At 41.8% G+C, this 129,913-nt stretch overlaps 2 protein-coding genes and 1 long non-coding RNA gene across 6 annotated transcripts; 1 reads left to right on the forward strand and 2 right to left on the reverse strand.

The window, feature by feature from the left end:
• Nucleotides 1–18,216: 18,216 nt before the first annotated feature.
• Nucleotides 18,217–21,422, reverse strand: LOC116828888 (uncharacterized). Its single transcript, XR_004374627.2, has 3 exons — nucleotides 21,352–21,422; nucleotides 19,610–19,791; nucleotides 18,217–18,651 (listed from the first exon to the last, which is right to left on the reverse strand). It is a non-coding gene; the product is annotated as an uncharacterized LOC116828888 (long non-coding RNA).
• Nucleotides 21,423–26,601: 5,179 nt separating this feature from the next.
• On the reverse strand, nucleotides 26,602–100,128 carry ABCB7 (ATP binding cassette subfamily B member 7). Of its 4 annotated transcripts, none has more exons than XM_032787417.2 (16): nucleotides 99,954–100,128; nucleotides 78,876–78,953; nucleotides 75,225–75,311; nucleotides 69,935–70,054; nucleotides 60,714–60,846; nucleotides 59,983–60,251; nucleotides 58,802–58,890; nucleotides 58,622–58,709; nucleotides 56,976–57,150; nucleotides 49,869–50,026; nucleotides 49,143–49,306; nucleotides 48,850–48,979; nucleotides 48,206–48,377; nucleotides 40,554–40,657; nucleotides 34,865–34,972; nucleotides 26,602–29,771 (listed from the first exon to the last, which is right to left on the reverse strand). In XM_032787417.2, exons 1-16 carry the CDS (start codon nucleotides 100,113–100,115, stop codon nucleotides 29,553–29,555), a joined length of 2,256 nt encoding a protein of 751 aa, XP_032643308.1. In that variant the 5' UTR covers nucleotides 100,116–100,128; the 3' UTR covers nucleotides 26,602–29,552. The 4 variants fall into 4 exon arrangements, with proteins under 4 accessions (XP_032643308.1, XP_032643310.1, XP_032643309.1 ...); XM_032787419.2 differs by lacking the exon at nucleotides 99,954–100,128 and adding an exon at nucleotides 80,293–80,509; XM_032787418.2 differs by lacking the exon at nucleotides 99,954–100,128 and adding an exon at nucleotides 80,284–80,509.
• A 2,570-nt stretch (nucleotides 100,129–102,698) lies between these two features.
• Nucleotides 102,699–105,497, forward strand: LOC142047209 (uncharacterized). The gene is made up of 2 exons (XM_075068799.1): nucleotides 102,699–102,753; nucleotides 102,850–105,497. Exon 2 carries the CDS (start codon nucleotides 103,228–103,230, stop codon nucleotides 105,487–105,489), a length of 2,262 nt encoding a protein of 753 aa, XP_074924900.1. The 5' UTR covers nucleotides 102,699–102,753; nucleotides 102,850–103,227; the 3' UTR covers nucleotides 105,490–105,497.
• Nucleotides 105,498–129,913: the final 24,416 nt, after the last annotated feature.

A 129,913-nucleotide genomic window follows, 5' to 3' on the forward strand; every position in this document is an offset into this window, starting at 1 on the left:
ATTTCCCGCCTCCAACTCCTATGCATAGGGCAAGTCAGGGGGCTGCACTCCAGACCCTGCCCCACCCCAAGCGCCACCCCCGCAGCTCCCATTGGCTGGGAACCATGGCCAATGTGAGCTGTAGGGGCAGTGCCTGTGGATGGAGCAGCACGCAGAAGAGCCGCCTGGCCATGCCTCCACGTAGGAACCGGAGGGCAGACATGCCACTGCTTCCAGGAACTGCTTGAGGTAAGCACTGCCCAGAGCCTGCACCTTTGAGCCTCTCCCCACACCCCAGCTGCCTGTCCCAGCCCTGATCCCCCTCCCAGCCTCCGAGCCCCTTGGTCCCAGCCTGGAGCACCCTCCTGAACCCCAAACCCCTCATCCCTAGCCCCACCCCCACCCTGTCCCCCAGCCCAGAGCCCCCTCCCACACCCTGAACTAATTTCTGGCCCCACCCTGGAGCCCACACCCTCAGCCAGAGCCCTGACCCGCACCCCAACCCCAATTTTGTGAGCATTCATGGCCTGCCATACAATTTCTATACCCAGATGTGGCCCTCGGACCAAAAAGTTTGCCCACCCCATTTCTAGAGACTAAACTTAAGTAACAGGTTAACCTTCTGCCTAAAGGAATTACTCTCACCCAAAGTTTTCTTCAGCATTTTCAATCCAGCTAGATTGAGGCTCCTTTTTCATTAAACAAAAGCGCTGACCTTTTTCTTTGTCAGTGAAGGGCACCTCTCTGCCCTCCAAATACAGTCAAGCAAATCTTTGAAGTGCACCCACCAGATAGGGTTCCCTCCCCTCTCCTGCTCCTGTCTTCCTGTCGGATTTTTTTCTTTAAAGCCCTCACATTCCTTACTTTGCATTCAGTTCAGACTGGTGATAGGTTACCCATTGTTAGCCAACTAGACAATACTCAAGTACAAGTAAAACAGACACATCAATAAATCCCTCTTATCTGACAAAGTACCTGCTTTTTTACCTTTGCTGGTGACTTAATACTTTGATACAGACTTTGAGAATGTGCTTCCAGTATACAGATACACGACTCCTTACAATAGTATCTGTACATACATTTCACAATGATAGCAACCCTTGTGACCCTAGCCTTCATTTGAGACCTCATATGACATTCTTTGATGAACCAGAATGTACATACCAGGATCAGGAGATTTCTGTAGTCTTTCTGTACCCTCTTATCAGTTGGCATTAAGAGGTTCTTGGGTCATGAGAGGACTGAAGGGTCATGTAGTACCTCAGCACAACCAGAAGGTGAAGGAGCGTAGGAGGTGAGGAGAAAGTAGCAGAAGGAGCAGCTGCTCACCCTGATGGCTGCAGACCATAACGCTTGCACCATCACTAGTTCCTATGGACTCCCCTCCACGGTACCTCATTCTGCAGCCAGTGCAGCCGCTGGAAAATTTAGGAGTTGGGTGAGCTATGAACCACTCCATTAACTCCCTTTTTGTCCTACCACCATACAACCAGGGGTAAGGAGAACAAGTACGCTTCTGACATCCAGTTCCACTGCCAGGAAGATGATACAGTTTGCACTTAATGACAAAGTTTGGTACACGTTTGCACTTTAATTTTTCACATTATTTGTTTACAGGCAACTGGGATACCTGCAATGGTTTTAAAAATACTTTGTTAATAAATTGGTTTGGTTCTACAATATGTCGCTGTCGGAGTGCTTGGGAAAGAAGGAAGAGTGAGGAAATTGTATGCAAAGCTTTTAATAAAGTTTCCTATTCCCTGTGATGTATACTACAATGTGTACTCACATTCCCTCATGCATGTCACCCTGTGATGCAAGGATTTGGGTGCACAAGGCATCCTTTATTTTCCTTGCTTACCTGGACCCAACCCCACTGATGACAGGTGCAGTGTCTTGAACCCACTTCTGATGAAAATTCTTACCCTTAATCTCCTAGGTTTGTTCAGGTCATCCCCACAGTAATGAGGATGGCATTGGCCATGCTGGCATCCAAATCAGTTTAGTAGATAATGCCATCTTGCCTTCAGCCTGCCAAATATGCACTCCCCCACCACTCTGCAACAGCTAGGTATGTAAATTAAGCCTTCTTCTGCCATATGCTCTGTTGTCAAGTACGGTCTCATGAGCCAGGGCAGTAGAGGCTAGATGGAGTCCTGTAAAATGACAGTTGGCCTAGGCATACTGTTGATATCTAAGTTATTTGAAGAAAGTAAGATCCCTTTTTGTTTACCAAACAGGTAAACGACAGATCTCAGCACCCTGGTGTCACACACCTTGCTGGTACATCTTATGCAGTTGTTCGTGAACCTTAGTGGTCAACCTAGTCCTGCAGAATGGTGCAGAATGGAGGCGTATTACCCTTTATGACTGATGTTCAGGTATTCCTTGTGGCAGACAAATTATGGGCACAAAAGTATAGTTCTGGAAATCCATTCTCTCAAAGCCAGGTTTTTTTTTGTTTTGTTTTGTGTTTTTTTTAAGGCACATTAACTATGACTGCTATCAATGGGAAAACTACAGCATTAATCCCTTCACAAACCTCCACCATCAGCACAATTACAGTTGACTTGAGATCAGCAAACTGGATAGCCATGGGCATTTAGCTGTCTGGTGGAGCCAGCTTCCAGCTAGCAAGAGAAACCTGCTTCTGGGCTGGTATGGCCTCCCTTATTTGCATGTCTTTGGTGGTAGAGGGTTAGAGCAAGCGTCACACAGCTCCATGAAAATAGCCTTCCTCATACGGACGTTCTAGAGCTGCTGCGGGGCACTCCAAGTCTGCATGACTATGTGATCCAGTTTACATCATCTCCCCTCTGAGACACACTGCTGCCTTCCAAGGGTCAGAAGCTGCTGCTGAAATTCCCCCTCTCCCATTCCCTCAATCTTTGTCCTAGTGCAGTCATAAGCAGAAACAGCTCATCCACCTCTAGTGAATCCATGGCTTGGCACAGCTGGAATGGACACAAGTGAGGAGTACACAGCGACAAAAGTGCCTCAGGTATATTTGTCAGTGGGCTAAATACACTTTTGCATAGCGGTTTGGGAAGGAAAGATAAGTTCTCCCACAACACAGAACAAAAAAAAAATGCCTAGATTGGCTTAAGTTACTGAGATGCTAAGAGCCCTAAGATACACCCTGAGAAATCCTAGTCAGACATGGGTAACTGTAGTGCCAGTGTTAATGTGCCGACATGGGTAATGGTCACACTCAGCTCTGCAGTGTAGATGCTGGCAGGTGAGTTTGGTAAGCTGAGGTGCACATCCCCAGGTACACTCTAGTGTAGACCCAACTATTCCAGAGGCTCATTACTCTTAGCACAGTTCCAGGCTTTAATGCTGTAGCTTGGCAAAAGCCCATCTTGGTTTAAAATGGTTGGAACACAGCATTGTTTCCTCCACAGCCTGGATAGGGCATAATATGACCAGGTTGGTGGGAGTAGTGATCGGGATGGCAAGGCCTATTTACCACGATGAGATCAATTTTGTTATCAGAGATTTAGAGAGGTCTATACAGGGTAACATGCCTTTTCAAGAGCACAGTTCCCAAGTGGGATTGTTTATAGAAAGACTCATCTTTAAATTGATACCCTGAAACATCAGGATTAAAGCTCATCTTGCAAAGTGTTGGTATGAGTGAACCTGAAACATACCTTTGTATCCGCTTGTAGAATCTGTGGAATTCTGCCCTCTCCCTCCTCCACATTTAACAACAACTGCTGCAGCCCCACTGAATCAAGCCACTTACCTTAGGTAAGCAAGAAGAGCAAAGCAAAGCAAGTCACTGTCCTTGTTGTTTTAAACCTTCTTGTGTGTGTTTTAATTTAAAGCCCAGAAGTTCATTCATGGGCTGAAATGTAGAAAAGGAGACATTTCTTACACTGTGCAGTACCTGGAATTCTAGATGTTTTGTCACTATGGATGCTCCATGTCATGATGTGCATGCCCCTGTGTACTCTTGATCTGAGGTTTTTTCTTCTTTTTTTTTTTTTGGTGAGCAATGCCAGCGGGTGCACACCTGCACCACCTCATGCTCTGGTACAAGGGCATTTAATGAGGTGCAGCCCCGCACCACTCCAGTTCCTTCTCAGCTTCAGAGCATGGTAGACGACAAACAGAGGGTAAAGGAGGAGGTGTAATGGAGCAACAATAGAGACAAAACATCTCTAAGAACCCCATTTACTGTACCAACTAAGTAACCTCTCCTTCTTTCAGTAGTGTCCTATGGGTGCTGTATGTGAGGAGACTCCCAAGTAGTATCTTAATGTGGAGGATGGTGCTGAGCAAAAGGATCCAGGACAGAGCATAGAACATTTTCACCCAATGCTGCATCCACTCCGGAGATATGTATTAAGGCATAATCCTTGTGAAGGGAGGACTAGGTGACTGCCTTCCGAATGTCTTTGATGGGTACCTTCCTAAGCAGAGCAATGGAAGTCAATTGAACCCTAGTGGAATGAGCAGCAATTCAACAAGAAAAGTGCACCCCAGTGGACTCGCAGTGTTCCAAATGCACCCCCAACACCCACTGAGATAGTGCCTGAGAGGAGATTGAGTGACACCCCCCCCTTCCTCCTCTCGGCAAAGGGAACAAAGTCTGGGGAAAATCCTAAAGGGCTCGGTGAAGGTAGCAAGCCAGGGCTCTTCTTATATCCAGTATAGGAAGACTAGTCTTCTCTAGGTGAGAGGAACTTAGAGTAAAAAAAAAAATAAAAATCAACAGTTCCTGATAGATGTGGACCTCTGATGACACTTTATGATAGAGTTCTCACCTTCACTTCCTCCCTAAGCATTCCCAAATCTGGACCTTAGCGTCCAGAAATCTGGGTGCCTGCATGAACCCCTCTAAGCTTAATTACCAGCTCAGATTTGATCTCACTGCCACTAGCCAAAAATTCCAGGGTTTTGGCTCCCTCTGGTCTCCCCAAACCCTTCCCTGGGGAACCCCAAGACTCAGAAGCCCTGAGTCTTACCACAAAGGGAAATAACCCACTTCCCTTCCCCCTCTCATCTCCCACCCAGACTTTCCTCATCTGGGCTAACCTGGACGTACTGCAGGCGACCTCTTACATCACATACCAAGAAGCTGTTTTCTTCTCCACACAAGTTCAACCCAAATACCAGGAAAAGAAATGATTCTCTCTCTTCCCCTCCGACAAATTCCCTGTTGCGCAGAGCTTACCCTCCGAGATCTAACACAAGAGGAAATTGCCCTCCCCTTTCGTCCCTTGCCTAACCCAGAGAGAAAAAACTCAACAAGTCTAAAAGAAAACATATATTAAAGAAGAAAAAGACATTAAAAATATGTCTCTGCATTTAGGTGACAACACGCCAGGCTATTTGCTTAAAAGAAAAAATATGAATAAACAGCCTTATTCAAAAAGAGATACCAAGTTTTAAACCATCCAAGCAAACCACATCATGTAAATACAAAAAATCACAAATAACAGCCTATTAGTTTTTCTCCACCTTTGTACTTACATACTTTGAAACTGAGGTTAGAAGCTTGATAGATAGAAAGAAATCCCTCTCATAGCTGAGAGCCAGACAAAGACACAGACCCAAAGATTCCCTCCCCTGAGCTTTGAAAAATCCGGTTTCCTGATTGGTCCTCTGGTCAGGTGTTTGGTTCTCTTTGTTAACCCTTTACAGGTGAAAGAAACATTAACCCTTAGCTATCTGTTTATGACAAACTCAACATAGCTTGTGGAGGAAAATAGAAAAGATCATGGTTGGGCCCACTACAAACCTGAGGAAGCGTCAATGTGCTGGGTGTATGGCTACATGAAAGTGGGCAACCTGAAGGTTGAGGGCAATGAACCACTCCCCAGGATCTAACGATGGAATGATCATTGCTAGTGTGACCATCCTGAAGTGTTGCACATGAATAAGTGTTTGGAATCAGTTCTCTACTCTCCCTTTTTCTGGAGGACCAGAAGGTACCTGGACTAGAAACCCTTTCTGGTCAAGTCTGGAGGAATGGATTTGATTGCCCACAGCTGCAAAAGGGATTCCATCTCCGGCTTTAGAAGCCTCTCACGAGAAGAGTTTCTCAATAAGGATAGGGAGGCAGGGCTGATGCGGTGAATGGAGTTGAATTTATGGAGTAAACAGCTGAGATCACTTCCAGTACCCAGTTGTCTGAGGTGACTGTGACATACAAGGGTACAATCCAGACTAATAAGTAGATATGTCACCCCTGTCCCGTAACCTACGGTGCCCTTTACAATGCCCTGCTGCTGTAGCCTCCAGCCTGGACTGCTCACAGACAGCCTCCAGCATGTAAGTCGCTCCCATCTATAACTGTGTGCCGCAGTCAGCCAGCCTCACCATGGCTCTTATCAGCTTGGGTTATGCTGCAGGGTGACCCCAACACACCCTCTGTCCTGGATCTTCCCCCAGAAATGTATGTTTTCAAATGATACCTTACAGGACATACTTTGTACAAAGGTTATTACAATAGTGTATAGGAAGTGAATACAGGTGTGTATTCCATCACAGTGATATGCTTCCAAGAACAGAGGAAATGGGTAAGATGGTCTCCTATGGTGGATGGATGGAAGGTTGTTGCAGCTGAAGAGCCAATGGGGAGGGTTCATGAGCCTCAACCAAGCTGCCAAAATGGTCACTAGATGAGGAACTGACGGATAAGTTACAGTACAGGATGGGCCTTTCTTGTGCAGTTTGAAGCTCTTCTTGGACAGTTCAACAGTTCTTGGGGGCACCTGAGAGTATATTGCACAGGAGTATTGTGCTGGCTGAGACTCGCTGTATTTCCTTTTTGTAGACGGTCTATAGATGCTGAGCATGCGCAACATCACCCTGGAGTCCTTCAGCATGTGCAGAGATCCATCCATGATGTCACTAAAGAGTTTAGGCCCTTTGAAGGGCAAGGCCTGTACAGTATTTTGCATCACCCTGGGCAAGCCAGACTATTTGTAGGTAGGAGGCCTGGCACCCATGGTGCTGGAACAACTTGTATAGTGGGGGTGCTGAGAGCCATTGAACCAAACTGTAAACCCTGTCTATGATGGAAACTACTTCAAGCCCAAGGAACAGCAGCACCTCCAGCACACATAGTTCCAGCACCCATGCCTGGCACACAATTATAGCAAGGGCCATAGAATGGGAGGCCGTATCCACTGTGTCAAGGGAGGTCTGTAGGGAGGCTCTGGCTATTTTCTGACACACTGTAATAAGAGCCTGAAATTTCTCTCTCGTGTCCTGAGGCAAAAACTCAGTAAAAGTGAGACAATTTATTATCATTGGTGAAGGCATTCTGCTATTAGGGCTTGATAGTTGGTGACTCTGAATTGATGAGTAGCTCTTATGTCAGATGGAGGTCCAGATGCTTAAGCTCTTATCAGATGGTGTTGACTTGAAGAGCTGTTGCCTACTCTTTTCTTTGCCAGTGTTGATGACCAGGGAGTTAGAGATGGGATGAGAAAACAAGTACTCTGTGCCCTTGGCCAGGATTAGTACTTTTTATTGGCCCTCATGCAAGTGGCTGGGATGATGCCCAGCATTTGCCACACGGTGCAGGCTGGTGAGAGAGAGGCCTCATTAGTAGGTAAAGCTACCTAGCCCTGGGTGGAGATGTGAAAGATGTCTACCGAGGAGTGCTGCTCTTCCTGGATTTCCTCCAAAGGAATCTGTGCATTTCATCAAGTCCTGAAAGGCCTTGACATCATCCATGTAGGATGGTGGAGGTGGCTTAGCTGCCTCCCCTAGGGTGGAAGAAGATGGGGTGTCTCCAGGCCCAGTGCAACCATTTAGGCGACCTAGGCAGTTGCCTAGGGTACTAGGATTTGGGAGGCGCCGTTTTCTTTTGCATCTTCGGCCACCCCGGTCGCTGTCGGCATTTAGAGGGAGGGAGCTGGGGCAGGGGAGTGCGGGGAGGGCCGCCTGCAGGAAGTAAGGGGGGCGCGGTACGCAGGGGAATTCCCTACACCAGCTCACCCCTGCCCCATCTCCTCCCTGAGCATGCCGTGGCCACTTCACTTCTCCCACCTCCCAAGCTTGTGGCACCTAAGCTGATTGGTGCCGCAAGCCTGGAAGCAGGGGCGGCTCCAGGCACCAGCGCTCCAAGTGTGTGCCTGGGGCAGCAAGCCGCAGGGGGCACTCTGCCGGTGCTGCAAGGGCAGCAGGCAGGTTGCCTGCGGAGGGTCCGCTGGTCCTGTGGCTTTGGCAGACCTTCTGCAGGCGTGCTTGTGGGAGGTCTGCCGAAGCTGCAGGACCAGCGGACCCTCCGTGCTTGGGGCAGCAAAATGTCTAGAGGCGTCCCTGCCTGGGAGACGGGAGAAGTGAAGTAGCTCACCCCTGCCCCGCCTCCTCCTCGAGTGCGTCATGCCTGCTTCACTTCTCTCACCTCCTAGGCTTGCAGCACCAATCAGCTTAGGCACCGGAAGCCTAGGAGGCAGGAGAAGTGAAGCAGCGACGGCATGCTCAGGGAGGTGGTGAAGCAGGAGTAAGCTGGGGCTGAGGGGTGCCTCAGGGGGGACGCCTCAGGGTGGGGGAGGGGAGCTGCTGTGGGGGGGCACCTCAGGGCGAAGCTGCTGCGGGGGAGGGCGCAAGGTGGAAGTTTCGCCTAGGGCGCGAAACATCCTTGCACAGGCCCTAGGTGTCATCTCAGTTCTTGACTCTTGTTCCTCTAGTTGCTCCTCTTGAGTAGAGTGAGGAGGATCCTGAGCTGGTGGATGAGCCTCCTGGTGGGACCCCTTCACTCTGTAGAGATGGACCCTCATGAGAAGCCCAGGAGTAACAGAAAACTCACTACAGAACATAAGAGAAAGAAGCCAGACCCCATGGGTGCTCTCACTAGGGCTATCAGGTCAGTGTTTGTTAGCTTCTGGGGTCTGCTCCTCAGGGAAGACCTTGAGGAGAGGAGGATGGAACAAATGGGTGGTAGAGGACTGAATGGAGACCTCAGAGCCAGAGAAAGTATCAGAGTTTAAGGGCAGAAGGGACCCCTAGATCTAGTCTGATCTCCTGTATGTCACTGGCCATCAACCCCACCCTGCACCCACAGACTAAACCCAACAACTGAAATGTGACCAAAGTATTACAGCCCACAGAAGAAATACTATTATGTCTCACAGGAAGAGAACTGAAGGGACCAGTGCCCCAGACCCTTGCAATGGTAAAGAAATAGTTAGAGAGAACTATATCCAAATAATCCTGGCAAGTGACGTGTACCCACATACTGCAGAAGAAGGTGAAAACCCCCAAGGTTACCGCCAATCTGACAATCTCATATATGGAGATCAGTTAGACCCAGCCAAGCACCTGAGCGAGAGAGAGAGAGAGAATATGTTCAGTGGCACCTCAGAGCCCTGGGCCTCCCCACCCAATATCTCATCGCCAGCCATGACTATCCATGATGCTTCAGAGGAAGGAGATAAAAACCCACCCAGTATACAGACTCCCAGAGAGGAATCTGCCAGTTGAAAAGGCCCAAAGAAAACAATGGGGCTGGTTCTCAAAGAAGAAAGATGAGAAGGGGGACCCCAAAAGCACAAACTGTGCTAGAAAAGGCAAATTAACAACTAAACTAAAAGAAAACTATAAAACAAAAATCAAGTGCAAAAAAAGGCAGAGGAATAACTGTGTAAACTAGATAGTGGATGCCACAGAACTCTATCTTGAGTCTAAGGCAGTTAAGAGGGAACTGGAGTGGTGCAGGTCCGCTCCTCTCTATATGCCCTCACATTGGAGCATGAGTAGGCATATGACACAGGTGGGACCCGAATTAATTCCTAGTAAAAAAATCTGACAGTCTATGGGCATGTGCATATCCTCACATGGAGCACCCACAAGGACAAGAATTTGAAGAAGCAGCTCAAAATGTCTCCCATGTATATCTGAAGATGAAGAACCCAGTTACATGCCATGCCAGCACTCCTGTCTAATTGAGAAGAGTGGCACAAGCCTTGCTGGTTCTTCCTACACATTTTTCTCCAGGATCCCAGTTTATTCACTACAGAAGCTGTGGTTCCACAGATAGGTGTTAACCAATAACCTTCCCATTATAATTCTCACTATAGTCTATAACATAGGGAACATTTATTGGAAACAAGGGCAGAGTGAACAACATGGTTTTTTTTTTGGTTGAGTTAAGATTACAGGCCTGATGCATTAGAGTTTATGCCCTCAGCCTTATATTTTTATGTTAAAATATCCGATATTACCACATTTTTCATTATTATTTGTGGCACTAAATACTACAGTGCACAGTGCCAGATGGCTTGTATTCAGCATAAAAATAATGCAAGGCCGATATGAGAAAGGCTTAGCGAGACTATAACAGCATGTATTCATCCTGCTTCCCTAATGCACGTAGTTAAAACATTAGACTTAAAATCTGGTTTTCCACTTTAGAAGTGGAATAGCATATTGTGGAAATTATTTATGAATTCAAATTTATTTCAAACATTATTTGTATGTTTCTAAGGTCTTGGCATAACAAAGAAGCAAATATCCTTTCACTCTTTGGAAGGTTATTTTGCTGTTTAGCCCCAAGTGAAGAAAGCTGAATTGTTTTAAAATGCATTAGGAACAGAAGCAAAAACCTTTTTGCAGAGATTGTTATTGGTAAAAGCTACTTTTTTTTTTTTTTTTTTTTTAAAGTATAAACAGCTTGAGTTCTAAACTTAACCAGATGGAAACGTGCCTACAAAGAGTTGGAAGTAATTCAGAAGAGACTGACAGCCAATAGATGAGCCAATTTAGACCAACATATGCCAAAAATGGTCAATCATGTTATCTTAAGTGTGACTCTGCTGTGGCAGATGAAAACTCTATCCAAACAATTTTAAGTGTCTTTTTGGAAGACAGGATTATTTTACACACATGTAAAATAATTCATCATAATGCTTGATTTTTCTGGAAATACTTCACCTAGTTTCAGCATTTTCACTTTTTTTTTTTTAAATTAAAGGATGATAAATCCTCTTATGGCCTTCTAATTAACTAAATGCTGTGCAATTCATCAAAGACTATTTAAACAAAAAAAACCTACACACTTCACTGACAATCCTCAATTTAGTTTAATATCAAATACAAGAAAAGCTTTGCACTCATACAAATCAATGTAGTGTCTTACTTAAAAATAAATGCTCGTTGTTGAAAACCTTGAAAACAAAAGAAACACTAGTGAGATAATAGTAGAGTACAGATTAAGTGTGGTCCCCTCTGCTTGCCAGCCCCTTAAAAACAGGCTAAATTCAGAATTAAAGAATCTTTGTGGGGAATGATCCAGACTACAAGAAAAAGATTTTTCTGTGCAATTCATGCACTATTAGGAGACCACCAGATTACTGAGGAGTACATCTAACCTTCTGCAGAAGCTAAGGTGCCTTGCTACTAACCCGTCTCAGGCTATATCAGAGAAGGCCTCCCAGATGCCTCCATTATAATGATTGCACCTCCCTCTACTGAATGCAACACTAGCATGATTATTTTTGTCTGTTATCTAAACTGAATAAGATGAGTCGGAAAGATGGAAAAGACCTGTTTGTTCATAAATCTGTCCCAACAGTGCAGGTTTGTTTCCTTTGGAGTATTCTCCAGTGCTTTGCATAGGTTAAGTTTTAGGCCCTGAATGCATTGAAATCACAGTCATGTCACTGAACCCAGTTACATCTCAGTTGTCCCAGAAGCTTACAGACCTGGTCCCTATTTAAACTGTCACCTGGACATTAGCTGAGTTTCCCAAGTAGGCTACAGAGCTAACATCTCAGGTGAGCTATGCCAGCTGCTAGGTTAAATTTGCTCTCTTTATTTTCCCAAGGTTTTTACTAGGTGACACATCTTAAGACACGTCGCCTCATTGTCTCCTCTTTCTTCTGCATTTGGAAAAACCACCAGTAGGGTCAGAGGACACTTGAGGTCCCTTCAGCCTTTGGCATCTCTACTTGAGACTACCAACAAATATACAAATTATAGCCTCTGCTGATGGGTTTTGCAAACACCTAATGGGTCATGTGGACACATTTACTCAAAGCTGGATTAATTTTAAATAGGCCAACCAACAGCGAATAAACTTTTGGTCATTACTGCTCTGCTATAGATTTGAAGCACAATTCTCAAAATAATGGCTCATTATCCTGTCATTAGCCTCCTGAGTTGAGCAGCTCTTAGATAGTTGTTTTAATTCCCAACTCTCTATTTACCTTTTGTTTTTATGATGCATGTGATTTACTGTAAACTATTTTCCTGTTGTTTGCATTGATTCACTATGGTGTGTGTACTATATTTAGTGTATACAAACATACTCAAAGTACATGATGGTGGGGTAATAAGGTTTTAGCCACAGGAGTTTGGGATTGGGTGCATTACTCACAAGATAATCTATACAGTTCACTCACATGAGTTTTGACAAAACCTTGATACCACATCACTCTTCCATGGAGTATTCTATACAAGTCATATATTACAAGGTGTCGTGACTATAAAAATGGTGAGGTGCTCAGATATATGCTCATGGGGAACACTAAGTACCTCAGATAGATGGATAGGTGCTTTAATTACCAAAGTCCAACTGCGCAGGGCATAAAAAGAAAGGTTATAAAATGTCTCAAGTGATCTACAATCACTTTTCAGTACCAAATATTTAATGGCACTGGAGTCCAGTATCTTGGAGAAGTTTTACCATTTTACCAAGATTTCTGCAAGAGCAAAGTTAGCCCAATACTGGGTGCTTTTGAAAATCCCTACGTTAAAGCTATACCTATAAAACCTGCTACTAACCCAAAACGAAATCTTGCCTATCCTGAACCTCAAGCTGGTGTAATTTTGGCATAAAATTCCAGTTTGATGAAGAAAGATTTCTCTAGCAAGTTAAAATAACACCTGTTTAATATTGTTCAGAGGTTGGAATGTCAGAATAAATTCCAGAGGGATGGACAGCAATGAGTTGGTGAGGTGGTCAAAGGTGCATATTTAAATTTACTTATAACGTGACTTTGCACCTTTGCATATAGATAGAGCTTCCATATATATATATTTGGGTGGGTAGATGTTCACAGTATCAACACTAAACCAACATCTGGTGTTTTTATAGGAAACTGGTTTTCAATGTGGCATAACTCTGCCAAAATGAATCTTTTCATAAGATTGTTTGGTTCCACTTTTAACAAAGCTATGTTTGGCCAGTCTGGAATCGATATGTAGTAACATGATCCCATATGTAGAAAATTAGGAACCTGTATGGCCCTAACAATGCATAAAATTTACCATACAAAAGACAGCACTGAAAAAGCTGCAGTAATTAGCTGCCTCGTATTTCAGTGCCTGCCTGCCTGAAATGGAGAAAGCAGACTGCATGTCATAGCTCACTGAGCAGTATTTTATAAAATAAACCTCTCCTCACATGAATGCAGAGTCTGCTACATGAGAAGCACAAACCTAACACAGGGTCCCATTGTCCAGCATCCCTTCCCAGCCAGGTCACCCTATAGAAGATTACTTTGAAAGACAGCACTCTTCTGTAGAATGCTAGGAAGAACCAGCCCTGGGAGAGAAGCTGGTAATGTTTCTCCAAGTTTGACAGGAAACCTTTTGGGGAGGATTATATTACTGTCTAGCGAGGAAAGAAAAAGAAGAGGCAGAGCAGGGGTAGATAATATGAGCAAGGAGCAACCATCTCACCGTAGGCAGTAGTTTCAAGGAAGAGACCTGCAAACCATGGCTGGTGTGCGTGTACAGCAGACAGACAGAACTGTGCCCAAATATGGGAGATTTCTCTTTGTTTGATTTAAAGTTGTAAGTTTCAAGGTAAAAAGAACTAGAAAAGGTTTCGCTACATTCTGAGAGATGAATCTTAAATTAAGCAGCATTACACCTCTGCAGTTAGAGATCAAATTTAGCAAATTGCACTATTTGTTTTTTGGAATACGGATGAGAGGATTTCCTATGATCTTTGAATTACTCTTCCTCAGCTATTTATTATTTACACCGTTAACTATGTCATATATCTTAATTTCAGTGTGCTTTTTTCCAACTATAGTATATCTCTGCCAAGGTTTATGAAGTAGAAGTTTGTGTAAGGCATTCTCATCACTTCCCCACACAACACTGTCTGCAGAATTCAGAAGCAGCAAACTAAAGGGGCTTGAATTTTGAAACTGGCTTATTTAAATATTTCCATTTGCTGATAGAACAAACTAAGATAAGTTAGATGTATTCAAGTCGGCAGGGCCTGATGAAATTCACCCAAGGGTACTTAAAAGAACTAGCTGAAGCAATCTCAAAACCATTAGCAATTATCTTCACAAACTCAAGGATGGGTCACGTTCCAGGCAACTGGAGAAGGGCAAACAGTACCCATCTTTAAAAAGGGGAACAAAGAGGCTTGAGGGAATTAGAGACCAATCAGCTCAATTTCAATACCTGGAAAGATACTGGAACAAAATTAAACCAATCAATTTGCCAGCACCTAGAAGATAACAGGGTTACAAATAATAACCAACGTGGATTTGTCAAGAACAAAGCACGCCAAACCAACCTACTTTCCTTTTTTGACAGGATTACTGTTTTAGTGGACGGGGAGAAACTGTAGACATGTTTTATTTTTCTGTAAGGCTTTTGCTGGCAGTCCCTCATGCTATCCTCATAAGCAAACTAGAGGAATGTGGTTTAGATTAAATTACTATAAAGTGGATTTTTTTTCCAATCAGTTGTGCATGCTCAAGAAGTACTTATCAATGGTTTGTTCTCAAACTGGGAGGCTGTATCTAATTGGGTCCCACAAGGATTTGTCTTGGGTCTGGCACTATTCAACACTCATTAATGACTTGAATAATGGAATGGAAAGTACACTTATAAAATTTGCAGATGATGCCAAACACAGGGGTTACCAACACTTTGGAGGATGGGCTTAGAATTCAAAACAACCTTGAGAAATTGGAGAATTGGTCTGAAATCTACAAGATGAAATTCAACAAAGACAAGTCCAAAGTACTACACTTAAGACAGTGATCAATTGCTCTCCATGTCCACTGAAGGTAGGACAAGAAGATATGGGCTTAATTTGCAGCAAGGGAGATTTAGGTTAGATATTAGGAAAAGCTTTCTAGCCATAAGTGTAGTTAAGCACTTGAATATGCTTCCAAGGGAGATTATGGAATAACAGTCTTTGGAAGTTTTTAAGAACAAGTCAGACAAACATCCGTCAGGGAATGTTCTAGATATATTTGATCTTACCTCAGTGCAGGGGAGCTGAATTAGACGGCCTCTCAATGTCCCTTCCAGCCCTACATTTCTATGATTCTATGAAATTTAAGAGAGTCTGTCCTGAAAAACTATTTCCTTTAAAATGAGGAATGGAGAGGAGGGGAAAAGACTCCTGGTTTTTGTTTCAGTTGGTCTTTCAGCTGAGATTGAGTAGTACATACACACCATCTTTGCTACAGCTCCACTGCTCTGTGCACACTCCAGCCTGCAGCCTCCTCTATTTCAGCTTTGCTGCTGTTACTGGTAGAAAGCCTTGTAGGCAGGCCATAAGTCATTAACAGTGGGTATGTCTACACTACAAAATTAGGTTGGTTTTATTTAAGTTGATATTGAGCCTCCAATTTAAGCAAGTCAATTCTGCATGTCCCCACTATGCACATTGTATTGGTGGAGCACATCCTCACTAGCAGGGCTTGCATCAACTCATGGAGCGCTGCACTCTGGGTAGCTATCCCACAGGCATGGAGCTGACTGGAATGTTGGGTTGGGCTTGCAATGCCTCATGAGACCAAAACATTTGCACAGGTGTTATGGGAACAGAGCATTAGCCTTCCATGATGCACTTACCTCCTTCCTTCCCTCCCTCCCTGAAATCAACGGCAAACAAACCAAGCCTTTTTTGTGACTTTTTCCTAAGCCTGGGTTACCCATGCAGACGCCATAACACGGCAAGCATGGACCCCGCTCAGCTGTACACTCTTGTTGTGAGCATTACAAACACCTCATGCCTTATCCTGCAGTATTTGCTCAACTGAAGCAGGAGCCACTGCACGGAACAATGTGATGCCATGCAAGCAGCCCTCCTGGAAGCCATGGAGCAGAGCAATTTGCAGATGTGGGTGATAGTTGTGTATAACCTTGACACAGTGGAGCACTGCTTCTGGGGCCAGGAAACAAGCACTGACAGATTGTGCTGCATAGTTATGCAGCTATGGGATGACAAGCAGTGGCTGCAGAACATTCAAATGCACAAGGCCACTTTCATGGAACTGTGCAAAGAGTTTTCACCAGCTCTGAAGAGCAGCAATACTAAAATCAGTGCTCCTCTGACAGCTGGGAAGCAAGTGGCGATAGCTCTGCGGAAACTTGCAACGCCAAACTGCTACCGGTCAGTGGGAAATCAATTTGGAGTGGGTAAATCTCCTGTGGAATTTGCTGTGATCCAAGTTGCCAAGGCAATCAATAGACTTCTGCTAAGAAGGGTAGGGATCCTGGGAAACGCACAGGACGTAGTGGATGGTTTTGCTGCGATGGGGTTCCCTAACAGCAGCGGGGCAATAGACGGAACGTATATCCCTATCTTGGCACCAAACCACCTTGCCAAAGGGTGACTTACACAATTGTTCCATTCCAGAAAGCCTTGCATAACCCGAATTTTATGTAAGTCGGAAATGTATATTGTACAAGCATAAAAAACAAACGATTACAACAAAAATATTGCATTTACCTTAATCCTATTGTTATCCTGGCACACTGAAGGCTGCATTTTGGTGGTGGATGACAATGGGCTTAATTTGTAGATGAGAAAGGAGAGGAAGAGACAGGCATTACATCATTGGGGTCATCAGAGGGGGCTTTGGAGGTGGAAGGCTGTGGAGATGTGGACATTGCAGGCCTTTCAACCTTCCTTACAAACTTATTGAGAGATGACTGGATAGTGGCCTTTTTCTTCTCTTCATGTATCTGTCTATAACAGGGCAGCGTTTCGTCAATGCCTCTGTTCACTTTCAAGAATCATGAGAAATTGGGGAGCTGCTTCATTATGACAGTCGATTTTAAAGAAGCAGAGCCTCTCACATGCTCTTTTATGCGTGCACTATCATTCAAAATACTGAGGTAGCCAAATCGAATTCACGAGCAATTGACAACAGGCTTTGTCTGCTTTCATACTTTTTCACTATTTTCATTTTCTTCTCTAAATCAATCTTCTTTCACTTACGAACTGGTCCCGAACTCTTGCTATCACTTGTTTGCTTTCCAGGCATGATTTGAATTAAATAATAGGGTGAAATAACTGAAATACAGTATCACTGAAATAATATGAGACTGAGAGACTGAGAGAGCGCGGAGCCTTGTCTTGTAGGAGATGCTACTATTGTATTCCTCCGCACACTGGACTACAGTACTTTGTGTTTCTGTATGTTACGCAATATTATCTGCAACTCAAAAATTTTATTTATGCCTTATGGAACTTTTTGCATAAGATTGAATTTGCGTAAGTCAGTCTTGTGTAACCCAGGGAGTGTCTGTATATAAATCGAAAGGGGTACTTCTCAATAGTGTTACAAATGCTGGTGGATCACAAGGGCTATTTCACTTACATCAACGTGGGGTGGTCAGGAATGGTGCATGATGCGCACATCTTTAGGAACTCTGGTCTGTTCAGAAAGCTGCAAGCAGGAACTTTCTTTCCAGACTTCAGAATAACCATTGGTGATGTTGAAATGCCAGTAATGATCCTTGGAGACCCTTGCTCCCGGGGCTCAGGAAGCTGTACAGAGGCAGTCTGGACAGCAGTAAGGAGCAGTTCAACCATAGGCTGAGCAAGTGCAGATGGTGGTGGCATGTGCCTTTGGATGTTTAAAAGTCCACTGACGTAGTTTGATTACTAGGTTAGACCTCAGTGAAAGCAATATCCCCATTGTTGTTGCTGAGTGCTCCATAATATCTGTGAAACAAAGGGAGAAAAATTTCCGATGGGGGTGTGTTGGGGGAGGTGGAGGCAGATTGCATGGCAGCTAATTTTGAGCAGCCAGACACCAGGGCAATAAGAGCACACTGAGGTGTGCTGCATCTCCGTGAGGCTTTGAAAATTAGTTTAATCAATGACCCACAGTTACGTGAGATTTGTGTGTGTTGTTCCTTACCTAGTTGTCCCCTTCATTGCATGTACTCCCCTGTAAACTACACCCCTGCTAGCTGCTGTGTGCTGAATGAATAAAGAGCCTTTTCTCCTCAATTCATTCATTTTTATTATGTACACAAACACAGAGACAGCAGAGAAAAGGAAGATAACCTGGGGGAAAAGGGCGGATAACACTGGAGGGTAGGGGGAGGAGGGAAGGGAGAAACAAGCACAGAAGAATGTGGAACGTGGAGATGATGGCAGCAGGTTCACCATAGGCTGCAGCAGGACTCTAGTGTCCAGCTGCCTTTCTTGAACCTTAACTAGACGCCTCAACATGTCTGACTGCTCCCTCATAACCCACACCATCTCATCCTGCGTGTCACACTTGTGTTCCCCGTATGCTCTTCTGTCCTCACGGTCATTGTGCAGTTTCTCTAACAATGCAATCCTCCACGCGCTGAGCTCTGTCTTGTCAGTCTCGGAGGCACACATTAACTCATTGAATATGTCCTCCCAAATCTTCTTTTTCTACCTTGTAATCTGGGAAAGTCTCTGTCCCAGCATAGAGGATGTGCTTACGGATAAGCTTTCAGCTGCAAAGAATACAAAACATGAGGATAGCATTGACAGTGCATACATAGTTTCCAGTGCAAGGTTAAATCTTTTTATAAAAGAAACACCCCTCAATGCATTTCCGTGCAAGGCACAATTTAACCAGAACTGCTGACTACTGCAAGAGTCAGTTTGCTGCTCTGGCCATGATGAGTAAGGCCACTAAGCATGGGCGAGAGGTCTTGTGCTGCAGCTTTTGTTAAGACATGCTTGGGATCAATGGTTGCAACCTCAGCACAACCCCCTTTCCCATAGCAACCTAGATGGTGCTTGCAGACAGGCACTAGCGTAAAGACCCACAAATAGTTTGATTGTTACAAAAGCAGCACTGGGCTGGGGTAGAAGGGAGACTAACAGGAAGCATGCCCTGCCCCCCCCCCCCCGTTTTAAATGCTGGCTGCAATACACGGTGATCAATTCCAACCACAGCCAGGACACACTCAGGAGTGTGGTTGTGTGACCCAAACAAGGGAGGATTACTTATCAAATTGCTTGTGGTTTTAAGGGCTAGCATTTAAAACCTCCTGTTTCCCCTAGGTGACCATATGCGATATCACTCTCCTGAGGGTAACAGAGGTGGAAAGGGAGCAGATGCTGCAAGCATCTGCGTACAGACCTGGTCCTAATGCTGTGTGCTGCAATGATGCCAAAAGAGTTAATACTGGAGTGGCGCAGGAAACTGTCCTGCCGTGGTGGACGACACAAGGCAGCCCTTCCCAGAAACCTTCTGCAAAGGATTGCAGACTACCTCCATGAAAGCTTCCTAGAGATCTCCAGGGAGGATTCCCAGGCCATCCCTGAGCACATAAACAGTCTTTTCTGGAGAGCACCCTCTGTGTAACTGGAGTGGCCGCTGATAATTTCTATCCCAATTTTTTAATTCAGATTTAAAAATAATAGCATGTAACCCCTACAGTCTGACTGAAAATGTGTACTCACCGGAGTGCCTTCCCCGGCATCATGCTCTGCCAATAATTGGTCCTGTGAGGGGATGGGCTCCAGGAGTTAAAAAAAAGCTCTTGGCTGTTGGGAAGAATGGAACCTCCACTTGTTTGTTGTGCATTCTCCTCATCATCATCAACAAAGTCCTCCTTGTTGTTGCCCAAGGTCAGCCGGGGCTCCTGGGAGGTATCCACAAAGTGTTTTGGGGGTAGTGGTAGGGTCACCACCTAGAATCGCATGCAGCTCCTCATAGAAGCAGCATGTCTGTGGCTCAGAACCAGAGCGACTGTTCGCCTCTCTTGTCTTCTGGCTTTACTCTTATTTACAAGCAGCACAATGTAGCAGATTCTCACACTCCTTTGGATTAAATGGAGTGACTTGCCACATGCAACGTAAAATTTGGCTGAAGATGCTCCTGTTACCCACATGAAAGTTAAAGATTATATAAATATAGTCCAGACCCTGGCATATTTAAGAAAGGGTATAACACAGGATTCCTTTTGTTCTTTGGCTCTGCATTACATTCTCTGCTGAGCCAGCTCGTGTCTGACACTCTCTCTTAGGCCATGGCTACATTTACATTTTTGCAGCGCTGGTAGTTACAGCTGTGGTCGTACAGCTGTGTAAGGCCAGCGCTACAGTGTGGCCATACTGACAGCGACCAGCGCTGCAGTGTGGCCACATTTGCAGCATTTGCAGCGCTGTTGGGAGTGGTGCATTGTGGGCAGCTATCCCAGCGTTCAAGTGGCTGCAATGTGCTTTTCAAAAGAGGGGGTGGGGTGGAGTGTGACAGTGAGTGTCGGGGAGACAGAGTGGATTTTTGGAGCAGACACTGTGAGCTCCCTGCCTTGCAAGTTCAAAAGAGGGGGGTGAAGTGGAGTGTGACATGCAGCATGGGGGAGACAGAGAGAGTGGATTTTTGGAGCAGACACTGTGTGACAGCTCCCTGCCTTGCAAATTCTGGCCATTTCCCGCACCCCTCTCTCAATCACTCTTAAATGTAAAAAGGCTTCAGACCAGATAAGCAGCTTCTCCGAGGGACTCCCTCCCCCCCGCCGTGCTGTTTGTCTCCTCCAGCAAACAGCTGTGAACATTCCAAAGCCTCGGCTCGGCTCGCTCGCTGGAGCAAAGAGCAGCTGTGTTTGGTAGCTCCGGGGAGTACCTTCCGGTTTGTTGTAGACAGGAATTCTGGGATACCTCTTAATACCCTGGAGGCCAATAACAGCGCTGGTGAGTGTCCACACCTGATGACCAGCGCTGCATCACCAGCGCTGGATTCGCTACACCCGTAGCAGACCAGGAGTACAGCCAGCGCTGCAGACAGGGAGTTGCAGCGCTGGCTGAGCTTTGTAAGTGTGGACACCTGCTAAGTTGCAGCGCTGTAACCCCCTCACCAGCGCTGCAACTTGCAATGTAGCCAAGGCCTGAGTGAGCCAAAATCATCCTGGTCTAACTCTGCTAATTTGAATGGATTGATACTAGGGATGTATTTGTGAAACCTACTGAATTAGGAGCATCTATTGTGGGAGAGGTACATGCATCCACATACTTCTGATGCCACTTTTCCATATAGGAAGAGTTACATCAATACAATTTAGCAAGTACAGACACAGTTTACACATACAACAGCTTGAGATTTGAACAGCATAGATGTTAGTACTCTTGACAGAGCACTAAGCTTCTAATGGGTTTATAAGTAGTCACTATAAAATTATTATTTAAAATGGCATTTTGCTTACATTTTAGGTGAGATGGTGCAATCCTGTTTCCAGGCACCCATAAAAACCTTGCTACCAATGTGAAAGCTCAGTGTGGGCCTAGAAAAATCAATTCAAAGTTTGCATGGGGTATAACAGTAACTCAGATCTAAAATACATTTGTCCCCCCAAAATAGTAACATTCCTGGAGTATATGGAGTTAACGGTGTCAATAAACCATGCCATTAGTTACCTTTAAATGGCCAGCAAACACTGAAGTTACCAACATGCATTACAGAATTTGACTTATGAAAACATTCTTGTCTCATTTCTTCTGAGCTTTTGCGGCCTCCATGAGAAATAACTTTTCAAATAATTGAAGAAATAAAAGCAATCCAAGCATTCTTAGACTAATGCATGTAAGTAGATGAACATACATTTCCTTTAAAAAAAAAAACTAGCTCTTTGAATTCATAAATAAACTATGCATTGATTTGCAATGGTTTTTTTCAAATACAATTATGGTTGAGACTGACCTTCATACTCTATTTTCCATAATTATTTGAAAATGAAAGCTTCTCCTGTTTTCACACCATACTTTTCAAAATATGTATTAGTTTTCCAACAAGGCCACTAAAATCACCAGAGTACTGCAGAATACATTCAAATGATGTAACAAGCTGATGTACAGTGTGTACAAACTTATTTTTCTTTTCAAACTACACGTAAAATCTCCGCCCCCTGCTCCCTAGATGACTACGTTGAGAGCTTTGCAGGACACATTTTAGCTTGGTGTGACATAAGTGTTTTACTTGACAATTTTATTAATGGCTACAAAACACTGAAAAACAGGAATGAGCTAGGATGGCACATCAGTCTTTCAACTCTTGAGATCCAACTTTAAATCCTGCCTTAGGTCACAATTGAAGATTTTTGTTTTCCTTCCTCTTCCCTCACATCAAAACCCCATGCCATTTGGTACAACTGGCTGTCACTACTCAAGACAGACCTAGCATTGGAACAATATCGGGGTATCAGAGGTCAAGATTAAATTAGAGAGCTGTTTGTAGGGAAACTTGTACAGTACCTTTTTTCACTCTCCGGGGCTCCATCAAGTTGTATAAATCTCTTACAAGTTATCAAGTCACTCACAAAAGTGCTTGCCTGGAAGACCATTTGGAAGTTCAACTAGAGCAGAATGCATGATTGGTACCATTTAAGTGGCTCAAACTGCACTGGTTCTCTATTTGCTTTCAGTAGCAATTCAAGGTGCTGATCTATGCAGTACACCATAGCTTGGGTCCTGCCTACAGAGGAGTCTGTCTTTCCCTATGTGCTGTCCTAGGTGGTGTGGTCTGGTGGAGCTCTCAAGCTATCGGACTCTGCTGTTAAACAAGAAGCTGAGGCCCGGGCGCTCTGAGTAGGAAGAGCCTCATCTCTGGAACAAATGCCGTCTATTCACTTTCAGATCAGCGTAAGGCTCAGCCCCTTTCTCTGGCTTTTGCCAGAATGTGTAGTAAGTATACAGTTTAGTGCATACTCTTCCCATGTTGACGTTGGTCAACAAGTTATGTAAAATGGCTTAATATCTTTCAGGGCTTCAGCTGTTACAGGGCTTAATCTCAACTTTGCTAGACACTAAAAATCATGGACTGAATAGACAGACTGTTGTAATAAGTCATAAATCCAATCTAAAACCCACTAAATCCTGTCCCCTCCCATGACTGGAAAGGTGTTAACAGGCCACTTCACCCTGAATGATCCCTGGAAATGTATTCTGACTACTATATGCTAAACAATCTGTTCCACTGTGTATTTAGCTGCGACACTCAAAGTACATTTTCCAGACCTGAAGAAGAGCTGTGTAAACTCGAGAGCATGTCTCTCTAAGCAAGAGAAGTTGGTACAATAAAAGATTACCTCACCCACCTTGTCTCACAGGGTACTTCAGAAATTTAAAAAAATAAGCACACAGTGAATGGAGCCAACAACTCTGATGACTGTAATTGTAGTTTTAAAACACTTTAGTAATTGCAGTATTTTGCCAACACCATCACACTTCAGGGTGCACCTATATACAATACTACTGCTGAATCCACCAATTTAGGCTTCACTTTGGGGCTTTTGAAAATAAAGATCCCACTCTCCTTCTCAAGAAATCTGATTTTCCTATTAGAAGGCAGTAAAGATACAGACAGTGTCAAAACTCCTAGCAACTTGTGTTCGCTTGAGCCATAACCCCTAGCAAAACATGTAAAAAAAAATGCTTAAAAACTTTTCAGATGTTCCAATGGACCAAACTACCATCTGATAAATGTAAGATGAAAGACACAGGAAATTCTCCACTGCGGAACAGAAGAATCAACAAAACATTGAGCACCACATCTGAGACCACTGTTTAAACACAAATGAGATTCTAAATGAGAAGCATGGTAATCTCAAAACAATTTCTAATTTATGTAACAATCCAGCAGTTTATAATCTTAAGTTACTGTTTTCTTTGATGCACACGTTACTCAAATTAGCATTAATGGAAGTTACATGGATACACGGAGAGAAAAAATATACTTATTTTAACTTATCCTCTACAAATTAATGGCTACACTTTTTTTGTCAGTCAACATTTGTAGAACATTTCTGCATATTATTATTAAAAAGATGTGGTAAATGAAACTTTAGAAATAACAGCTGGAGGGTGCTATATTCAGACTCAATCCGTTTCAGGTTCACTCTCATTCATTCCAGTAATACAGCACTCTCTGCAAGACAATGCAGAGTTCAAAACACACTAACTATATAATGAAGTGATACCAAGGCATGTGGCTAGTTCAGCTGAAGGGTGCGCAACATAATGCATCAGCACAACTAATGATAAGTTGGGTTGCAGTAAGTGTATTTCATACTTCCATTTCCAATGGGAAAGCTAGAACTATAGATGCACAGAGAAACAGTGAGTAGAGAACTTTAGTCTCAAGAGATATGGCTCAACAGCTATTGTAAACAAGTGCTGAAGGCGTTGACGGGGAAGGGGTGGGAGTATTTAGCTGTAAATGTAAGAAATATATGAATGATACATGATTTTAAAACTAAAAAAAAAGGTTTTACTAAGAACATGGATTTTCTTCAGTATAACCTAGTTAATAAGGAAGCTCTTTATGGAGTCAAACAATTGTTTTTGTTTTTCTTCTAACAATAAATAAATGTGTACGGTGGGGTGGTAGAGGAAAATTTGGGTGCACAATATCAATTTACCTTTGACTGATCATCCAAAATTTCTGATTACTTAATACTATCCTAAAGCAATATAATTGGCTATCAACGTCACTGATGTTATTGAGCACTGCAAACAATTACTTTTACTAAGAAACAATCTGAAGCTCTCTTCTGAGTGGATGCAGTGCAACACTCCCATAGCTGCTATTAAAATCATATTTATTCTTATTCTGAGCACGTTACTGACAAAATATTGGTTTCTCCCGGGAACTGCTATAAAGCTGTAAGTGTCGTTTCAATAGGACACACATTTCTATTCACAAGATAAATCATTTAATTAGTAATTATTATGCACAGATTAACAATGGAGTTATGGTAAGAAGTTTTCCAGCTGAAAGTTTATACAACATGGTTTTAGCTGGCTTTTGGTGGACATTGTACATTACAGATAAGATACTCAATTTACATTTTATTTTCCCATACTGTAAAGAAAACTGACAATTTCACATCTGAATTTCAAACATATTTAAATGTTGTTATGGATTAGTAGTGACAGAATAGCTGGGTATAAAACTGTGAAGCCACCTGCACTGGAGAATTATAAATTCACATTTGTAAAAACCCCAAATTTGCTAACTGTAGCATATTATAACAACAACTAGAGACATTTAGGTACTTATCTTTATAGTCTCTGTTCAGACAGCTTTTGCCTGGGAATAAAAAATAAATCTAAAGTCAAGATGTTTAGAGTTGTTAGGCTGATACTTGCTTTGAGAAGCAGTCATTTGAAACAATTAGGATATGCATCTCAAACAAGTATACATATATAGAAATAATTAACACAATTGAAGAGGTGCAAGTTCTTCTAGAAACAAAAAATGAATTTAAGTAGCATTATTTAGTCCTGAATTTTTCACGCCAACATGGCAAGTGTTGGTTTTAGAACTGTAGCGGACTGGTTTAATTTTTACTGGTGACCTGTGCCCAGTCTACAAGACTTCCAAACATTATGTAAAGATGCTGTTTTAGAACAGTGATGCATCAGTTCTGCTATCCCTGACGTGAGCAGCATCTACAGCTGTTCACAGCAGCCATGAGAAGGTTTCAAAATGAACCAATTTTCCCATCAGATACTGTTAAAATCCCTAATTTACAGGACATCCTCTGCCGCAAAACTTGGCACACCTCTCTGTATTTGTTCAAGTCCTCCTGAGTTGTGATTCTTCAGGTCAGCAAGTAACCCTAAAATGCCTGTTCAGAATAGCCTATGTAAATGAATGATACATGAACACACAAATCCAACCGTAACAAATTCAGAACCAAAGTTTTACATCACTAATAAACACGAAGATTAATAAGTGAACTGCTACGACTCCTTTGACATTCCTGCTCACAAGGCAAGACATAATACTCATTTTGGTCTCACATCTGTTCGATGGAGTAACACAGAACTGTAGCAGTGGCAAAACCAAGTCAATTTGTAACCCCTCCAACTTTCCAACAATTATCTGTTTTTAAGTAAATTCTCTTCTCTTTTAGGTATAGGAGAACATATCGGACATGGGGAAAAAAATCTCACATCATTAAGATCAGTTTAGAGGCCTTCCCAATCTTCTACATTCCCCGCCCTCTCCAAAACTGATGGCAATATGTGCAGTTTAGCAATAGCCACACCTCTGCTCCAAACCCTTTACAAAATTAACAGAATAACCTTCACAGTATTTATTGGCTAAAAAGATCCACCATTTCCTACAATGGCAACAACACAAAGCCCTGGAGAACACTGACACGCAAAACTTTTTGCAATTGATTAAGACGCGTCAGTTTCATTACAGCATTTACTTAGCTGCCAAAACAGGTTTCCTGCATCATATATTCTAGCAAAGGAATTATTGATTCATTTCAGATACTTTCAAAATAACGCCAGTGTTAGATCTATTTTTAGGCAATGAACAGCGTATATAAACCTGGTAATATGTGGGCAATTGTCCATTCAGAAAACTTGTCAACACAATTGAATTCACATCACAATCACTAAAACATGTAGACATCAAGTAATGGGTCAAAGCAACGAAGGTGTTTAAGAAAATATTGAAATGTTATTAAATACAGCTTTTGTACATAATTCAGTACATACAGCAGTAGATTCTGTACAGGTTATTTAATTTAAAAAATCTAGTTGAGTTATTTGAAGTCACATCATATATGAAGGGAAAAAAGTCTCAAAAGCGACTTTTATTAACCCTTTACTAACTGTTTCTGGCAGTTGAGATTATATTGTTTGTCGTCTTTGTACTGCTAAAATGAATTTTAAAAAGAGACATTCCATTAGGGAAAATAAAAGTGAGGTCTCTAATCAGAAATAATTCTGAACTGTCACCATGGATCACCATGATTTTACCTTGCTTCTGGACACCACGGCTGAAGGTCATTCATCTTTGTATTTTGACACCCTCTTTACAGTAATTTTTCATTGAGTATATGTCTGTATTGGCACAGATTATTTTTCTCTTACATAATTTTAACAGATAATGAGACTAACCAAAAAGGAAGAAATCAAAAGCGCAGCCTCCTTTACTTGGACATGTTTTTTGTAGCTAGCTTGATGAAAGTTTCAGCTAAAACGAATGTTACATCAAAAGTAGTAAATAATTTACACTTGCAGTCACATTTGAATAAGTGTTCAGTAACTTTGGGTTCTTCAGTTTCTGAGAGTCCACCTGGAGGCACGAAGATGCTCAATTTTCAGAGGTAAAAAGGACCTTCAGCTCTCATTAACTTCACAAAAATCAAGCACAAGTTGGGCACCCAAATTAGTGAAAACTGAAAATTCTGGCTTTGATCTTGTTCTTTACTTTATTTTACTTATTTGGAAGAAGTTAATTTCCAGTTTTATTAGGAAGCGAATTCCTTACCAAATCTTTAAGATGACCTGAAATATTTTGCTGCCAAGACTTCAGTTCAACATCCAAGGTTCTCCTCCCACAGTTAAGCCCTTAGTTTAGAGGTGGGCAAACTACGGCCCATGGGACCCTCTTGTCTGGCCCTTGAACTCATGCCCCAGGAAGCTAGCCCCGGCCCTTCCCCTGCTGTTTCCCCTCCCCCAGAGCCTCAGCTCGCCCGGCCGCCTGCGCAATGCTCTGGGTCACGGTGCAGCGAGCTCCTGGGGCAGCACAGCTGCAGAGCCGCAGCCTGATTCAGTGCTCTATGCTGCACGGTGGCATGGCTGGCTCCAGCCGGGCAGCGTGGCTGCCTGTCCTGGTGCTCTGGATGGTGTGGCTGTAGTGCTGCCAGCCACCGGTGCTCCAGGCAGCGCAGTAAGGGGGCAGGGAGCAGGAGGGGTTGAATAGAGGGCAAGGGAGTTCAGGGTGGTGGATAGGGGTCAGGGCGGTCAGAGGGTAGGGAACAGGGGGGTTGAATGGGGGCAGGGGTCCTGGGGGGGCAGTCAGGGACATGGGTTTAGAGGGCGGTCAGAGAACAGGGAGAAGGGGTGGTTGGATGGGGCAGGGGTCCTGGGGAGAAGTCAGAAGGGCAGGGGGTTGAATGGGGCAGCGTGCGGTCCAGGGGGCAGGAAACAGGGGGGGTTGGATGGGGCAGGAGTCCCGGGGAGAGAAGGGGGTTGGATGGGGGCGGGGGCCAGGCCACGCCTGGCTGTTTGGGGAGGCACAGCCCTCCACACAATTTTGGAAACCCGATGCGGCCCTTGGGCCAAAAAGTTTGCCCGCCCCTGCCTTAGTTATTAATTATCTATACAGGGAAAATTTACCAGCATAATTATACTATAAACTGGTATAATGCCCCTTGTGGACACATTTATTCCGCCTTTGGCAGAAGCTAAACCGGAAAAAAAGTACTCCTATTCTGGAATAGCAGTGTCCATGCAGGGAGTTATATGAGGATGGAATTAGGATATCAAGGTGGAGTTATGCCGATAAATTTCCCTATGCAGATAAGCCCAAACAGATACAATCTTAGGGCCCAGCTGTGGGAGATCTTGCAAGCTTTAGAGAGATTTAAGGTTTCTCAGAATGTGGTAAGTCTGGGCTTTGGGTACAGAAACATATATGGTTATTAGGACAATAGCCCTAACGATATTTTGGTTGATTTCTCATACAATTGTGCAAAACGATAGAAATACACCATTCTTTCACAAACTAGCCTTATTGAACTCTAATTGCTCCCTAGGACTATGACTGAAATAAAGCAGGAGGCAGTGGTCTTACAACGTACTTCAAAGACACAGAACCTTGAACTCGCATCTTGGCAAGTAAGTAAAGGGTAAACTAGATTTTATAATGTTCTGGATTATAGCATTTATGCTATGTCAAATAATATTCTTTAATTCGGGATTTTAAATAGTTCTTAAAAATGCATATTACTTCCTCTTTAATGGGACAACTATGAAGTTTTCCAGAGAGGAAAATGCAACGTTACTTCTGGAAGAATAACTGAACAGAGTTGTTCCAAATTTGAGTTTGCTACTAAAGGTTTTTTGCTTTGTTGTTCTTAAAAAGGAAACGCATTATTTCAAGCCAGAGTCATTTAATAGAACTAAGTACATCTTATTTTTTAGCATACAAATTCAAGTTAACTGAATCACATTAAAAATATAAAACTCCTTTACCAGCCATCAATGGTGGAAAATAAACGAACAACAAGTCTGTTTACTGCTTAATGATACAGTTCAAATAATTCCATCTTTGCCAGCTGAAATGATCTAGGTCACTTGACAAGTGATTGCCAGTAAAATGTATAAATGTTTGAAACTTCCCTAAAAATACGTCTTGTTAATTAGCAATAAATTGAGAGTTTTTCAAAAGCTCTCATGCACCTCATTAAATATTAGAGATTCTGACAATGTAGAAATAAACCCTTTGGTTAAAGAAGCTATGTTGTGCTGAGATACTGTAAAAAACCAAAATCAACCAGGAAGTGTCTGAATTGTTTTTGTTTTCAAACCACAGGTGTGCTTCAGTCACTCTTGTATCACCCTTTAACCGGCAGCAGAAATTTAATCCTGCATCACACACTTAGCAGGAACAGTTTCCACAGCCCTTCACACTGTTGATAATTTCCTCTTGTAGTTTCTTCCTTTCCTCTTCTTTGGACATGTGGTTATTTCTCTCTTCCCATTTCTGGCTGACGTTACTATTTAGTATTTTGCTGCTCTGTGTGTGCCACATCTCATAGTAGAGACTGCTGGGACTGGCAAGAAGATCTAAATGGCTACCACGCTCAGCAACTTTACCCTGTAAAATACATATCAAGTTAGTGATTGAATGCTATCAGATCTTTAGATCAGGGCTTCTCAAATTTCATTGCACCGCAACCCCATTCAGACAACAAAAATTACTACGTGACCCCAAGGGGGGAGAGAGGGAGAAGAGAAGAGCCTGAGTCCACTCTGTGTGTCAGGGAGGAGGGGGGTGTGCAAAGCCTACACCTGAGCCTGCTGCCCAGGGCAGGGAGGCCAGAGCTGAAGCCACAAGGCTTCAGCTCCACTGCCCAGGACTGAAGCCAAAGCCTAAGCCCCACCACCCAGGACTGAAGCCCTTGGGTTTTGGCCCCAGGTGGTGGGGCTTGAGCTTCGATTCAAGTCGAAGCAAGTTAACACCAGCCCTGATGACCCCATTAAAATAGGGTTGCAACCCACTTTGGGGTCCCGACCCACGGTTTGAGAACCAATGCTCTAGAATATGAAGTTGACGAAAGCATGGGCCCGACACTTTCAGTGTTAACTCACCAAAATCCTCCTCTTTAATAAGGAGGTGAAACCCACAGAGACAGGTTCAGATAGAGGGAGCACTGTATGTACGGCCACACTACATGTTAAAGACGAAGAGCTGCAATCTTCTCTGGGTTATAAAAATTACGTGTAGACCTCAGGTCTCAGTTGGGCAAAGTTCATGGCTTGACTACATGAAAAACTGAACCAGTTTAAACTAGAGATACAACTAAAAATAGGTTCAGCACTATATATGAGTTAGGATTTATTATAATTATTAAACTAGTGCATATACCATATGAACGCTCTAAAATAAAAATAAATCTGCCTTATCTTGACTTATTTTAAATTGACTAGGAATAGATTTATGCTAAACTGAATTAAGGCATTATTAAACCAAAAATAAGAATGTCCACACAGGGATTTGTGCAATTAAACCAAATTGATTTAAAACCAGATTTAAGTTAAATTGGTACAAGGCCTCAGTTGTTCCGATGTTAGAAAGTTCAGTCACTAAAATTATATTGGCAACTAACTGTGTATGCGATCTCTGTGGGTCCAAAAAAGGACAGTTACCTGTTCCATAACTGGCGTTCTTCGAGATGTGTTGCTTGTGTGTGTTCGCCACGTGCACCAGTGCCGGAAGTTTTTCCCTTAACAGTACCTGTAGAGGGAGCGCTGCTGCGACCTCTGGAGTGGCGCCTCTATAGCGTGCTATAAGGGGAGCCGTGCACTCCCCCCACCCTCAGTTCCTTCTTGCTGGACCAACTCCAACAGAGGGGAAGGAGAGCAGGATGTGGAATAGACATGAGCAACACATCTCAAAGAACACTAGTTATGGAACAGGTAACTGTCCTTTCTTCTTCAAGTGCTTGTTCATGCATATTCCACAGTAGGTGATTGCAAGCTATGTCTGATGGAGGTGGGTAGGAGTTCACAGATTCCCTGGCTGAAGCACAGCTCTACCAAAGCCAGAATCATCCCTGGCATGGGAGACAATCGCATAGTGCAATATGAACGTGTGTACGAGGACCAGGTAGCGGCTCTACAGATGTCCTGGATAGCAGCGGTGTTGTCCATGAGAACTCTGATGCCACAAAGGCAGCCGATGAGGCCTGACCCCTTGTCAAGTGTGCCCTCATGGTAGGTGGTGAAGGAACCCCTGCTAGGTCGTAGCATGTGTAGATGCACAATGTAATCCACTGGAAAGCCTCTGGGTAGAGATAGGTTGACCCCTCATGTGCTCGGCTGAAACAACAAAGAGTTGCGAGGACCTGCGGGACGGCTTAGTCTGATCCAGATAAAATGCGAGCACCCTGCGCATATGGAGCGTATGGAGGCAGTGTTCCTCACTAGGGGCAAGAGGTTTGGGGCAGAGGACAGGTAGGAAGATGTCCTAGCCCATGTGAAAAGTGTAGACCACCTTAGGGAGGAATGCAGGGTGTGGGCGGAGCTGCACCTTGTCCTTGTGAAAGACTGCGTATGGGGCGTTGCAGGTCAGGACCCATTGAGGAAAAGCCTGGTCATGGTGTGGGAGAAAACCGAGCAGCCCTGGACCAGCAGATGGAATGCTGAAATAGCTGCCAGGTGCACTCTGATGGAGGAAGGTGCCAGGCCCTGAGTTCTAAGGTGAAGGAGGTACTCAAAGATAAGTTGGCTCGGGGCAGCCATTGGGGAAGTATCCCGCTTGCCTGCCCACCTGGAGAACCGGGACCATTTCGCTAGGTAGGCTCGGCGCATGGATGGCTTCCTACTTTCGAGGAGGACACGCCTGACCCCTTCAGAACACCTTGCCTCCTCCGCATCTAGCCATTGAGCAGCCATGCTGTCAAATAGAGGGCAGCCAGGTTGGAGTGGAGGAGGCAGCTGTAAGTCCTGGGAGAGTAGGTCTGGGCGGAGCAGCAATGGTGGCGGAGGGGCCACCAGCAAGCCCAGGAGGGTCCCGTACCAATGTTGCTGGGACCAGGTTGAGGCGATCAGGACGACGCGCACCTTGTCCGTTTTTACTTTCTCCAGGACTTTGCCGATGAGGGGAAATGGGGGAAAAGGCGTAAAGGAGTTGACTCAACCATGACAGGAGGAAGGCATCTGATGACGTGTTCCTCCCCAACTGCACCCCCACGGAACAGAACCTGGCAATGGCGGTTCTGTTGGGTCGCAAATAGATCAGTTTGGGGAGTGCCCCATGCTCAGAAGGGCTGGTGAGTGACCTCTGAGTTGAGGGACCACTCGTACTGGGAGGAGAAAACAGTGTTCAAGTGATCGGCCTGTGTGCTGTTGACACTTTGCAGGTGGAAGTCCTTCAGGGACATGTCATGGGCTATACAGAACTCTCAGAGTCTGAGGGCTTCCCGGCAGAGGGCCAAGGACCTTGTCCCACCCTGCCGGTTGATGTAAAACATTGCAGCGGTGTTGTCCGTGAGAACTCTGATGCCTTTGCCATATAGCTGTGAGCTGAACACCACACAGGCTAAGCATATCACCCTGAGTTCCCTGACATTTATGTGAAGGGACAGCTCCACGGCTGACCACATTCCTTGGGTCTGTGAGTTCCCTATGTGGGGCCCCCAGCCCAGGTCCGATTTAAACCCTGGGCCCTGGGGCAAGCCCCGGCCCGAACACTAACTAACTGACTAAACTGAAACTTTTCTTGGACTAACACACACAGGTACTACTAACGACGAAACGAGTTCTGGGATGAGGTGTAGCAAAGCTGGAGCAGGTAGTTCCGATGCATCATCACTGGCAGCAAGAAGGAACTGAGGGTGGGGGGAGCGTGCGGCTCCCCTTATAGCACACTATAGAGGCACCACTCCAGGGGTCGCAGCAGCGCTCCCCCTATGGGTACTGTTAAGGGAAAAACTTCGGCACCGGTGCACGTGGCGAGCACGCACACTTAGTGTGGAATACTGAGCAAGCACTCGAAGAACTAAGCTGAATTATTAGACTGCATAAAAATCAAAAACACATTTGTAGCTTTTATTGATTAACATTAGGAGAAAATACTCAACCCTGTGATGTAATATTTACATCATGCAGCAAAACGGTTATACAATTTGCCAGCTCTTTCTCCTTTTCTGATCCTTATTTAATTGGCTGCCATTACTGTACCCTGCACACAAGTGTCAACTGTGTTTCATGAACCAGCCTGCCAGCAGGGAGTGATGCATCATGTTGCCTGACTGAGCATATCACTCAGTATCTACTGAAGCAGGAGCTTGGAAAAGCAAGACAACTGATGAACCTAGGCATCCCAGCTGTTCAGCTAACACTAATGAACTAGTTTAATTGTGTTTCTTTTTAAATCCAACAATTATACTATAATACAGAACACACACTTACTGTGTTGTGATACATTATATAATTCACGGATTGGCTCATTACACATGGTTATAAACCACACTAAACGTTGCGCTAGGTATGACTTTTTATACAAAAGTAGAGCCACATGAATGTATGCTATTTAAATGCTTAGCTATTTAAATGTTTAGCAAAAGCAGCAAACAGCAGACAGGTGGGTAGTGAGTTTACTCCATTATCTAATTTTGTCTCTCCCATCTGAATCTCAATGATATTGAGAAATACCATTAACTCACTTGAAAAGTTTCTTGTTTAAGAAATTCCAGGACAATCATTTAACATACCAAAGAAATATCTATTTTCTTCTCGATACACACATTTTAATATTTTAGTCACTGAAGACTTCAGTGAATTCAAGCATATGAATAGCAAATAAAATAGATGAACAGCACACACTAGTAAATTTACGAAGATTCATAATCAGCAGACTAAACCTAAATGACGAATATCTACTGAGATATCAATTTTAAAAAGCTATTAAGTGATTTTTAGGGCACTCTTATTTTAACTTTGTTACTCAGATTGTAATAGAGAGGAAGGTGAACATAGTGTAGACAGAGTATGAGGTGGCAGCTGAACAGCGATATTAATCAAATATTGAAAGGGTCTCTTTTTGGGGATGGAGAGAAAGACAGAGGGAATAATTACAATTTTCTAGAGCTCCCAGCCACAATAGAGTGGTGGTCAGATTTCTACCATGATTAGATTGAACAATCCTGCAACAATTTTATCTGCAGAAACACAGAGCACACTGCTCTCTTTTCTACTGAAAGTGAGAAACCAGGGATGTATCTCAAAACTGGCCACTCTTATTGGGTAATGAAAATGAAATATAAATTGGGAGAACACATTAGGAATCCAACATGACAGGAATCCATAATAGAGGTAAATTGTACACCACCTTAAATCAGCACCAGATTGCCCAGTGAATCAGATTTACAGTAATCCACTTAAAACACTACTAACTTACATGTAGTTAAAAGTATTATACAACTGCACTACAACATATAAAAACATAGGCATGCATATGTACAGATACACTAAATTTCTGCCACTGATAAGTTGTATTTGTTGCAAGAAAAATGACTATGTAAGAGGAACTTGGGGTAGATTTTTCAGACATGGTTAATTTCCAACAAAGGCAGTTCAGTTCTGTATATTCAGAAATAATTTGTACATTTCACACACACACACACACAGTCACTAAAACATTCACATCATGTCAAAGTTGAATTACACAGGGTGATAGTCTCTCACCTGATCCAGGACAAGGATTTCATCTGCATCAACTACTGTTGACAATCTGTGTGCAATGAAAACAGTTGTTCTGTGCTTCACCAGGTCCCTCATGGCACTGAGAATGTTCTGCAAATTAAAAATGTACATTATATATACGCGACTGGATAGCGTAGTGGTTAAGAGCACCGCCCTTTGATATGGGAGACCGCCCTTTGATACGAGAGACCGGGGTTCAAATCCTGGTTGGTACCCAACTTTCCAGTAGGGGTCCTTGGGCAAAAGACCCCCTAACGCTTCACCTGCCTACCTCAAATATGAGAGTGACATGAACAAGGAGAGTCATGCCGGCTCGGATGTCGCCTGGATTAACAAGGTCCGCGCCAGATGTTGAGACCAGGACATCTGACGATAAGTGGGCTACTAGAAAACATTATGGACGAGACAAGAGAACTGGGAATTGATGGAATGCTATAACAGTAGACTATAGGGGGAATTATGAACGTATGAGGGACTGTGGATGGAACAAGACCTACATCCAACTTAACTGAACAACTAGTTACAACGCTTCAACATAGTAAAGAGGAAGCTGCTCACAGCTTGAGATAGACAACTTCCACATTACATCCAGACTCAAGACGACTGGAAGAACAAGTGGATGTGCAGACCACTTGAAGCTGAAACTTCACTGCCACCCTCCATTGCAGAGCACAGCAGCTGATATGAGGCATAAGATAGTGGAGAACTAGTACAGTCAATCCTCAGACCGATTACCAAGCTCAGTGGAGAGTAAGATAGATAGTATGTTAGAAGCTCAATAGAGCCTCCTGACAATCCTACTACCATCATAAATCAAACCAATGAACTGGTATACGCTACAGCCTCTGTAATCCTGGAGATGCTTGGCTACACATCAAGACAACAGTATGTACCCGGAAATGAGGTTGGAGGATAAGATAAGGCGACTCAAAGAGAAGTTTGTCAGCTGGTGACTACAGAAGGTGTAGAGATTAAGGATAGACTTGGCTACTGAAAAACAAGGACTGACTCCATCTGAAGCCCTAGAGCTCTAAACAAGGCTCACAGCACTAGCTACCAGGTAAGGAGATACACTGAGAAGCAGAGGCAAAAAAGTAAATGCCTTGTTCTCCAAAGACATCCAAGGTGTACTCCAACTGCAGTGCAACAACAATAACAGCAGAGCCACAGCAGCAGAAATGAACATTCTGGAAGAACATAAGGGAAGAGAAGACTCATAACCAGTGAAAAGTGGCTGCAGACTGAACAGAGACACAATCTCCAGAACAGAAACAGTCACATCACAGTAGAAGACATCAGCAGCAGGTCAAGACATGAGAGCTGAGACAGCACCTGACCAGACATGATCCCACCTACTGCTAAAGAAACTAACAGCAGTGCATGAACACCTAGCAGCACAGATGAACAGCTGCTAGCAGCAGTCCCACCAAACTGGCTAAGAACAGGAAGGACAGTGCTGATCATGAAAGACCCTGAAGGGGACAGACGGCCATATCTCATAGCCCCCCACAACCCCATAAAATTCAACATGGAAAGTCTATCATCATAGCTGCCAAGCTACAGCACATGGCCAGTACATGAGCCAGCTTCAGAAGGGCTTGGAACAACACATTTGCTCATGATAAGCCAGTGCCCGACTCAAAGTCTAGACAGACCAATCTGAGCACAGCCTGGATTGACTACAGGAAAGCCTACAGACTCAATGCCGCACACGTGGATTGTGAATGTCTGGCGCTATCAAGTCAACAGGACACTAAGGACTTCCTCAAGCAGTCAATGGATATGGAGACAACACTGGAAGTCAATCAAGGCAGCTTGCACAGGGCATCAAGTGCGGCATATACCAGGTGATGCACTGTCCCCGTGCTGTTCTGCATAGGTTAAACCCCTCAGCCATAATAAGGACTGGATACGGGTACAGGTTCGAAGTGAATACTCAGCCACCTCCTCTACATGGATGACATAGCTGTATGTAAGAATGAACGAATCGACTCGCTAATCACCTGACGCGGATCTACAGTGAGGATATCGGGATGTCATTCGGACTGGAGAAGTGGGCTGGATGGTAGTGAAGAGAGGGAGGTAGTCAAGACTGATGGGGTGGAACCAGCGGCCATAGCAAGACATACAGACCAGCTACAAGTACTTGGCTCCCACAGTCACATGGAACATGATGAGGAGGCAAGGAGACAGCAACATCCAAGTATCACCAAAGGATAGAAAGGTCCTGAAGAGCAGCTCAGTGGGAAGAACAAGATCCACGCATCAACGGATACGCCTGCCTCATCAGATACTGCCGGTTAGTGAGCTGGCCAAAGGAGGAATGGAGTGCGCGATGTGAAACCGGAGCTCCTCACAATGCATGGAGGTTCCACCCTAAGTCAACACGCGAGACTGTATACCACCGGAAAGAAGGCGGGCGGGCTTTGGTGAGCGTCAAAGCTGGATGAACCGAACATCAGGAGTACATCAGTAAGATGGCCCAAGTGAGCTGCTGAGAGAATGCTGAGCAGCAGCAGACATGGGAGGAAGACCAAGCAGAAGAGTGCCATGGCAGACAAGACCTGCATGGGATGTACCATGACAGACAGCTGAGGTGGCTGACATTGGAATCCTACCAGTGGCTGGAAGGGTGGACTAAAGACAGCACTGAGGCACTGTTATCATAGCAGCACGGAAAGCGACTGAGCCAGATCCATTGAAGGGGTCACCAACCTGGAGGACCCCAGGTGCGAGACGTGCAGAGAGGCCTCAGAGACAGTCAACAATAGTGGCAGATGTAGATGCAGGCAGGAACAAGCATACACTCGACGGCACAACCAGTGGCTGGCATTGTGTAGGAACATCTGCAGAGCGTATGGGCTAGACCTCCAAGACCAGATGGGAGATTCACAGAAGGTTGTGGAATAGCAGGGCTAAGATTCTGTGGGACTTCCAGATCCAGACGGCAGGCAGGTACTGGCAATCAACCAGCATCGTGTAATAGACAAGGACCAGAGACAGCGGTGGTGATAGATATAGCAGGCAAGTACAGCAAATCAGGAAGAAGGATATGAGAAGCTGGAGAAGTACCAGGCCTGAGGAACTAGAGAGGATTGGAAAGTGAGGCCAAAGTGGTCCGTGTGGTAGGAGCCATCGGGGCTGTGACTCTAATGGGTGAGTGGCTCACAGATCCGGAACAACTCAGAGTCTCTGTCCAGAGAGTGCAGTGCTAGGACAGCTAAGATCTGGCGCAGAACCTCAACTCCCAGGCCTGGTAGAGGAGAGGTTGGAGACAATACACCATAGGAGCGTGAGAGGGGAATTTTTTTTTTTATATACACACACACACACACTTAAGAGGAAATAAAATTAGATTGTGTAACATGTCAAATGAAGTTTTAATGAATGCTGAAGAACGTCTTCAAAGCCCCAAATTATAAAATAGCTGAAACTATTTATGGAAGAAGCAACACACGCCTAGAATAAGACATCAGTAGCTCTGTAAAGTCCTCGAAGTGGAGCTTTGCAGTGTGAAGGAAAGCCAAGAGAGGTTACACTTCTCTATGAAATTTAAACATCTCAAGGGGGTAGAGGAAGGGAACTGTTTGCTCACCTTTAGAAAAAAACTTTTGTAGGTTGTACAAGAAACAGTGCGGATAAGTGCGGATAGCTGTGGCATGTGCAGGTATATAGTGTTTTACTCTCCAAATCAACAAAAATTAAAGAACAGCCAAGACTGTGGGTATGTCTACACTATGGAGATTATACCAGTTTAACTATGCCATGGGAGCCATGTTCGCATAACCTGCTTACATCTGAAAAAGTGAGTTTTTACACTCACGAAAGCTTATGCCCAGGCTACCCAGTGATACTTGCTGCCACGTAATTGTAGCCTATGCTGATGAAACGGGATTTTCCATGGTGTAGGAACACCATCTCACCAAATAATGATAGCTAGGCTGACAGAAGTATTAGGTTGGTAGAAATATTCTTAATTGACATAGCTGTCTATGAGGGTTCGGTCAACATAGCTACATCGATCTGGGGTGTGGATTTTTCACACTGTGGCTGAAGTAGCTACGATGACCTAAATTTTAAATGTAAACCCTGGCCTGTGTCAACAAGGAACACAAATATCCCCAAACCACAACAGCCCAAGGAAATATTTCCTATCTACAGCCATCCCCATCAAGTCAGAAGCAGTGTTTCCTTTTCCACCTTCATGAGCTGCATACCTCAGATACATTAGTATGATGTAAGGCAATGTCTACAATGGAATAAAAGACCTGCAGCATGGCCACAGATAGCCCAGGTCAGCTGACTATGGGTTTGAGACTAGATGCCCTGGGTGTTCTACCACAGTGTAGACATGCACAAGCTCTCTTACGGTAATTGCTACACAAGCTGGGATATGCATTTTGTTTTCTTTAAATAAAGCTAGCCTCTGTCAGAAAACATTGTGATTACAAGATATACATCTCTGGACTAATTTTTATTTGCTGCTTTTAAAGTGCAGCTGTGTTGTGCAAACATTCAGCTTTGTTTGGCAACCTTGCAATAAATATAGTAAAATGAGAGGAAAAAAAGTAGTACTCTTCAGAAATCGTTGTCACAAATGATAAAAACACAAGTCCAAGGAAGTGGTTTACTACAGACTGGGGGATTATTTATATTATACCCCATAAGCATGTACCAAGAATACATTAAATGGCTTCCCCATGTCTGTAAAATAAGTACAATCTAGTGATTGGCAGTCAAAGTATGCCAAATAATCTACACAAGTGGAAACAATTTGTAAACAGCGTTCTTTTAGCTCCAGTTTTAGAAAACGCTATTAGTTCATGAAATTACTTGTTACTGCTGAGATTTTTGTATTTTGTACAAAGATGTGGTTATGAAGTCTTATGCAGTTGCTGTGGTAGTGTCATGACATCTGTGTCACAACATTCTCATATTTCACAGCCCTTCCTATGAAATGAATATAAATTAATACCAGCAGTGCAGGTTATGCATACCTGACTTGCATCTCAGTATGATGCTCCACAATGAACGAAAGGTTTTCTATTTCGCATTATGTCACAATCATTTAAATTACCTCTATTGTAATGAATATTAAATAACACCCAAATTTGTCTATTTAAAGTGGACTGTAGGCTTCATACACCATGAGTACATTAGCAACTGCAACACTTTCAAATGATGTGGGCTTACTGCTGCAATGGGATGTCATGCTGTAAAACAGGACAGTAGTTCAGATGTGAACCTGACATTGCTCTGGGGCAGTGTAGGTTGGGAATCTCAAGGTACATCTACGCTGCAATAAGAGACCTGTGGCATGGCTACTGCTGGCTGGGTCAGCTGACTCTGGTTCTGCAGGGCTCAGGCTCATGAGGCTATAAAATTGCAATGCAGAGTTTGGGCTTGGGGTGGAGTCAGAGTCAGCTGACCTGGGCTCTGACAGCAGTGCCATGGGTTTTTTCATCTCAGTGTAGATATACCCTTAGTGTCTCAACTTTTGGCCTTTGCGGAAAGATTCTTTACTCTTCTCATTGACAATATTAAAGAATGGCATTTGAGTAGCTAGACAAAAAGCAAACATGACAAAAACTCTTCTGGAAGGAGGTTGGAGGGCCAGCAAAACCGGATAGAATGCAGCTGAAAAGGCTTTAGATTCTTTATCCTAATTTACCTCTTCTGTAATTGAATCTAAAGATGATGTGGCTTCATCGTAGAGAATAATAGGAGGATTCTTTAAGATGGCTCTGGCAATAGCAACTCTTTGCTTTTCCCCTCCTGAGCAACAGAGAAGAAAAAAAAGTTATTTTTGCCTTGATCACCATGACATGGTATTCTAACACCTGTAACACATAAAGAGAGAGACCTACAAATAGGATACACTGGAAGTCCTTTTTCATTCATCTTTGCCATGCAAACATTTCATATAAAAAGAGAGGGATTACAGTTGCATTACAAGAAACTTCCACCCATTTTGCTCAGCAGAATTTTACCTGATAATTTTCACATGGGATTAAAGTCCATTTGTGGCTGAAATGACAATTGGAATTACTATGCTTCTGGCTGCAAACAGCAGCCATTTTCTGAATAGTGACACCAGAAGTATTAGTCAAACGTAAAACTGATTTCAATTTTGAAATCAGTGTTAAAGCTGGACAGAAAGTAACCTTCCTAACACAATTTAGTGGGGGCAACAAAGTGCTCAAGAGTAAAAAGAGGGCCCAGTGGTTTTGAAATAATACTTAGCTCTTACATAGCTATTTTTATTTCATGTACAGATCTTAAAAGAGCATTAAAAAAGAAGCTAAGAATCATTATTTCCATTTTGCAGATGGGGAAACAGAAACAGAGAGGCAAAGTGACTAGTGCAAGATCAGACAGGTCAGTAGCAGAGCCAGGAACAGAACTCAATCTTTTGATTCCAGTTTGTAAGGTACTGAATTGGTTTCATGCTGCTTCTGACTTCGGACTATATGCTCATATACGATGTTCCATGCCTAAAATAGCCTCCATCATCACATGAGCCTTGCAACATTACATGCTGCCACCAAATCTCTCTCATGACTCATTTTTGGCTAGCCTTCCACTATTCGTCTTTACTCAGTTTCTCCCTAAAAATCCAATATGATTATGTACACAATTCTTAAACTGATTGCAGCAGCCTCAAGTTCCTGCATACACAACACCTAACACCCCCCAATAAATGTTCCCCTAAGCATCCGTTTTTTCTACCTTGTGGTTCTGTTGTTCACTAATTCCCACTGTGAGATTCTATATCTCGAGGGAGCATCCTGAACCCCCATAGTCTCTATTTTTGTATAATCATGATCTTATATATAAAGCTTGCCTTGTAAAGTATCAGGGGAAAGGTTGTGATCTGCTGAAAGTGATTTCTCTATCTATATATGTGTATCATTGGTACAGGTGAAGTTATGAGAATTGTGTTGTATGGTGGTCACTAAAACATGTTGTAAGTTGGGGAATCAGCCAGATATGAGCTCCCCAGAGGCAACAGCAAAGAATGTAACCAACACCCAGGTGGGGTGTCAATCAACCCATCAACCACCATTGTCCAGCAAGGGAGCTACAATGCAATGACTCACCTGCATGGGGCCCACATCAGGGGAATTGCTCAACCTTGCCTGGAGACTCAGCAACATCACCCAGACATGTCTGGACTTGTGTTTTCCACGCACATGGACTGAGGGTATAAAACCAAACACAGAAGGCTCATGCTGGGCCTTTTCTCCTTCACCCACCTATGCTGCAAGCAACAAGGATACTCTGAAGACTCCAACTGAGGGTACTGGCCCAGATTTCAAAGGTGAAATCTGTATATTATGGACTGCAATATCCAGTGGGGTGAGAAAAACTGCTTAGTCTAGTTATTACTCAGTCTAATAAGGTTGAGAGTTTAGACTGTGTGCTTATATTTTATTTCTTATGGTAATTAACATTGACTTGTTGCCTATCACTTATAATCACTTAAAATCTATTTTTTGTAATCAATACGTTTTACTGTATATCTTCACCAGTGAGTTTGTATGAAGCGTGTGGCAAACTTGCTCAGGTTTTGCAAAGGGTGGTGTAGATACCCTTTCCATTGATGAAGTGATGAACCAATTAATAAATTTGCCCTGCTCGTCTTGAACAGTGCAAGACAGTATATTCCTGGGGTACAGTGCTGGGAGGATTTGGCTCTGGTGCCTCTCTGTGTAATTTATGAGTGGCTCTGGGAGCGTTCATGAGATCTAGCTGGGTCTGTGGGGCTCCACATGCTGGTGTGCTGAGTGATCACAGCTCCTGGAGGGGCTTGCTGCTCGTCACTAGCAAGGCATTGTGAGAGAGCCCAGGATGGAGAGAATTAAGGTGGAACAGCGGTCACACAGTCACAGGCTGCATCCCAGGGATCTCATCAGACCCACCATCTCGTGTTGATATAACCCTTACTTACTGTGTAATCTGTGTATATAAGAATGTGGTTCAACTGAGCAATAAACAGAAGTTGCACTATTTTCCCAAGATGTTATTGTTACTTCTCTTAAGAAATATCCAGTATGAAGAATATTACAGTTTGCTAGAGCCCGTGATTGAAAGGCATACAGTGATCCCATAATCTGTGGCCTTCTCTTATTCAGCCGGTTTGCAGCATATTCAATTGCTTCATATTTTTCTTTATGCACAATCCAACAAAGCAGTGTTCACTGAATATTTTAAATGCTTTTGTATTTGCAATGCTTAATACAGTAGACAAATAAAAGGCATGTTTATATCAATATTTAAAATTTAGATTCATATCGCCTGCATAGGATAAAAACTGTTTTGATATTTGTTGTTCACTCTCTACGTAAACAGTTAATTTTACAATGTTTACTGTCCATTAAGCATTTTACTCATTGCATTTAATGAATATAGAAGTTTCCATTTTAACAAACACTCTTCCCCACTGCACCTTTTATTTCAGCATTATACAAGTGAGAACCATCATGCAATATTTGTCATGTTTCCTTTGCCACATTAAAATCTATAGACATACATACAATAGATAGATATTTCTTCTTGTTAAAGCTAATTTACTGACACTAGAGAGATGTCAATTCATTGACTTGACTGAATGTTGCCCACATTACACACAGGCTACTTAGTTACCCATTTAAAAAAAGTTTTAAACTCTTTAAGTGTGCTGTTGGCTTGCTACAATGTACATCCCACAACTTTACAATGATCACCACTGGATTACTTGAACAAAAGGATCTTTTACTACATCAAGTAAGCCATTTGCATACAGAATTCTAATCACGTGTTCCACTTCACAGGATGAACATCTATGAGAATGAGGGCTCATAATTACAATGAAAAATGTTGCCACACATTTTCCATCTGGAAGTCCATTATTTCTCTCTCTCCTCCACCAAAGCTTATTTTTAATATCACCAGTAAGTACCTTTCTTTTACTGAAACATCCTCTGTTTATGAACAGTGGCCCCTCAAACTCAACTTCTTCCATTGTTAAAATGAAATATATGGATTTCAATACAGACCACTTAAAATACAGAGTGTACTCACTGTCTTCCGCCTAGTTTTCTCTGCTCCCTCTTCTAGAATGCTTTGGGGGGAAAAACTTTCTGGGAAAGAATTGAGTATTTTCCCTCAGGAGATGTGAGGCTGAACTTATTGTTTTAAGCTCTAATGAACTAAAGCAGATAAGCATTTGGGGAAGAGGGTCTGGTTTCCATTTCACAATTCCAGAAAAATATGAAACTTCAAAGTCATTATCACATTGATAGTACTCAAATGGAGCTACTTTGTAAAGTCAGAGGTTTATCTATAAAAGTGAACTAGTGACAAGGTGTATCAAGTCCATTAAACAAACAAGAATATAATTGTTCAGTAATAAGGGGTTTTCAGCACAATAGATGGAGTTTGGCTTTACAACTTTCATTAACACTGAAAACGTAGCTCTAACTAGTAAAACATGTTATATCAGAATCCAGATGAAAGAGTCTGAAACATTAAAGCCCGAAATTGTCAACTAATTTTCAAATGGCTCTCTTTAAAGATTCCAAATTGAGAGATGTTGGGCCCCGAAAGGTGCTGAACACACACAACTTTAATAGAGTTCAATTCAATGTCCCACTTGAAGCACCCCAAATTAGTGAGTATTTCTGGAAGTATTGGCTTAAGCCTCCCTGGCACCTTGATCACATGTAAAAGTTATGACACGTTAACTACTATTGTCCACTTTCTAATACTCACCTAATTTAGTGTCAAAAATAAATGAGTAGGGAAACAGAACTAGCAGGAGCGGCGCCACAGTTTTTGCTGCCCTAGGTGGCAACGCTCCTCAGAGCATTCGGTGGCAGGGGTCCTTCTGCTCTGCGTCTTCAGGGCACTTCAGTGGCGGGTCCTGAAGTGAGTAAAGGACCTACTGCCGAAGACTTGGAGTGAAAGGACCCCCCGCCGCTGAATTTCCGCCGAGGGTGGCAAAATGCCTAGTGGAAGCGCCAGCCCTGAGAACTAGGGAAATACAACCTAGATGGAGCTACCATAAGTTAGGGTGCATAACTGGTTGGAAAACCATTCCCAGAGAATAGTTATTAGTGGTTCACAGCCAAGACGGAAAGGGATATCAAGTGGGGTCTGACAGGGATCAGTTCTGGATTCGGTTCTGTTCAAGATCTTCATCAATGATTTAGATAAGGGCATAGAGAGTACAGTTATAAAGTTTGCGGATGATACCTAGCTCTGAGGAACTGCAAGAACTTTGGAGGACAGAATTAAAATTCAAATTGATATGGACAAAGTAGAGAAATGGTCTGAACTGAAGTAAATAGGATGGAAGTCAATAAGGACAAATGCAAAATACTCCACTTCGGAAGGAACCATCAGTTGCACACATACAAAATGGGAAATGACTGCGTAGGAAGGAGCACTGCAGAAAGGAATCTGGGGATCAGTGAATTACAAGCTAAATATAAGTCAATAGTGTAACACTTGCAAAAACTGTGAACATCATTCTGGGCTGTATTAGGAGGAGTGTTGTAAGCAAGACATGAGAAGTAATTCTTCTGCTCTACTCTGCGCTGATTAGGCCTCAGCTGGAGTACTGTGTCAAGTTCTGGGCAGCACATTTCAGGAAAAATGTGGATAAATTGGAGAAAGTCCAGAGAAGAGCAACAAAATGATTAAAGGTTGAGAAAACATGAGCTATGAGGGAAGAGTGAAAAAACTGGGTTTGTTTAGTCTGGAAAAGAGAAGACAGAGGGGACATGATAGAAAGCTGTTACAAGGAGGAGGGAGAAAAATTATTGTTCTTAACCTCTGAGGATAGGATAAGAAGCAATGGGTTTAAATTGCAGCTAGGGCAGTTTAGGCTGGACACATTTTGTATTTCAACACTGAAGCCTTAAAACCCCCCCCAATAATAATAATGTTAAAATTGCATTTTTCACTGCAATTTAAGTGCTTCTTCCGCAAAAAACTTGTGTTATGTGTGTAGTGAAGATCACGATGGTGACAGTGCAAAGTGTAAAATGGTGTAAATATTTCCTCAACTTTCAAAAAGGCTTCTGCCCAAGAGTCTCAAGGTCAGAAAGGCAAGAACTTCTCCCATAACTAATGGGAGAAGAGTCTTTCAAGACAAAATTTGATTTTACAATGGCATTTCTGATGGTGAGGCCATCGTTTGAAGTTACAAGGCTTGAGATATTAGCAGTATTGGAGAAAACAGTGTAAGAATAAAGCCAGCTTGCATCCTGCAAATCATATACAATGTTACTGGCCAAAATGTTTTTATCCCTATCTGCTAGGTTCTACATCCTTCTGTCTTGCTTGTATCTTGTCTTACTCTACTCCCTCACTCAGCCCTTGGGCTATACATATCCTGCTTCCCTTCAAGTGTCCACAAATGCCTTTGTGCTTTCTCCTGCCTCTGGAATGCCCTCCCCAACCATCTATGCACACAGCCTCCGTGTCATGCAATCACTCTTTTCTGATAACCTACTTCTCTCCACTTCTCCAGTAATGCTTCACACTTTCACATTATTCTAATTAAGTTATTTTAAAAAAAGGGGCCAAAACCCTTCTTGTGAAATAAGGCAAATGCTCACATATGCCAGTTTTCAGATATTAACTTTAAAGTTTAAACAAAATATATGAGAAGTTTAAACTTCATCAAGAGGCTTTTAGTCATGGACAAAAGCACTTCTTTCTTTGGGAACTCTTCATAGCCATATTATCATCTCAGTAATCTAATACATCAGTTATTTTCTTTCAACATGCACCTTAAGAACAATGCACACACTGCTGCATACATGGGCATATGAATCTGGTCAGAAGCAGATGTTGCCTTACATCTTTGAAACCTATAACAGAAAATGGATCCAGGCACCTATGAATTTTGTCATCACCACACTTTGCACTTTCCAGAAAACCCATCACCAAGGAAAATCAATTCCATTAGCAGAATAAACACGGGAATACTTCATGAAATGGCTACCACATTCCACTTTCATGCAGCTATATATTATAAAACATTTGTAAGCACCATAAGAATACAGACTACTACGTAAAATGCAACATTTATTTTTTTGTTACGATTGTTTCATCCTGCAAGATGAACATGGATTTTAGTTTTGCATTATTCAACATATACAATTCATAGGTTAATAATGTTGACAATGTCTTGAGCACAAATCTAACAGCTTATTTCCAAATAAAACTTTAGGTTTAAAAGATGGCTAAGGCTGAAACACTCAATGAAAAGCATGTAGGAAGCACACAAACACCAATAAAAATACAAAATTCTACATCTTTAACCCCCCTACATCCACCCACCTCAAAAGCCCTACAAATAAACAAGGTAAGGCATCCAGACATTTCCTAACTGCCATGCAGTCAGTCATCTATCACTCGCTATCACCCACTTAACTCTGTCCCAGTAAGGATGCCAGCCTTCCACCCCCCCCTTTCCTCAAACATGCATATGTGTAATTTTACAGAACTGTACAGAAGGGGCAGTGGTGGGAAGCGAGAGGAGACAGTCAGGTCTGAATGTGGTATGGAGATGGTAGGTGGAATTTTGGCAGGGTGATGCTGAAAGGCTGGCATACCTACTGAGCTAAGGTTGTGGTGCATTCTCTGTAGCGTATGGTGGTTGTGCTGCTGGGTGAGATGTGAGTCTCTGGGTGGAGCTGCACAGGGTATGTTAACTTTTTATTTCCTTGCCTTTCAGGTTTTGTATTAGGTGTGTTATATAGTCAATAACCTTAACTGACAGAATGCAATGTGTATGTATTAATTTATTTCAAATTCAAAACAGCAAGTTACCATAAAATTATAAAATCTCTTTTACTATGAAAAGGATCAATTTCCAGTACACTGTACCAACATACTTCATAATAGCACTCACTAAAAAAAAAAAGTAGTAGCTGCACATTTATATTTAAAAATCCAAACTTGGAAAGTCTACACACATTTGTGTAAACCTACAACACAACATAAACAGGAACACACACCATCAAACCAAAGACATCAGACATTCCAATTCTATTCATACATATTCTTCTACTACCCCCACACATCACACTAGAAGGAAAAAAGTCTATGTAATTCTGACATTACTTAATATCCCCTGAAAATATATTCCTTTAAATACTTTCTAGAATACAGAGGTCTTAAGCCACTGGTATTAATATTTAACTCTATGCTTATTACATGTCAGCTAAGAACTTCAAATTAATGACATCTCAGGGTGACGTGTGAAATGTGGACACAGTTTGGAGCTAGCAAAAAGGGTGCAAAGAATGTACATCTTTACGGATTTACCTGAGAGCTTGAGTCCTCGTTCACCAACTTGTGTGTTGTACCCATTGGGCATTCGGGTAATAGCATCATGGATTCCTGCCAACTTTGCTACTGCATACACCTCTTCTGCTGATGCACCAACATTACCATATAAGAGGTTGTAGTAGATGGTGTTATGGAATAGAACAGCATCCTACAATTGTAAAGAGTATTTTAAATATGAAAATATAATTGATACTTCATGGATGCAGGTTGAAAAAAAAATCAATACAGATTAGCTTATACTCTTCCACTGAGGCCTTAAAGGAAAAATGTTTCTGGGAAAACGTAATTAGATGTTTCAATATCTTGAATAGATATAAAATGTATTTTGAGTGACATCATTAAGATCTTTATAATACATGCTCTAGTTTTACCATTTTGCAACAAGCGTTAACGACTATGTAAAACATCGTACAAGAAACCTCTTCATTTCCAGTAGTAACATCTCCTTGATGTTTCAAATATTAAAGTTACAAGGGTTCCTGAAATACTGAAGCAACAGAGACTTTCAAATTAAGCCTGACAACACAACTGTGCAAACCCTGTCTTCCATTTGAACCAGAGTTTCTGAATATCAAAAGTTACACTATCAAGGACATCTGGGATATTATAGAACACTATACCTGAGGTACAACGCCTATAGCCTTCCTCAGGCTTTCCAAGCTGATGTCTTGTATATTCTGACCAGCAACATAAATATTTCCTTTCCGGGGTTCAAAGAAGCGGAATAGTAATCTTACTATTGTGCTTTTTCTAAAATTGAGAGATGGGTTGAAATGAAGGTTAAATTTTAGTTCAGCATTTGTAAAGCTCAGTCAATATAAAAGTATCACCGAAAAATTTTTTTCAAAGCAGAATCAAATCATTTTCAAGCTCCAATCAATGATGCAGAATTTGGCACAGTCCATTTACCCACCCTGACCCACTACCTCCTACAATGGCCACTTTCTTTCCTGCAGGGACTTCAAAAGACACTCCATTAAGGACTTTCTGCCCCTCAAGGTATTCAAAATACACGTTATCAAAGGCGATGGTAGCAGTCTGTGGTGTGATGTGCAGCGGTGGAGCCAGCTCTTTGTCCTATTAAAAAAAGAGTGCCACTTTATATACTGCCCAGAATGTATTTCAAACAGCTCAACAAACTTAACAGTCAACTTCCTAATTCAAAAAGTGAAAGGCGGATCCTTTAACTTTAACAAGTTAAAAAATATTTATTTCAGCCATACATGTGAAGATTGTATTTCATTCCTCTCCTCCCTGAAGGTCAAAAATTTCCCTTCTGATCATTCAGCTTCTACGCAGCTTTTTTGCATAATAAATTCTGCATCATTAATTACAACTAAAAGACTTAAGAACGTGGTGCAAATACTAAAACAAAAAATCTCAATACCAAGACAGCTTCTCTGCGAAATAACATTCTCTCTTACTAAACGGCTCTGCAAGTTAAAAGCAAAAGCTATTCTACTAACTGCTCTTAACACATAGAATGAACAGAGCTTTCTTACACAGTATTTCCTTGTAAAATAGAAATTAGCTCTGAAAGGTAACAGAGAATGAAGTGAGAACATTGCCAGGAAAAAAATACCCTATTACGCTGAAGTATTTGGTAACTTTTTTTTAAAGTACTTTCTAAATTACTTACTTTAATTTTTGTGTCTACGCTGAGCAGTGTAAACAAGGTGTTCATATCTATGAGAGCTTGCCTAGTCTCTCTGTATACTGTTCCCAGGAAGTTAAGTGGTAGAGAAAGCTGGAATAGCAGTCCATTCACCATTACCAGATCCCCAACTGTCAAGTTCCCTTAAAATAAAGATAAGGGAGAGACAGCGTTTATGTTAAGTATTTTACCAGGATGGCACAAATATTTTAGGGCTGTTAGTGTGAAATCCAGCATAGTCTGTGTTATATCACATTTATAATAGGACACAACTGTTGACAACACAAAAGAAAAGTCATTCTTGGAGAAGCACAGTTTGTCCAGTGAAGTGCCACAGTCGTCACTAATGCTGATTTCATTACAATATTAAACTATTTGGAAAAAAAGAGGCAGATAGTATAGTTGTAAAATCACAGAAAATTCTAGACCGAGAGATGCTGCAAACTCCACTGTTTCTCTTTTTTCAATGGGATCTAAAAGACCTTAGAAATATAGATAAGAAACAACCAAAGGAACCTAGATATAGGGGCATCATTTCATGGACCAGAAAGGGAACATTGATTTTCTATGTGGCTCTGGTGAGAACACACTTAGGATACTGTGTGACACTATGAGGAACTCAGTACCAAATACATTGAGCAGGAAGATATTCAAAGAACAGCCAAAAAGACAGACAGGCCTGACCGGTGAGGAAAAACTAAGAAGTGGTCAATCTTCAGATGTGCTGAATTTATACTTGGCCGAGAACAGGCAGGAAAGGGCTCCCAGCCACTTTTCCACTCTCCTGCTTTTGGGCCAGCTGGGAGCTGGCCTACGTTACACTGGTTACAATAGCCAGACAGTGCACCAGCCAAGGATCTGTCACAATGCTGTGCACTCCACAACACTGCCTCTCTTCCTCTGGCATATCCCTTATGTGTGGGAAGAAGGGCAGGCAAACAGACGAAGATATACCAGCATTTGCCACACAAGGACTCCCATGTCAAGAGAAATCTTTGCTTATCCCATCATTCTGGTGCTTTGTTATGCCTGAGATATTTTAGTTCCGCTTAACTAAAATAATGACCAAATGGGGTCATTCTGCTGCCATGTTAGTCTACAAGTATTTAATAATTATTCCATCTTATCTGAAATAGAAGAGGTACTGTTTAGTGTGAGGGATGGAAATGAGTAAAGAAAGATAAAATATGTAGAAACATTTCCGTACTGGGATTCTATTAGATTGGGGAATAGCCTTCTGAGACTAGTGGTGGAGCTTCACTAGAATCATTTAAAACTAGATGAGAAAAAGTGCTACAGTACAGTACATAGTGTAGGGAAACAATCTTGCATGGGTAGAGGATGGACAAGTCAACCGAACAGAAAGGATTTTCCCTTTTAAAAAATATTTTCAGTAAAAAAAAGATGCCCAGCAAAAAGCCACACGCATCAATAAATATAACAGTCATGTTTCTGTAATTCTTCAGCACATACTATGGAAGTCAAGATTTACAAGTGTACTGCTAAGTTACATTTCCTACTAAATCTTTTTCTATCTAAATGTCAGATTCTTTAGATTAATAGGTACCAGCATGTGCCATAACACTAAATGACTCTAGACAGTTCTATCAGGTATAGGATCTACCTCGAGAGAAGGGCTTCGCAAACAAACACAGGGCTAGGCTATGCCTAGCCAATCTAAGATGACGGGAGAGAGCTCTCCCATCAACTTAATTAATCCACCACCACCAAGGGGGAGTAGTTATGTTGGTAAGAGAAACTGAGGGAGGTGGCCTATTGACACCCCTGAGCGACATAAGTGTATACATAGCCCTAGTACCATCTCAGAATGAATGAGCAACTGATGGGTGCAAGAACTGATCTGTAATATGTCTCCATTATACCCATGTCTTTCCATGAACTTATATATCCTAGAGAAACCCAGAATCCCTAGAAGAGACAGTGCATTCAACATGAGTTACTTTTCCAACTACAGGTCTTAGAACCATCATCGTCTGTGGCAGGGCTTTGGAGCGGAGCCCAGAGCTGGAGCGGGGAGCAGCTCCAAAGCAGTGGAGCTGCACGTTTTTGCCTGGAGCTGGAGCGGAGCCAGAGCACAGCTCCAAAGCCCTGGTCTGTGGATTTTATAATAATGAATGGAGGTTTTCAGCATAAGTTAATTCACCCTTAGAAAAGCGTAAAATTTCCCTGATCACTAAACAATATTTCATTTCAATTTAAACTATTGGTACAATTTACAAAAATACATTAATGCAAATATTAGGAAGCCTTCAAACTAGGTTCGAAGGGGGCAGGTGACCGAAGCCCACAGGAAAGTCAAAAACATGGAGACCTGGAGAAGGGTCAGAATTTGGGGGGAGCATGAGCTGTTATAGCAAGGATAAAACAGAGATAAGACAGAACTGGGAGTGGGGGGGCGCAAATCAGTATCTTAGATAACTATATACTAATGCAAGAAGTCTGGGGAACAAGTAGAAAGAACTCGAAATACTGGTAAATAAACACAACTATGACATAGTTGGGATCACAGAAACTTGGTAAGATAATACACATGACTGGAATACTGGCATAGAAGGGTACAGCTTGCTCAGGAAGGACAGGCAGGGAAAAAAGGGAGGAAGTGTTGCCTTATATATTAAAAATGTATACATTTGGACTGAGGTTGAGACAGAATTGTTGAAAGTCTCTGGGTAAGGATAAAAGGGGTAAAAAACAAGGGTGATGTAATGGGTAGGGGTCTACTACAGATCACCTAACCAGGAAGAAGAGGTGGATGAGGCTTTTTTTCAACAACTAGCAAAATCATCCAACGCACTGGACTTGGTGGTGATGGGAGGACTTCAACTACTCAGATATCTGTTGGGAAAATAACACAGCAGGACATGATTATCCAATAAATTCTTGGAAAGCACTGGAGACAATTTTTTATTTCAGAAGGTCGAGAAAGCTACTGGGGAGAGATTGTTCTAGATTTGATTTTGACAAATAGGGAGGAACTGGTTGAGAATTTGATAGCGGAAGGCAGTCTGGGTGAAACTGATCATGAAATGATATCGTTCATGATCCTAAGGAATGGTAGGAGGGAGAACAGCAAAATAAAGACAATTGATTTCAAGAAGCCAGACTTTAGCAAACTCAGAGTTGGTAGGTAAGATCCCATGGAAAGCAAGTCTAAGGGGAAAAACAACTGAAGACAGTTGACAGTTTTTCAAAGAGACATTATTAAGGGCACAAGAGCAAACTATGCCATTGGGTAGGAAAGACAGAAAGTCTGGCAAGAGACCACTCTGGCTTACCCAGGAGATCTTCAATCATTTGAAATTCAAAAAAAGAGTCCTACAAAAAGCAGAAACTAGGTCAAATTACAAAAGATGAATATTAACAAAACACCACAAGTATGTAAGGACAAAATTAGAAAGGCCAAGGTACAAAACAATATCAAACCAGCTAGAGACATAACAAGAAAACATTCTACAAATACACTTGAAGCAAGAGGAAGACGAAGGACAGGGTAGGCCCGTTACTCAATAAGGGGTGGAAACACTAACAGAAAATGTGGAAATGGCAGACAAGCTTAATGACGTCTTTGTTTCAGTTTTCAACAAGAAGGTTGGTGGTGACTGAATGTCTAACAGAGAACGCCAATGAAAATGAGGTAGGATCAGAGGCTAAAACAGGGAAAGAACAAATTAAAAATGACTTAGACAAGTTAAATGTCTTCAAGTCACGAGGTCCAGCTGAAATGCATCCTGGAACACTCCAGGAGCTGACTGAGGAGATATCTGAGCCATTAGCAATTACCTTTGAAAAGTCATAGAAGACAGAAGACTGGCACTATATTTGCCCTTTTTCAATCTATAAAAAGGGAAATAAGGACAACCCAGGGAATTACAGACCAGTAGACTTAACTTCTGTACACGGAAAGATAATAGAGCAAATGATTAAGCAATCAATTTGCAAACATCTAAAAGATAATAAGGTGATAAGTAGCAGTTAGCATGGATTTGTCAAGAACAAATCATGTCAAAACAACCTGATAGTTTTCTTTGACAGGTTAACGTGCCTTGTGGTTAGAGAGGAAGCGGCAGACATGGTATATCTTGACTTGAGTAAAGCTTTTGATACTGTCTCGCATGACCTTCTCATAAACAAACTGGGGAAATGCAACCCAGATGGCGATATTATAAGGTGGGTGCAAAACTAGTTGGAAAACCATTCCCAGAGAATAGTTATCAGTGGTTCACAGTCATGCTGCAAGGGCATAACGAGTGGTGTTCCACAGGAATCAGTTCTGGGTCCAGTTCTGTTCAATATCTTCATCAATAATTTAGATAATAGTATAGAGAGTATACTTTTAAAGCTTCCGGAGAATACCAAGTTAGGACGGGTTACAAGTGCTTTGGAAGATAGAATTAAAATTCAAAACGATCTGGACAAACTGGAGAACTGGTCTGAAGTAAACAGGATGAAATTCAATAAGGACAAATGCAAAGTACTCCATTTAGGAAGGAACAATCAGTTATACACATACAAAAGGGGAAATGACTGCCTAGGAAGATGTACCGCAGAAAGGGATCTGGGGGTCATAGTGGACCATAAGCTAAATATGAGTCACCAGTGTAGCACAGTTACAAAAAAAGTGAACATTATTCTGGCATGTATTAGCAGGAGTGTTGTAAGCAAGACATGAGAAGTAATTCTTCTGCTCTACTCTGCGCTGATTAGGCCACAATGGGAGTACTGTTCATTACTAGTTCTGGATGCCACATTTCAGGAAAAATGTGAACAAATTGGAGAAAGTCCAGAGAAGAGCAACAAAAATGATTAAAGGTCTAGAAAACATGACCTATAAGGGAAGACTGAAAATGTTGGGTTTGTTTAGTCTGGAAAAGAGACTACAGAGAGGGGCGGGGGACACAACAGTTTTCAAGTACATAAAAGATTGTTACAAGGAGGAGGGAGAAAAATTCTTCTTAACTTCTGAGGATAGGACAAGAAGCAATGGGCTTAAATTGCAGCAACGGAGGTTTAGATTGGACACTAGGAAAACTTCCTAACTGTCAGGGTGGTTAAGCACTGGAATAAATTGCCTAGGGAGGTTGTGGAATCTCCATCATTGGAGATTTTTAAGAGCAGGTTAGAATACCACCTGTCAGGAATGGTCTAGATAATACTTAGTCTTGCTACGAGTACAGGGGACTGGACTAGGTGACCTCTCGAGGTTCTTCCAGTCCTATGATTCTATGATTTTTCTGTAAACTCACACTGGAGGTCCAAAAAAAGATCTCTCCCTCCTCCTCGCAAGTGTGAACTGAATTAACAGAGAATTAACATTTAAATTAATGGACATAATTTTCAATGGAGCAAGATTCTGACAATTAGATGGAAAGCTTCTGCTGCCCTGTAAACAACATAACAGAACAGCATTTTCATACAGTTAGTACTGCAGATGACTGGGATTTATTTTTAAAATTGCAGAATACTTGTATTTAACTTTAAGAATGTCACAGATGCAAGTGATTATTCACCTCCAGAGTCAGTGAATTTGCAAGTATAATATGGTCTCCTCCTTTATAAAGAACCAGTTTCTAAAACACAGGTGTCGCACTACCACACATATACATGGCAGAATTAAGATACAACGGTCTCAGATGAGAAGGCAAATGCTCACCCATTATCCCAGCAATAAAATAAATGCTAGATGTCCATGTCCAACAAAAAGGATTAAACAAAGTGGGATAAACTGAATTAAAAAAATTCACTGTGGCAGAAGTCAAAACCAAAACTGTGGTAAAAAATTGCATTTAGTTCAAAATACCTGCAGTCCAGTAATACAGGTAAGCATAATTTATCTTATGTTATCCTGTAGCCAAGTTTTATGTTGTTCTATAAGTTTGTTTTACTACTTGCTAGGATAGCTCAGTTAGGGTACATCTACACTACCCGCCGGACTGGCGGGTAGTGATCGATCCCCGATCGCTCTACCGTCGACTCCTGTAGTCCACCATGGCGAGAGGTGGAAGCGGAGTCGATGGGGGAGTGGAGGCAATCGACCCCATGCCGTGAGGACGCAAGGTAAGTCGACCTAAGATACATTGACTTCAGCTACACCATTATCGTAGCTGAAGTTGTGTATCTTAGGTCGATTCCCCACCCCTTCCCCAAGTGCAGACTAGGCCTTAGAACAGTGGTTCCCAGGGGTTCACGAAATGTTACAGGAGGTTCTCAGGAAAAAATTCCCTAACGGCAGACAGAGCTGTCCCTAGGGATCCCAGGCAGCACAGGGCCAGAAACCCGGAGCCCCGGGGACTTCCAAGAGCTATGCAGATCAAAGCAAGCATATCTATCACACTGAGATTTAAACTTCAAGACTCCTTATTGGAAATGGAAAGGGAGGCGATTTTTTTTGCTGTTTTTAAAATTAAATAGGCTGCTACTATTGTTTTTTAAATTATTATGAAGAACGAGTTTAAGCTTTGTTGTACATGCGTTGTTTGCCTGGACTGCTCAAGACCTGAATGTTGTGTAGGAGGAACTCTGAGTTGGCTTCTTAAATACTTCATGCTGTTTCACATCTGATACTCCTTGATGAAACCTAGGAGCCTTGTCTTATAACAGGCTTAATCAAAGCGATACAAGCTACAAAAGTGAGATCTTGGAATAGTGTTGCCGTTTTTGTAATGTAATTAAATACTGTAATGATAAATAATAAATAGTGTGTAATAAGCATGTCACAAAAACAAATTTTATACTTCCAAGATCACTGCTTTTATACTTTATCCTCAGGTAAGGGAGAAAATCCCTGGAAATATTCATTTTTAGGAGGGGGTTCAGGAGACTTGACATTTTAGTGAAAGGTGTTCGAGGGTTGTTAACGTTTGGGAACCACTGCCTTAGAATGTTAGCTACATGAAAAAGAGAAAAACTAAAAGAAAATTTTACCAAAAAATAGAAACAAAAACATCCACTCCCAAAACAACAAGAACTTAAAATTACAGCATCAGCAGTATTAGTCTTTCTAAAATACTTTAATCCAGTTCATCTATTAATGCAAAGGGGAACTTGTATGTTACTTGGAGTCAGATCAGTTACCTGCAACAATTCCCTGACTAGCCAGCACCATAATAGCTGTTAAGCCAATGCTGAATATAGCGCTTTGCCCAAAATTCAGCATAGCTAAGGTAGAGGTAGTCTTCAGTGAGGCATTTTCATAGGTCTTCAAAAATCCATCATATCGCCGGGCTTCATATTTTTCATTATTGAAATACTACAAGATAGATAAAGGTAGAAAGTTGTGACATTCTCAAAATTGTACTAGAGGCAGTGTACTTTAGCTAAACAGAAGATTAATTGTAACATGTTACATCAGTCAGGGCTTCAAAAATGTATTAGGTATCTACTCTGTGGGAGATTAAACCTAATACCCAGAGATAGGTTCAAAAGGTGAGGATACAGAAGCCCAATAAGCAAGGGCCAAGGCCATGATCTGGTGCAAAGACCAGAGCCCACCTGGCATCTTCACCAGATTGCTGTTCTGGGACCTAGCTCGAGCGCTTCATCTTTTGTGTTGGTTGACCATCTTCTCTATCTGCCAGAACTTCCCTAATGCTGTGAGGATGGCAAGGTCCTCATGATTTTACTCCTCATCCAATCTCCATTGATAGGTCCTTCTCCACAGATCACTTCACTACTTGTCTCTCTTTCTACTTATAGCTTTCCCAAGCAGTAGAAGTATGAAACTGACACAACTCTGGACAGTTTCAAGGTTGCCCACAGGAATCTGTGCTGGTCCCTTTTCACTGCTGTTATTTACCCTTTTTCATGCAGATACTGCGGTTGAGGTACAGTGTTAGGAACAGTTCACATGCAACAGAACTGTCCATCTGCTGATTCAGAAAGACACCATCAAAATGGTTTACATTCAGATGATGATTTTTGCAACCATGAAGGATAGGGTATTTTTGTTTTATTTTTAACAAAAGTTTAAATATTTGCAGAAATTGTCATTTTAGGCTCAAACACTCACTGGGAAAATTTCCCACTTCTCATTGAGGAATGGATTTGTCAATCCCTGCACATAGTTTTCACACTACCTAATTTAGACCATTATCCATTTTAAGAGAACTGTGTTTTTACAACATATTATTGGTCTGAATATGTGACCATATGGCCTCACTTCACCTAGGCTGGAAGTGAACATCAAAAAACAACACGCCTCCCACAAGCCAGCTTCCTGCTTCTATAAATGCCCAAAGAACCATTTCTTGAACATCAATTTAGAAATTAGCTTGGGCATCTAGTTCTCAGACTGTGGTCCATGGACTACCAATGGTTTTCATGTCCCTTCATGGTAGCCTTCCTGCAGCATAACGCATTTGAGGTCCATGCATTGGGGGATTATGACAGGACATAATCTATGTGAGGATCTCTCTTCCACGAAAGTGCTCCACAGACAGGAAAAATTGGAGAACAGCTGGAATAAGTTATTCACCAGACTTTATCATTCACAATTTAGATAATGTTTTAAGTGCAACTATCAGGAAGTGGAGCTGCAGTTCCAAAAAGTGGAGGATATTGTAAGCCAAAAAATGAAGGAGAATAGGGAATAGGGATTGATACTAAAAGTTGCTCTCTCAAACTGAACACTCCTAAACTCACTTTGAATATATAGATGTTAGTGGGTAATTATATTGTATACCATAGTGTTCAAGATGGTAAAAAGAGATTTAAAGTCTTACCTTCACAGTTTCATAATTTAACAGCGAGTCAATTGCAGCATTACCTGCATCATTATCTGCTTTGTTCATTTCTATTCTAAATTTAGTCCTGTAAAATAAAGGTTTTCACAGTCAAAAGAATACTGGTTGCAGTGAGAAGTATAATCTTTGAATCCTGACCTGTTTTGAGGAATCCCTTACCTCCACTGTGTAACTCCTATCGTGAATGCTGTATATGCACCGAGTGTCCCCAGGGCTACAAATGCAAATGGTGCACCGCATTTATAATACTGGAGGGAAAAAATGCTAATCGTCAGTATGACTTAGTACACCAATATTATTTCAAAAGTATCACAGCATACAAAAGTTGGGCAAGTCCCTACCAAAACAGATTAAAAAAAACACAGCCCTTGCCCTGAACAGCTTATAAAATAACAGGCTTGATCTAACCAGGGTAACAGGAAGGGAGTTGGCAAAGGAAGGACAGATGTAACATCAATAAGATAATGAAACAACTCAGCAAGGGCTAGTGCACAAAATGGTAAGGAAAGGCTTTTAAAACTTTTTGTCTTAATAGAACAAAGTAATTAAGTGTCTCAGTTTGCAAATTTCTTGAAGACTTTGCAAAAAACGGTGAGTCTTGATTGACAGAATAACGGCCTTGGAAGAATGTTCCCACATGTAATCCACGCTTAGTACGTATAGCTTTTGGAGACAGTAAGAGAGAAAGGCTGTAGAAGGCTGCGAGAGAAGCAGATGCATGGGGTATCAAGGCTGGTGTCTTTGGCAGGGTGGATACAATCAAATGATAGCAAGACAGAAATTCACAACTTTCTAGGCTGAAACAATTAATCAAATTATTTAAACAAAAATGTCTGTAAGGTGTAGAACCAAATATTCATGTAATAATCCAAGATAAGGGACAACACATACAAAAAAATACTACTGAAGACAAAGGGCTAAAAATTAAATAGAAAACTCATAGGTTTTTTCCTATAGTCATCCAGTTTGTATACTTTACACATTTGAGACAACTTTACGTATAGTCATTTTGCCCTTTTGACTTCGTGGGTTTTTCCATACAACAGGAGAGACAGAAAACATTTAAAACATTATATAACTGTGACTGTAAAAACTACAAATTAGAAGGGTATATAGAGGCATGTATTGTACCTAAAGTTAGCTTAAAACAAATAAGTTTAAAATAACTACGTTTAAAACTGATAGTGTGCTCTCCAAGTTTTCAGTACAGCTACCTTGCAAATGCTGTGTTTATTTAGTAAGTTTTGTTGCAAAAAACTTAAATATTAGATATTATTCCCAAAAAGTGAGACATGATCCTTCCAATTTACAGGATGCCTCATGAAAAAGAAAACACTTACCAGAATTCCACTCACAAGTGCCATTTCAAATACAGTGGGTCCCAGATTAAATACTAAAGCACTCAGCACAAAGCTGATACCCCTTGTTCCCCTGTCAATAGCTTTTGACAGAGCTCCTGTCTGCCTGTCCAGGTGGAAACCCAAATCCAGGTTATGCAGATGGAGAAAGACATTCTTTGCTATCCTTCTGATAGAATTTTGGGCTACTTTCCCAAATACTGCATTTCTCGCTTCATTAAATAAGGCAGCCCCAGCTCTTGACACACCATCTGAAGGAGGATAATAAAAGAATATTTTTTAAAGTCACTTATTTTATTCAACTCCAAAATTGCCTTCACAAATAAATATGACAAGTTAAGATGTTGTTCCTCCCCTGTATACAACAGCTTTTATGCAAAGGGTAAATCATAGCATTTATTGCACCAAGATTTCATGTACTTTTGGGGATTATTCATTTTTAATTTGGCTTTTGTTTGTATAAACCTACTGGTGGGTCAACTTGCTAGAGGAGGATTTATTATTGGAAATAATTTCTATAAGCACCATTTTTTTCAGAACTGGAGTAACAGAACTAAGGCCAGAGAAGGCTGGATATCAACAAAAGTAGGAAAATATAACATTAGAATAATCATCCCCAATGCTTAGCCGCTAAAAAGGTCATGAGCTCTAATATTCCAAAATGTTACTGAAGAAAGTCAACACCTGTCGACAGATTAAGGAATCACACTTACAGCCAATCAGAACAGCTGTTGCCATGGTTGCAACTGTATGTGGTGCATCACTCAGGTTCAGCATGTTTCCAGACATCTGGTTGAGGTTGTCTACTGCATATTTAAACATGAAGGGAACCACTATATTCATGCCCTAAAAGCATAAAAACAGCAATTACCGAGGATGCGCTAAAATATTTATTTATAAAGTATACACATTTCCCTTGAATTAACTACAATTATTGCATTTGGTTATTAATCACTTAGTGCCAGTGAGATGGCTCTCCTGATTTCAAAAATAATATTCTCTGCATTTTAGCAAGTTTCAACTTCCAAGATAGAAGGGTTACCTCATGCTTCTCACTGGCTCCTTTTAAATATCAGCTTTCATCCTAACTAAATGGTTCACTGTAAAAACACTTGAATTCATTATAAAGACTCATTCAAACAATGGCAAAACTGACAAAGTATCAAGACTGCATAGTGTACAATTACAGTGTCATTAAGACATGAAAGATCAGTAAAGGATTTTAGTGACAAATATTGCAAGGTAAAACAGTGGAAATGGTCAGTGGAGTGAGCTACTGATTAAAAAAAAATTGTTAACTCTGGACAAGCTTCTGAGAGGTGTTAAATACCTGAAATTCCCACTGACTTCAAACAAAGTTGAAAGGTCAGCCCTTTGTCTTGTCCAACAGTAATATTACTTATATGGTGCTTTCAATTTTCAAGGTGATTTCAAAGTTTAATCTTTTTACCTAGGTTAATCTAACTATTCTCCACAGTAATATAACATAGTTCCCTTACAATCTACAAATGCATTACATAACATGTGTCACTCTGACATGAAATATATGCATATATGCTACGCTACTGAATATTCTGTAAGAGGGAGAAAACAATGGAATTTGCTGTACACATAAGAAATAAGGCTGGTTAAGTTGATAAAGGATTTATCTTAGGAATTTGCACTTGCATACATTATGAGCTAAAACTTGAAGATTCTGTAAGGCTTAAGAAAACAAATATCCCAAATCTTGTTAATGTTCCATTATTATACCATTCATTTATACCAACTATAAAGACATTACTGTCAACAGCCTTAATTTTATCTCCAACTGATAAAATTCTTCAGGGATTTAAATTATTTTTAACAATGAAGGCTTCAAAATAAGATATACGAGTTTCTTAGCAACTGAACAGATGCCTTAGGACTCAATATCTTTAACATATACCAGATGTTAAAATACCTTTACAATGAACTGACTTTGCATAGATACTTTGCAACGCGGGGAAAAAAAAAAAGTAATCTTACAGGTAGATCACCTATCAACTTTCAGTGTGTTATCTAGTTAGTATCAGAAGAGGTGGATTTGTAAATGAAGTGAACTGGCCCCTCTTCAATTACAAACATTCCAGCTCTCCACCACAAATGCTTAGTACTATAACAGCATCTAGAGGCCTTAATCCTGATTGGGCTCCATTGTGTTTAGGGACTGTACAGACTAACTAGACATCCAAGCAATGAAGACTAAAGTTTTCAGTGAAAACGGATAAAAATCGCACTGCAGCACAAGTTTAAGAATAGGTTTTTATAACATACACTAAAAACATCTGATGTTGTAAAAGTTTACAATGATAAAAATTGTTAGCAAAGGGGACAATAGAAGTTTGCTCACTGGAAGAAAATAGAGCTTTGAAGATGCCAGTTTTTGATAGGACTCAAGGAAAATTATTTCAAGGAATTTTGCATAGGTTTTTATTTTTACTTCTAAAAAAGGAACCATAATTTACCTAAAACTTAACTGTGAAAAAACCCTCAATAATACAGCATGATATAGATAATCCAGAGAAGAGACTATCTAGATGCATTTATACTGAGCAGCTCATAGCAAATTCTGACAGAAGGCCTGATCCTTAAGTCCTTGTTCATGAAAAGCTCCTTACTCCTAGTAGGAGTGCAGGACTGGGCGCCAAATCAGAAACTGTCACTCCCTTTCCAAAAGTTTGCAATTGTGGAATTTTTCATAAAAATAAAGATGCAAACCTCAACTTGTATGCAAAAAGCCAACAATATCTCCCAAATGGCTATAGTGACTGGCCTCTCCAGTAGCTAGCAGAGAAAGAATAAACAGGTCATTGTAGCTAAGATAAACTTTAGATGCACTAAAAAACAAACAAACAAAAAAACCCTCTGAGAAACTGGGGATATATTAAAGATTTTTGAAGCTTTAAAGTAGAAATATAGTTTTGGAATCCAAAATTTCCACATATACCTTTCAGACAAACAAAAAAATATTGTCACTCCCTTTGGAGTTACTTGTCTTGAAACTCTATTTTCTGTAGTATTTAGTTTTTATTAAGGCACAGTATTATACCACCTGTGTTACAGTGATGACCACCAACGTAAAATGCAGGTTTTCCCAGGAGACCCTATTCAGTAAAAAAGAAAATGTCTTGTAATGTAGATTTCCCTGATTTGCTGCAGATTCTCACAAATCCCTCTGCAAGGATTTTACTTTTCAATGGGCTACCCTGTATGATGTTTTAAAGTATACTTAAAACAATATCTACAGTTCTATTTCTAACTAAAACAGTTTATTTCTTATACTGCAGTTCTCAACCTGCAATTGTCAACAGATTAGTATACAATTTTGCATTCTTTCAAACTAATATACAGTAATTCAACCCAACAGACTGTTTTAATAAAATGTAAAGGGGTGCCTCAGGTTACCATGGTTCTGACTTCCTGAGGGTGAAACTTGAATAAGAATAAGGCAGCACGGTATTATATTTCATTCATAATCAACTCAGTCTATATTCACATCACCTTATTTGGGTTTTTTGTTTTGTTTTTAGATAAAGAAATTTGTTAATCTCACTAGGATTACACACACACACTGAGCGAGAGCGTGAGTGAGTGTGTGTGTGTCTCGTTAAAACAAGTCTTTTCTCAGTGTGGTAAGCCAACATGAGATCACGTTCACATAATGGGAACTAAATTTCAAACTCATCTACCACTTTAGTAGGCTTGATTTGCTGGCACAGAATTCAAAAACTCTAAGTGAACCTGAATATTCTGTACCAAAGAAGCCTGCTATACCAGATAAAAAGATGAGTTAATCTTCATATGTTCTCTGAACTTTTGCATTGCTACAAGTGCCAATGCCACTTACAGAATCGATCCCCCAGGAAAAAACTGTAGAGTCTTCCTACAGAATTCTTTTCTTGCATCACTCTCAAATAGTATACTCTTTAGAAACATCTCTTTTTAAAGAGATTGGTTATTAATTTTATTTTTATAAAAGGAAAATGTACACACGTCAAGCTTTCACACAATGGTAAAACTAGTGAGAATAATTCTTACTAAAAGGACTCAACCCAAGCATTCATAGAACTCTGTACATTTTTACCATACAAATTTTGAAATAAAAGCTGTGGTCCAAATTCGCTGATGGTGTAAGGAGGTGCAACTTCATTTGCTTCAATAAAGTCACCCCTTTTTATACTGCTGCTTAATTTTAGCTTGTAAGAGCTGTACAATTAAGCATAAGTTTCAGGGTAGCAGTTAATACTCAACTACAAAACTATAAATAAGGTTTAAATGTTTTTAAAATAAGATTTATTACTTTAAAGGCAGCACAGCATCATTTACAGAACAGAAAAGCATACAAAACAGACGTTTGAGGTTTTGCGTATTAATATAAATAAAACCAAAATTACTTCCTCCTATCCAGTCCCCAGTGCATCCTGTCTTCTCTTTTGATCTTAAGCTCCTTAGGGCAGAGACAGTCACATTTGTATCTTGTACATTCTATTGTTCTTTTCTTAATAGATGATGATGATGATGAGAGAACAACTGAGATCAAGCAAGTAATTTGATAAAAACAGTCCAAGGTTAACTCTTCTTTCACATATAAGTCTATGTAACTTAGACACAATGTTTGAAATTTTAACTTAGATAACTGTTCGATCTAGTTATAAATTAGCTTCAGAGCTGTCTGCAATACTAAAGAGGTCTGTAATATTTGTGTATAAAAAGCAGAGCATAGGATACAACACACCAGATAGGGATCAGTCAAGTCTGATACCCAGAAAATTTTGAACACAGTCAGTACAGTGGTCATGGTCACAAGGAGCAGAAACAGCACCGACCCTTGTAGCGGAACAGTTGCTGCGATACAGTGCTGCAAGATAGATTTAGAAATAGCGAAGGAGGACAGAAATTATGGGCTACTTGAAGCTAACTGAGGGTTTTGAAACTTCTCCTTTCCACAGCAGGGGACAGGGAATTAAGGTTGAAATATATTTCACTTCAGAATTCTCCAAAAACAAACAAGATCTCCGAAGAAAGGGGTTAATGAGACCATCTGACTCCAGGTGCTCAGATACTACTATAAGGGGTCCATATACAAACCTGATTAATGAGGTAGATATAAGTAACATGCATTTGTAAGTTCCATCAGCATGCAACACCTGTTCCTTGCCCATATAGCCAAACCATTTCCCCCCTTCCCCCATATACACACACAGAAAACTAACAGTCAGTAGAAATACAGATAGTGTGAAAGATTTCTCCAGCTCATGAATAATGTATATTGAGTCCATGAGCAAGAGGCCAAAAAACTGCAGATTTGACAGAGGCGACAGGATTCTTGTCAAATCAATGAGTTTAATCTGGCTCCTAAGGATACTTTATGCATCTGAGATAGCGATAGAGGAAGGAAGAGGAAAGGGAAAGTGAAGGAGCCAAAACAAAACACACAAGGCAACAGAAGACAGAACTAGGAGAGAAAATGTGCAGGAATAAATGCCAACTACATAAAACCTTGTGCAAGTTATCCAGAATATCTAAAATGTATTATATTTTATTTATTAGGGAACTCTCCCCTCCCCCTGTTGCACCCAAAGACTGAGTTTAGATGTTTTAAAGATTCAGAATATAAAACATATCAAAGTTCTACATTACAATACTTCTGAAAAAAGGTCTTATTAGTCTCAGAGCAGATCTTTGCCTGTCAGCTCCTTTTAGTCCTCCAATCTTGAAGAACTGCACAAATAATTCTTTTTAAAGTAGCATTTAATATAAGCCTTTTAAAATCAAGAAACGTGAAGAGGGAAAAGAACCAAAAACAAGATAATTTTTCCAGTGACAAGCAACCCGGTCCTGGAAAAGGGACAGAGATAGGCTGTAACTATAGGCTCTTCAGTAGCCACAATGCAACCTTGCCTACTTAGTTTTGTGGTTGAGTTGCACTGAACTTGAATATTTCAAAAGGAACAAAACTGGGAAAACCAAACCTCCCTGCCTTCCCACTCCAAACAACTGGCCTTTACAAAATACCCATTCTAATGATACAAGTTCTCTGGAAGCAAACACATTTATAGTGGACAAAGTGAACCAGGTCTGCACTTAACATAATGGGAATCAGATACATCAGAGTTCTTACGCTAACAGAGTTTTGTAACAATATGCACGATAATCTGTTTGATCAGAGATAAACAAATACAAATAAGTGATCACATGAACGAACAGGACAAAGGGCTCCAAGACAGTCTAATTCAGAGGTTGCACAGTGCACTCGTTCCCCGCCCCCTTCCTCCAATACAAGGTTCAGGGAGGTTACAGATTAATTAAATGCAAATTGATTTATTTTCTGGAGGAAAAGGTGGATGGATGTAACAGTGCTGAGGGGAAAGGCAGAAGCTAAGAAACCCAGTACTACCTGAGACATCACAGTGAGAGAATATGTGGGAGCTAGTTTTGGTAAACAGAGAATATGGCAACTAGGATGAGTATTAAGAACAGGAAAGAAATTGTCCATGGAGTTTTTAAGCTGGTCCACCCACAATAAATATTCTGTTCTCATAAAACAGCATGAACTGGGAACCAGTGAAACTAGATTATTATTAGCTTTACCGGTGACCAAAAAGCATTTCAAGAGTCTGCATAAAGTAAGAAAAAAACAAATCTCAACTGGTGACTCTACACTAAAAAAACCTGCTATGAGACTTCTGTGACTGAGAATGAGAACAAGATGGTATTCTGCTTCCTTGGTGCCACAATGAAAGAATAGCTTTGGAAGCATTTGTTAACTTAAGATTTTTCTTTCTACTCAGAAGCCACTCATTCTGGGAAAAGGTGGTTGCTTGTCACTGCCACTGCCTCTTTTATTTGACCTCAGATTGTGAGAAAGACAATATTCACAGAATGATTAAGGAAAAAGAATCCCAACTTACTAGGATCTCCCAGTTGAGCTGAGGCAAATACTGAGCACTTCTGTAAAATGTGCATATTGCTGTTTGTGTTACGGGCATACACGGACTTAACAAGAAGGCAGAATAATACTCAGCTACTGGTGACAGAGCCCCTGGGCATCAATTCATCTCACTGCATCCAAGAAACTACCTGAAACACCTCAAGTTGAAAAGCCCCTTCTAGAAGCAGTATATCATGCCGCCATATAGGGGATCAGACTTAGGAGTGTCACATTGTACTAGGCAATGTGCAGGAGGTCAGATCATGATGATCCCTTCCCGGCTTAAAGTCTACGAGATGTACTGCCCTTGGGGCTGGGAATACTTCAGATTACCTTCACGCAGCCCACCTTTGGCTCAAATTTGAAGCACTATTATTAACAGGTTTTAAAAGGAGTCACAGGCAGTATTCCTCAGACATCGGAAGAGCCATCATCTCTGATGTGTAAGGGGTGGTACGGGGATTCAGAACAACCCCCTAAACAAAAACAAAGAACATGTATGTCAGCTAAGTACCACTATGCGGCCTACTCTCTTGTTCCACCTGCAGCATATCATGCCATCTGCTACTAGTACCTATAGTTTGAGCGGGTTGTGAACACAATTTACCAAAGTTCAAAGCACAGTTTCAAATACTGTTGCATGTTATGCACTGGCATCAAAAAAAGGGGTGGAGGGGTCTCAACGATACATTTATGCCATCCACTGCACACTGTCAGCTGTGTTATCAGTAACTTCCTGCACAACAACTGGAAAATAGAAGATCTATTGTAGAAAACATCATGCTGCCATTTGAGAGAAAGAGAGTGATTGAGATCACTGGTAAGACAAAGAGCTGCAGGTCAAGATATTGCCTCTCTACTCCACCTCAATTAAAAAAAACATATTTCTCTTCCAAGTACTCTCTTACTTACCTCTATGCCTCAAGTTTGTTTCTTCCACCCTCCTTTCATGTTTGCTGAATGCTGATAAGATAATACTTAGTTCAGCCAGTTTTAGCACTGAAGCTCATTTCTCAGTAAGAGCTTGTCTCAATGGGGAAATTGATTGGAATAACTCCCCACATGGATACTCTTATTCTGGAACGGCTGTTGCAGAATAGCTTATTCTGGTCAATTTTCCTTGAAGACTAGCACTGAAATAGACACTTTCTGCATAGCAAAACCTATTCTTTCTTTACTTCCATTTGCTAGAATTTAGCTTATCCCAGCTGCAACCTAATTTTAGCCTTATGTATGGTAAATAATTGCCCACAGACAGTAGGTAGCTAGTTAGAGCCACTAGTTTCACTGAAAAGATTAGAATTTGCTTCCCAACACTTAGCAGTCACAGGAGATTTATGTTTTTCTATGGCAAGAGAATCTATACATGGAGAGAATTAGCACGTGTTCCTCTGCCTTATTCCTACAAAACTACTGTCAATTTAGGACTGCACCCTCCAACAATCTGGTGGATATTTATTGTGAGGATGCTTCAAAGCCTCAAAAAGCCTAGAAATAGGTAAAAACAAATTTACTGTGTTCTAGCACACAAATAATTCTCTCAAAAACAGAATTAAAATAAAGGTGAAATCACTACCTTTGCCTTGTAATAGACCTGTGTTTTTTCTTTTACTTTTAAACTAATTTTATGAGGGATAGTACTATGATCAGCAAGAATACAGCAATACACAGTCTAATACAGTGTTTCCCAAACTTGGGACGCTGCTTGTTTAGGGAAAGCCCCTGGTGGACTGGGCCGGTTTGTTTACCTGCCGTGTCCGCAGGTTCAGCCAATCGCAGCTCCCACTGGCTGCGGTTCGCTGCTCCAGGTCAATGGGGGCCGTGGGAAGTGGTGGCCAGCACATCCCTCGGCCCGTGCTGCTTCTTGCAGCCCCCATTAGCGTGGAGCGGCAAACCGCGGCCAGTGGGAGCTGTGATCGGCCAGACCTGCGGACGCGGCAGGCAAACAAACTGGCCCGGCCTGCCAGGGGCTTTCCCTAAATAAGTGGTGCCCCAAGTTTTGGAAACACTGGTCTAAAACAAAGAGAAGCAAGTTCAACAGTATGAACCTTCTGGGGGCTACAGCAAAGTTTTATGTCCCAGACAGCTCTCCTAATCCACTGACACCCACAGCAAGAGAACAGAGAAGAAATGGCTCTGCAGGTGTCCTTCTTACCAGTTTAGGAGGAGCTGCCTCAGGACACCAGGATGCCACCACTTCTCTCTACTGCCTGGCTGAGCTAAGCCAATAACTTGCTAGTGGCAGTGAATAAAAAGTCCCACCTGTCAAATACTGCACCATGCAATCAATGCCTGAAGCTCTCCTTTTGTAACCTTCAGCCACATAACTGAAGTATTGTGATCCTCCTACCATCTGGATTTCCATGTCATTTGCCAGGGCCAAACTTGCAAGGATTAATGGGAAATTTCAGTTTCCCTATTCTGTTGCCATATTCAATTCTACATTTTGTGACCATCAAGTGCTATGCCAGGTCCCCGCCCCTCAAAGGTTTGTATTCTCCCAATGCCACCAATCTGTTTCAACCCACCAATCACATATCACACTTTGGTTTTCTCCTTGCTGCCTCAACTTCCTTGCCTTTCTCTTCATCCTCTGTCTTCCCACACTCCTTCACCCCATTCACTATGTGTGATTCCTTTCTCATCTCTGCTTCCCTTACTTACAAATGTTCTATCACACTTTAACTGATTAAGTGGTGAGAAAATTGTGGAATCAACTAAGCCAATCAATCCAAATCATGTGTTTGATCTCAACTAATTCCTCCCAACCCCACACCCAGGCCAGCCCCTGTGCCGAGTTTTTTTATCTATATGTTACAAACAGAAAGAGTACATCTGCGCTGTATGCTATGTACACCTATCTGTTGTATGACAAATACTAAATTGCAGGTCTACTTGCAGAAGTAACAGCAACATTAATGCTTCCTGACTGCAATGAGCTACAGCAAAGCCATCACAATTCAGCAAAGTAACATTTCTTACCTTTGCACCTGCCAAAAATCCTAGAGAGATGGCAACTCTGGCTCGTAGGTCTGGTCTGTCTTTGGGCCATACATAAGATAACATTGCCCTGATAATCTTCCCAGCATCTATCTCTTTCAACTATTGAGAAAAACACATACCTCATATTAGAAGAGATACAGAAATACATTTCAAAATGCACTATTTAATAAACATCAGAATGAAAGAAGCAAAATATAAACCCAGCACAAAAGTTACATTCACTAACCAAGGCAAGTTTTATTCAAAATACCTGAAAAAACTATTCAGGAGTTTCATGACATTAGGAAATTAAGTGTTTTTCTTTTAAAAGTTGTCCTGAAGGTAATAAAATCTACAAAGCTATAAAAACAAGATGAGGAAAGAATTTCAATCTATAGGTTCACAAGCCAGTTATTTCACCTAAAATGGTTTACTGTTTAACACCCCAATTTTAACCCCAAAAAGTATTTGCTTCCAAATCATGACTCCTCCACTCGTAGAGTATGCATTAAAATACCAGTGCTAAAAAACATTATTAAAAGGCATGACAGAATTGTGTCTTAGCCTAAAAATATTGTATATATGATACAGGAGGAAAATGATTTTTATACTCAAACAATTGACAGTTAAAAACTGTAAAATGACAAAAAACGTAATGCCATTTAGGAAAACATTTGGATGTTTCCAGAGGAAACAAGAGTTGTTGCCTCAGCAAATGACTGGTAGAAGTATGTCACAGGAGTTAAAATGCATCTTATTGGTTTGCCATTGTTTTTGTAGCTCTCCTTTTCAGAAGTTTCTGTACTCTAACAACATAAGGGGCTATTCAATGAAATTAAAAGGTGGAAAATTCAAAACTGACAAAAGGAAACACTTTTTCACTCAATGTCTGAATAGACCACAGAACTCAGTGTCACGTGTTGTTGAGGCCAAGACTTTTGCAAGATTCCAAGAGGGAGTGGACTCCGATATAGATAACAAGAATAATCAGAGTTACAGTTTATGCTAAAATTAAAGCTTTGGAAGGGATCTAAACTCTCATTTCAGCATTTAAAACAATCTGTTAGGGTTTAGGATAAAACCTACATGAGGGGTAGACTATATCACATGTTTACTGGGGAGAGGGGAAAGTATTTTAACTGCCTCTAAAATATCAGGTACTGGCCAATGTTTCTGACAGAATAAGGCATTCCTATGTTCCTATTTTTGTGAATATTGTCTTATGTAATTGTTATATAATAAATTTAAGTGAATGCAATACCTGTACTTACTGACAGAAATGTCCAGTGTGTAACTGTATTTTCCCTATCATTTTATTTGTATTAATGGTTTTAATTTTATTGGATAATGGGAAAAAACCTATAAAAATGTTAACTTAAAATGTCACAAGTGTGACAACATGTGAAGTATTAAGTATTTCCCATAGTCTAGGGGCCAATTTATATAGCACCAGAAACTTATAAGGGGCTGGTGCTGAACTGTGCTAAATTCACACATGCTCCAAAGAGCTTAAAGTATAACTATACAAACAGGTACACAGTACAGAGAAGAGTGACAGTTAATTATCGCTCCAACGCTTCATGGAACAAGTGGATTTTTCAAGACTTTTGAATGAAGTGTGGGGACTTGGCATATATTTCCTGGGAGCCGGTTTCAAGTACCCGGGACAACATGAAAGAAAACAAAATCAGGAGTACGGTGAGACAAAAGGGATCAAGGCAAGAGAGAGGTCTGCATGAACTATAGGAAACATGAGAGTTAAGAGCTAAGTGCATCATTAGATATATAAAAATAAATGCAAGTTGCTAAGATTCCATTTCTGAGCGTACAGGAACTCAAATGCATCTGAAATTAAGTATTCTTGCTAGAGGTTCCAAATTTTTAAACATTAATATTTTAAACTAAAATAATGCGAAGCAAATGTAATTTAGATGCATTACCATAAACTGCAACGTTTCAAGTTCTTAATTATTTAACAAGCTTCATGTCACTTGTCCCTCTTTACAGAATAGTGACAAGGACTCTTGCTCTTCCTACCTAAAAAAGTGTTTGTTTTCTTTTAGGATATTCTACAGTGTACACTGAGATTCTTTCAACTGGTACATATTGAAGTTATGGCTCAGAGCAAAACAAACAAAAACAAACCCCAAAACTGTTCTAGTTGGGTTAATTGTGTGTAAAATGTCACTTCTTTTAACAGAATGGTCTCTGAAGTTGGGTAATCATGAATTATGAGGTCATTTAGCTGTACATGACTACAGTTTAAACAGTACTGTAAAGCTTTTGCTGACCTTTTATTTTATATCCTCCCACTACCACCCTGAAGCCCCTTTTTAAACCAAGGACAAATCCAACATTCAGATGACAGAACAAATCTTTCTGAAAATAGCCAAGATGTTTTTATAGTGAGATATAGTTTAGTGGATAAAGCAGAGAGCTTTTTTCTCGAATTCCAAAGTCTACATGCTATACAAAATCATATAAAAATGTGTGCCTCAGTTCAGACTCTGATGTAACATACAGTACTACACTGGCAACCAACTCCTCCTCCTCCTTCAGCACTGGTAATCTTGAAAAACAGAAAGGCTATCTAAAGCTGAAGGGAAGCCAGCCTAGCAAGTAAACTAAATTACACATCACCTCTGTATGGGTTAATCTTTCCATTTCAGGCTACGTTTGTTGGGAAAAGTTTATTTGCCCTTTCCTGGATGAATTTTTACTAAACAGAAGGTCCATGAAAATAGATGGATTTTACAATATAATTCTATATTTCCCACACTGGAGCATACTTTATGCATTCCCCCCCTTCCATCAATTTCCGGAGAAAGACATAAGTTAGATTTAAAATTCACTGTGAAAGCCAAGTTTGAATCAGAGGGAAAAGGTAGGGGTTTTTTTGGTTAAGAGAAAAGACTGATGAAGCAACCTGGAAAAAACAATATCAAACTTAAGCCCATAATTTCGCAGAAAAATCCAGCTTTCTTTATGTTTTGAGTCTCATCTTCAATGGCAACCAGAATAGAAAAGTTAATAAGATACATTGGCAACTGCTGACAGTACATACAGTACCTGAGCAATATAGAGTACCCTCCATACAGCCTTTAACAAGTGGATATATTGACAATTCAAAAATCAGTAGAGGATGTAAAATAACATTTCTGCTTATCCTAGCTACACAGAAGAGAGGAGATATTTGCAGCAGCATATGCATAAATCCTACCCTTTGTAGCGAAGGATATGTATAAATAGCCTTGTACTTCAAAGTGAAGAGATTTATTTTTTTTTTAAGCACCATTAATGGTTTGGAAGGAACAAACTGGTGCCATATTAATATGAAACCTACTAGAGTGACAGGAGTAGTTCTAATTATATGTTGCTATTGGCTAGTCAGACTTTTTACAGGAAAGTTATCAGAGAGAAAAAATGAGAAGGAAATATAAAGGCTGCAAACAAAGAATTCAACTTGGCTCCTTGAGGGCTTTGAATGGTTACAAAACCAAAAACAGTCTATTCAGAATAGAGTGAGAAGGCAGCAAGTGATTTGCAGCAGCCTTGCAAAATATCAGGGGGGAAGGGGAATCAAAGGATGCACCAAATACGTATTACATCAAAGTTCAACATAAAATGAACATAGATATAATTATAGATATATAGAAACATGAATCTGACGGCAGAAGATATACAAGTCACAAGGTTAGGAATATTTTTAAAAAATTAAGTCTGTTAAAGGTGACCTGTAAAGGAAAAATGGGATTGTGTATATCACTAACGCCAAAGGGCTTTCGTTGAGTATTCTTGTCTGTGCCATCCTTGTGGAAGGAGAACTTGCTATTCTCTCCAATGGTCTTCCAATCTCTGCTGTCCCTCTGTGATAGTGTAGACTTCGATCACTAGGCCATTAAGCCAGTGTTAATAGTATAACATGTTTTGGTACATAATCTCATAGGATAACCAGCAAAGAGAAAACATATACACCAGACATGTCAACATGCTTATTGTTATAGGAAGGGGCTGATAGTGCCAACTCTTAAGTTGCCTGACACTTCCCATTATAAGACCCTGTTTTCAGTTCCTTACCACTTTGCTTAATTTTAACCATTTGGGCTGAAATTATGCATACTAGTGTCTGCCTCTGGCTGAATGTTGGGGGAAATTTCAGTCAAAGCTCTTCAGCAGTTTCTAAGAATGAAGTTAGGGAAAAATCTATTGTTTTGTCCATGTTAAATTCTAGTACCCTATTTTTTTGAACAACTCTAGTATCCCCATGCTTTGGAGCTGGGACTTGTAGCCAGAAATTTGGTGAAGCTATAAACCTCTAAAAGGCAAATAAAATCAAATCACAGTTTGCACATGCTCTGTGGAGACTTCCTAGATTTTAACTGTTACAATTTCTTAAGAGTCCATCCTGGTTAAGTACGCTTGAGCCTCTCACAACCTCTAGTGCTGATCAGACTGGGCATGAGCCAAGCCCTCACAGTAACTGAGGCTGCTCTAGCCCAGGGCTAAAGGGTGAAGAGAGCCTTTCCCTATAACGGATGCTCCAGGATGGGATGGGGGCTGTGCTCTGGAACTAAGAGCAGGGACCCGTCCCTCCTATCAATGACTACTCTTATCCCCTCTGCACCCTGGCGGCATAGAGGAAGAAGCAATCTGACTCAAAAAGCAAACTAAAATAAACAGAAATTATACACAAAGAATCAATGTTAAATGAATATTCAAGCTGCAATGGGAAAAATTAGAAAGTGTCAGAATTAAGGTTGCCTGTGAAATATTTAATTAAAGGGATAATGACTTCATAAACTAACACTTTTTTTGATTTTTTATTGCTGCAGTGAGTGAAGGTAGAGTGAGTGATGCACTGACGTACCCACAAGCATATTCCTTCTATGCCAAATGTCAAGTTCTAGAAATGCCAGTGACAAGCAGGAATAAGAGAACATATTAAAGTATAATGGAACATATCTGTCATGAAAAGTCTAAAATACCTGAGGCTAATTTCAAGTCAACATCTGTGACACTGGTGACTATTTATTTATAGAAAGCCAAAGAATTTGTGGGAAAATAAGCAAGATAAAATCATTACCAGTGCTGGGTAATTTAAAATCTACTAATCCAAGGTTCACAACTAACAGCATTTATTAGACAACAGTCTAAAAACTAAACTAAGTAGCCATCTGTGGGAAACATTTGCAGTTTTCGATTGTTAAATATTTGAAAAGGCTGAACATACACTTGATTTATACAGCATCTTGAACAAAGTTTGAGTAATATTGTTTAATCGAACTTTTACCCCTTGTTTTGGATCTGTGTGGAGTCCTCCACCTGCATGACCATGCCAACATGTTCTCTTATCTATCAGTGGCCCCCGCTGGAGATGCTATGTAAAAAAAAAATATATATATATCTATTATACAGCAACTACAAGAATCACAGACTTAAAAAATGATGAACAAGACTTAAATTCTGAATTCAAGCGACAATCAGAATAGAGTTGAAGATCTAGTAGCACAGGGCCATCATCCAGAGGAATGGAGGTTATGCCTCAAGAACAGTACCTTGCTCCTGAAGCTGGTATGCAAAGGCCACAGACTCTTAACAGTTGTGTGTCAAAATATCTTAGAGCAGAAACTCTCTCTAACAGTTACAGAAAGATCTCTAAATCCTTCAAGTACATATCTACTCTGAAAAATGACTATGTAAAAATGGCACCTTCTTCACAGACCTGCTTCCTGTGCACATGGAGCATACTACCTGCTGATCTTAGAGATAAAGGTATGTTTTTAATGCTTTACATTCCTGTTAACCTTGCCAAGATCTTGTATACACATAAAGCTTTCCAGGTTTAACTAAGGTCTACTTAAAAAAAAAAAAAAATTAATTAAACCCATGCAAAAACCTATGTGGACATATTTATAAGCCACGTGTAGACTGAAACATCAATTTAGTTCAGTAAGTAACTGATTCAAGGTAAGGTACATTAATAAAAGGCAGGTGTAAACCAAACTAAGTATACCCTTTAACTCAGTGGTGGGCAACCTGCGGCCTGCACATGGTCCATAGTGTAATCCACTGGCGGGTTGCAAGAGAGTTTGTTTACATTGACCATCTGCAGGCACAGCCACGCCGCAGCTCCCAGTGGCCACAGTTCGCCGTTCCCGCCCTGCCCAGCCGGAGCAGCCATGGTCCAGGCAGCAGACCCCGCCCTGCACCACTGGAGGAGCCGCAGTTTGTGGCCCCCAGCGGCTGGAGCTGCTGGCCCCAGCTGCCCCCGCCCCAGCGCCCCTCCTCACATGCCCTCTCCAACAGCAGCTCACCCCCAGCATCGCCTCCCCCCCACACATTTAAATTGGTATTTTTAGTATGTCATGGTCAGGTCACAAGCCGTGAATTTTTGTTTATTGCCCGTTACCTGTCCGTGACTTTTACTAAAAATACACATGCTTAAATCGTAGCCTTAATCATAAACAGGTTATAAGTCTCAATGGTCATTGTTTAATTACATCATAAATTAAATACATGAATTGCAATTTACTTGTATCCGATTAAGTCATCCAAATGTCACCTGATTTATTTTTTTAGCTATACATACCTTCCCTTTATGGGTAAGAAAATGTATTTTTACAAAGCCGCTTTTCAAGCCCAACTGCACTTTCAATAAAGTGCTTAAAACCACTGCATTAGTCTGGAATGCTGTGATCAATTTGGCAAGTATAATAATGACACAGAGCTTTACAAGTATTTCCAAGTACTGTGCAAAGCATTAGCCCGCAACACCTCTTTGAGGTAGGCAAATATTACTATCCCCACTTTGCAGAAAGGAAAACTGAGTAGAGAGATTAAATGACCTGCGCAAGGGCAGAGAGAGTCAGTGACAGAGATGGAACTGGGGATCGGTAACTCCTGAATTCTACTCTACTAGCCCTTTCTTACTAAAAAAATCTACAGTAAAACACAGTTAATTAGATTGCAAAATCAAGCACTTGAAAGTGACTAAAGGCCAAATTTAAAATTGTCTATGAAATCTTTATTCTGTCCTTTTGTGTGTCCAATCTCTGCACTGAATAAGCAGGGTTCCTGTGCGAAAAACAGTATATGATCATGTCATTAAAAACGATATTGTAATCCATATGCACCAAGGGGCATAATTAAGACTGCATTGGCAACTCCAAGTGCTATTTCTAACCTATGAGTGCTTGAATTTGCAACCCAAATAATGGTCTTTTAACACATTTCCTAGATGTTTAAAAAAAATATAAAAACAATGTTACATACCACTGTAATAATCTCCACATCGTGCATCAGCAAGAATCCTGAGCCTGCAGCAGGGCAGTATAGACTTCTACCACAATGGTTCTCAAACTTTTGTACTGGTGACCCCTTTCACATAGCAAGCCTCTGAGAGCGACCCCACTTATAAATCAAAAACACTTTTTTATACGTTTAACACCATTATAAATGCAAGAGGCAAAGTGGTGTTTGGGGTGGAGGCGGACAGCTCACAACCCTCCAAGTAATAACCTCGTGACCACCTGAGGGGTCCCGACCTCCAGTTAGACAACTCCTGTTCTACCGCTTCAGTTACACGGCCCGTATGGTGCTCCCAAAAAAGGGGGCTAGGAAGCAGGGGCCATATGCCAGGTTTGAGGAGTGCAGATTGAGGCAATACAGTCTGGTCCAGTCCCTTGCTGCTCCCAGACATTGCCAGTATAGCGTGGTGTTTGCTGCAGTGGTAGTGTGAACCTGTTTGTTTTTTTTTTAATCATGTTCAGTTATTTTAGCATACTTCCAAAATTTTCCTGATGAATACAAGTGAGAAACAGGAAATGATGATTTAACAGTTTAGAATTCAGCTAAACTGAATGGAATTTAATAGGACAAACAAGTCACTTCGCTAACCAAGTGATTTCTCCTTAACTTTGAAGGCCTGCTGAAAACAATGGAGGTAGAGCATCTAAAAAAATTAACAAATAAAAAAATAAAAAAAGTAGCAAGAATCTTTTACAATGGAAAAGTTAGGCAACCTAAATATAAGGGGAAGCTACCAGGCAATATTATGGAATCTCATATATAATGTATATGAGAGGTAGCATGATCTAATATATTAGAATTCAGGAGTCCCTGACTCTCAATTCCATCTCTATCACTCACTTTTATAAACTCAAAGAGTAAAATTTTCAACAAAAAAACAAAGTCAGTGAGGTGCTTTTAAATCCCACTGAACAGCAATGGGCTTTAGGCTCCTAAAACACTTAGGTGCATTTGAAACAATAACCCTAAATTATTGAAGAGTATTTAAAGAAGAGACATATTGTGGGATATAACTGTAAAATGAAGAGGTGAGAATTTAGATAAGTTTCCTGGTGTTACTCCATCCTACAAATTTCTCTGTGTCATTATTAGCAGATGAAGACTAAAAACAAAAAAACATTTCCCTTATGTTTACATTAGTAACACAGAAAGCAACCCTCACGCAGCTGAAAACCGGGCATACTGCTCTCCCCCATAGATGCCAATACATTTTCAAAGTTTCTTTATGTTTCACAAGCTAAGCATATTTTTGGCGTAATAAAGCTTTAAATATTTGAGAAAACTCAGATTTCCATACATCGTCAGACATAAAATGGCAGGATAAATTTGAATGTCAACAAGCTACAAGTACATTTCTAAAAGCTTTCTGAAAAATTAGTATATTGGCATTGATTTTTAGAGCTTCAGAAAGACATTTCCAAGGGGGGAGACTATCAAGATTTCAGCAGAGATTCTCTCTCCATTTCCAGAGGCAGAAACATAACTTGCCATTTATCTAGTAGAAATTAGAAATCATAAAAAGGTGACATTATATAAAGGATGTAAAATATGCAATATATACTGGAAGATGCTCCAAGGAATAGAATTTTTCCCCCCTGAGAGAGTAGGAGGAGGAAAGATTGCTTAATCCTACCTTTGCGGCATCTAATAATTGTCTTGAATAGCCATACCCCAAACTCTGCCACGTAGCTTGTCTGAAAGTCTGGGGAATCTGCAGGAAAGAAGAAAAAAGAGAAGACTGAGTAATTAAGAGTGTATACTTCATGTTCAGAGAATATTTCATCTAGTTCATGTAAACATGCAGAACATGAGAATTAAACAAAAGACAGTGGTCGACAAGTGACCAAAGAAAAAATAAAGATGAAAACAACTGGTGGGGAGCAGGTGCAAAATAAATTGCTTCTAACTATTAAAATGCAAAATGTCAACAAACCTTTCCCCCATCTCCATCCATGCTCTCACTAGGCTTCCTATCCTTTGTTCCTTGAAAGCCCATAAGTCCTTCTTCTCTTCTCATTCTGTTTTGTTCTCGGATGGCCTTCGCATTCTTTTCAAATATCCCCTTCTGTTCTGTTTTTTATTATGTTTTATTCTTATCCTTGTTGCCCTCCCTGTTTTCATTCCCTCTTACCTCATATATTATGCTTGTATGTTGGACCAAATGGCTAGCAAAAGCTACAACTCTGCCTGGGAACGGCTGCCACTGCTATGAATCTCAACATGACTGGGTTGCAATTTTTTTCAGATGGGATATAAAATACACCATAGTCACAAATATGGGACTCTGCATAGGGATAACATAGGTTAATAGCAGATGCTGTTACAGAAACTGGAACGCTGTATTATAAGTGCTGTAGGACACAGATCTTGTCTGTCTACCCTTCTGAAGTTCCTAAAACCCTTTGGATGCTACAGAAACAGTAAGAAACAAGTCTTAAACCTGGATGGCTGTTTTCATTACACTCTTCCTTTCAGTAAGAATGGTGAGCAATGTCCTCCCAGGCAACAGCAGACAGGGGGCACTCAGTGTGCTTCCATAACATAACTGGTATATTTCAGCCAGGAAATATGTTCTCTACCCCCAATGATTGTTTCTGAAATCGGTCCTGATACTCCTAAAGCACCTGGCTGGTATTCTACCATAAACCAGTCTCCTACAGCTCTGTTGTGATACTGGCTGCACAGCATGCACAATATAAATCCACACTGTACAGCAGAATAGCAAAAGAGCAGTCATTGGCTCAAGGCAAAGAACAAACATCAAGAAAATAAACTCTTAAAAACATTTTTAACTTTAACAAACAGCAGCATGGCCCTGTGTATATTTTCTATACATTGCCTTAAACTTCCTTTTTGCACTTGTCCTGAGTCACATAGTACATTACAAATTGCTGAAGAAATACAACCAAGTGAAGCTAACTTCTTCACCATATAATACTTGTCCGTTTTAACACATCTTATTATATTACATCCTGCATATAGGATGAAGCATTTTTGGAATTAAACATTCTATTAATTACTTTTAAAGATGTATCAGACACGGCACTTACTGTAGCAAATGGCTTTCTAGTTATGCATGCCATTCAATAAGCCAATGTAATCCATTCCAGCACCACACCTCAGCAGAGAAAAGTAAAACATGGTTTTCTTTAAATCTCTCTGAGAAGATCCTGTTTGCATCCTAAGGGTTTACTGGAACATTGGGTTGATACACCAAGGAGTTTGTCTCTGATTTATGCTGTAGTGCTTATGAAAAGTGTCAGCATGACATCCATGTTTCTAGCATCAGAGACAAATTGACCAAATGACACGAAGACACGCTGGTCTTTAAGCATAACAGTTTTTGTAAACAAACAATTTTCCAACCATTGCTTAGCATGATGGGCAGGCAAGGCACTCACCATATAAGATAATAAGAAATAAGATAAAGCGTAAAAATAAGATAAAAGGGTAAAATTTTCAAAAACATGCAAGTCATAATGACTTTCAACAGAATTTATGGTAAACTTTGCAAAAGTGCTTCAGTGACTCAGAAGTCTACATTCCTGCCCAGAAGATCTTTCAGTCTTAACAGTCAATTTTTCAAGGCGTTCCCTGCAGTATCAACCCCACCCTCCAGACAATCTTTATAAAGTAGTACACAGTTGTGGGCACATCATTCGCAGAGACAAGCTAACAAATCTGATGTGCCAGTCGTCTAATGTGGCACTGGAAATCCTAAGCACCCACACATACAGGTCAACATTTTAAAAAAATGAGTGCCTCAAGTTAAGCTCCTAAATAAGTGGTCTGATTTTCAGAAGTGCTACTTGCAACTGCCACTGACATCAACATTCACAAAGAGAATTTTTCATTTTACGTTTCAAATAGGAAGTAAGATCACAAAAGTTAGCAGGGAGGGGGGTAGGGGTAGCCCTCAGGGCAGTAATAGTATCTGTAACTAGTTTTAACTCTCATTTTAAACTGACGAGATTGGAAGTTGGCATGGTCTCTTTAAATAAGCATATAACAAGCCAAATCATGTCAAATACTCAGACCTGTGGTTGCCTATATAACTGTAGTTGAAATCCATGCTCTGACAAAAAAAAATCCCTGTCCACGGTGGTCATGGAAACAGCACTAGAAATTTGTTACCAACAACTTCGTTTAATCATGGTCATAAATAGCATAATTCGGATCCCATTGGGAACAAAGCCTTCAGAAGGTCCCATCTCAGTTGCATCACTGTAATGTCCTCATATGATAAAGAGACTGTTTGGTCTTGCCAGTGAAGATGGACCTTATCACCGTAGATGTGTTTTCACTGTGTTACTGCTACAACTGCAGGAGAAAAAACTCAAATCTTGGCAGACATTTGATATTTCTTTAGATTTATAATAAACTCTTTACAGAGACAGCCATCATTCACAGAGAAATCCCTCCAAGTAGCTACTTTCTGTTTATATCAACAGGAGCTCAAGCACTTCCACAGACCAACTGAGGAAGCATGGCATGGGAACAGAAATGATTTCAATGGTAATCAGGTGTCAAACCATTTAGGACTTTAAATTGATACCAACATCTTGAATTCCACCAGGTGGTCAACAGAAGCAAGAGCAGACTCTATTGCTCTGATGTGGTGTGCTCTCCAACTCATAAACAAGCCATGTATGGCATTCTGTACTAGCTTTGGTTTCCAGGTGGTCTCTGTGCATAGCCACATATAGAGAGCATTACAGCAATCTAATCTAACTGTGGCAGAAGCTGGAATAGGAGTACAGATACCTACATTAAAAAAAAAGCATTTGTGGCAACAGCCACTACCTGGGTATCCAGCAGCAGACCAGGATGTAACACTACCCCTAATTTGCATACTTATGCTACAAATGGCAGCTGAACTCCCTAATTCAGGAGCAGTGATTAAATTAGGACAGCACTCATGACTGCTTCCCTAAATCTGTTAACACTGACTTCTCGTTTGGGTTAAACCAACTTTTCTCAAATGCGGCCACTGTGGCTGCATGTAGCCACCAAGGACTTTTTGTGCCTCCACGACACCCTCCTGGGCTGTGATTGGGGGAGAGGAGGCGGCAGGCACAAAGCATCGGCCCCTTCCCCTCCCTCTTTGTTGCTCCTGGATGTGCCACCCTGCCACCGCCTCTAAAGAGAAGTGGGACACAATGGTGCAGGAGCAAAGTGAGTTCTTGACCCACCTTGAGGGGAGAGGGTTTGGGTGGCAGGTTCCAGCGGCAGGACTTCAGGAACCTGGCCATGCAGCCCCAGGCTCCGACCGCAGGGCAGCAGGTATTGACCCCCCCACCTCTGGCCATGCAGCCCTAGCCTTCAGCTGTGGGGTTTCAGCCTCCGGACCCTGGTTTCAGCTTCACGGCAGCAGGCATTGAGTCCCGGCTCCAGTCCCGGGCTCTGGTTGCGAATTGGTAGGCACTGGCCACAGACGCCGACCCCTAGCCCCTGTCGCATGGCAGTGGGCTCCAAGCTACCCTTGGGGTTGAGGAACAAGTGCCCACTATGGGGTTCTCTCAAATACTTAAGACTGGAACCTCTCAAAAGCAATGCTATAAACTCCTGTTTAGGTCGGCAAGAAGCATGTAAATTAACATTCAGAGTGATCAAGCATATGAACACTAAATATTAAATCCAGAATGTTTTTGTTCATAGTGTGTTCATGGGAGTAGAGGGTTGTGGAACTATAACCACCTATGGAGAAAAAATTTTTTACAGCCACCATCCTGAGAAAGAGCTAGATTGTTTATATAGTGCAGTAAATGTGCATATTTTATAGACAAATAAATCTTGTTTCTATTCCCAAAAAACAATTAAATTAAATTACATTTAAATTAATGATTTTCTTTCTATTACACAAATTTTATAAACTCAATTGTGGAGTATATTTAAATAAGTGTTTATTTACAAGCTTTTATTGCAGCTCTCCTAGATTACATTTCCTTAATACAGAAGTTTCTAATCTATTTTGTTGAAATAACTAATGTGAGGGCTGCAGTCCTGTCTCAGGACAGATCCCACTTTCCCTCAGTTTGGACTGCTGCAGACGCAGTCCCTATGTGTAAACTGACCCATGGCCAGATGTATTACAGGCTCCCAAGGAAACGGGAAGAAAACTTTTTTAATTGTTTGAAACAAGCCATCTGTTGCTTTATCTACAGCTGCAGGAACACAAATACAGGGGGAAAAGAGGTGTCTCTAGGGTTATACTGCTTTCTTTTGCCTCCCAGCCCTGCTCTTCTTTTCTGCCCACTCTCTGTAGACTGGGAAAAACTGACATCTCATAATGATGATAATTTAAAAACTTACCTAGCACCTTTCAATTAAACAATACTTACATAAGCTACACAACTCCTCTGCAATTAGGGAAAGATCCCAATGTACAGATAAAGGAATGGAAGCACAGAGCTTACAGGATTTGTCTTAGGTCATACAGAAATATCTGTGAGGGAGCTGGGAATCCCAGTTCTCTTGCGTCCCAATCCTATGCCTTAAGGATAGGCTATCCTTCCTCTCATGCTTCTCTTTGGAAATTTTGGTATCAGCATGGAGGCCAAAGATTAAACTACCACGGGCAGCCCGCCCAGCAATCAGGAGTAGACAGTGGTGAGGCAACCTAGGAAGCTAGGACATAAGTTTGTATTGCTGCTTTCCATGCTGTTGTACCTGCTCCTGGGACAGCAGACTTCAGTCTCCAGTGCTTTCAGTCTACCATGCCTTCCTATCAACAGAAGTATATCACAAAGAAAACATGTGTTTGTGTCTTTTTATGGTCCTGTATGAAGTGATGTACAAAGATAGCCCTCTGTTTTTGAATATTCTGCTTTTTTTTTTTTTTACTTCACAGATTGCACAAGCAACGTTAATTCTGACATTTCCTAACTTTTGTGTGTTTGACTTGGAAATATTATTATACTTTTAGTGCCATTTTTGGATACAATATTATACAGTTTCAATGATGAAACATAGGTTCAGTATTGATTGTACTTGAAAACTATCTATTCCTACAGCATCATGGCTGTTAAATGTTATAAATATCTTGTTTAACGCATCAGAGCACTGAATGCAAAGATCAAGATTACCAAGCAGCATTTGTTCAGGGTCAAATCTAACGTTTACAAACTTTTCTGCTAAGTTTCCAATAAACTATTCCAGACAGCATCATGCTATGCTGCCACTTTTGACCAATGGTTACCTGCATAACTAAGATATGTTAGAAATAAATCCAAATACTGCGGAAGTATATGAGAATCTTACCACTGGCTTTACTGGGGAGTTATACTGGGCCTTAAAAGCAAAAGAGGAAGAAATGCAATAGGAGGGAGGAAGCAAGGAAAGAGTGTATATGAACAAATGGGAGGAAGAATGAGAAGGAAAGATACAGTGAAAGAAAAGAGTTAAAAGAAGCGTCTGAGTGAATGAGTGAGAGTGAATGCCAATTGTAACAGTGAATGAGAAGATACGTGGGAGTAAGCAAGACTGGCAAAGGTACTGAGAAAAGAAAAAGTGAACGATAATTGTTGGATTGAATTTAGATTAGAGGCAATGAGGAGAGTGCGAAGGAAAGTATGGGAATGTTGAGAGGTCAACTGATCAGACTGGGCTTTTCAGTATATTAAGCTGAGTTAGGCGGTCACTGTACACAGAAAAATAAAACTGAAAAGAACATTGGTTAAAATAAGTCATTTTGCACAAGAATAACGTCACTTCCTCATTTGATTAAATTTTATTATTTAGCAATAATTACAAGAATTAAGTAGCAACCTCCCTTGTGTATTTATCAATGTGATCTCTTCGGAAAGACTCTTCTAAAAAGACATGCACGTATGTTGATAAAGAACACCAGAACCCACCGATAGCTTAAAAATCCATGGATTTCGGTATTAGGAAACACATAAGATTGTTTTTAAATTGACTGATTCTTAAAAATGGTAAAAGTTGTCTCACCATTGTAGAAGGGACTATCAAAAATAACTTTTTTAAAATGAAAGCTATATGCATTTTACCAAATTATCTTCAGCTAAGCAGCTTACATTACAACAGAAAGATGACAAATTGTCCTTATTTTGCTGTTTATATTGACTTAAATGAGAGCCACAGCTTGTTCAGACCTCTGAAAAAGACTTCTCAAGCTGGACACCGAAAATCTGAGACCAGTTCTGAAAAATGTAGCTGCATGTCTCTTCGTTTCATCTGTAGTTTTTAGAGACGGCTTATGCAGGCTGATGCTGTATATTTAAGAGACAAGGTAGGTGAGGTAATTTTTTAATCCGACCAACCTCTGCTGGTGGAAGAGACAAGCTTTTGAGCTTCACAGAGCTCTTCTTCAGATCTAGAAAATGTAACCAGAGTGTCACAGTTAAACAACAAGTGGAACAAGTTGTTAAGCATAAGGAGTTAAACACATATTATTGAGGAATATCAAGACTCACAAACCATCTCAAACCACTCACCACACAAAGGGCCGTTTCCTCCAGGACACAACCTACTTCCTCCAGAAACTCCACAATATTAACAATTTCCCTCAGAACACATTCCTTCCCATCATATATGCCCCTTTCCTATATACCAAAATCCTCACTGTGATGGCATCAGTCTGCCTAAAGACAATGGACAATACTCAGATATGCACCTCAAAGACGTCGCCAAACTAATCCATTTCATTCTCCACCACAACAATTTTGCATTTAACACCACACAGTTTGTCCAAATCACGGGAACAGTCACAGGTACTGGGATGGTTCCTCAATATGCCAACCTCTTCATGGGACACCTCAAGCAAGAACTTCTGAGAAAATGCATTATAAAACCTATGATATACATTGATGACACTTTCATTCTCTGGACAGATAACCTAACTCCCTCACACATTTTCACCACAACTTCAACAGCTACCATTTGGTTTCTTTAGTGAGATGTGTCTACTGGGAAATGGCCTGAGGCCATCAAAATCACTTCACAGTCCATTAAACCATCCACAGGTGATAATCCAAATTCATTAAGTGTGTCCTGCTGCACAGGACTGATCCTGGGCAATGCGCACGGAATTCTCCCTTACTCCGAAAACTTTGTCTCTGAGTACATAAAGAGAAAAGAATATTTTCCCATAGTTATGCAAGTGTGGGTGTGTCACCAGTCACGTTTCAATTACTCTAATGCTGGGTGGTCAGGGAAGGTGCATGGATACTTGCATCTTTAAGACTACAGGTCTTTTTGAAAAGATGAGCGCACAGATTGGCATATGCATTGTAGCCCCACCAATGTGAAAACTGTGTTTCTCAGATGCCTAGCCCAGCCTTTGCTTCCCTGACTCATGAAACCATACACCTGGCAGCTAGAAAGGAACAAGGAAAGATTTAATTACCACCTAAGTACATGCAAGATCACAGTGGAGCACGTGTTTGGCAGATTAAAGGGTCAATGGAGGTGTCTTATGAACAGCCTGGATCTCAGAAAGCCAAATGTTCTTGTTACTGTTGCATGTTGTGTTTTACATAAATCCACAAGACCATGGGGGCAATGCGGAGGGGGCGGGGGCAGAAGGCGGCTGGGAAGAGAAAAAAAGACTGATTTTGAGGAACCTGACAGGGGCAATTAGATTCATCAGCAGGTCATTTTGTCAGTACGTCTTAAAAATGGGTGTGGACATATGCAAGGCTGTGCCAACAGAAGACAAGTTTTATCAGTAAACTTTGTAGTGTAGATGAGGTCTTAGAACAGGCGACAAAAACATAAACAAATAAATTTAACTGAAATAGCACCTTCAGTTATAATCTTTGTTGTGACTGCTTATTAGAAACCAAGAGCTACAAAAAGAAAAGTTAAAAAAACCACTCTTGTATGAATGAAAAAAAATGTAGATCTTATCACATATTCCACATTGTGCCTGGAATGGGAAGACAAGGAGAAAAATTGAAGAAAACTGAAGTTAGCCTATTTCTGCTTTTTACAGTTCTACTTTCTAGTAACGTACATAATCTTACTTTTACTGATGACAATGTGGACTTTAAGGGAACCCCTTAGCATAGTACTTGACTCATCCAGATTAATCATGTAACAATTTGCCTTAGTTTTAGGACTGCTGCTCTTTCTAATCATATTCTTCTTTATCCCCTTTATGTTTCTTCTAGACTAAATAATCTTTTTTATTATAGGCTCTCTTTCAGATGCAGGTAAACTGCTTTGGGAATGGTCCTAAACTCTCTAAAGACTGCATTTCCATTTACTTGGGTCATTTTTCAAGCTCACTATGTAGGCCACATCCAACATTTTGGTCTTTAGTAATATCCAGGAGATGTCAAACAGGAGCTCTGACAGAAAGCACTTGGAAGGATGAGATGGAAAAGTTATATTTGTGGAAACATAAAATTCATCTCAATGTTAAGGTTTGGAGGCTGGACACAGTTCCACGCTATGCTGTGTATAGAAGAAGCTTAAGAAAATTATTTACTATGTCTGTTTTCCCCCTAGAATCCATTCCTCTCTCCAGGATGCAAAAGTTAACATCTCTTTGCACTCTGATTTGAGGCAACAAGCCTCTGAACAACTATTGAACTAGGCAGGTGAGAGAGTGGAAACATGAATCGCTATTATTTGTATTGGTGTATCACCCAAATGTCTCAATTAAAATAGATCCCCATTGGGCTAAACAATGCACAACATACATACAAATACTATTCCACCCTAAAGAACTTACAACTAAAGAAAGAAAAAAATTCAAGCTGAAGAAAATAGAATACAACATGAATGCAAAATAATGAAGGTGGTGATGGGCAAACATTTTAATAATGTGGAACTAATGATAAGTTATTAATGTTTAAACCTTGTTTTATTATTTTTAGCCTTGCCTTTTCCCCATGTATTTAACTCTAGCCTTTTTCTATTTTTAAAGTAATGCAGAAGTTCCTAAACATGCATTAATGTCTTTACTTTCAGGGTTCTTCAAGGCCTGCACCCACCCTACTGATCATCTCTCATTCAGTACAGAGTCTGACTCCTGCCTGATGCCAGCCTCCATTGCCCACCTTTGTGCTTATCTCCTATGCTGCCCCTCACGCTTGGGTGGAGTTCCCTATAAACATCCTGAAAGCCACTTCAAATCCCTCCTTAAAACTCACTTTTTCTGTGAGTTCTACAAAAACTTGACAACGGTTAATGTACTGAGACCATAAGAACACAGGAATGGCCCAACTGGGTCAGACCACGGATCCCTCCAGACCAGTATCCTGTCTTCCGACAGTGGCCAGTGCCAGCACGGCTGGCTTTATGACCTGTGGGGCCCGACTGGAATACGCAGTAGCGGTCTGCGGTCCACTCCGGGTCTTCCGCGGCACTGAAGGACCCCCTGGCACTGAAATGCCGAAGACCCCCGGAGCAGACCCCCCACCACTGAAATGTTGCTGAAAACCCCTGGAGTGCGGACCCCTTAGGCGCAGGGCCCGATTCCAGGGAATAGGCATAAAGGTGGCCCCGAGTGCCCCAGAGGAAATGAACAGAACAGGTAATCATCAAGTGATCCATCCCCTGTCGCCCATTTCCAGCTTCTGGCACACATGTGTACTGCCTGTGGTGCTGGACAATATTGTCTCATTGCTTCTTTTCTTAGAAACTGGAAGGTAACAACAGAAATGAAAGTCTGACGAGGTTACTCTATGCAATACATCCGGGGTTCTCAAACTGGAGGTCGGGACCCTTGGAGGAGGTCACGACGTTATTATATGGGTGGGGGGCTTGTGAGCTGTCAGCCTCCACCCCAAACCCTGCTTTGCCGCCTGCATTTATAATGGTGTTAAATATATTTAAAAATATTTTTAATTTATAAGGGGAGGGGGGTTGCACTCAGATGCTTGCTATGCGAAAGGGGTCACCAGTACAAAAGTCTGAGAACCACTGACACAGACGGTAGTTTTTTATCACTTGGTAATCTGGAGGTTTTTGCAAGATGATATGCCATATCATACTCATTTCACTAACTAAAAATTTATGTCTACTTCACTACAAAGCAGACAGACTAAGACCACATTCCCACTTATGCACCACTCTCTGAAATCATCTTCCTGTTAAAAATCTTCTAAAGATGTAACTTTTCAAGATCCATTCAAAATAGACCAACAATGAATGTTTCAAGTTGATGAATTCATTTTATTTTTTGTTTTAAATCCATTGTGCATAAATATTGCATAGGTTTTAGAATAGTGCTGCAGTATCTCATCACAAAAGGACAGGATACGGACCAAGCTTCTGCCTTCTCTCTGAATTTCTTGTCTTGCACAAGTTTAAAAACAAGACCCCTATCATCATTTGAACATAGTCTTTTGTCATTTAATTTATTTCCGTTCAGCCATTTTATCGATCTAAGCAAACAACAACTTTATTCTGGTCTGTGATAGAATTATGTCTGTCACAGACATTTAATCAGAACCAATGGTAATGAAAAGCTAGTCAAATAATGTACTTCTGCAATAAATATAGGTTTAAGATTATTATCAAACTGAAATAGCAGCTACTCAAGAGTTTTTCAAGGATTGTTCATTCATTTTAACATTTAGGCCAGGTCTACACTGCGACTTTAAATCGGTTTAATGGCCGATATACCGATTTAACGCTGTATCCGTTCACATGACGTCGTCATTAATATCGATTTTACCGCCTCCTTAAATCGATTTCGGAACTCCTCCCAAACGAGAGGAGTAGCGCTAAATTCGATAGTATTAACTCGTAGTGCTGTGCGTGAATCGACTTATTGGCTCCGGCGGTTCCAGAGTTGGCACCACTGACCGCTACTGGACAGCCAATCTGCACTCGTATGCAGCGGGCAGTAAACCAGAAAAGCCCGCACTTTGAATTACATTTCCTGCTTGCCACGGGAGCTCTGATCAGCACGCCCCTACATGCAGTCTCAAATCCAAAAGAGCTCCAGCATGACGTACGTAGATTTAGTCTGATCGCTGTATGGGAACTATATCTGCATTGTATCCTGTCCGATTACAGACAGAAATGCCAACGCGTTTGAAAAAAACTTCTAGGTACACAGCGCTGTATCGTGCCCAAGGCGTAACGGGAACCAAGACTCAAATGGACGCTCATGACAAGGGAGGCAGGGTACTGAGACTTCCCGCTATCCCACAGTCCACAGCAGTCTCTGAAGATTATTTCCATTCTTGGCTGAGCTCCAAATTCTGTAGTTCAAACACATGTCTGCGGTCGGCAACAGCTCCTCAGTTTTTCCTCCCTCCCACAATGTAAAAAAAAGGGAAAGATTGCTATGCGTTTGCTCAATGCACTCTACGAAAAGGCGCCAAAGGTTGTCTCGCCTTCACAAAGTACGGTTTAGGCTGTACCAGCACACTCGGCAATGTTTTCTGCGCCCATCAGCACTGCTCGTCAACCACGGAAGTGAACTATGTGATAGGCTGAGGAACAGCTACCCACAGTGCACCGCTCCTTAAATCGATGGTAGCCTTGGACCAGGGACGCAAGCAATCGATTTTGTGATTGCACTGTGGATGCGCAAACCCGATTTTATAACATCGGTTTTGTAATATCGGTTTAAACTACTTCGAATTAATCGTGCAGTGTAGACGTAGCCTTAGATGCAGTAACATTTGAGATGTGTTTAAAATACTCTTACTTTACAATTCTGCTTTGCATTTCTACAGTTTTGATTGTTTCTATTTATGAGCCAGACTACCAAGAATTTTATTTGGGAACCAAAAAAAGAAAAGTTACTTGGCAACATCTACTGGAATGTATTATCAAATATATCCATAGCTGAGAGCAGGAATTTTGACTTGTATATTAGTAATATAACAGGTACCTCTATATGTGTAAATGATTGTCTCAGTTGTCTTTGGACAACATAAACCCAAGAATACAGCAAAGCATTTTCTGCACCACTGTGGCATTTCAGCAGCAGGGGGAGGGGTGCGTCCCTGTTACAGTTCACTGGTTCAATGGAACTGTATTTTCATTTAGGACTTTGCCACAAAATTCTAATGGAAGGAAATAAGAATTGTCTGGACTTTAAAGGTGACTTGATGTTTAGATGTCACCTTCTACATTATGCCTATGCAAGTTATAGAATGTTGTACTTTTAAAAGATATAAATAAGTAAGTGTAGGAAAAGGGAGAGAGAATTACTGAACAAATATCAGAAAATAGAGATAAGAATGGAAAATGTCAAGATGCAAAAAAACAGCAACAGAAGTAGATAAAATGGAGTATGCTGCTGACCAATTTAGAAAAAAGCCAATACAAATTATTTGCTTTCTGAAAATACTTTTTAAAATACCCGAGGTAAAGTACATGTCCAAAATATACGTATTCTAGCACTTAAGTAGTACATAGAAGTTAACTATGCAGTAGATTATCAACACAGATCTCTTAAGCCTATGTTTAAAAGGGGAAGTTTATTTCAAAATTAGACAGGCACTTAACTGGTATCAATCCTCACCATTACTGCTTGGCAATGCTGTTGACTTCATGAAGAGAAAAAGTGTAGCTGGACACAACACAGGTATCACAAGGCTCAACAATACATTAGAAAATCTAGATGTTGCTGATGACATAGGTCTTCTAAGTGACAGCTCAACCAATGTGCAAGGAAAGACCGAGAGACTGTTCAGCGTTGTCAAAAAGGCCGGGCTAATAATTAGTTATAAAGAAAAATATTCAACGAGAACTCCAGCAACTCGCAATTCTAATATCACTTTGGAAGGCAAAGGAATACAGGAAGTGAATCAGCTAGCATACCTTGGCAGTAACGTTCAAGCCACAGGGATGTCCAGAAAGAAATAGTATCTGGAATTGGCAAGGCAGCAGCTGCATACGCTACCTTAAACAAGATTTGGCATCAAAAATCTACAGTTTAAAGATGAAATTTTGAATCTTCCATTCAAATGTTATTTCTATCTGAACATATGGATATGAAAGCTGGAAATCCAAAAAATACAGATATCCAGATGCCTTTGAAAGCAAATGCCTTAGAAAAATACTAGATATTAAATGGAATGAATAACAAATGCTGAGATTCGTCAAAGTGAAACAGCCCATTATCTCTAAAGGTATCCAAAAAAATAGTAACAGTTGGGACGGATGTTAATAATGAAGCCAGAGCTCGTGCCACAGTAGGAATACACTGGGCAGCTGAAGGAGGAATGACAGAGGATCATTCATGCCATAAGTGATATGTAATAGCATGGGAAGGATTCAGACTTATCCGGAAGTTAACAGACTTCAGGTACTCAGCTCAATCTCAACATATACCCTAAATTTGGAACTACTATTTAATAATCTGCAGGATACACTATACCTATATACATTTATTTAATCAGTTTTATAGATTAACATACATTTATTCAGACTTTATTTTTACATATTTATTATGTTAGAAAATGGTGAATGATACTTCTTTTATTTATTAGATTATTAATTTTTTTACTTGTGATTTGTGTCAAGCTGCATTTGGATGGAAATTGAAATTAAATTAAAAATGCATAAAATCAGAATTTTATTTAGTTAGTTAAATAAAGCTAGATTCAATGTACTGGATACATGGGAAAAAATAAAGTTTATCAAAACATGTTCTGCATTTAAAACTAATTGATTTATCAAATCAGGAAGTATTACAGCTCTACCCCCTATAATGCAGTAGTAGGGAGCCAAAAATCCCTACCGCATTATAGCTGAAACCCCATTATAACAGGGTAGGGGCCGCAGGGCTCCGGCAGTAATTTTAAGGGCCTGGTGCTCCCCGCAGCAGCCTGGTGAATGAATTAGTCTTTTTACTAAACTGACTGAATAAATTGAAAAAGAATAAAATATTTTCTGCACTCACTGGAAAGGTGACAGCTGTCAAAAGCTGGTTTAGCACTTCAAACTCTGGTCCCAGAGGCTTAGCCAGTGACTTCCATGAGTTCAGTGGTTTGACTTTCTTTAAAACTTCAGTAGCAAACATATACTGCTTGATTTTCTTTTTTTAAATTTAACTTTAATTATTTTAGTGGATTATAGCAAGCTTAGGCCTTAGCATAGGCCAACATAAAAATAAACCTATTTAAAATTGAAATTAACAAGAACTTATTTCAACAATCCTGCAGTTAAATTTTTTCAGATTTTTTGTTTCATTAAAAATTTTGATATTTTGGTCTTTCATTTCAATACAGAGCAAAACACAACTGTTCAAATATCACAATTTCCTGTGAGGCAGAAATTCTGATTTTCTCTCAGCTGTAGCTAAACAAGATTGTCCCTTAACCCAGTTAAAAACTACTCCAATTTGTAGACTAAATCTTACGTGTGTTTCATAAGCAGAGTTACGCTAGCATCTGACTGGAATTATTATAGAGTAGTGCTTGTAAAAGAAAACTAGCTACCACAGGGCTCCCTGGTGATTCTCAGTACAATACTCCACTGTCAGTCACATACTAGTTGTGCCCTTTTAGCAGAAACTCTTACGGTTGCCTTTTTTCCTTTTCGCAGTTGCTCTGGCTGCTACTGAATTTAATCTTTAACCCTGCAGGGCAAAATTCTGAATTTAATACAGTTAACGACAGGGAATTAGACTGTAAATAGGTTTTCAGCCAGTCTAGATTACAGCAGCCTTTATGATGATTTGCTTTTAAAAAAATTAAAACTAGATCTGTTATGATTGGTGTTATAATATTTTATAAATAGCAATAATAAATTTGTGAAAATTATAATATTCTATGGAAAACGAACTATACTAAAAAAGAGTCATGTGAAGGCAAGAAAGAAGAGAGGTGGTAAAACAGTATTTGGCAAATTTTCAACATTTTAATAGATAATACCTAGTCCTGCCATGAGCGCAGGGGACTGGACTAGAAAGCCTCTCAAAGTCCCTTCCAGTCCTATGATTAAGTGAAAAAATCAAAGTAAATATTTACTCAATAATCAACCAGTTTTAACAGCTGGTCAAATACTATTCTATCAAATTACACATTCAGTAAGTATTTTTCTACTGTTCAACACATTTTTAAAACGTATTAATCAAAGATGGTAGTTATAATTAAATACAACAGCAGACATTATAATACAGTAAAAGCTGTGTTATTAGGCCCTGTACCAACCAAAAAAACTCTAAAAACCAGCATTTCTAATCTTCATGGAAAGTCCAGTTTATAGTCTGGTTGGCACTGGCCCACAGGTTCTCTACCTGGTGCTGCGTGGCTTCTCGGAAGCGGCAACATGTCCCTGCTGCTCCTAGGCGGAGGAATGGCCATGATGGGTTCAGAGTGAGGAATGGGGAGCAGGGCTCGAGGTTAGGACATGGGAGGGGGTGTGGGACATGGGTTCTGGGAGGGAGTTTAGGTGTGGGGAACTCAGGGCAGGTGGTTGGGCCATGGGAGGGGTTTCAGGATGCCGAGTGATGCTCATCTTGGGCAGCTCCCCGCAAGTGGCAACCTGTCCCTGCTTCTCCAGGTGGAGGCGCAGCTAGGCAGCTCTGTGCACTGCCTCCGCATGCAGGCGCCACCCCTGCAGCTTCTATTGGCTGTGGTTCCCAGCCAAAGGGAGCTGCAGAGCCAGCGCACAGAGCCACACCTTGACCTAGGAACAGCAGGGACAGCTCACGGCTTGCAAGGCGCCACCCCAGGTGAGCACCCTCCAGATCTGGCACACTGAAACCCCTTCCTCATTGCAACCCCCTGCCTTGAGCTCTCTCTTGCACCCAAACTCCCTCGCGTGCCCCAACCCTGCACCGCCTGCCGCGCCCAAACTCCCTCCCCCTTAGTTAATCAGAATTTTTCACTTATCAGCACCCCCAACAAGCCAGATAAAGCTTTTACTGTAGACTGTTTTACTCCTTTTTTAGTACAATGAGTGTGGTTTGGGTTGCTAGCACAGATACTTCCTAACCTGTGGCCTAAACCTACTAGCCAGTGTGAAAGTATTTGATATTTTTTTAAATACAGACTCCTAGACCTGGTCACAACTAGTTACATATTTTTTTTAAAAAAAGTTTTTTTACTTTGCATACACTTGTGTTTAAAAGCCTGAGAGAGTTAGAATGTGAGTTTATAGCTTAAACAGGGCCATAAGAAGAGAGGCCATCTCTGAGGTTATCAGGGCCCAAATAATTTAAGGATTTATAGCAGGCCTGTCTAGGGATTTAAAAAATTAATCACAATTAATCGCTCAGTTACAAAAATTAATCACAATTAATCACACTGTTAAACAATAATAGAATACCATTTATTTAAATATTTTTGGGCATTTTCTACATTTTCAAATATATTGAATTACAACCCAGAATACACAGTATACAGTGCTCACTTTATATTTATCTTTGATTATAAGTATTCACACTGTAAAACAAAAAATAGTATTTTTCAATTCACCTATTATAAGTACTGTAGTGCAATCTCTATCATGAAAGTTGAACGTACATATGTAGAATTATGTACAAAAAATGCATTAAAAAAATAAAACAACGTAAAATTTTAGAGCCTGCAAGTCCACTCAGTCCTACTTCTTGTTCAGTCAATCCCTCAAAACTAGTTTGTTTACATTTGCAGGAGATAATGCTGCCCGCTTCTTGTTTACGTCACCTGAAAGTGAGAATAGGCATTTGCATGGCACTGTTGTAGCCGGCGTTTCAAGATATTTACGTGCCAGATGCACTAAAGATTTGTATGTCCCTCCATGCTTCAATCATCATTTCAGGGGACGTGTCCATGCTGATGACAGGTTCTGCTTGATAATGATACAAAACAGTGTGGACCAATGCATGTTCATTTTTATTATCTGAGCTAGATGCAACCAGCAGAAGTTGATTTTCTTCTTTGGTGGTTCGGGTTTTGTAGTTTCCGCATCAGAGTGTTGCTCTTTTAAGACTTCTGAAAGCATGCTCCACACCTCGTCCTCTCAGATTTTGGATGACACTTCAGATTCTTAAACCTTGGGTTGAGTGCTGTCTTAAGAAATCTCACATTGGTAACTTCTTTGCATTTTGTCAAATCTGCAGTGAAAGTGTTCATAAAATGAACATGTGCTGAGTCATTATCCGAGACTGCTACAACAAGAAATATATGGAAGAATGCGGATAAAACAGAGCAGGGGACATACAAGTCTCCCTGAAGAAGTTAAGTCACAAATTTAATAAACGCATTTTTTTTTTTAACAAGCGTCATCAGCATGGAAGAGCATCCTCTGTAATGGTGACTGAAGCATAAAGGGGCTTATGAATGTTTAATTCTCAAGTACGGAGGCACACTGATGTACTTTGCTTTCCTCAACCAAATCTCTGTACAACTTTTCATGAGTGATGTACCCGAATATTAAGATTCTAATAACTAAACTGTATTGCTAAATCTATTCACCTAAATATGGGTTATTGCTGATTATGCACTATATGTATCTTATGACTTTAAAAACAAAAGTTGTATATGCGGATAATCTAAGCACTATACTCAGATGTACGGACACACTTTTCTGAACCCGTATATTATATAATTTTAACATTAGCTTTAATAATTTTTTTTATATCTGGCACGTAAAAACCTTGCAATGCCAGCTACAAAAGTGCCATGCAAATGCCTGTTCTCACTTTTTGGTGACATTTTAAATAAGAAGAGGGCAGCATTATCTCCTGTAAATGTACACAAACTTGTTTGTCTTAGCAATTGGCTGAACAAGAAGTAGGACTGAATGGACTTGTAGCCTCTGAAGTTTTATATTGTTTTCTTTTTGAGTGCAGTTATGTAACAAAAAAATAAATCTACATTGGTAAGTTGCACTTTCAGGACAAAGAGATTGCACTACAGTACTTGTATGAGGTGAATCGAAAAATACAATCTCTTTTGTTTAGCATTTTTACAGTGCAAATAGTCAAAAATAATATAGCCTTATTTCAGTTACAAAACAGAATACAACACATATGCAAATGTAGAAAAACATCCAAAATATTTAATAGATTTCAATTAGTATTCTATTGTTTAACAGTGCGATTAAAAATTGTGATTAATTACGATTATTTTTTTAAGTGCAATTATTTTTTTAGTTAATCACTTGAGTTACTGCAATTAATTGACAGCACTTATTTATAGGTTAAAAACAAGTATATTAAAACCGCAACCCCGAAAAAGCATGGGATTACATAACACAGCTGCAACATACTCTTCAGAAGCTGGAGGTTCAGAGTAGTCATTTTCTTGGCCTCTATGCCAAGAGGATAATGTCATTACCACTGAATGTGCTGGTGGCTTTTTGATACAGACACTGTGCCTCCATTCAACTGCAGAGGGATAGCTCAGTGGTTTGACCATTGGCCTGCTAAACCCAGAGTTGTGAGTTCAATCCTTGAGGAGGCCACTTAGGGATCCGGGGCAAAAATCAGTACTTGGTCCTGCTAGTGAAGGCAGGGGGCTGGACTTGACCTTTTGAGGTCCCTTCCAGTTCTAGGAGATAGGTATATCTTCAATTATTATTATTATATCATTTTTATAATTACAGGTCCCCTAGCCTATTTAACAGCCTTCTGTTATTCTAGGTCAAATTTCAACCAGTATTTTGGATATAAAAACACTGTCTCATTCTTTAACAGTCCCCCTTTTATGTCACTACCTGATAAACCAACAACATGTAACAAAACCAGGGTGGATAAAAATCAGTGTTTTGTTTTTTTTAAATAAAAAAATCAGATTTTTTTTTGACCAAATGCTTTTTGAGGAAAAATCCTATCTAAAGATAGTTTTAATTAAGATACATTATAGCTCAAAGATATTTCATCATGGAATAGGGATCATAAATCCTAATTCTATAATATGAGATAATATATTCATGGAATGTTTAACAAAAGTTTTGTAAATGAGTTCCAATATTATGGATCCAATTTTACAGGGTTCCAGGGGCTTCTGTATAGATTATTTAGGTTAATCTTTCTATCTACCCAATGGGACTCAGTGCTCAGTCTAGAAGATACCATCAAAGATGCTTAATTTTGCAGTTCTCAAACTGTTGAGTTGTGTTTCCAGAGATAATATGCTTGTTAACAGCAAAAATGTTTTAAAATAAATAATACCTAGAGGTGAGAAATAACAGACCTCAATCCTATTGTCCCTCTACAAATTTGAGTACACCGAATCAATCCCTTACCCTTCTCTAAAAGTGCAAAGTTTCAAAAAGTTCAAGAACAGAAGATTTGTGGGGGGCGGAATAGACCTGGACAAGGAGAAGAAGTTTAGAGATAAATGAGAAGGGAGAGACAGGCAGTAGAAATAAAAGTGAAAATGTTTGAGCAGCATATACCAGAATGCACTTTTATGTAGAAATTCATGATTAAATCAAATCCACCCTGAACAAAACTTTGTGTTAAATATTTGTTTAAGTTATAAACACTTCAAAATTAAAAGATCAGTTACTATTACTTAAGAAAGCTTCCAATTTTGTTTTAAAAACATTAGAACTGAAGTGCATCAAAATTAACAACCACAGATGTAAATATTAGAGAGAATACAGTATTTACATGGCTGTCAGAAGCCCCAAATCTGTTCAAGCCAGTGTCATTAGTACTAGGCCCTCAGTTACCCATTACAGAATAAGCAACAGCTGTCTGGTCAGGTCCCCCTACATTCATGCTATAGCTCCAGCAAGTTCCCCACTTTGCTGATTTCACTTACATTTTCTTCACCAGAATAACCTTGTGAGATACAACTGCTTGATTACGTGATGGTCAGAGGTGGAGCACGGGGAAAACAAACTGACTCAGAAATTGAGAAGCTGGGGATGGACAACACAGGGGATGAGTGGATCACTTGATGGTTATCTGTTCTGTTCATTCCCTTTGGGGCGCTTTGCATTAGCCACTGTCATGAGATATGGGGCTAGATCAGCGGTTCTCAAACTTTTGTACTGGTGACCCCTTTCACACAGCAAGCCTCTGAATACAACCCCCCTTATAAATGAAAAACACTTTTAAATATATTTAATACCATTATAAATGCTGGAGGCAAAGCAGGTTTTGGGGTGGAGCCTAACAGTTCGCGACCCCCCATATAATAACTTCACAATCCCCAGAGGGGTCCCGACCCCATTTGAGAACCCCTGGGCTAGATGGATCTTTGGTCAGACCCACTATGGCTGTTCTTATGCTTTGTATATTCATCCACTCACACATAAAATATGCAGCTACAAAAAAAAAAAGCTGGGCAAACTACAGGGCAATAGAATGAAGACATCCAAGAAAAGAAAATATTATAGTGGAAAACAGTAACAAAGCAAAGGAAGCTCAGAAGGAAAAGGACAAACCAAATCTTCCCACCAGCCATGGTTTATCAGTAAAAACAGGCAGAAACACACAGGGCAGCAAATTCCACTAAAAAAGACCAACCCCAACACCCCTATACAGAAACTCACTACCTGCTTGGCCTTAGTCTCCCCTGCCCGTGCGGCCCTGATGTCCTCGGCCCTGCTGGCCCTGCCTCCTTGCCCCATCCCCTGCAACCTTACCCCAGCCCCCTTCCTCACAGGGGCGCCAAGGAACAGTCCCATGCCGACGAGCCCCCTTGCTCCCCACCCCCAGCATCCCACTGCCGACTACCCCCCACTCCAGGCTGCATGAGCCCTGCCCTCATCCCCGGCTCTGCCCGCCCCAAAGACCCCTCTCCTCCCTTTGCCCGGCGCTCCCCCGGCTCCCGCCGTGTCCTCCCCGCTAGCGCCCGGTCCCGGGAGGGACTCACGTTCCCCGCCGCACCTGATAGATCCGCGGGGAGGCCTGGCTCCGCTTCAGCCCGCTGCCGGCTGTCCAGCCGTGAACGCAGGCAGCCGGCTGCCGGAGCAGGGACGCTGCCAGCAGCCTGCGCCGATAGAACGCGGCGAGAGCCGCCAGGCTCCGCGGAGCCCCCAACAGCGCCATCTTGAAAGAAAGAGAAGACAGAGAGGATTGTGGGATACTGGCAGACTAGATCGGGGTGGGGGAGAAGGAGCGAGGGCGAGAGTTCGCATGCCCCCCTCACCTGACGTGGCCTGGTACCGGAACTAGAGCCCGCCTTAGAGTAGTGTTGGTGGGAACCAGGCCAAGGCTTTCAATCCATCTCTCCCACCCCTCGGTGCCACCTATGCTGAGAAAGCCCTGTGCCTGCTGACGAGCCACCGGTGACCCCGCGGGTAGTGTTCCAAGCCCCAGTGGGAGCCCTGCCAGAGGCAGCTACCTGGCCCGGTCCACAAATCTCCATGGCAGCCTGGACAGTGGGAGGTTACCCAGGCAGGGAGCCATCCTAGGCTTTGATGCAGGGTGGAGGTGGAGTGGCTGCATGCTCTGTCCTGGAGCTGCCAGCATCACTGCCTGCTGCCCGTTTCTCATTTTCACAAAACAAGTTTTGTAACCCATCAGCTGTGGTGGACTTTGGGCACCTGAGCAAGCCACTGGCCTTCCAAACTAGTGAAATTGACCATAGGTTAGGTGAGCATATTAGCAGTCACACAAAGCTTCTCTTTCCAACCCCCAGGGAATAGGACGACTAGATGCACCAGGACAATGGAATGTACTAGTTTTTAAGGACCATATCTGCCTCTCAGACTGGTGGGGGATAGGGAAGAGTGTGTGTGTGTCTTGTACTTTAAGGAAATTCCCTAGTGAAGATTCTCCAAGCCCCAGCATGTTGCTCTAGCAAGGGAAGACAGGAGCAGCAGGACAGAAGCTCTTTCCCCCTTCTCTCCAAGGTATTAAAACCTTTCCAGGGTAGTTTCTTGGCTCCTTCCATAAACTGTTCATCTTGAGTTACAGCACCCCCCATTCCTGCAAGGTACAGTGTAACTGATTTTACTCTAGTCACCCTTTCTGATATTCCTAGTTGTGGAGCTGGATCATCAGAACAGCGGGACCCTCAAAACCAAATACACCTGAATCCACGTATTAGACTTATTCACCCATCCTTAACAATGCCATAATTTTAGGATTAATGTTTTGGCAATTTTTAAAGTCTTCTTCTATTGTAAAGGAGGGTGTTTGTTTCAAGGTGACATTTAACAATCTAACTCCAAATCTCCTTTATTCAAATTATCACAGAGCATGATAGCTCCATAAAACCAGGAGAAGTATCCAGACTTTGACACAAGTGTCCATTCTGGGCAACTTCTATGAGCCCTGCAGGGCCAACTTTATTGATTGCAGTAGCTACCCTCAACTTGATTGAATGTGGGCTCTCTCTTAATGCAAGAGGCCTGAAAATGGAAGTGTAAAATCTGGACTGAGAAGGATTAAGATATTGCTTGGATTAAGATAGATCCCCTGTATGTAATGCTCCGTCGTCTCTGTATAGAACTGAGTCTATAGTCAAGATAGGTATAGCTGTGAGCCACCTAATAGAACTCCTTGGGCAAGTGAAGCTTTGTTTACCCCAGCACAACTTTGGTTTCTCTGAGATCAAATCAACATGGTAATAATAGGTCCCTAATTCAATACCAGTCTGAAAATTGAGAAAATTAGGGAATGTGCCATAGATTACAACAATGTATGTACTCTCATCTGATTGGCATGCAGAGTCATGATGAAGCTGTAACTTTGTGTGACATTATTAATCACACAAAGCTCTCTTCAAAGCTACCGGAGCTTGACTATTGCTGTTGCTGCCTTCTGGGAGAGTTCTGAGCTCAGTTAGGGAGACAGCCTGACAGCAAAATGGAAAAAAAAGAAAGAGGCCTGGTTTAAAACTGATTTTAATGAGGTAGGTTTCTCAGGAATTACTAGGCTGCACTATGACATCCAACGTTGCTTTGGACCAAGGTTCACTTCAAACTATATAGGTGACATTTCTCTGTTACTAATCGGATTCTTCATCATAATCATAGTTGGCCGTATTTGATCTGAACAGTGCCACCTAGTGTAATCCTGCAAGGAAATAAATTTTAATTTAGTAGTAGAATAGAATAATAATACTGTATTACAAGATTACTTTGCACAGCTCTAGTACCTTTTAACTGGGGACCTAAATCACTTGACAAACATTAATTATTCAAGTCTCACAACTCCACAGCGAGCCAATGGTATTATTAGAGCCCTTTAATGTAAATTGAAAGAGAGAGAATAAGAGGTTACTGGAGGTCACACACTGAGTCAGTGGTCTGTAATATAATTTAGGAGAACCACTGAAGTTAGAGATCAAAAAATGCAGGAGATCATCCAGTTCATATCCCTGCCAGTGCAGAATTTTTGCCTACAGTCACATTCTAATGTTTTGTCTAATTCTACTCGTAAAATTCCAAAGCAAATCCTAGTTTTGTAAGGAATATTTGTGTTGAAATAAGTTCCTGTCTGCATCCTGTAGTACTTGCCCAGACCGGTATTGCCCTGGCCTCTTCTTTTGTCATTCAGTGTTGGACCCATTCTACAACAATATGCATTACCTCACCTTTTGGGGGCGAAGCCAGACCTTTTGGCACCTGCTCCCCTATTTGGTGTAAACATTGCTTGTGCCAATCAGAGGCGAACTCACACAGGTTTTGGGCCCCATCCCCTATGACACTTCTGTGATGTCATAGTGAGTACTTTAGGGGTTGCCCTGCCATGTGCAGGCAGAGAGAGGAGAAAACGTGTCCCGTGTATCCCGTGTATGCCGTATATGCCGTAACCGAGCCTGATCACCTCGAAGCCTCTCTCTCAGCTCACGTGTTTCAAATAGAGCTTCTACGTTTGCCGGTCGTGATGTGTTGGTTTGTATTTGTAAGTATCAGTTATTACTAAATGCTGCATTTTGTTTGTAAATATTGTTAGTAGATATTTTAGGCATTGTGTGTTTTAGGTTTTGTTAACTCTATTAGCTAATCATAAGCTGCTCTCTTACCCCTTGTAACTATCCCCAATAAAATTTTAAATTGATTGATTTTAGTTGTGTGTGTGTGTGTCTGCAGTCTGCCTCGTGACCCATACTCTCCTTGCATCTCTTACCTATATAGTCTGTTGCCACGTGCAGCCTGGTAAATAACAGGCCTGCATTTCCTTTCGCCCCTGCGAATACGTGGCAATCTACATGGCGTCACGAACAGGATGCAGGGGAGTTGGGCCATGCCCGTGGCACGCTGCAGACCGCGCAGACAATGAAACTGAACAGTTCCAACATTTGCAGTTTCACCTTTTTACTAGCAAAAATTCGACTGATCCAGTAATGGAATGGATCTGTTCCCTTGACTCGGGAAAAACTCAAAAAGGCTATACTGTACCATTAACCCTGGCAGATACAGGTTGCCTCCTTCGGTGCCACCCGAGCTTTAGGTGTCAGCCAGCCGATTGTTCCCTGCAGCCTCAGTGCACGGAGGCTGTGGAGAACCTCGGTGCTGCAGATCCCTCTCAGCTTTGGAGAGAATGTAGCCGCATTGTTAAAAAATCCGGAGGTACCGTTTCCAAATTGATTCCCCCAGCTCGGGTAATACCTGCTAATCCGGCACGCAAATTATTATGCCAAATGATAAAAAAATTAAATTTAATTAAGAAAACCATAAAATTGCGACCCGATAAATATAAATCTGAGAATGTTTCTCAGAAGAAAATTCAAGTAAAGGGTCAGGTGGAAGCCCTAACTGAGAAAGAAAAGGGTAAATTTGTAATGGGTAATGAATTGTTGACTAGTACAGCTTGTAAAAGTGAACCTGAAATGGGTAACTGTGATTTGCTGGAAGTAGCTCAGGGTAGTGAAAAAAGCAGCAGCTTGTCTGTTGGGAGTGGCAATGTGCCTGGTGAGCTTATGGCTGTGTCTAGTCAGCAGTTTGGGAAAACAAGAATAGTGGAAGATGAGTGTCCCTATCCCTTACCTGTTTCCTATGTGGAAAATTGTAACAGTGAAGGAAATGTGCCTGTGTCTGTTAGGGGTATTGACTTGCCTATGGAGGAAGCTACCTCGGTCTCCAAGCAGTTGTCTGTAAACAGCCCTGTGTGCTGGGACAAGGGAAATGAAATCCCAAGTTGTGTGTCTGGTGAAGGAGAATGTGTTTCCAGCTTTTCTGTGTCTGTGGAGCAAACAGAAGGTGCCTTTCAGCCTGTGATGGTTAAGGGTAATTCAGTTGTCTCAGAGTTGGTTGTAAATACAGCTAAAGCCCAGGAAGGGAATGGTCCTGAGTTCCTGTCTGCTGGGAAGGATGGCACTGTAACTAGGTTGCATCCAGTTTGTGTCTTAGCAAAGTTGGAAAAGGGTGTAGCAGCTCTGTCTAAGCAGGGTGATACCCTAGCCAGGGCACAAGGAGAGCAGAAAGGTGATTTAATTGTGTTACCTACTAACAGTTTAACAACTTGTAACAAGGAGGAAATAATTCCTAATCTTGTGTGTGTTGAGCCTAACAACTTGCAGGTTGCCAGTGACTATAAGGAAAGTTGCCAAGGGAAGGAGAGTACCTCTAACGTTTTATCTAGGGAGTCTATGAGTTTGCCTGAAAAGAAATTGTGTAGGAATCTGCCTAATGGGCCAAAAGTAATTCTGAATGTAAGTAAGACCCAGAAAGAATCTGTTGTGGCTCAGGGAAGTGTTCCTTTAGAGCAAGCCCTAGGTGAAAAGGGTAAGGGCAGAAGTTCTGAGAGGGGTGAATTGTTGCTTAGAAAAGCTGCTAAGGAAAGAAATCCTCATGGTAATCTGTGCAAGCAATTTACTGCAGCTAAAGGGTGTGAAAGTGATTTAATCAAGGAAGTTTTAGTTCCTAACAGCCAAAAGTTTTCTGTTGTTAATGGATCCACTGACTTTCCTGTTGAAAAATCCAGTGGGGGTAGCTTTGAGAAGGTCTCAAATAGAGTAGAAGCTGTTACAAAAGTTAAGCAGCCCTGTAATCAAGTGGCTGTGTGTGTGCGTGGCCAGCTTGTTGGAAAAACAATGTTGTTGAAACAGAAATGTCTCCATGCTAGTGTCTGTGTTAATGCAAATTACCTGACTAGCAGGGAGAAGAAAGACTTGCTAATAGCTGTGAGTACAAAGAGCCCACCCCCTCAGCCAGTGAATTTGGTTAAGCGAGAGAAATCAGGGTTTGGTCCTGCAGAACAAGGAGAAAAGAGAAGACTAAATTTTGCAAAGGGAAGCCACAGGTTAACCCTAAAATGCCCAAACTCCAATGGTGTTGATCCAAAGGTCTGGCATGACAAACAGGATTGTAACTGGACACTTGCAATGAATTTGTTGTTATTGCTAATGGTGATTTTTGCAACTAGTGTGTTGCTATTACCAAGAATTGTAAGAATGTACAGACAGGAATCCTGCTGCAAAAGCAGATCCAATCCACTATTTTTCAAACTAAGTTTTACCTTGAGTCTGTAAAGAGATTCAATCCTGTTATTGAACATGACTTTGATAAACCATTTCTGTTATACACTGATATGGCTTCTAACCCAAGCCTCTGGCCATCGAGAACCTACGGGCCAGCAAGTACCCTAACACCTACTTAGTGGCTACAAGTGCCCCCAGTGACAAGCTAGTTCATCATAACTGGCTCAGCAAATGTAATTGTTAATAAACAAACTAATGCCCCTGAGCAGGGCTCGTATTATTCTGTTTTACAGGTTATGCTGCTCTCCCTCACAACATCTTTGCCCACGGAGCCCTTAGGAGAAGGTGGACTACAAACTTGGTTCGCCACCTACTGGGTGCAGGAGGTCAGCAGAAACCAGTCCCTGTCAGCGCTTAAGTCCAGAAGATTGCCTTGTTTGCTCCACTCAGTTCTCACCTAAATATCCATTACCCTTTCAATTTGTACCAAGAGTTTATAACTTTTCTTCATTTAATATATCTAGTGTAAATTGTTCTTCACAATTTAATTCTTATGTGTTTCCAGTTCTTAATGATTCAAGTCAAAGTAATCATAGCTTTCCTTTAATTAAGGGTATTACAGTTCCAGCACCTCATTGTTGGGTTTTTGTTGGTAATAGTTTAACCCCAGCCCCTACTTGGGTTGGTGCATATTCTAATTGTTCTATGTGAAGTTTCTCTTATGCTAATACCTCCTTAACTAAACCCACTCTTAATTTTACCTACCCCCCCGTCCCATTAATTGTTTTATCGTTTGATCATGCCCTAACACATATGTATCTATTTCATGCCCTGCATCTGCATCATGCTGAGGCTGCATGTATTAATCGCACGTCCACCTTTTATTCTGTAACCAATGATGGGTGGAGCCATACCACATTTTCGTCCTTAAGACCCGGCCATTTTTGGATGTGCAGTGATGTTGCATTTGCTGTGCTTCCTCCCTCGCATCCTCTATTGTTAGTTTTAACCCTGTTGGTTATATGATGTTACGTGATCAAGTCCTGTTTCAATCCCTTGCTATTGAAACGCTTGCTAATACTACAAGCAAGGGCTTCTCCTTAGTTAATCAGCAGTTAAATTCCCTTGCTCAGTATAGTGTTCAAAATAGATTAATGATTCAATATTTGTTACAATCTTCCTCATTTTGTACTAAATTTGCTGAAGTATATCCAGAATTTGCTGATAAATGTTGTGTTTCTTTGCCATCTATTTCTCCTAATTTGTCCTCAATTGTTAAAGACCTGCAAACGTTGAGCTCTACTGTCAGAGAGTCACGAGAGACCTTCCAGTTTTGGTCATGGCTCAATTGGCTTGGCCTTGCGCCCTACAAATCCTATTTCCAATCCCTGTTTGTGTCCCTTCTGGTTGGGCTCGCTCTTCTCTGTCTCGGATGTGCCTTCATAAAAGCCTGCATTCACAAGTTTGTTGCCTCGGCCTACATCGCTTCCACCCCCGAAGCGCATTCCCTCGTAGGTGGGAATGAAGAGTCGGACTCGGAAGTTTAGGTTTTCGGCCAAACTATTTCGGCCAGGGCACGGGGGCATGTTAGAATGGGTTCCTGTCTGCATCCTGTATCACTTGCCATACCGGTATTGCCCTGGCCTCTTCCTTTGTCATTCAGTGTTGAACGCATTCTACAACAATATGCATTACCTCACCTTTTGGGGGCGAAGCCAGACCTTTTGGCACCTGCTCCCCTATTTGGTGTAAACATTGCTTGTGCCAATCAGAGGCGAACACACACAGGTTTTGGGGTCTGTCCACTATGACACTTCTGTGATGTCATAGTGGGTATTTTAGGGGTTGCCCTGCCATGTGCAGGCAGAGAGAGGAGAAAACGTGTCCCGTGTATCCCGTGTATGCCGTGTATGCCGTAACCGAGCCTGATCACCTCGAAGCCTCTCTCTCAGCTCACGTGTTTCAAATAGAGCTTCTACGTTTGCCGGTCGTAATGTGTTGGTTTGTATTTGTAAGTATCAGTTATTACTAAATGCTGCATTTTGTTTGTAAATATTGTTAGTAGATATTTTAGGCATTGTGTGTTTAAGGTTTTGTTAACTCTATTAGCTAATCATAAGCTGCTCTCTTACCCCTTGTAACTATCCCCAATAAAATTTTAAATTGATTGATTTTAGTTGTGTGTGTGTGTGTCTGCAGTCTGCCTCGTGACCCATACTCTCCTTGCATCTCTTACCTATATAGTCTGTTGCCACGTGCAGCCTGGTAAATAACAGGCCTGCATTTCCTTTCGCCCCTGCGAATACGTGGCAATCTACAATTTGTAGACATTCCATATAAGGATGTGTGTGAGACTTTGGAGTGGTTTGATTGAACTCCCAAGCTGGAGGTATAGCCATAGCTCTGAGATCAAAAATAATATTAGGAGACTGGAGGGATTCATTTGTGAAAAGAGGTTAAAAGAGCTAAATATTAACAGCTTGGTTTACAGATAACTATGGGGATACAATGAAAAAATACACATTAAGGAAGGAGGGGAATTATTTACAGTGACGTGAGTGAATTACAAGGAGTAATGAGATCACAGTAAGTATGGAAAAATTAAGACTGAATAGTAGGAGAAAACTCTTATGGTGGGATGTGATAGGCAATGGAATGGAATCACAAGGGAAGTAGTGGAATCCCTATCACTTGGGAACAGAGTGGATTGATTTAAAACCAAGTGGAACACCCTCAATTTAAATCAATTTTAATATGACCATTAAAACATTGCTTTACAACTAAATAGAGCCTTCATGATAGATTTGGTATATTTTTTTGCTACCTCGAAGGGTATGCTATAACTATATACATTTATTTAAGCAATTATATAACTTAATAGTTTCAGATTCTTAATTGCACAATTTAAGTATGTTAGCAAAATAGTAAGTGAGATATTACTTTTTTGCTAGATAATTAAGTTTTTGCTCATAATTTGTGTCAAGCTGCATTTGGATGATGACTAGAATTTAATTAAACACACCAAACAGCATATAAAATGTATTAAACAAAACAACCTTAAATGTTTTGGATACATAAACTTCCTTAATCAAAACATGTTTCACATTTACAACTAAATGATTTATTAAACAGAGGGAATAACTGTAGTCTGTGAATTATACTGATTATTTCAGGTCACCTTGGGAAAATTTTCCTCAGAACATAAGAATGACCATACTATGTTAGACCAATGATCCATCTAGCCCAGCATCCTTGTCTTCTGACAGTGGTGGTGCCAGATGCTTGAGAGAGAATCAACACCACAGGGCAGTTTATCAAGTGATTCGTCCCTGGTCATCTGTTCCCAGCTTCTGGCAGTCAGAAGTTTGGGCACACCCAGAGCATGGGGTTGCACCCCTGACCATCTTGGCTAATAGTTATTGATGGATCTATCCTCCAAGAACTTATCTAATTATTTTTTTAACTCAGTTATGCTTTTGTCCTTCACAACATCACCATCAACGAGTTCCAAAGGTTGACTGTGTGTTGTGTGAAGAAGTACTTCTTTATGTTTGTTTTAAACATGATGCTTATTAATGTCATTGGGTAACCATTGGGTCTTTTGTTCTGTGAAGGGGTAAATAACACTTCTTTATTCACTTTCTACACACCAGTCATGATTTATAGACCTCTATCATATCGCTCTCAATTGTGTATTTTCTAATCTGACCAGTCTCAGTCTTTTAAATCTCTCCTCGTATGGAAGCTGTTCCATACCCCTGATCATTTTTGTTTCCCTTCTCTGTACCTTTTTCAATACTAATCTATCCTTTTTGAGGTGGGTGTGACTAGAACTGCATGTGGTATTCAAGGTATGGGGATACATGGATTTACATAGTGCCATTATATTTTCTATTAATTTCCTATTGGTTCCTAACACTTAGCTTTTTTGACTTCGCTGCACATTGAGCAAATGTTTTCGGCAAACTATCCATAATAACTTCAAGATCTCTTTCTTGAGTGGTAACAGCTAATTTAGACCCCACCATTTTGTATGTATAGTTGGGATTATGTTTTCCAGTGTGCATTACTTTGCATTTATCAACATTGAATTTCATCAGTCGTTTTGTTGCCCTATCATAAATTTTGTGAGACCCCGTTGTAGCTCTTCACAGTCAGATCTGGATTAAACCACTGTGAGTAATTTTGCATCATCTGCAAACTTTGCCAGCTCACTATTTATCCCTTTTTCCAGATAATTTTTGAATATGTTAAACAGCATAGATCACTACAGATCCTTGGGGGACCCCACTATTTACTTCTCTCCACTGTGAAAACTGATCATTCATTCCTACCTTTGTTTTCTATCAATGAGAGGACATTCCCTCTTATCCCATGATTGCCTACTTTGCTTAAGAGCATTTTTTGTGTGTGAGGAACCTTGTCAAAAGCTTTCCGAAAGTCCAAGGAAACTACATCCACTGAATCACCCTTATCCATGTGTTTGTTACTGCCCTCAAATAATTGTTTATTTGTGATAATTCTTTTCTTTAATATAGTTTCAACCACTTTGCCTGGTCCTGACATTAGTCTTACCAGTCTGTAATTGCCAGGGTTGTCTCTTTAAAAATCAGCATGTGCCAATTATCTTGTACAGAGTTTGATTTAACCAAGAAGTTACATGGCACTGTTAGTAGTTCTGCAATTTCATATTTCAGTTCCTTCAGAACTCTTGGGTGACTACCATCTGGTCCTGGTAACTTACTTCATCAATATGTTCCAAATATGCCTTAGTCAAAGCAGCTGGGAGTTTAAATTACCTACTCACCTAAGCCTCTTGAAAATGACTATCTCCTAAGTTAACTTTGTCCATCTTTCAGACTTCTATAACTGGTAGATCTCATCCTCAACCTCCTCATTTTTATTCATAGACTGGAAGAGAAAGACAAGTTTTCCTGCTTTGTCGTCAACTCCAATTCAATTTCTCACTTTTGAATGAATTAGTCCAAATGAAGAAAATATTCTTTCTGTGCCTGAAGAAGAGGCTACTGCTGTCAAAAGCTAGCTTAGCACTTGAACAGTGATTCCAGGTGCTTAGTTGCTGACTTCCACCAGTTGAGTGGTGTGATTTCTTTTAAATTGAGACCGGAGACAATTAGGGCTCAGGTAGAAAGAAGCTATAAAACAGGAGTAAGATGCCACCCAGGTGGGCTTGGTGGATGATCCTGATGAGATACATGATCCTGTCTCCTGTTGTCAGAGGCCAGTTCCCAATCCCTGTGAAGATGTGCCAGTCTCTTGCACCCAGTAACACAGCCCCTGGATCTCCCCACAGGATCAACTGCTTAATACAATACATGTTGTGACATGTTTAAAGAGCTTGACCTCAAAAGTTAGATATTTTTCTTCTGATTCTTTCTTTATAAAGATCAGCCCTTAACTCAAAGTTGTTGATAGAGGGTCATGGATTCAGCATATTTATTTTAAAAAATGTTTTACAAGATAGTTTAGGTCCTAACATACTTTGTATTAAATTCAGATTTCATTGTAAACAGGTTTATTTTTAAAAAAGAAAATTATAATTTAAACAAAATTAAAAAATCCAATTGAAATTTTATTTTAAAAAAATCTATTTTTAATCCATTCTGTTTGGGAACTCCCATCATTTGGAACTTTTAAAATTAAATGGAACAATTCACTAGAAAATGGCCTCTAGTGAACAGTCCTGTACTCGGGCTAACAACTGTGCTCTTTCTTTAGAGAAAATTCTGTAATCTTAGTAAATTTCATATTGTATCTTTATGGACTGAATTAATTCAGAGGTTTATAATGTCTCTGATTCTATGCTATGAGTTAAGATATGCAACTTTATTTATATATATTTTCAAGGGGGGATTGTATTTAATCTATTTGAAAAAAAAATCTCATCTTCTTTTCTATAGTTAAGGTCCTTCCAATTCTGCTGTATTTTTCCTCTTCCTATGTTCTTTGGTCAGTCCCCCCGTTTTGCTTTTTTAATGCTTTTCTTCCTCGCTCCTAGCATTATGGCCTACTAGCAATTATTATTTGTATTAGTGTAACGCCTTGTTGTGCTAGGCACTGTCTTCCACTATGTATTGGTACAATCCATGCCCCAAAGAGACAAGACAGAGTGGGAAAATGGAGGCCCAGACAGGGGAAGTGACATACCTAAGGTCACTGTGAAAGTCTGGAAATAGAATCCTGACATCCTGAGTAATTAGCCTAAAAGCCCTGTCTATTGGACCACATTGCCTCCAACTGCATAGTTAATAGGTAAGGAAATTACTTTGACTTCTTAACTCACTAGGTCCCTTGGAACAAGGATTGCTGAAGAGGCCAAGCCTTTAACTGTAGGGGTCTATGGTTCTCCTGTGACTGCATCTGGTAGAACCAGGGGTGACATGGATAGCATCCAGTCAAGCTGTGATGGGAAAACATGGTGTCTTTGGGGAGAGCTGATACAAGAGGGATAACTGGGTATTTTTGGAGAACCATGCAAAGAAGATGAATCTCTTTTTAACTTATTTGACTGGACTTGGGTATGGGTGCACCTTCCTTTTACACATTTACTTTGACTCCCTTAATCACAGTGGATTGCTGTACAACAATTGGAGACAGTTGCATTAAAATAAGTACAAGACAGTGAGACAGGACTAGGTTTTAGCCTTATCAGTGAATGTCCTCACTTCAATCACTTTTTCAGATAGACTCATAGACTCATAGGTCAGAAGGGACCAATATGATCATCTAGTCTGACCTCCTGCACAAAGCCCTACCCATCCCCTTTTATAACAACCCCATCCCCACAGAACCCTACCCATCCACTTTTATAACAACCCCTAACCCATGACTGAGTTATTGAAGTCCTCAAAATTGTGGTTTGAAGACCTCAAGCTGCAGAGAATCCACCAGCAAGTGACCCATGCCCCATGCTGCAGAGGAAGGCGAAAAACCTCCAGGCCCTGCCAATCCACCCTGAGAGGAAATTTGCCTTCCTGACCCAAATATGGCATCAGCTAAACCCGAGCATTGGCAAGCTCACCAGCCAGCACCAGGAAGAATTCTCATGCAGTTACATTCAGATCCCATCCCATCAAATCCTCACAACGACTGAGCGACTTATTCTGCTGATAATTCAAGATTCAATGTGTCCCAAATTAAAACTATCCCATCATATCTTCCCCTCCATATACTTATTCAAGCTTAGTCTTAAAGCCAATAAGTCTTGTGCCCACTACTTCCTGGAAAGGCTGCTTCCAGAAGCTTTCACTCCCCTAATGGGTTAAACCTTGTCTAATTTCAAGTCTAAACTTCCTAATATCCAGTTTGTACCCATTCCTGTGCCTACAGTATACTAGGGCTAATAATTCCTCTCCCTTCCCTAACGTCATCCCCCTAATATATATTATATGAGCAAGGAGTATCCCCCGGACTATCTTTGGCAGTGCTAAAACAAAGCCAAGCTCTTTAAGTCTCCTTTCATAAGGCAAGGATTTCCATTCCTCGGATATCCTAGAAACGTCTCTGAACCTGTTCCAGTTTAATTCATCTCTAACATGGGGACACCAGAACTGCACACAATATTCCAGGTGGGGTCTCACAGTGCCTTATATAATGGTATCAACACCTCCTTATCCTGCTGAATACCGCGCCTGAGCACCTAAAACCGCATGCTTGTTTACGGCATAGCGCAATTGGCGGTCATAGACATCTGCTATCAACCAATACCCCAAGGTCTCTCCTTCCTCTGTGCTTCCAACTGATGCTCCCCAATTATATCAATTCTTATTATTTATCCCTAATGCATGACCTTCACTTTTCACTAGTTATATTTCATCCTCATTACTTTACTCCAGTTACAAGGTGTCAGATCTTCCTGTTAAGTATCCCGGTCCTTCTCACTGTGTTAGCAATACCCCCAGCTTTGTGCATCCAAACTTTATTAGCACAGTCCCGCTCTTCTGCTGCCAAGGTCAGTAATAAAAAGTTAAATAAGATTGGTCCCAAAACCGATTCTTGAAGGGGGACATCCACTAGTAACCTCCTTCCAGGCCGGATAAGTTCACCCGTCAGTACGGACCTGGTGGAGTCTCCCCTTTAAACCAAGTCCTTATCCACCTTAACAACTTTCATATTCATCCCCATCTTTTCCAATTTCACTAACAGGTCCCCATGTGGAACCGTGTCAAATGCCTTACTGAAATCGAAGTAAATTAGATCTTGGACTAATAACATACTTCCTGTGCATGTGGAATTGCTCGGCCACTCATTTTCTGTGTAACTTTGTGCAAATCACGTAAAGGCTCTGTCTCAGTCCTCCCCCCCACAAAAAAAACAGTAAAATAGGAAGAATAATAATAATCCTCTACCACCTAGGATGTTCTGAGGACTAATTAGTTAATGTTTTTACAGCACTTTGAAGATAGTCATAATACCTTTTATTATCCAGGATGAGCAGGTATTTAGACAATTTCCCTTATTTAAGAGCTATGAGTCAGTGTGCATTACAGAACCAGCAAAATGTTAATAAGGATGTGTATATTACAAACTCCATGAAAACAAGGTATTTCAGAGACAAGCAACTTGATTTCATTTATTTGATCAATTTCAAAATGGGAAAAATAAGGTTAGAAGGGTAAAGAGGTTAGAAGAATGAAATGTACACTTGACTATGAAGTCAGAAATATAGACTAGACCAGTAGATTAGATCTGTTAAGAGTCTTCCAAACAAAGAAGGTGATTGGGGATTTGACCATTGTGAGCAATGTAGGTTTCATAACCAGATCAAAAACATTTGACCCAAATTCTTACTTCAGTTACATTAGGTTGATCCTATTAAAGGCAAGGGGGTTGCACTGGTGTGACTGAGGATACATCCCTTTTTTACCACAAGCCTGGCTTGACAGTTGAATATAATGAGTGCTTGCATTAATAACGAGTAGAATTGATGAAGAATACACCTTTTGTTGTTCACTTCACAGCCCTCCCTCAGTTTTGCCCTCTTTATTGAAGCAGATTGATACCTACTAAACATTTTTGCTCTTTGTCCACAACTTCTCCTGTGAAGAAATCTTGACGAAATTTCCAGTTTCCTCTCTGAATAGAATTCACTTTTTATTTATTCCAATCCTTCAATAAAATAAGTCTAACCTATATTTCAGCAGGATATAAAAGATCTCTACCATTATCTTCTCAAATCTCCATTTTCTGTTTCCTTATGTTGGCAGATCTGACTTCATTTAGATGCTCACCTTTTTCACACCTCTGCACACAGATACATTAAATGGCTTAGTAGTGCAAGTAGAATAAAACCATATCTGTAAAAATTCATCAAGGCTGTGCTCACAGGAGATTGTACAGTGGCAGGGAAGTACTTGACTTGATGTGAAATCCTGAGATTGACACACAAAATATCAAGATCATGAAAATGTGCACACTAGAGGCAATTTATGAGAAAAACATAGAAGTCAGACAAATTACATGCTGTATCAGTTATGGATGGGCAACTGTTAACAAAAAGCATTAAAAAGGTACAATATTAATACTGAATTTTAAAAATCAGTTTGCATGGCTAATCAGGCAGCCTGCTGCAGGATACTTGTGCTGATGAGGCCACCTACAGACTAGCTCTGTGAAAGGCCTTGATCCCTGACACAGCCCCAAGCTTTTTCAGCCAATAAACCCCAAAGTTCTCTCTCATTTTTCCCAAAGTCACATTGGGCTGAGAGGCTACTGCTTGGTTTTCTTGCTTTTTGCCTCTGCCCCTCTCTCTCTCTGTTCTTGTCCTTTCTGTTTCTCTGTGTTCTGCCTCCAAAAATACTCAGCAAAAGCCCTCTGCAGTTAGTCCAGAAACCCCTGTGTTCATATAACCCTTTTGTCTTAGATAGGAACTTGTGATTAATGTATTTTTATAGTTATGTTAATTGAAGGGCAAATTCACACCCCTCAATCTCAGCAAGGTTTTAATTTGACCTATGAGGAGGTTTCATCCAGCTCGTAACAATTTTACATGATTATCTGATTGTTTTAGCCTGGCTAAGAGTACAGTGAAGAACATGTTGATGGCTCACTGCTGCTCTCAAGGATTTCTTGAGCTTTAAGAGCCTTTAACATTTACACCCCCACTAAGCAGTTAGTAAAGTAACGCTATTTTTCAGAGCAGGGACAATTTGTTTACTTATCCTTTTTTTGTGTTGTTTTTGAACAGAGGATACTGTTGTTTTACAAAAGTAAGATTAAAAACAGCTATTGGTTATTTAAATTAATATATGAGGTAATCATTTTCATTTAAACACTGTACAATATATGAAAGCAAAAACCCATAAATAAAGTTCCCTCTTTGCTGGCAACGAAGGTAGTAACTAGTCCAGATACCATAGTCTACAGCAACAAACTAAAAGCCAGCACATTTACTTTCTGATGAGAGTGGACTATATAATTTCCCCCCATAGAACTAAACTCTAAATAGAGGGTCATTGAGACCAAAATTATAATTTACACATTACAATACATTAAAAAAAATTAGAACATTCACTTCATTTCCCTATAAAACAGAGGTTCCCAAACTTTTTAGTAAGGCGACCCACCAACTGCATTTTGTCTTTTTTTTTTATTTTTTTGCAGTGCACCCAGGGTTAAAATCAGTAGGGATCCAAAATTACAGGTCATCTTCCTCCTTGTCCTCCCCTGCTGACGGTCACCAACTGTGCAGCAGCACCATGTGTCTTGGCACCACAACCTGGTGTGGAGGAGACGCCCTGGGGTGGGGACGGGAGAGCAAGCTTGTCCTCCCCTCTGTGGTGGCTCCTGTCCTGTGGGGCTGGACCTGGCACCGCAGCACTACTCAGATTTGGCCCAGCCAAATCCATCATGATGGGGATGCAGTCAGACAAAATTTGAGTGAGTGGCATTGTGACCTGGTGCACAAAAATCATAGCACTACTCAGATTTCGCCCAGCCACTGCTCCGACCCCAGGCACCAGGTTGCAACACTCAGAGCAGGGAGTAAGACCCAGCCCCAGAGAACAGGAACCATCACTATGGGATGAGTGTGGGTTCACTTTCCAACCTTCCTATCCCCCCGCAGGGCATCCCCTTCTCACCAGGCCCACAACCCCTCTACAGCCTTCCCATGACCCCTCCCCCGTGGTTTGGAAACACTGCTATTAACAATGAATTCACTATCTGAATTCATACGAGACCCAATTTTGCAACACACCCTAACACAGCTGTCTTTAAAAACAAAATCTACACCTCTATTTTTCATACCAACATGAGGATTTTTCAGTGTAGACATACAAAGAAAAAAAGAAGCATTCAGTAAGCCTGTTGCATGAATTAGCCTCGCCAGAAGGCAGATCCTTTTAATAGGCATGGTGAATTCCATAGGGCTATGGTTTCTGCAGAACTCCTGATGGCAGCTGTTAATATAGCTCTGGGATTGAATCCATTCCTGCACCAGTCTAGAACCTAGTGAAGGGATGGGTAGCTAAGGTGCAGTCCTTGGCACCAGTTAAGCCATCCCTTGGGGTGCTATGGGCCTTGGGCAGCTGGAGAATAGCCAAAGTGCAGCGTTTCCCCAGTCATATCCCCAGAATCATGTGTGGGTTGCTGGGAGACAGAGGGGTTTACAGAAAGCCCGCTATACCAAAAGGGGTATTTTTGGATAAGGGATGCAACTGATTTGCTGATAAAAATTGGCTGCAGGACAACTGTGATCTGGACCCACTGAAATTAGAGATAAGGGACTGCAAAGTGTGGGGTATTATTTCCCTTTATAAATATCAAAAACTAGACAAAAGAATTGTTGGGTGGGTTTTTTTGGTATTTACTTTTCCTTCATTCAGAATGAATTCAAGGAACTATCTGGATGACAGAAGAAACACTCAGCCAAAGTCATCCCTAGCGTAACTCCATTAGGAATTGACAGCCACTAGAGCAGAATTTTGCACAGCATTAGCGCTCTTCTGGGCCATATTTTCCAAGTCCTTTTGCACGTTCCTTTAGAAATATAAGGCCAAATTTTCAAAAATGTATTGCCTTTCCTGCCAAAGTAATTTACTTCATCTACCACTGGAATGCAAACACCTCTGGAGTACAATGCAGCAGCTGATTATAAGCACACAGAAATAACAATTTTATTAAGCTGATGTTTAAAAAAAAAGTGAACGCTACAGAGTTTAAGTGTAGAAGTTTCTGGTTATCAGGGAATAGCATACAGATTATCAAGGGGTGCGAAGTTCGGGTTAAGATCGGATGGCGTACGAAATACGTAATCTGCAATATCCCCAATTAGGGGTAAAAGGTGAACGGGTCAAAGTACAGACACTGAGATATGAGGGTATATTGTTCATATAATGGCTATGTTCAGGTGTAGAGCAGAATGAGTGGATACAATGATGAGGATGGATTGACCCTCATTTGGTGAGATTTAATGTTCAGTGAGTTTATGGTTCCAGTTCATATGGTCCAACGGACAAACTCTCTCGGTCCCTTTCTCGTGGTTGATTCACGATGTCACTCCGGCTCACGCCTCCTAGTACTGTCAGTGGCCGGTGGTGTGTTCGGTGTAGATGTCTCTGGATCATCAGATGAGCCATGCGTATCGTTGACGGATCCCGCAAGCACATGCTCATTGCACACGCTCATTGCAGGGGTCCCAGGCGTCCAGGGCTCCAATGATCAGGGTGTGCATCTGCACCTTGTGGCCCTTCGCTCTCAAGGTGTCATCCAGGGGAGCATACTTTTCCAGCTTATGAGCTCAGGCTTCGCAAAAGGCCAGGATCCTATTCTCAAAGGAGACCGTGATGTCAATGAGGATAATCTTTTTCTGAGCCTTGTCGGTGACCATGTCAGATCACAGCTGGCTGTCCGTACCAGGGATGGTGCAGTTCATGGCGACCTCCCCCAGGTGTGGTGCGATGACTTTCACCAGGCGGTTCTAGATGGTGTTGTGGTGCAGCTGCCAGGCTCTGGAGTGGGGCTTGCAGCTGCACAGGATGTGGGACAGAGTCTCGTTGGAGTAGCTGCACTTCCTACAATGCTTGTCTTGGCTCCCATGATGGATGGCTCCATTGAGCGGGATGCAGTTGAGCCAGGCAGGGTGAATGAATCGTCAGTTGGAAAAATGGGTGAAGTTGCTCCCAGTGAGGAAATAGTTGCTGGTGTCCCACTTGTTGGTCAACTCAAAGGCTTTACCCTGGTTCTGTTTACGCTTCAGGGTTTCCACATACAGCAAGTGGGTGGTGACCTTCAGGGTCCTGTCCAGCATGCCCCTGGTGCTCGGGATGATGATGGTGTTGTCGTCCGACCTGATCTGTGGCACCAGGACTCTCAGCTCCTGGTGCTCCTCGCACCATTCCCAGCGGCAGCCGACATGCTTGCCCAGTCAATGCGTAGCATTGCGAGCGCGAGACCACAGTGAAGTGATCTCGCCCTTTTCCATCCAAATTTGCCATCCAGGGGGCTGTTCAGGAAGGTGGCGATGTCTTGGTTGGGGGGCGGGGGGAGCTCCGCCGATCCGCTTTATCATGTCATGCAGGGCATTCGCTGCGATGTTCCTTACTGTGGTGTTGGAACATGTCAGCAGGAGGAAAGCATGGGTGATCACCATGACGTTGCACAGGTCACTCATGCAGTGGATGCTGGCACCGCTGTGCCTCTGGGTGATGTAGATCAGCTCAATGATGGCTCTCTGGGGTAGGAACAGCCACTTCTTCACCAGCTGCCAGACAATCCTGTCTACCTTGTTGAGGGGCATCTTTGCCACAGCAGATCTCCTTAGGACGAATGAGATACAGGGGATCAGGAAGGTGTTCAGGGCATTTATCTTCTGCCAAGGTGCCAGCAGGGAGGCATCGATCTTGGAGGCATCCTGCAAGATCTCCTGGATGGTGTCCTCAGGTGTCTGCCGGACACAGAAATCCATCCGCGTGCTGAGGTGCTGGTACATCTGCCCCTCTGCCAGGGGGATGACGGACTCACCCTGGATCTGGAACCCCATCGCCTGCACCGAGTCCCTTTTGCGGCCATCAGTGTGGAGAGTTGTGCACTTCTTTGCATTGAAGCAGAGCCCCATCCAGTCAGCAACTCAACTGGTGGTATCTAGCATACCTTGGAGGCTCTCTGGGTCATCTGCGGTCAGGACCAGGTCATCCGCGTAAGCCGGGACACTCACCCTCTCACCATGGAGGCTGAAGCCATCTGTACTATTGGAGATCACTCACAGCAATGGTTCCATGGCGAGGTTAAAGATGATGGCCCTGCTTTACTCCGCTCTGGATCGGGATCTTGGTGGTGATGCTGCATCCCTCGTACAGCTTTCGGATCACATGAAGGAAGTTCTCTGGCATCCCAAACTCCTGGACGGTGGCAAAGATGTGGTGGTGAATCATGGACCCAAAGGCATTAGCCAGGTTGAACCACGCTACCACGCACTGCCTCTGTGCCCTTCTGGCCATTTGGATGGTGGTTTGGAAGATGAAGTTGCGTTCGTAGCCCTCGCATGATGTGAAGCCTTTCTGGATGGAGCTGATGGCTCCCCCACTCACCAACCACTCCATGATCCTCAATGCCAGGCAGCTGGCATACAGCTTGTACATCATGGAGAAGAGGAAGATGGGCCTCCAGTTATAAGTGCCAACTTTCTCGGCGCCGGTGGGTGCCCATGCCCCCTGCCCTGACTCCACTTCTGCCCCCCCATTCCAACCCCATCCCCAAAGTCCCCACCCTAACTCCGCCCCCTCCCTGCCCCTACTGGATCTCTTCCCCAAATCCCTGCCCCAGCCCCACCTCTTCCTTCAGTGTGCCGCATTCCCCCTCCTCTCCCCTCCCCGCAAATCAGCTGTGTCAAGGGACAAGTGGTGGGAGGAAGAGGGGAGAAGCAGGACACAGTGGTATGCTTGCGGAGGCAGAGGTAAGCTGGAGCGAGGGGGCGGAGCCATAGGTGGGTGCTGAGCACCCACCATTTTTTTCCGGGGGTGCTCCAGCCCCAGAGTACCCACGGAGTCAGTGCCTATGCCTCCAGTTGCTGGGGTCATCCCGCTCTACTATATAACAACTGAAGGCAGGAATTGGAGCAAAATCCAGTAAACTACAGTGCGAATATAGGGAGGCAGAAAGTAATTGGCTGAACTTCAATTTGGTCATGATCACTGGGTCAACAGCTGTGTTTTTTACAATTTTTTTTCATTATGTGAAATGATTAGGACTAGAAATGGGCAAATACTGCAAAACGGTATTTGCAAACATTTATGCATATCAAATAAGTGAATTTACCTCAGCAGTATTCATAAGCCCCCTTTTTTTGCTTTTTGCTAATATTTGGATAGGCAAGGTTTTGTTCATACAAATATACAGGGGAGTCTTATATTCACATAAGTATGTCCCCCCCCATGGGGAATTATAAAAAAATATGTTAATCCAATCATGAAGAAGGAACAATATGAAGTAAACTTTCTTGATGACCAACCACACAGCTTGAATAATGAGCAGTGAACACCAAATGAATCCTTCAAACAACACACAATCTATAATATGTTTTCATAAAGTGTAGGTTGAGCCATTGTAAATATTGAACAAGTTTATTAAAAATATTGCAGATTGCATGTGGTCATTCTGAGCCAAAGAAAGGACTAACTTCAACTAAATTGTTCGCTAATAGTTCTTATAAAATCTCAGGTTTTATGTCTCAGCAGAAAATGTTTTTCCCCAATTCTCCCCCCACCTTCAGTGTTCTGCACTTTATTTTCTGTGTATTACACCTTTAAATGCCCAAGAACTCTGTATGTGTGTAGAGATAGCAGTCATTTTGATGTCAAGATTACTGTAGCATGTGCAGAGGTGACACACCAACACAATACTCTCATACGCAGACTTTACTTTTGTTCTTTTTTGTTGATATCCTTAATCTAAAAATAATTGTAGACAAAAAGTATATATTTAGCCTTCTGTGTAGAAACATAACAAGAAGGGGCTGTTTCAGGAGGTTTAGAGCAGTGTTGGGGAAGAGGTTTAAATTTTTGTGTGTGTACCTGGAGTAGCAATGGATTTATTTTCCTCTCTTTTCTTCCCTCCTCACATTTGTGTTTGCTCCCCTTCCATTCTGTATTGTCTTTTACCCTCAAGGGACCTGGCATATTAACTGTAATAATAAAGCAGGCAGTAAACATCAGATTCATTGATAAGTATTCCTGGCCACGACTGTAATATAGTCCAATTAATGGCTTGGAATTTAGGAGTCTCATCATTTAATTAACTATCAGAATTCAGTGAGCAGTGATGGTGATACAACACAATTCACAGGACTTGGAATTTCTGAGTTTTGTCAGTTAACATGAAATAGGGAGGAGAAATCAACTTACTGGATAGCTAGTATGAATTTCAAGAGGGCAGACTAATACATAAATTTAAGAATAATATTTTAGAAATACCAGCACAACGCATAGACAATTGACAACTTGATTTTTCTGTCCTACATGTAGGACTGGTTTCTGTTTCCCCTTCCTCAAGCTTTACACCTACTAACTTGGACTTCAATGGACTTACTCCCAGTTTATACCAATGTAAGACCTGATCCTGCATTAGGTCTTCTAGCAGGGACCATGCAGTAATGTGGCTCCCATCTGTGATTTTTGGCAGGCAGGGCCAAGCAACAACAGTTGCAATGTCACAGCACTCCCTAATGGGATTGGAACCTACTACTCATGGGCTTCATGCAGAGTTCAACAGCTGATGTGACATACCCTCCTAATAGTGGGAGAGGTCACGGAACCTAATTCAGACTACTCTTCTTGAAGGAAAACATGACAAATGTGCCAAACTGTATATTTTATATTAGCTTGGAAACCACTCTAACTCCTATTAAAGTCAATAATAAACCACCCACTGACTTCAGTGGGGGCAGGATTGGACCTTTATTTTGGGCCAAGATAGCAGCTATCAAGTTTATTTCATTGATATTAATATAATTATTTGTCTTGTGGTAGCATTCAGAGTCCCAAATCAGGGAGTAAGGCTAGGTGCTGTAATAAATTCTGTTTAGTCTCTGTTCCAAAGAACTTATAATTTTAACACATGATGGAGACAACAGGTGGATACAAGAAACAGGTAGGGAGGACAAGGTAGGAGCGAAAAGATCATAAGTATAACAAGGAGCAGCACAGGTTGAACTGATTCTAAACTCCCAAAACGCAAACACATTAGGGGCATGCACAAGCTTTGACTTTTGGGACTCAGGTTCAGACTGTCAGGTATCAGCGGGGTAGTCGTGTTAATCTGGATCTGTAAAAACCGACAAAGAGTCCTTTGGTACCTTATAGACTAACAGAAGTATTGGAGCATAAGCTTTTGTGGGTGAATACCCACTTCATCAGACACATTTGAGATGTTTATGGTTACATATTTAAACTTCCTGAGGTCAGACTCCATTCTCCTTTGAGCCTCCTATATAATTCTTTCCTGCAGTAGTCTTTAGTTCCCCACACTCATGCCTCCTGTTATGGGATACAGCCTTTCAGCTGGGTTCTGTCAGCCTTTCTGTTGGGTTCCTGGGCTGCTGTTCATTTTAAAATTTAAAAGCACACAATCCCAGAGCACTTTACACTCCAAGTAAATCCATCTGGCAGAGAGGCCTGTGCTCCATTTCCCATCACTAAAAATTTGCTGCACATAATCTAAACTTCAAGTTTAGGCCACATTTTCAGCAGCCTCTGATTGTGCTCACAAAAAATGCATTTGAGTGTAATGTGTAAACATTTTGAAAGCATCCACAGATGCACATACAATTTTATAACTGCAAATACCTTTACATGTACTTTGGGAGTATGAAAGATGAAGCCTGGTTTGAGGCCCTCTGAATTTCAACCCTAGAAATTGTTTCTATAAGAGCACTTTCATGGTGGCCCAGCCTTTCATGGAGTCCTATCTTGTCTTCTCTCAATTGTATATATGTTTAAGCATTACAAAAAAATCATACAAGAAGTTCTCATTGAATGCTACTGTGCTCTGCAAACTGCAGTATTGCTACATACCTAGTTCTTCATTAAATGGATTGACAAGATAATTAAGATGTACCAAGGCTTTGCTTTATTATTTTTTTTAATTTCTATTTTCCTAACAGGCACATGCCTAGAGTTACTGATATGCATCCCTTAATTATTACAGAATCAAACTTCTCAGCTCCAGTGAAGGATCTGGGTTTATGCCTCTACAGTTAAGCCTCTGCCATTATTTCTATTATAATCCCTTCCCTTGAAGAGTTCACAACTTCTATGTTGAAAAAGTATCCTATCTGAAATTTTGCACATAAGATGGGCACCTGGCATTTTTTTTCTCAAGTAAATCTGTCAAACTCTGGTTATTTATAATATAATTATTACCTTCTGTGGATGCTTATTTTGGGGGCAGATCAGTCCAGAATTCATCCTCTATTTTTTCCTATCCTCCTCAAAGATATCCTTGACCCAATTAGTTCAGATAAGGAAGGCTGCACTGTAATATTTAGCTTAGCCAGCATTCAATGACTGTTTAGTTCAGAACAAGACCTGTACGGAGCATTAGGAAGTCCAGGCTACATTTAGTTAGTATGGGAACTGGGAAGGAATACACACATATAGTCAAAGTATTTTCCCTCAAAGGTTAGTACTCATAACAAGTAAAGCTAGTTAACTAATCAGAAAGGAAATTAAAAAAGAGCTCCCTGCCTGTGATTAGATCCATTCCCCTGACCCTGGGGATAGAACAATATCTGACCAAAGACATTCTCCTATGCCTATCTCCCAAGCAGCTATTTTTATTAGCCCCCTGAACAACTGGAGGATAGCAGAGCTGAAGTTTGTGGAGATAAACCAGGTAATAGCCTTACACAGCCCCAGTTGGCATGCCTCTCCCCTCCATCAAGTAGGCTTGTTCTTACAACAAATTTCCTTTTTAGTGTGGAGGGATGTGGGGATAGAGTCTACCCAATGCCAACTAGTCTCCCAACATTATTAAGGACTATTAAATCAATATGCAAAACCATTTCCTTTGACGTTAAATATCTATGTCTATCCTTGGAGTTGGCAAAACCCTTCAGCAACAACTTTGGCTATTAAACTGATAGTGGCCTTTGCAAACCCTTTAACCTGCTCGGACAATCCTTACACGGGCCGAACAAAAAAGGGTTAAGCAGAGGGTTTCCCCCTTTGCAATAGTTAAAGGAAACTCTCCCCCGCCCCCGCTGAGCTGAACGCTCAATCCTTTTACAAATCACCCTGGCGATCCCGCTAGAGCAGCCCCCCGCTAGGTGTGGAGCCCAGCCAGGCGCCTGCCCACCCAGGGATCCCCATGAAGGCGTTTCGCCGCAGGGGGGGCTCGAGTCGGCACGTGGGTGCTCAGCCCGGCTGCGGGCCTTGGGGGAGGACACCGGGGGCTAAACCGGGCCGCGTTCGCGGGGACAGGGCAGGGGGAGGGGCCCCTGTATGTAACTTGCCAGGGAGGGCCCTGCTGATGCTTGAGCGACGTGGCTGCGGAGCGCCAGGGACACGCCGACGTGGAAGGAACGAGGCTCAGGGGAGAAAGGCGCGTCGGCAGGCAGGTCACCGGGGTACCCCAGCAGGGCGCAGCGGCCCATCGCGCTAAGCGCTGCCCGGCGGGGAAAGGAAGGGGGCACGCGAAGGAGCTTTGTGGGGCGACTCTGGACGGGAACTGAGAGCCTAGACCGCTCGCGCCGGAGGAGGAGCCCTCTACCCGCTGTCACCCGCGTGCTCCGCACAGGAAGCGGGCGTGGCGGGAAACTGGGCTTTATGCTCCCGGCCGCTGGACCCCGCCTGAGTGGTGAGTGGCAGGGCCGGGAGCCAATGGGCGAGGACGGGGCGGGCCGGGCCCGGCCGGCAGCGAGGGACCCTGGCAGCGCCCGGACGGCTGGTGGCGGCGCGCGCCCGCTGCATGGAGACCATGCCCTGCCACAACGGCCGTTGGGCGCGGCGGCCGGCTCGCGGCAGGAGGAGGACCAGCGGCGGCCGGGGCGGGGCGGCTGTGGTAGCACCCGGCTGATCCGCTTCGCGGGAGCCCGGCCCCGCCAGCAGCCCTAGCCCGGACAGCGGCAGCAATGGGGTCCACCCCAGGAGCCCGGGCCGCAGCCGCTGCCGAACGGAGCCCAGCTCAAGCTGCTACCTATGAACGACCAGATCCGCGAGCTGCAGACCATCATCAGGACAAGTGAGAGCAGGGCCCGGCCGGGGCGGTGGGGAGCGGTGACCGCCGTGGGGAAAAGGGAATCGGGCTGGGGTGAGAGGCGAGGAGGATTGGCCTAGGGGCGGGCAGGCAGGAGGCTGGAGCGTCCTGGCTGGGGCAGGAGGATCGGTTTGAGGAGGCCCAGGCTGGAAGTGGGGGATCAAGGGATCGGGCTGGGGGCAGGCAGGAGGTGGATTGGGCTGGGGGGGTAGGCAGAAGACGGGGGATTGGGCTGAGGGGGCAGGCAGAAGACGGGGGTCAGATGGGGGAGCAGGAAGGATTGGGCTGGGGGGCAGGCAGGAGGTGGGATTAGGTGGGTGAGTGCGCAACGATGGGGTCACGTGGCGTGATGCGGTAGAGGCTGGCAGGGCAAGGTCAGTTTGTCTGGATTCTAGTTGCTGATCATGGTCTGCGAGGAACTAGAACTTTACTTAGGCTGGTGTCTTAGAGTGAGGTGCTCTCTTTCCAGGTCTTCTTTTATTTCTTCTGTTCCTTCTGTGGTTCTCCTTGGACACCAGTTTGGCTGAAAAGTGAATGGGGGATCAACGTATCGCGGGAAGGTCATGGCATGACTTGTGATGACCTGTGTGAGACGCAGCAATCATACTAAAGATTTTAACCAATCCTGACATGTAGTAACCAACAAGTCTCTAACCAGAATCGTTGCCGCAACCACCTTAATTATGTACAGATAGCAACATTAATTATTACTAAAGACAGAAACAATTCAAGGAACAAAGATCAGATAAACATAAGAAGTGGGACCATAAGGACAAACAATAAAAGAAATGAGAATTTCACAACCACACTATGTAATGATTCGCCCAGACAGAATCTATTAACTAAGGCATGGCGGACCATTGCGAGTTAGAGCACATTAAAGCAGCCCCAGTGCCCTAACTCACGATTGTCCAATGGCAGGCAGTAGATCACCCAGACTTCTGCGGCTAGAGCATCCTTTTTGACCAACCTTTGGTGAGTGGAATAATGTTATTGATGCGCCTCTCGGCTGGTGTGAGCCGACTGTGCCAGCCCATGTGTGGACCCCCTGTTGTTAATGAGCGTGCATGATCAGCCTTCAGAAAGCTGTGCCGCAGCAATGTGCTGTTCTAATCACTTTGTTCATCACTTTGAACTCTACTGCCCTTGCCCTCAGGCGAGCAACTGTCAGACCCGCCCTTTAAATTCTCTGGGAATTTTAAAAATCCTTCTCCTGTTTGTCACCAGCGGGGAGCGTGTGACGCGTTGATCACAGAAATCCCTTGGGATGTGCCAAGATTACTTCTTATCCTGTTTCCCTGCCAGCTCAGACTCTCAGTACCCTGTCTTGTGCGCAGACCACTCTTGTCTAATTCAAAAAGACAGAGTCTGATCATTACCAGCCCAAAGCTCAGGTGTTACCTAAAACAGCTACAGAAGGTGTGCTTGTCTTTAGCACCCAGATTGCCCAACGACCCAAGAGGTCCTAAAACTCAAATAAACTGTTTCTATCTGTTATAAAGCATTATGCAGCGGTAAACCATAAATCTGTTCGCCCCCTCCTATAACACTGATAGAGGAGCATAATGCAAGTTGTTTGCTCCCCCCCGCCAGGTATTATACATACTCTGGTCAATTAATAAGTAAAAAGTATTTTTTAAATACAGAAAGTAGGATCTAAGTGGTTTCCAGCGTAACGACCAGAACAAAGTAAGTTACAAGCAAAAATAAAATAAAATGTGCAAATCTATGTCTAATCAAACTAAATACAGATAAGATCCAGCTCACAGTTCCAGATGCTCCTTTACAGGCTAATCTCTTTAGCCTGCGGCCCGCAATCACTCACACCCTCTGTAGTTACTGTTCCTTTGTCCCTTCCTTTATATCCTGGGACGGTGGAGGGGCTCTTCTTTAGCAGTGAAGACCAAAATGGAGGGTCTCTGGTTTTCTTTTTTTCTCTCTTTCCAAGTTTTCCCTCATTTTCTTCCCTCTTGTTCCTTCTCCGTTTTTTTTTCTAAGATGGTGGCTTTGTTTATTTATATTTTATATTTTTATCTTTTTTTTTTTTATATTTTCTTTTATTGTTTTTTTACTTTCTTTTTAATTGTCTTTTTTTTTTCATTTTAATAATTATTTTTTTAATATTTTTTAAATTTTTTTTAATTTTTAATTTAATTTATTTATTAATAATTTTTCTATTAATTTATATAATATATTTATAGTTTTATTTACATGAAAAATTTTTTTATTTGATTTTTGTTTATAATATTTTTATTATTTTTATATCTAGGAGGGATTGAGTCTGGGGGGCAGGCAGAAGACGGGTGTCAGATGGGGATTCTTCAGGATGGGATTTTCTTTATACATTCTTTTTGTTATTTGTTATTGCTTCTAAATAGCACTTTCTTGTGGTGGAGACCCCTTCTCATCCTAGGCAAAGTTCAGCTCCAAGATGGAGTTCTGGGTCACCTGGGCAAGTCACTGTCCATGCATGACTAGTCTGTACAGCAGAAGCCTGTCAATGTATCTTGTCATTCTTCCAGGAAGGACTTCTTATGTGCGTCTGTACGAGGCGGTGTGTCTCCCCTACTTCCCCGGGGAGGGGTCGAAGCCCCGTCAACACCTAAGGGGCAGGGCCACTGAAGCAGTTAAGCTGCCCCTCAGTAGGATCAGGATGGCAATCCGGAAGTATAAAAGCGGCCTTCAAAGCTAGACCCAGCCTGCTGTCGGGAGCAGACCTCCAGAGGGTTGCTCTGCGACTGGAATGCTTGTTAGCCCAGGTGCCGTTGCTTTGACTGCTGGAGCTTCCCCGCGCCCGCTACGATGAAGGAGCTGCCGGTAGCTTCCCGCACCCATACGACAGGGAGCTGGCCGGAGCTATCCACCGCACCCGCTACGACGAGCGAAAGATACCGAGCCACTTCGTCCCTGTTGCTACCCCAAGGAATCCCCGGACCAGGCGGCGGACTTCCCAGAGGTACTGTCGAACCTACGTCAAGCCCTGAGCTTGGCAGGAGCCCAATGCATATAGACTTCCCAGAGCCTGACCCCACAGGTAGGTAGGCCCGGAGGGGAGATCGGAAGTAGCCCGGGGCAGGCTGACTCCATCAGACTGCAGGTATGCCGGGAACCATGTCGTGTGTTTGCGGTCAGGAACCCACTGGATTGTCAGCGGCGGGACAAGCGCTACTTGGACTCCGGCTGGTAAAGCAGTGAGTGGATGGGCTGCGTTTCCCCCTGCCACCCGTACCCGTGGCTGCAGAATCCCTCTCCCTGGCCTGAGGGCCATAAGCCTAGTGATGACTGGCCTCAACCGAACCAACAGGGTGGTCTGAGCTTTTGTAGCTGTGTGTTTGGTGCCACCCAAACAAGGCTGGGCCCCTTTGATTGTGCTCTTACTGTGCGTCCTGCCCAAAGACCCGAGCTACCTAAACTATTGTAACTGTGTGTGTTGGTGCCCGCTGCCGAACCTAAGGCTGGCCCTCCTACTTGTAGCTACTGCTCACGGTATCCTGCCCCATAAGGCCGGAGCTGTGAACTATTGGACTTGTCACTCCCTCGCCACGAGGGCTGAAGCTCTATAACTTTGTATTTCCTTGCCCCGCTCTATAGCATGCAATGAGGCCGGAGCCCAAGCGTGTAGCCAACGGCGCTCAGCCAGAAGACACTGAGGTGCCGCCGATTGCATGTGTCGAGGCCCGTGTGGTCCCCTCCTCCCCAAGGGAGGGGTCGAGGCCCCGGCCGGGTTGCACCCTTTACAGTGCATAACCTTCTGCCTCTCTGGTTCGGTAGCAACAAAGGGCGGGTTCAGTAGCCAGGGGTTCCGTTTCAATAACGCATTGCCAAACCGGCTCGAGCCCCATCAGTGACCTGGGACCAATTAATAACACTCCCCCCTCAGTGTGCTCTAGGATGCACGGAGTCTAAGGTAAGCAAAAATCCTTTCTAATAAAAGAGTGGAAAAATTGCGGCATGACATGGAGAAACACCACAAACAGAGATTATAACACAGACCATAAGCAAAAAACCCACTCAAAGTATGTTTTGGCAATGTCCTTTCTCTACTTAGGGTCTTAAGTCCAAGGCACCCAAAGTCCAACACCGTTTCTAGGTCTCTGGTCAGTGCCACCCAGAGTTTCAAAGTTTTTCTGCAGAAAATTTTACCCCGTAGCCTGGGTGGAAAGGGCAGGCGGGAGTCCACACAGTGAAAGTGTTTAAGGGGCGACCTACGTTGGGCCGGGGCCCAATTGCTCCGCCTCTCGTGGGTTCTGCTGCAGCCTTCACC

Source organism: Chelonoidis abingdonii, chromosome 8, assembly GCF_003597395.2.
Source record: "Chelonoidis abingdonii isolate Lonesome George chromosome 8, CheloAbing_2.0, whole genome shotgun sequence".
NCBI lineage: Eukaryota > Metazoa > Chordata > Testudines > Testudinidae > Chelonoidis > Chelonoidis abingdonii.

Coding starts and splice junctions, on each gene's coding strand:
- ABCB7 (XM_032787417.2), bottom strand. CDS start 100,115: ATGGCGCTGTTGGGGGCTCCGCGGAGCCTGGCGGCTCTCGCCGCGTTC. Junction 57,151..58,621: donor TAAATTATGAAACTGTGAAG/GTAAGACTTTAA, acceptor TCTATCTTGTAG/TATTTCAATAATGAAAAATA. Junction 34,973..40,553: donor TAGATTCAATTACAGAAGAG/GTAAATTAGGAT, acceptor TTTAATTTGCAG/AACATTCTCAGTGCCATGAG.
- LOC142047209 (XM_075068799.1), top strand. CDS start 103,228: ATGGCGTCACGAACAGGATGCAGGGGAGTTGGGCCATGCCCGTGGCAC.